The following is a 110,152-nucleotide window of genomic DNA, read 5'->3' as shown; positions in this document are numbered from 1 at the left end:
AATATGTTTTTATTTATTTGGTGAGGTGACGCAATAGGCCTCTATACAAATGATTTTTGCACTATGATCTCTAATTCGCTAATATATGCTGATGTTTGTATATGATCCATAGTAATAAGTTTGATGTCTCTTTGTTTGAAACTAAAGTTTCTTAAAATAATTTGTCAATCATGTTACTTAGCAGTTTAGTTAAAAGTGAGTTTAGAATCTAAATTAGAGCTCTAGCAAGGTCATGCTTATAAATTACAACATCCCATTTGACTTTTCTTTTTATTTCCCTTTTTATTTATTTATTTAGAGTAAAGTATATTTTTTGTTTTTAAGTATTATAATTTTTTTTAAAAATATTTCTAACATTTAATTTTATTCAATTTTGTTCCTAACGTTTTCAATTCATTCAATTTTGTTATTAATTTTCGATTTGTTTTAAAACTATCTCAACTTTGTCCTTAAAGTTAATATTCAGGAGTAATTTATTTTAATACGAATCGAAAATGTTATAAACAAAATTAAATACAATTAAACATTAGGAATATTTTTAAAGAAAAGTGACAAAAAAAAAACATACTTTACCAATTTATTTATCATATAGATAAAGTATTGGCTTTCATTATTAATTGCTAATAAATTGAAGTTTAGTGATTTTAAAAGACTTAGAATTGAGGAGGGGAATAGCTTGATTTTGAAGTTACTCAATGTTCACATTGCTTTATGGAGTGGCTACTTATTATCACATGAGGAAAGATGAACATAAATGGGAAGTGAATTGTGTGGAATCAAATTAGAAAGCTGGTTGGTTGGTTGGTTGGTATAGAGGAGTTAATACTGTGCCCCAAATGATCCAAAACCCTAATGTCACATCCACATCCAAATCCAAGCAAGCAGTGATTGTAATGATATCAAATTGATTGATTGTGCTAGTTGGTACAAGAGCTAACACATTTTTAAATTTGTCAAACTCAACTCTAGCGGTTGTTAAATCTAAATATAATAATAATAATAACATAACCTTTATTACATACATGATATACATTAACTTATCTTGTTTCTTAAGCTAAAGTGGTGGGAATTGAGATATGAAACAACACTTGAACATGTGAACGTATGGGTGGAAGTGTAGAAACTGAGAGAAAATAATTAAATCCAATAATTATTGTAGCTTGAGCCGTTTTAAAAATGTCAACAATGTCACAATTGGAGACGAGTTGGTGTTATGTCTAGGAAAGTTTAGTTTTAATTGTTAGGATAAAGAGGTCCCTCAACACCATGTGATGCCAATATCATGTGTTCATAAAAATATTTGGCCAATTCTAATTTGGAGCTTTGTTGAGAGATGTTTGGAATTTACTCAAAGGATTTTTGGGGTCAGCAACAAAGTTTAATTAAAGTATTATGTAAGGTCCCGAAACTGAAATTTGCCAAATTTCGGAGGACCAAACTTGACCAATAATCATACTATCAAATTCCAAATGATATATATCACTATATTTGTTCTGTTATCCTAACGGGTACTAATCTCAAATACTTGTTAAGTTCTTTTTTTTACTGTATCTCCTAATATCCAATAGGTCAAGAACTAATTTATCACAGTATTAAACTCTAATTAAGGATTTGTTGTTGGCCGATAGATTGCAGCATATAGGTAATTAAGAATAATAGTCTTAATTTTTTACATGATATTGCACTGTATACTTTGGTTAGGATTAGCAAGCCTAATAGTTGGCATTCTCACTATCATATTTTTAATCAAATGCAAATATCTTAAACAAATAAAAAATAAAAGTAGTAACTCAACTTAATAGTGATTCTTAATTTGAATTTGACTCCAACATCACAAGTGGTGTCCAACTTGAAAATAAGAAAACGTCCATCTTGACTGCGCATGTATATATAATATCTCAAAAGGACTACTTTTCCAAGTTTAAGAATTGGCGTCAAATGGACCACATAATTTCAATTTCATGAGCCCTACCGATATCTCATCCTTAGAGAAATTATTAAAATTCCATCATATATAAAATCAGTTTAATCTGCCCATGAACTATAGTCTACAGGGTTAAAAGAGGATAATTAATGTTGGTGTTTGTACTTTTGGTGAGGGGACCAGTTAACGAAATTCGAAAATCTTCACTTGAGTATTGTTGATATTAAGTTAGGGTAATTTAGGATAACCTATAAAAATATTTCGATGTTTAAGTCAATAATATTTTCTAATTAGTTATTTTTTTAAACCACGTATATTTTAAATGTCACAACAGTTTCATAAATTAACAACTTTATTTGTATTGATAAAATATCTATTAATTTTTATTAAATTCGTAACATAATATTCTCATTTAGTCCTATTCTCAATATATTATTTTGTTCAAAATACTTGGCAAGATTATTATTATTATTATTATTATTATTATTATTATTATTATTATTATTATTATTATTATTATTATTATAGTAAAATATCGTTTTTATTATAGTAAAATATCGTTTTTGCCCCAATATTTGGAATAAATCCCAAAGTTGTTCCTAACGTTTCAATCGTCCTATTTAAGTCCCTAACGTTTCAAAACTGACTCAATGTTGTTCTGCCGTTAGGGATCCGTTAATAGAATTGACAGCAGGACAAAATTGAGACGATTTTGAAACGTTAGGGACAAAAATGATACATAGAAATAAATTTTAATTTTATCCTTCAATAATATCAATTTTTTACTATACATAATATTCAATTATTTTTTAATCCATCTAAGTAAATTACACTTAATCATATTACTTTCATTTTAAATAAATTAATTTTTTTATAATTTTACTCTTAAAGATTTTTAGTTATCATAAAATATTTGTAGAATGACTAGTATATGAACTTGCAGAAAAAAAATAATATACATAGAATAAAATATAAATTATACCTTTGGTCTCTAATGTATCAAAATTCTTTAAAATTATAAAAAAAATAAATTTATTTAAAATGAAAGTAACGTGATTAATTATAATTTATTTAGATGTAATTAAAAAATAATTGAATACTATGTACAGTAAAAAATTAATATTATTAAAAGATAAAATTAAATTAAAATTTATTTTATGTATCGTTTCTATCCCTAACGTTTTTGTCCTATTTAAGTCCCTAACGTTTCAATATCGTCTCAATTTTGTCCTGCCGTCAATTTTGTTAATGGATCCCTAGCGGCAGGACAATATTGAGTCAATTTTGAAACGTTAGGGATTTAAATAGGACGATTGAAACGTTAGGAATAACTTTAAAATTTATCCAAAACGTTAGTGACAAAAACGATACTTTACTCATATTTTTATTATTATTATTATTATTATGTTGGGCAGGTAAAGGAAAATGGAAGACGTGTGAGCAAAATTAAATAGATAAATAGATAGATAGATAAGACGAACTTTTGGTTAGTAAAATTTGTTGCCGAGGATGCAATAACAATTATAGCTCATAATAATTAATGAAAAAAGAAAAAGGAAGAAGTGTTATATTTATATATGGATTCTGTTGAGTGAAAGGGATAGATAGTTGACTGTAGAAATTAAAGTATACGTATAAGATTGGAGATGGATGGGCCTATATATAGAGGATCATACTCACACCAATCACAATCCCTAAACCCAACCAATACACTACCAAACAACATGGCCACCCATGCTTATCTTCCACATACTATCATAATTCATAATATAATATCCATGTCCTATCATATATTATATACTCTACCCCTGTTTTTTATTTCTCTTTTAAATTTTAGATAAATTCTTAAGATATATACAAAAATAGTGTAAAAAATTTTATTACAAAGTCCCTAGAATAATAAAAAAGAACTTAAATCTCTATGTGGTTGTAGAACATACAAATCCTCATAGACCAATTTTAAATTATATATTTTTTATCTTTTTCTTCTATACTTATCTGAATGAGGCCATTATTTTAATAACAGACATCTCACCAAACTATATGAACTTTTCCTACCAGCTACATATTTGCTATCTTGCGCATAGTGCTCATAATGCTGCTTTTTGTGTCCCATTGTCATTGTCATTGTCATGGTTTGGTACACTCAGTTCCCTCTGTGGCCCAACTCAATTTAATTGCTCCCATTGCTACTGCTACCAAGCAAGACCTAACAAATAATGCCCTACATTATTAAACCCATTTAAATAAAAAAAAAATATCATGTTATATGTATATTAAAAATTAATTTAGTAACTAATTTTTAATATGTACATAATATTTTTAAAAAATAAAATTATTATTAAGAACACAAAGCTATGAAGCTAATAAGGAAAATAAAAGCATATTAAAGCACTTTTAAGTTATGGGTGGGAAGAGATAGTCTTGAGTCTTGACTTTTTCCAAGTTTTGCTAATTAAATAAATGGTTATACATAGCAAAAACAAAAAATCTGATGATGTCAAATAAATAATATTAATGGAACAAATAAAGATGTAACTTGTAAATTGAATTCAAACAAGAAAGTATCACAGTCTTGCATTTATAAGAATTGGGAAGCAGGGAAGGGTTGGGATGTTCCTTTCAATCTCTGACAAGTGGCATGGGTTTGAAACTATGAAGTTGTTATTTCATTGCATCACAAATTCGGGCAGTGTTTATTGTTGAAGAATAAGAACAAGGAAAGGAAAAAAAGATCAGAGATGTAATCCAATTATAGTATTTAATGAGGGTGGTGCATCCAATTTGCCCCCAACTGACCCCAGATATGCTAGAAAAATTTGGTACCAACCAAAAGTGCAGAATGAAAAAACATATATAGCCAGAAATAATACAAATGTAAATATACTTGGTCTCAGTATTTTCTGATACTCAATTATGACTCTCTCGTTTATATTAATGTTTGTAAAGAATAAAAAGATAGTTTTGCTTTTCATCTTCTTATCATAAAATACTAATTATTAATAATAATCAAAGCTAACATATTTATTTTAATAAATGTTAACATAAAAGCTACATTACTAAAAATATGTTACTAATAACAACTATTAAATAAATAAATCTGTTTTTGAAAAAAATATTTAAAAAAAAACAAAAATTAATAAAAATATGTAATAACAATTAATTAATAATATATACTAACAACAATTAACTAACATTAATACTAATACTATTACTACAGCTATACAACAAAAAACAATGTTTTTTAACTAGTCCTAATCAACTAATTAACAACTTCTTTATTTAGTATTAATCAACAGCAAAATAATATTAATAAATTATAAACCTTTTTTATTAACTACTTTCAACTTTAAAAAGTTAAATAATTAATCACAATAACTAACTACTAATAACAATAAACAATAAAATATTTACTTTAGTGATTGAGTTAGTGATTTAGCCTCCCTTGACATTTTATTCAGCCAGCTAGGGTGTAGGAGAGGACCGAAAGAAGAAGAAAAAATGAGAGTAGATGAAAATGATTTCAGGTTAATTATGGGTGGGAGAGACAGTATACACGTATCACACATGCAGAGTAATGCAAAACGGCAATGTCATTTTCCGTTTAAACGGCGTTGACAAGTTGTAGTTGACTGTTACTATCTTCCACAACGGCGTATTACACAACACTGTAAAACCATACTGGATCTAATATTAAAAAAAAAGTTCCATTGTAGTTTGATAATTAATTAAGATAATTAAATTTTGGAGCAAATCACTGAAATAAGCTAAGGGGATCAAAAAATTACACGAATAAACCAAATCAAAAATTGGTTCATAAATCAATCCGTTCACATTTAATTTTTATATAGTTCGAATCACTCTAATTCGAACTTCATCCATATATAATTCGAATCATACCGATTCAAATTACCTACACACGCACACACCCACTAATTCGAATTAACCTGATTCGAATTACACCCACACTAATTCGAATTACTATGTGTACGTGTCTGTGTGTAATTCGAATTACCCTGATTCGAATTAGTAGATATATGCGTATGTAGGTAATTCGAATCAGTATGATTCGAATTATATGTGAATGGAGTTCGAATTAGAGTAATTCAAACTATATAGAAATGTGAACTGGTTGATTCACGAACCAATTTTTGATTTGGTTTATTTGTGTAATTTTTTTATTCCTTTAGCTTAAATAAATGATTTGCCCTAAACTTTGATAATAGTTTTGGACTTTTAATATATTTGACGTTTTACGGTATTTTTTAGTTTAAGTAGGCCAACGATTAATTTATCATGAATATACGTTTTATTCAAAAATTTATTATTAACTAATAAATTATTACATACATAAGTAGGTAAAATTCAAATATTCGATACTGTTTAAAGAGATAAGTGAAAAATTCAAATTAATTATATTTTGCATTAACTTGATTATGGCTATTTTAAGAAAAGTACTTTGGTTTGTACCGCTATAATAATGCAGTGAAGTATTAGATTATATTCGAAGATCAAATTAGTCATGAAACCAAGTGTCAGTAGATTAATTATCATAATTGGAAGAAAAATCTGGAGGAGGACCACTTACTGTCGCTTAGCAATTATTGCATATATATTAAACTAACATGGCAAAACTATAAAAGAATGAAATATTTTTGATTCTATGGGATTATTTTATAATACTAGCTTCTAGTAAGTCCTTGGAGATTAGACAAGACTAAGAAACAAGGGGAACTTTCAAATTAAACCAACTGCGATGCGTACTAAATCTACCTATATCGCTAGATATGTTAAATATTAGCTTGGTCATTATAGAAACTATACAGAAGACAACAAAAACCAAGATATATAATAATATATAATTCTTTTTTTAAAAAATATAATTTTAATTAATTTAATTTAATCATTTAATTATTTTTTTTAGCTGATTACATCACTGAATCCATAAACTTTTTCTACGCCCGTTCCATCATCATCATCATCATCGATCAACAACGTACCATATATGGAGAGTAGAGAGAGAACAATATATGGCTTAATTTAAATCAAGTCTCAATTAATTAGCTATAGACTTTTCTTAAAACCGAGATTAGATTGTTTGATTACATAGTGTGCTGAGATCACGGGAAGAGCATTTTGATTAGGATGGATTGGAGGAGAATCAAAACTTGAGTTGCTCGAATAATTAATTTATTATATTCATCTATTTAGATAAATATTAAGAGATTTGAATTCAATTTATTTATGTAAAACTAAAAAATATCATAAATAATAAAAAAAATTCGAAAAAGTAATTATATTTTTTTTGTTTAAATTAATAACATCATTTTTATATGATAGTTATTACTTTAAATTATTTTTACCGAAAAAATTTTATAAAAGGTGAAACAATAAAGATGAAAGATAATTTAAAAAAAAATCATAAAGAAAATAACATTATCAATTTTAAGACCATAACCCCTAATTTTTTTTTTAAAAAATAGCAGGGTTTACTTTGTATGGTTGTGTTAGTTGATATAAAAAAAAAGTTAAATATACAATTTTTATTTATAAGATAAAAGATTCTGGTGTTTTTGAAACATAAAAATAGAATTTGAAAGCAATGTATTAATGAAGATTAATGGACGTATTATATGAGGTGATGATTAAGGTGGGGCGGTGGGGATGGAGGGGGGCCAGAGCGGTGATGGACGGTGGTTGGGAGGGGGAGCCCACTAGGGCTAGGTGGTGCAGCAACGCACATGTGGCTACCAACTACTCGTACTCCTTCATCAACAAACAAACGAGTTGGTAGCCTTCAACCCCCTCTTTGCTTTCATTCATTTATATTCATACACTCTTTGGATAATCTTTTTTTTCTATGGATAATCTTCTAACACCCCATTTCTCTTACTCTATCTATCTATTCCTATATATCATTTATATGAATTATTACATCTTTAACCATTTTCTACCTACACATTCTTTTCAATTAGTATTAACTTTTGTAAATTTTTTATTTTATGTTTAAATTATTTTTGAGAGAATAAATCAGGATTAAATTTTAATTTTTTTATTACAAATTAAAATATTATATTATAAAATTACTTATTTAAAAAATTTAAACTAACAATATATATATATATATATATATATATATATATATATATTATTTACACAAGGATGAATTAAAAATTTTAATACGAAAGAGTCAAATTTTATATGAACTTTTTAATTATTCTTTTTTTATTATATATTTTATTACATAAAAATAATTTAAATATAATATATTTAAAAAAATATCTAAAATATATAATATGATTACTAAAATATAACGATATAAGTCATTATTAATATTTTATATAATAATAAAGTATTAAATATGTTAATATTTTAATATTATTATTAGAAAAAACAATTTTTTTTAAATAAATATAAAAATGAGAGTATGTAGAAATCAATTTAAAAAATATAAAAATTTTAGTGTATGATATTAAATTAATTAAATAAAAATTATTAATAAATAAAATAATAATTAAGACATAAATTTAGAATTTGAAACTTCTAAATTTTGAATTATACTTTAGAGAGTAAAATATGATCTATCACTATTTATTTTATAGGTGGAATCAAAAAAAATATAAAAGAAAAAATATTTAATAATAAAAGATCTCACTTTATTATCTAAAATAAAAATCTAAAATTTAGAGGATCTAAATTCAACGCATATATATCTCATATATTGATATAGTTTTTTTCTTAAATTTTGGGAAATTGAGACTACTATTCACCCTCTTTGCATCCGTTTCTGTTTACAACTTTACATTAATAAAAATAATTTTTAATATAAACTATTTGAATCACTTCAGAAAAGATCCATTAGATAATCAATAGTGTAAAACTAAACTTTGTTCGCACAATAGTTAGCAAAACCAACCTTGTAAAAAGTATGATATATGCAAATACTTTTGGTTGCTATAATCCTATTAGTTCAAGATATTCGTTTTTTTAAAACGGATTGATGGGAGGATCATGTTACAAAACTTATCAGCTTCAGATCAATAATTTAGCACTAAAAAATTGAAAGTTTCTTTAATTAGCTCGGAGTACCATGCTGTTTAGAATCTGAACTTTGTTGGAAACACCATGTGACCACAATCTTCAACTGAATAAAAAAACCATTATTGTCCATCTAAATAACCAAAAGCATCCTCTTCTATTATTTATATCAAGGGGATATAAATTTGATTAAAATTTCGTAATTATCATCATCTTACTCCTATAATAGCTGCTAGTACTTTACCTAGTAATTAATATTCTTTTGAGATTTAATTTCCAATTTCAAACACCAGAGTAGTTTTTTCAATTGAAATTTGTTACTTTATTTTGGCTATTTTCCCCTCTCAAACAAGTTTTTGATAGAAAATTTTAGGCTTATGACCCAAACTTAAAATATTAAATTATATAATTTACTTTTAAGAATGATAAGCCGCGTATATATATATATATATATATATATATATATATATATATATATATATATATATATATATAATATAATTAGATATTTTTTAAATATTGTCTTTTATTTAATTTTTTTATTATATTAATTAAAAAAATTAAAATAAACACATTTAAATAAATTTATTTTTTTAATTTAAATACAAATCTAAAAAAAAACAGAATAACTAAATTAAAATTTAAAATTTATATCTTATAAATACTAACACATCTTAAATAAAACTCTAAATATTCCTTTAAATAAAGATTTTAGCTAGTTACATCTCCTCTACAGTAACCAAAGAAAACCTTTCTTCCTTAAAAAGTAAAAACCTAGAGCTGTACCGCCTCCTCTTCTCATCGCGTCTGTCTTCTCCTGCACCGCACACCCCCCACCTCCCCCCGCGAGAACTTCTCCATCCGCGACGTGCAGCTCCATCAGTAACATGCAGCTCCATCGGCGACGCGCGTCTCCTCCGTCCATGCATGCCTCCTCCGTCTCGAGTTTCCTCTACTATCGTGCTCCTTCTCCGTCTCTGATAATTCTACTTGCACAATTATGTATGATTGGGGGATTTTGTAATATGAATGTAATTTAGATATGCTAAACCCTAATTTTGAATGTGCTTATGTTGTCTAATTAATTGTAGATATGTTTGTGTATCTGTATAATTTCGTATAAGATTTGTGAGATCAAACAATGAGCTTGAGTATTTATTTTGAAGACATTATACTTGTTACTTTATATGTGTCTTGAGCATATTTACGATTCTACATTAAACATCTAATTTTTATTATTCTATTAATTTCGAGTTTGAAATATTAGTGTAATTTAGATGTGTAATGATCTAATTTTAAATATGTTCATGTTATTCATGTTAATATTGGATGTATTTGTGTTTCTGTGTTGTGCCATTTTTAATTTTTCAGAAATTATATACGAGAGTTTTATTGTTTTTGAAAGTGTTCATTAGCTTAAAAATTTTGTTAATGAGATTTGTAATTAAAAGAAAAAAGCCTGAGTGACTCAAAATTTATTGTGTGAAAAAATCAATTATGTGAATTTTAATTGTCTCGAGAGGAATATTATATAATTGAAAGAAGCTTGAATATTGAGTTGAGAGTTCAACCAAAAAAAAAATCATTTGAGAGGCTGTGATTTTTTAGTTTAATTTTGGTCTTTTTGTAATGATTCTCTTTAAACGCCTCTTTATTTGTTTGTTTGCATGAAAGATTAATTTGCTACATTGTTTGTTAATCACAAAGGAGTTTAATGTTTTAGTATTGTCTAATTGTTCTATTTTCATATACTTGTATTGAGGATTTATTTATTTTTATTGGTAATTTTTTATGTCTATCAACTATTTAGTGTGTAATAATTTTGTGATTTTGATTGTGTAATCTTATAATTTTGGATGTAATCTTATAAATTTGAATTTGTAAACAAATTATATGGATATGAGTTTTGAATGTGTTGATGAAATAATTAGCGTGTATTATTATAATTTTAAATATTTAAACAAATCATTTGGATGTATGTGTATTTGAGTTTAATTTTCTCTATCCAATATGTAGTCTACACCCAAAAATATTAATAAAAAAATTTATTTGTGTTAGTCCAAAAAATAGTAGTGTTCAAATAAATAGTGAAAAAACTTAATTAATAATAAAATAAGGTATTATATTTTATTTTTAAATTTTATTTTTTTTGTAATATTTTGGATGTGTGCAGAAAATATTTTGTGTGTAATTATATAATTTCATATGTGTTATAATCGAAATAATTAAAAAGTAGAGTATTTATCTATTTTAGTCCCCAAAGAATTTCGAACCAGACACTTTAGTTTCCAACTAAAATTAATTACTCAATTGGTTCCTAACAATTAATTCCGTCTGTCACTTAGGCCATTTGCTCCGTCAACTCTAATGGAGGACAAAATAGTCCTTGACCCATCTGTTCTGAAACGACACTGTTTTTTCCTAATTTCTATCATATCTCGCATAATCCTAATAGTCTAACAGTACAACTTCAAGCTACACAATGCACATTCTGCAACTTTAATGTTCACAAGAAGAAAAATTCTCAATTTGTTCTCAACTAATTCATACTCAGGAAACTAGTTCTCTCAAGTATTTGTCGTCTTCGATGAATTTTATGAATCTAGATAGCAAGTCCGATTTGTTAAGATCCGTCGTAGTCGCCATCTCCCTCCTCTTCTGTCTTATCATCTCCATGGTTACATACTTACATTGTCCACCACCCTGATCGCTTCCTTCACTACACAAAAAATGGCAGATTGCGACGATTTTTTGGCGGCGGTTACCAAAAACTGCCGCCAAATAAGATATTGCGGCGCTTGATGCGGCGGATAAAAAAAGGGCTGCCAATTGTTTGGAATTTTGCGGCGGTTTTGGTATAACCGCCGCAAAATGAATTATTGTGACGCTAAATAAGCTATTAGCGGCGGTTTTCTCAACCACCGCAAAATACATCTAGCTCTTTTTTTTTTTTAAATAATTGGGTATGATCTACTTACATTTTCATTATTTTATTTGAGAAATATGTTTGAATCACTGTTACTTAAATCATTATAATATTTTGGTATTTGTTTTACGAACAAAAAATTTAATCCCTTACAAAAAATATATTTTGATTAAGGTAATCAACCTAAGAGTTAAAATAAAAGGCAAACAAAGTTCAATAAACCATTAAATTCTTAAAATTTTTTTATTTTAATTAATTAAATTATGTATAAATTATAATAAGACATAATATATATATATATATAAGGGCAAAATGTACAATTAAACCAAAGAGAGGACCAAATTATACAATTCTATCAAACTGAAAAACGTTACCTGAATTTTCCAAAAGCACATTCTTATATAATTCGAATCAGTTTTATTTGAATTAGATAAACCAACACTAATTTGAATTAGTCCTATTCGAATTAGTAATGATGTTTGTAATTCGAATTTAAACAATTCGAATTATGTTTGCATCATTGCATATAGTCTTAGGGTAGTTCGAATTAGGATGATTCGAATTATGCATGCTAGGACGTCCTTAGTAATTCGAATGAGTTTATTTCGAATTAATTTTGGACCATAGTAAATCGAATTAATTTACATCTATTTATATATTGTCCAAAAGTATATAAAGAATACAATAAAGAGTACATTTAAATATTTAATAATACCCATAATGAATACAATAAACAGTATATTCAATATTAATAAATAAAAAAATAAAAATTATAAATATTTTTTATAAATTATTAAAAATAAAATATTTTCTAAAAATAATAATTATAAATATTTTCTATAAATTATTAAAAATAATAATTAAAAATATTTTCTACAAATCTTTAAAAATTCAAAATTTTATAATTTTACCAAAATTATAATTTTACATTTAAAATTTTTTATTTTAATGATTTGTTGAGCATTTATTAAAATAAAAAATTTAAAATTTTTATTAAGAACAATCTTAACCTGTATTCTTAGATATAAGAATTCATAATAACTAAATTTAAAATTAATTAATATTTTATCAAAATTAAATACTAAATAGAATAAAAATATTTTTATATAAAAATCAATTAATGATCTACATATTATCATGGTTAATAGATTTAATAATGCTAACCGACCAACAAATATAATATTTTTGGTAAATATTTCATTAATTTTAAATATTAAAGACTAAATTCTAAATCTTAATAAATATTTTTAGAAAATGTTAGATTTTAATAATTTATAAAAAATATTTATAATTATTATTTTTTTATTTATTATTGAATGTACTCTTTTTTAAATTCATTATGGATATTATTAAATGTACTATTTATTGTACTCTTTATATACGCTTGGATCATATATAAGTAGATGTAAATTAATTCGATCTACTATGATCCAAAATTAATTCGAAATAGACCGATTCGAATTACTAGGGATGTCCTAGCATGCATAATTCGAATCACTCTGATTCGAACTCCCCTAAGATTACATGCAAGCATCATTCGAATTGGACAAATTCAAATTACAAGCATCACTACTAATTCGAATAAGACTAATTCGAATTAATGTTGGTTTGTCTCATTCGAATTGGACTGATTCGAATTACATAAAAATGTGTTTTTAGGATATCCTGGTAATGTTTTTCAATTTAGTAGAATTGTGTAATTTCGTCCTTCATTTGATTTAATTGTGCATTTTGTCCAATATATAAGGTGCCTATGATAACTATGATCAGATATAAAGTATATAACAAAAAATTGTGTGGCAATCAAATGTGTTCATATGATATATATAATTATTAGCGCTATATAATAACTATGATCCACACGTTGTAGGTCCATTGATGGAAACGCGGGTTTAACGGTTGAACCGGTTGGACCACCGGACGGTCCGGTCCGATTTCAATAACTATGAACGAAAATACTGAAATTTGGTGGCGGTTTAGAACCGCTACAAAACAAGTGCTATTTTCGTTTATTTGCTATTTAGCGGTGGTTATTCCAGCAGTTAGCATAAACCGCCGCTAACCATTTGCCCGCGGCCCATCTACCAGCGTTTGGTTTAACCGCCGCAATATGTTTGGCGGCGGTTAAAAATCGCCGCAATATGCCGTTTGTGTTGTAGTGCTTCAGCTTCTTCTACGGTGAAATTGCTTGCTGTACTTATAGCTTGGATGCAAGATCGAACCTGTCTGCCAGCTTGGAGTCCGAAAGAGAAGGAATAAAGCATTCAAGATTTATTCCAAATGAAAATTTGCATATGATGTCGAAAGAAAATATTCTCATGATGTCTTAATGTCCAACAATCTATATTATTTGCTAGAGAGTGTAGAAAGGCGTGCCTTTGGGATAGTTGTGGAACTTGGTCTTAAGGATGTGGTAGACATTGTCGGGGTTAGAGGTGATGCTGTTATCAAGAACGTGGAAGTGGATGCGTCTGGTGGGTGAAATGTAGAGGAGGTGGGTGTACCAGTCATAGAGATTTGGAAAGTGTGTGGTCCATGATATGTTGAAGTAGGTGAGACACGCGTGGCAGTTACACCATGACTTGATCTTGGAACTGAAGAGAAGGAAGGAAAAGATGGAGAAAAAGGACTTTGAAGGTGAAGAAGGATAATATAAATGTTAGGGTTATGCGAGATATCATGGAAATTTGGGGAGAACGGTGTCGTTTCTGAACAGAAGGGATCATGGTCTATTTTGTCTCCTGTTAGAGTTTTCAAGGACTATTTTGTCTTCTGTTAAAGTTTACGGAGCAAAGGATCTAAGTGACTGACGGAGTTAATTGTTAGGAACTAATCGAATAATTAATTTTAGTTGAGGACTAAAGCATCTGATAATTCAGTGGCGGAGCTTGAAACAAAATTTTGGGGGGACAAAAATTTATCATAAAAATTTAATAATAATATTTATCTTAAAATAAAATTTATAAATATAATTATTCTTTATAGAGAGAGTATTTCTTGTGAAAGTCAACAAAGACCCATCCAATTCAGTCTAAATTCAACATGTTTTTAATGTTTAAAACTAAAAATTATTGTGCAATAAAAATAAAAGATGAGAATTAAAGCTGAGTGTTTTAAGTTATAGTAAAATTTTTGAGCTAACTAAACTATTTTTTTATTTTTTTTAAAAATACTACTAATTTTTTTATAAAAAATTTGAAAGATTATAACTCTCTAGTCTCAACTAAGTTCTGCCCCTATTTGATATGAATTTTTTTAGAAACCGAAATGCATAAATACTCTACAAATTATAAGTTGTTGTATCCGAACTCTATCTATATATACCGTGTAACTCTTGAATTGAAAATTTAAAAATGCATAATATTTCAATTTGCATGTGTTTACAATATTACAACGTCTATGTAAATTAAAATATTTTTTTATCCGTAATGGAAGAATTGAATTTAATTAAATAAAAACGTAGTACGAGACATCAAAATTAAGAAACACAGCAATACTCATATATACCAGCTAATACTAACAATAGAAATAAAGAATAAACAGTAAAATAAATGGAAAATGCATCGTAAATATAAGAGGAAGTTTGTATACTTTATCTCAAAAGGATAAAAATTCAAAGGAACAGTGATGCAGTCATGCAGTAGAAATGTGTTGAAAGAGAATGAGTTCGAGAGAGATCTATAAAATATAATGTAACGGTGGTGCATTAGAGGAGAAAAAATAAATAATTTTTTTATTTTTTAAACAATTAATACCGTAAAATAATAAATATTTAATTTAATTAAATAATAATAAATTCTTAAAAATAAAAGACATAATTAATTAACAAATAAAAAATAATATCTAAAAAATAAATAGCATTTATCCTAGGTATACAGCACTTATATATTATTTTTGGAGTAGATAGAGTATAAATTAATTAATTTTATATTAATCAGCTCCTTATTATTAAAGTTCGTGAATTAATACTTTATTTTAAATAATTAAGTGTACATCACTTGTGAGGTTTGATAATAGATCCCGGCCCTCTAGAAGATTATAGTGTTTATTTTGAATTGTTAATTATATTATTACCATTAACGGTGATCCAAATCTGTGGAGATTCATCATCGTTGGTGATGAGTAGGTAGCTATATATATATCGGTTGAAGAATTTTGAAGTATCACGTTTACATTTTGGTATCTTGTGAATTTTCCAATAATAATAATATAATGTAAAAATATCCGTGGTTATCTTATTAATTATGTGTATCCGCAAATTGGAGAAGTGTGTGCTTACGAATGATTAAGTAGTCAAATTAGAGAGGAAACAATAATTACCACCAAAAACCTATAATCCAAAACGAGAACGAAAAAGAAAATTTTGTACAAGTAGTGGCAACCCCACTTTGTCTGGAAGAAATTGAAGAGATATATAGATAGATGCCTAACTCATACCTTAATCACGTTGGTGTTTGTTAATTAGTTAATTATGAAAGCAAGATATCCCTACTTTTTGGAAGGTGGTACCAGCCATTAGGCAATATAATTCAACAACGATCATATACATGCAATGGAAAGTGCTTCTTCCTTTTCAATTCTCCCACGCTCTATAATATTAATCTATATTAATTTCATTCAGAACTGAATTTTCTTATCAATTACAAATTAATTAAGTGAAATATATATTTAGTATCAACTATGACTCAAAATTATTTTTAGCTTTTGGATATATAGCCTCCAACTATTCTATATTATAGTTATTTACTTCATTTTAAATTTTATTTTAACGTACTATTAGTATAAAATAATTTTATATGCATATTTAATTACATATTTTAATATCAGTAAAAATAATTATTTTTTATATTAACTTCATAAATAATTTTTATAATATTAATATATTAAAATTAAAATTTTAAATTATTAATTAAATTTTTCAATACAAATGCGTGTTTTTTTTAGAGTAATAATTATTAGTTTCAGGATTTTATTCTAGAAATTATTCTGAAGACACTTGTTTGTTAATGTTACTAATTAGTATGAATTAGAAAGGGTTTTTTAAAGTTTTGTCTATTACATACAAAAATACTACATTTAAATTTTTAATGTAAATATTTTACTAACACCTTTTACAAATGCCCTAATTTATATATATATATTATTTTGCGCGAGCATGATATTTGACTTTAGTAGCTGATTTTAAAAATAAATTAGAAAATAAGAAAATATCGGTGGAGAGAACTATTTATTATTAGACATATATGGAAAATTCTAAGTAAAAAGACCCCAGCAAGAAAAACCATTTTGAAAGATCGTCTGAATATAAAGAAGAAAAAAAACTACTCCTCCTTCCATGTATCATAATGTTAGACTTCAAACTTAACGAAATAATCCACACACACACATGTTGACTTTTTTGTACCTCAAAATTTCTAGCCACCATGCAATATAATTCTCATACATTTGGAAACCTAGAAATTGAATATCCCTAATAAGAGAATCATATATTTATGAAACCTAGAAGCACCATGCATAATATACACAAGTTCTAATTAAGGAATCAAGAAAACACAACACTAATTTCATGCCATTGTCTCTGGCTAACAATATCAAGCCATGATGCAATAATAATAAGGCAAACAATTCAGTTCACTTTATTGTGTCTTTATTAATTATCTTGTCATGCCTACTATGGAAAATTTACATTTGAATTTTATTTGATTTTGATATCTAAAACCCACTATACTTCAACTAATTAGACTTGACTCAAATTAAACAATCAAGTTTGGTGAAAACTCAGGTGCGGTCGACTTTATATAAAGTTGATACCTGAGAGCCGTTAAATGATTTGACTGATTTGACTAAATTTTCATCTAACGGCTCTCAGATATCGACTTCACTTGAATTTTTACCATCAAGTTTATTTTTGGAGTTGAAGTAAAAAGTTCTTCTTCCCTCTTTCATTAGTTTTAAAAAATTAAAAAAATACAAGACCTTAGTACTAAACAAATGAATCAAATATTAGTTAAACTTATTCAAATTAATGTCCAATTAAACTTGAGATTTGATCTCAAATATAAATGTGGTCCTGAAAAAGTGTTTTACCTACTCAATGGGGAAGTTGAGATTATTACATGGCAAATAATGGGTGTAGGAATTTGAGTAACAAAAATGGGAAAGCAAACAAACAATTAGTTAGGGGAAGATTTAATTTACCCACAAGAAAGAGGGAAGCTAAGTAGAGAAAACATTTACAATAAAAATGAATGAAATAAAGGGCATGGCCATAAATTGAACACATGTGGTGTTCCGTTTGTGAAGTTGGTTAAGGTACTATCAAACATTATATATATTTATGTGCACACATGTATATCCACAAAAGGAGAATGGATAAAAAGTACTTCTACCAAACTATGGTTTATGCAACGCATCTTCAATTGTTCGTTGTTGATGAGGATCTACAGAATTGAGATAAACCCTAAAATGGGTCCCACTTTTACATGCCCTCCATGTGATGTGGGTGGAGGTTGAACCAATTTATCTAGTTGAGACCAAACCAAACAAAAACAATTAAGTGCCCCATTATATTGACGGCCTTAGAAAGCAATAAATATAAATCACAACTTTAAACTACTTGCCTTTACCCTAGCTACGGTACGGTGTTCTCTACTATTTTCTTCTTTTTCTTTTATATCAGAGACATAATAATTTAAAATTATTTAATTTAATTTAATATTTATAAACTTGATATATATAATATTGAAAAAATTTTAAGTGTATCGGGGACACCGATGTTCCAGTTGTTTTAACCGTTGATTTCAATTAATATATATTATATATATTTTTTATAATTCAGATCAACGGTTAAAACAACTGGAACACCAACACCAATATTTCCGATACACCTGAAACTCTTCTTATAATATTTATATTTATATATTCATTTACATATAATATCATATATTTATTTCGATAATAATTAATAAATATAGAATAAAATAATTTTAGATTGATTTAAATTAATTTTTGCTGTGTCTCACATATTTTTATTTTTCTACTGAACCTAAAATCTTATTTATAGGTTTGAGATCCATCAATTATTTAGCAAAGTTATCACGTATCTTAAGGTTAGATGATTTGTTTGTAAATGTATTTAAAAATTAGTTATAAAAAAGACGGATTTTATATGTTAATAGAAATAACTTTAATAATATATTCTTTTTAATTTATGTCCATATTTAATAGTCATCTCAAAGTAAAAATACGAAACGTTTGGAAAGTAAACATTTATTTAAAGAATATGGCATATTTAAAAACACATAAATATCTCTATAATAAAATATAAAATATTAAATATTTTATATGTAAAAACAAAATTAGTAAAAATAAGTACAAAAAAATATACTTTTCTGTCTTGTTTTAAAATTTATTATTTTAATAATAAGATGTAGGAAAAATATTAGAAACATCTTTTTTGGTTAAAATTTGATTAACATTTTTTATTTAAATTTATTTTTTCGTACAATAATAATCTAAAACTTAATATATTATTTATTCGTCTACTATTTTCTTGATTACCTATGGATTCTTTAGGAAAATTATAATTAATATTTATTTTATTATATATTAATATATATAACAAAATAAATATCTAGTAAATTATACATACCAACCCTCTTAGTCCCTCTGTGTTTACAATCATATCAACCTCAAAAGAAAAAGAAGTGAAAAAAATCTTAGCTTAATTGCGGCATGAGAGCTGTAAAATAACTAATGAAAATGAAATAAAAATATCTTGTGGAAGCTTCTAATGTGTCTACCTAACACCTTTGAAAAAGAAAAAAAAAATAAAGAGAGAGGGAAGGGTTGATGGTTGAAAAGTGACGCTCTCCATTATTATCTATGGGAAGTGTATATAGTTTTTGGGATTTGGTTGAAAATTAGCTACCACCCATTCTGTCCTTTTTGCTCATTGCTATCTACTTACTTATGTATCTATGTCTTACACTACCTTTTTCTTTTTCTTTTTACAATTGCAATTCATTTCATTTCCTTTACAACTTTATTAATTTTCACCAATTCATTCATTCATTTCATACTTCATATATACTACTATTTATTCTTTTATATTTATTTTCTTTGTATATTTGTTACAAAAAATATGACTAATCATAAGTCATAGGATGAATGGACCATTTTATGCTTTAGAAATTTTTTTAAATAAATCTAAAATATCGGTATTATGTTTTATTAATTTTAACCGTAATCCTCAATTGCTTGCCAGTTGAAAAGCTCGCAACCAGTTGATTTTTGAAGGTTCTACTTCAATGTTGTCTGCTATTCTAGTAAGTTCTGTCAAGTTGCTCCGTAAAATTCAAAGAACTCCCAGTTTAGGTCGTCATCTCCATGAGGCAAGCTTTTAGTTGCATTCAATTTGATTTATCATTCTTTCTTCTTTAAGATTTTTTTTTATTTTTCGACCACGCACCGTTAAATGAATACCTTCAGTGTAGTGTTTTTAAAAAATCTCCATCTTTCATTATGTTGTCCTGCTTTTAGACATTTTTGTATTTCATTTTTCAATAATTAATTAAATATAACCTACAAAAAATATATATTATATATATTTTTATAGTTGAAATCAACGATTGAAACGACTAAAACACCGCGCGAATATATCAAGAACATTTGAAATTCTTTCCCTACTTTATTGATCACTAAAAAAGAATTGTTAGTATGAAAATTGAATAAGAAATGTATTATAAAATTGAAAATTGAATAAGATTATATATTATTATTAGGTTGGAGTAGTGAAGATCTTCCATTAATGGAAGGCACATCCAGAACTGGGCATGGCCTCTTGGATGGCCAATCGAATCAAATTACTCTCTGACCCCATTGAGCCATTGACATGACCCTCAGTTAATGCGGCAGATAAAATCTTTGATGGTTGGTAGGATCAATTCACTACCCTCCTCTTTTCTTTTTATTATTTTAGTTGCTACCACCTTTTTAATTTTGATTTATGCCCATTCACCTATTATAAAGTTCCTTATATATATATCGTCACTACGCAACAAACTAGCTACTATGGAGATTGGAGAGTGAGTAAGAAAAAGTATCCAAAATTAAAAAGGTTGACAAAGGATAAGACATTACTTATGCATCTATGATCTAACCCAACACAACATAATTCATAACCTTTTTTTTTATAAATAAAAAGGGAACTCAAATATATATTACTCGAATTTAATTTTAATATATTAATAATATAAAATATTTTATATAATAATTATTTATTTTTTAAATGGTTATTTATAAAATTAATATAAAAAATAATTATTTTTACTAACATAATATTATATAATTGACTACACGTATAAAATTATTTTATAATGACAATGCATCAAAATTAAATTTTTATAGTTATAATTGACAACTAAATAAAGGTGTCCAATAATTAGATAATAAAATGCCAAATAAAAGTAAACAAGCACCAAATAATATATGGTAGTGTATGTTGATTGGGCTCTTCCTCACCAATTTTAGTAGAGGTAGCATGTTGTAATGGTAATCTCACCCTCTTTTAAGGTAAGATAAAGAATTGCAATACCTAGGTAGGATGATATAATGATATATTGATATGTGTAGGCATACCAAAATAATGAAGTTGGTTGGATCTAAGACCTAAATTATTCAATAAAAAAGGAGGTTGGTAGAATGTTGCATGTGTCTTGTACTCTATACGGACATTTGTTTTTCATTATACGCGTTTTATGTAGCATATATTTAATTATGTTAAGCTAGTTGTAATTATTATTATTATTACTATAAATTAATTAATTGATTTCTTACACATCTCAAAGACATGCATCTACCTCCTTATTAGATCAAAGATAAATAGCAAAATTAGAGTAACCTATAATTGAATTAATAAAATATGATGAAATAAGAGTGTATGTATATTATTATTGTTCCAAAATGAAATTAAGAGACCCACCGCAATAGTATCCAATAATTTTCTCCTCCTCTCACAACTTATCCATTCACTCACTCTTTTGTATACACATGAATAGATCTATCATCATCTTACACTCTTTACTTTTTCATCAAATTTTCTCCATAAAAGACAACACCAAAAGCCTCAAAAAGTCCAAAGGAATCTAAATAGATTTCAATGCAAAAGAAAAAGGGATGAGATATCATTACTCAAGGACTCACTGCTCTACATATATATATATTATGACGTATAAATAATGCACATATATAAAAAGCGTAACATACTAAAACATTCATATAAATTTAAATAACTGCGATAAGATGTGGTTATGTAGATAATTAAATTGAATTTTATTCAGTATTATACAATTAATATATAGCTGTCATTACTCATTATTCCAATTGGAAAGATTAAAAAATTTATGAATAAACTCAAATATGAAGCAGAATAAAGGTCTAATTATGGGATCTTACATTTAGTGGCGCTAATAACTGCTGTTTTTACTCAAAAGAATGATCACAAATGCAATAATAATGGAAAGAAATTAATTCAACAGCACCAATAATCAGCAACAACACCAAGAAATAGAGCCAAAAATTTGTCCAATACTGTTCAACTGTACCGGTACTATATCTTATGCATCAGCAACTAATTAATTAATTAATTAATTATTTATACAATTTAAAAGAAGGAGAAAAATAATAAGAAAGAAAAAGAAATCAATAGAGAGAGAGAGAGGGAGGGAGAGAGAGTGATTTCAGAGTTACTGAATTTCATGCTCTCAAAACATACACTAGCTAGTTTATCATTGATGAAGAAGAATGAAGAATATAATAATCATCACTTCATTTCCAAGCTTCTGTAATCCCAAACACTACCTGTTTTCAAGCCCAAGAAATCATAACCAGAACCAGTAGCAGTGGTGGTGGTGGTGGTGGTGCCATTACTATTAGTGCCACCATTAGCATTAGCATTAGTGGCGAATCCACACCGGCAATCCTTGCTGTTCTGCAAACCCAAGCTGCAAACAAAGCAAGGGGATCTCTCTATTCCACTGAATTTCTGGTGATCAGGTTCATCAAGATGGCGTGGAGGACTAATTGTCAACTCAAGATTCAAGTCAGGGCACCTTTCCATTGATGATCCCTTTGAATAATCCTTCTTGTTCTTCTTCTCCATAATCCCAAACATGTTTGCGTTGCAAGTAGCACTAGTAGTGGTAGTAGCAGTAGTAGTAGTAATAGTATCTTGTTCTTGTTTAACAGCAGAAGCAGAAGCAGAAACAGAAGAAGCAAAAGATATGGTGGTGGTTGTGGCTGCTGCAACAAGAGAAGATGGTTGTTGTTGTTGTTGTTGTTGTTGTTGTTCTTGGTTGTTGTGATGATGATGTGAAGCAGAAGAATCATTGAGAGGCCTATGAGTTGCAGGGTCAATTCCTCTGCTCAAAAGCTTCCTTCTTATGTGTGTGTTCCAATAATTCTTTATCTCATTGTCTGTTCTCCCTGGCAATCTTCCAGCTATAAGCGACCACCTTAACAAAAACAAAAAAAGATGAGTTTTTTTGAAACGTGTGAGTGAAAACTCAAGACCCCATTTGATTATAGAATCTGTTTTGTTGATGGGGTAGTGTGGGTGGTTTCAAAATCCTTACTTGTTACCAAGGAGACTGTGGAGTTTGATGATGAGTTCATCTTCTTCTTCAGTGAAGTTGCCTCTTTTGAGGTCAGGGCGGAGATAGTTGATCCAGCGGAGGCGGCAGCTCTTGCCGCACCGGAGAAGGCCCGCCGCTTTAGGAAGGGATCTCCAGCAACCCTCACCATGAGCTCTAATGTAAGATATGAGCCTGTCATCTTCTTCCTTCGTCCATGCACCTTTGTTTGTGTGTGCTTTCTCACAGCAAGGTGACCTTCCCATTAATAATGATATGCCAATAAGTCTCTCTCACACTTCCTACTTCCTTCTTTCTTCTTTGATGTTTGAATTTTTGAGCTTCTGATTTATTTGTGTTTCAGTGTTTTATGTTTTGGGATTGGTTTCAAACTTGAAAAACGGCTCTGTATCCTTGCTGCAAATAACAAAGCCGGCCAAAGAAGGATTTGGGGTGTGATTTTTATAGGCTTTTGACTCAGAGAGAGAGAGATAGAGAGAGAGAGAGAGAGAGAGAGAGTAATACTAATTGAGCTTCTAGATGTGAGTTGGTGAGACAGGTTAAAGGGAGTGGCTGTTGGCTCTTTCTTTAGTTCTATGTATCTCTCTCTCTCTCTCTATTATGTGTGATGATGATATATATTAAAATTATATTATTATTAATATTGTTATTATTATTATATATGATACTATATTTTGCATCAATGATATATAATGAGTTAAAGGACATTAACTATGGGTAACCTTCAGGTTGGTGTAAAGTAGAATAATTTAAAGTATGGGCAAGGCAAGACAAGATGTGATCTCTTGCCCCTTTTTAGGAAAAAAGAAACACCAACAATATAATTTTATTTTATATATCCTATTCACTTTTCCCCTATATATAATTTGAAATTTCTCCACCCATCTAATCTCATGCCTAATCTAAAAAGAAAAAAAAAAATACTGTTTTCCTAATTCCCTTTTCAAATATTGCTGCTTTTGTTTAAAAAAAAAATTTACAAGCTGTTGTTATGTAAGGGGTAAGGCACCTCTTCTGTGTTTAATCAACTTTGAATTAGGGAAAGTAGTATTTCGGTTACACTTACATGTGATGGATGGAATTATATCAAAGCTAGAGACTTGTTATTATTATTATTATTATTATCTATAGTTGACTTAATTATTAGGATCCAACTACTGCATCACTTTTTTTAATTTGATTTTCGTTTCCATGTTAACATACTAATACATACTTTTCTTTTTTCTGATTTTATTAATGAAAAATTATGCTTAGAGAGAATTTCTTGTATGAAACAATTTCAACGGTACCACCAAACAGCAGATGTAATCTCAAATTTCAATTGTGTGTGTATATTATAATAATAATAATAATAATAATACAAGATGGTGTGATGTTCTTTCTGCATTTATTTGATAATTAATGATCAACATTTCTTTTATCACAAGCATAAGGCAAGTTTGATATTGGCCAAAATTCTGAACATCCCTGAATGCCACAAATATTCACCTTCAAATTGATTCAACTACATACATTATGCTCTTTCTATCAAACAATTGTTTATGCATTAGTTTTTTAATATGTTAATTTGTCTAAATAGAGAATTATTTGATATGAGAAAAAAGTAACACTAACATATGCTGAATTACATATAGATAACCTACCAACACAGTGCCTTAATTAGACACTAGAGCTTCATGTGGGCTTAGTTACCCAAAAAATAAGAATATAAAACGAATAAAAAAAATTAGCTATTTCGGTAAGTTAGTTGTAATAGGCAATTCCCTGAAAGAAATGTATCAGTAGTTTGGCTATTCATGTGGCAAAGCATAGAGATGGTAATGGTAGTTGTGGTTCTTTATTTTATTGGTGCATTATCATGAATGAAAGAGATAGAGAAAGAGAAAATCAGTGAGACATGTTTCTAGAAGAGTTGGAGGTTTGGTTTCAATAGTATACATGATGAAACAAGACAAGCTAAGAGGAAAATTGGAAAAGCCTCAAAAGGACTGTGTACTTGTGCTTTAATAATAATAATAATAATAATTGTCATGCAAAAAAAAATTATTATAGATAGATAATTAATTATATATTAATAACTAATTTTTAAACTCATTGATTAAAATATCATTTAAATTAAAATTAAACTAATAATAATAATAGTAATAGAAAAATAAAATAATATATGGACTTTGGTTCACCTTCCACTTTTTGGTTTCTTATTTGTTTTCTTTTTCCCCAAACCTTGTGGTACAAGTTTAGGAAAGGTAGTTAAGGGAAGGAAAAAAAAAAGTTTGGGATTGTAGGGGGTTTCATTCACCTTTATATTATTGTCATCTTCTATCTCCCTTCCCTAATTGCATATCATTATAGTAGTTGTCCACCACCATTCATATGTCCACTCCCTTTTCTCCTTCCCTATGAATGTCAAGTGGATGGTAAGAGTTAATATCATGCCCACAAGTTGCTTTCAAAATAGGAAAAAAATGAAAACAAAAAAAAAAAAGATTCAATCCACTAGAGTTATTATTTAGGAGGGTAGTATCTCATTTTTCACCCACCTCTTTTTCACCCTCATCTTTCTGACTTGTACTTGCAATTCTAGTCCAAATCCTACCTTAGTTATGTGTTGAATCTTTGACATAATGCCATGATTTACATTATTACCACTTAATGAAGTTATTGTATTTATTAACGCGCACACGAACTTTACAACTTTAGTTTAACTACTTAATATGAATTATGATTATTGATATTATTCACATTGAAGGCTAAGATTTGCGCACCAGCAAGAGAATATTAAATTGGGCGTGCAACCGAAATTTCTCGTATCTATTTTTGTTTTTGTTATTAAAGAGAATGAACAACTCAACTAAGATATTGAAGACATTACATAAGTTGCATTTATTTTATATGAAGTTTTAATTGAGTGAGAGGCAACAACATTACCTAACTCTAAATCATAGGGTACCCCAAATTAAAAAAGAAAGAGGAAGTGTGGGTATAGTACTAAAGTTTCCAAAGAAATAATGATGGATTGAACGCCTAACTGCACAGCCATGGTCACTATCTGTGGGGTGCAATTATTAAAAGAGATTAGCCTATAATGGGCTTCTTAGCTAACCCAAAAAGGAGGAGCAACCTAAGGGCTCCTCTCTCTCTCTCACACACTAGTCTTGCACACCAAATTCAGACACCACCCACATGCGGAAATCTCATATTTTGAATACAGCCAAAAATAGTAGACCCAGGTTCGAATTTGCGTAGTAGATGCAATAGCTACTTTAGAGAAGTTAAAGAAAAATAGGGGGAGAGGGAGGGGGTGTTCTCAAATTCTTGGAAAGAAGGAACGAGGAAGAGGGTGTGTGGCGTACGATTTGCATTTGCATGATTGTTTTGTTTCTGAATGGTGACAGCCAGCAGAGCAACACGAGTTTTGTCATGTGCTTAGGTACTTTGTGGGAGGCTGTCCAAAGAGCCCTTACCTACCTCTTCGGCTGTCCTCCACATGTGCCTCTTCTTCTCTTCATATCATGGATAAGATCTTAATTATTCAATATTAAATCAAAACCTTCCTCATCAATCAGAATAGTTTGGTATTTTCCTTTTGGTTAAAATAAATTAGTAGTATTAGCATTATTGACCCACACCAAATGCAGATACAGAGATACAGATCAATCTCGATAACTGTCACATTGTTATTTAGGTCTTGCTTTTCTTCAATCTTTTTAGCTATTTTCGTTTGCTTCCTATTAAATAGGACAGACTGTCCTTCAACGTGCGGATTATTATAATACAGTAACCATTAACCAGTTGGTAGCTTGGTACTACACCATCTGAATCTAAATTCGAATTAATAATTGGCATAACAAACACCGTCACTTGCGCTTGTCTACCTACAAAACCTTCCTTACATTGAGAGCTAAGGTTACATGTTTAATGTTTCAAATACTTAAGATTTCACTGGTAAAGGCTTCCTTAAGAGTTCGATTGACTTTGGCCTATATCAGAAATAAAGAGCCGTGTCACAGTTGAGTTTATTGCATAATTACATTCTAAAAATGTTCATAATTCTGATTTACTGGCACATGATATGAACTACGTAGTAAGTCTCTTGCCTACCCACTTTTTCCAATCTTTCGGAGAACAGAAATACATAATGATGATGACTATAGAAATTTGTATTTACTGCTTACATACTGTAAGTAATGTAGCTTTCAAATGGAGTATTCAGTTTGTTTTATCCAGTCTCAATCTATTCAGAAAGGTTGCAGCATTAATGCATTATTCTTATTAGTACTAGGGGAAAGAGATACTGAAACTGCAAAAATGCACCCAATTCTGTTCATTCTGGGTCATACAAACGTAACAATCTATGCTGAGAGAGACAAATCCATTTACTTCCCTCTTTTGTGGACTTCATACAAGTAACCGAGGATCACCACAGCTGCAGTAACTACAACTCCAACAGCACTTTGAGCTAGTATGGTCCCATCCTTAGGAAAAATCGGTTTTGAACTTGTCGCAAAGCCTAGCTCCGAAAGTTTCTTATGTGATTCAGCATAATCCCGGAAGAATGCATCTTCGTCCTGAAAGATGGGTCAGAGTTTTAAAAGATTCAAGCAATGCAATGAATACGATGCATCAATATCTGTCAGAACTTTGCTGCAAATGGCGAATCTTTATCTTCAATAAATTTTGAGCAAAACAGAAACTTTTGCATGGACGTCATCGGTAATTATAGCAGGTAGTCTAGTCTAGATCAAAGTAGTACTAAAGCACTAGTAGGCATTTGTTATGTAGACACGGAAAACAAGACAATGTATTGTCAACAGTTAGCAGAATAAAGAAACTTTTATTCGTGCCTGACGTTGAAACCAAGAAGAAATAACCGGATTCAAATATATTTTGTTGGCTTCGCTACCCAACAAGCACATGGCAACATCATCAATTTATATCAGGAGAGCCGCAGATAGCATGGCCCATGGTGAAGTCCAAAGCAAATGCTTATACATTACTGGCGAGTGCGGTGGGAAGAGGGTCCTACTAATCAGCTGCAACTAAATGGAATTGCAATGAACCCAGGCCAAAAGATTGACCTAATAATTAGAGGGAAGAAGCCTAAAAGCTTCGTGGCATAGCAAGTGGGTAGACTTAGAAATGCCAGTGAAAAAACATTGACTGGTGTGGCAGGTTACAGCACCAAATAAAGTTCAAATAGGAACTATGTACTTGGCATTTGACTAGAACAGACCCAATTACCTTTGCATACAGCTCAACATAACGGCGAAATTCAGGATCCTCCAACAAGGCCTTGTCTGTTGGAAGTTGAAGCAGACCCGCACTCTCACCTTTTAGAAGTTCCCTGATGTTAACAAACCATATTTAGCTGTAAATAAAATAGCTTTGCAAATAGGGAGGCAAAATTAAGCTTTACAAGTTTCCTTGTAAGCAAAAGACAGTAGTCCAGCACAGGGGTTTCAATCTTACACGAAGTATGAATTATCAAACTTCAGAGGATCCTGTGTCCAAGGTCCTTCAAACCCTGATCTCTCTTGATGTGCTCTTCCCTAATAACCACATAAAACAAATACTTAAGTATCTGGTCTAACCACAGCGCAAAACAGAGAGGATATATATAAGGAGAATCACCAGCGTATGTGCTCCAGACAGTGCAACAATATCCTTGTCAGACAGGCCCATTCGATAGAAGATACTACGAAGGTGTGACACACCTGCAAGCAGCATTCACATATTTTAAATTATTTCTTATTAACCTTGTTGCTTGTTAGCAGAAATTAGGACATGGTTCAATACTCTATTTCCTACACAAGTGAGGAGAATAGTTGTAATGCTGACGAAAAGTTTGGAAACTCACCTAGTTTAGCATCAGGAAGCCGGCCTTCTTTTGTAGATACTTTAGAGTCCTATAAGAAATTGGAAATCACATGAGCTAAGACATTCATTGATTTCATAACAAGTACTGTGGTAGAGTTTAGCACAATATACCTTTCTTCCAGGAACAAATTCAACTGTGGGACCCCCAGTGACCTCAACTGCAACGACACCTGCAAGCTGGAAACACAAGGAAAAGAAATTCAGATTCACAAAATCTATAGGTGAGCTGGTTTTGTTTCTATGAATGCAAAATTTGTTTCCAGGGTTTGCCCTATGAGTTGCAATTTGCAACAGTTCTCACTCCCCTCCCTATATGTTTTTAATAAAATCTGGACTCAACTGGCACTGCTCTCAACAATTTCAGTGTGATATACAAGATCGTCCGGTAATAACAAATCTTGGCTCTAAGGTTATACTGGTCTGGAAATGAATGACCTCAGCCAGATAGGCTTGAGGGGAAAACTTCAAGGACAGATTCATGAAAACGTTGTATGCAAGCCTAATCCTAGTTGGATATCAAACTCACCATATAAAAATATCAGGGGACAACACAAATGCAGACAAGCTAATTAACTGGGCAAAACTTTCAAATCTATTTGCAATCATATTCTACAATTATTGAAGGTAGAAGCCTTCAAATGTCATAACAGGATTGGGGGTGTAGAATTTGAATGATAACAATCCACCTATCAAAATCTGACAAGTGAAACAGGGAACACATCTCTGTGCAGTAGTCATGTTATGTTTGCATATTTAAGACTCACACGTGCGGATACTTAGCCTGTATCATGATCAAGCAACAAACTGAAACATGAACACGAAAAATCTAATCCCACAAAAAAATATATTGGCAAAACAACTTGAGCACTACATAAATATTAGCTATGAGAATTATAAACAGCCTAAAAAGGCATGAATTCAAGTTGTAACTTGCAACTGGGAGGGAACAGCTCCCTGAAATCACACAGATAAATGTTCCCCTAATCATACACTCTCAAGACAAATTTAAAATATCACCAACTCCACCCAACAATTTAACAAAAATAGCAATGGACTATTGATAAATAAACAACTGCTTATAATTACCTGGTAAAGGTCCGCATATGAAATCTTGGAATACTTTGCCTTCACTTCCTCTGTAACATCAAATAAACCAGACAACTCTCAGAAAAAACGACGAAACCGATTCATCTCCATGCATTCTCGTTAATTTAATATTCATATAACACACGCGTAGGCAAAAAGCAAGTAGCTATACAAATCACACTAACAAAGATGATATAGCAATTCATGCAGTGCTACCTATCAACTGGAACTAAATTAAAAGTTAACTGCGAATTTTAATTTATGGAGAAATGAGCGACTAAGAAGCATACCGCAGAAATCAATAGCCTTCTTCAAACCGTTGTTAGCACCATGTGAATACTCTTCCTCGTTCCTGATGGAACCGTTAGCTCCGCCGGTCTTCGTATTGACATCGTAGGTTCCGGCATCGTGCCAGCTGCGTCCGATCGAACATAGCAAAATTGAAAGGGACAAAAAGCATCAACAATCTTATCGAGAGTGACCTAGCTAGATTCATCATCATCATGATGATCATGATAATAATAATTATTCACCGTTGACCGTCTATATAACGAAACGCAAAACTATAAACGCGGAAATTTAGAGCGAAAACGAGAATCGTTTGGAGCGATAGAGTGAAAGAGAGAGCTTACGCCAAGCGGAGCATGAGAGGAGCGCAGTTCCTGTTGGCGATGAGTGCGCGTAGATCGCGGCGGGCCTTGTCAACCTCCTTGAGGTACTCTGCGTCTACCACCACCGGCAACGCCATTTCGACAGCTGGCAGAACAGACTTAACTGCTTTTCTTGAAGGATTTTGGAGAAACTGGGAAGAAGAACAAGAAGAAGAAGAAAAAGAAGAAGATGAAGGAGGAGAGTGAGATTTTATGGATAAAATTGGATGTATGAGTGGTGTGCTTGCCTTGTGCTGCTGCTGCTGCCGTTAACATCACGTGACCCCCCACTCCTCACTTGTGACGTGTCTCAATATCATTGGGTCACATGGCACGCACCTCGAGGAAGTGTGACTCACTCAACCACCTAAACTACTCGCCTTCTCCTCACTTCCCTATTTCTATTTTTAGTTGTATGCGCAAATTCTTTGGGTTTTGTTAAAAACAAAAAGGGCCAGAACCCAAAACTTTTTTGGGGTGAAATATTCTTTTTTCTTTTTGCTATTTGTTAGCTACCTTTTTATTTTCTAAACAGAAGTACTACTTACTACTAAAGAAACTATCGTACATGCATTAATATTTAATACATAATGTTGTTGCTGATTTCACCAAATATTTAAAAAAAAAAAATTCAGGCGATTAAGCCATTATTTAACTAAGTTCTCAACTAAGTGTTTTGTGTTTTTTCTTTCTTTCTCCCTTTTTCTTTTTCATCTTCTCTTCTTTTTTATGTCCTATTATTTATACAATTTTTTTAAAATTGTATTTGTTTTCAAAATTGTGTGTAATTTTGTGTTTGATATAATCATTTCTTGTATTTATTATACAAATTGTGTGTTTCTATTACTAAATAAAATAATTTCTAAAAACTTGAATATACAAACACTTGTTCACTCAACAATTTTTTATAAACAATCAATCAGGTCGGGTTCATAGTAATTAGAGTACTAGACCTGAGATAAATGAATACTAGTATTTCCATTGAAATAAACTGGCCAAAGATAAATCAAAGTACGAGACGACCTATTTTTTTAATGAGATTAATTTGGACGGAAAATGAAACTTAAGTCAGCCGAACAAAACTCTCAAATCCAAAAATATAAAAATTATACATCATATAATTAGCTACCTTATTATTATCTGATTTTTCTAAAATAGTTATCCATATTAATACTTTCTAATGTCATGTACTAAACCATAAGTATTAGAAGAGAAAAACGTCGCAAACAAGCAAGCTACTCATAATTTATACAAGGTAAATAACTAAAAGATCTGAGAGGTAAAACTAAATGTTTGAGAAGAAATGGAAGTCACGTTAAAATAAATATTATAATTATAAAGCATTCATTTAAAAGAAAATAACAATAATTTATGAGAAAATTAAAAGTTGTTTTGATAACCATAAACGGTGTAGGGGAAGTTAATCCAAACAAATAAAGGAAGAGTCAATAACAAAATAAAAGATGGCATGAACTTGAAGCTGCAAAATGGTTCATCATCACAATTCTAACCACAATGTCATGATCATATATATAATAATCTCTATCCAAGTTTCAAACCAAATCATATTATATGCTTTTACTATTTTAGATTTGTATTTCTTTTATTACAAGCATGTACATGATGACCAAATAAACCAATGTACCTCATGAGAAGAAATACAAGAAATGCTTCTCACCTCTTCCTTAAAAACAATTAAAAAAATGAAAATGCAAGCTCAGACAAGTTTTTTGATGGCGTGTGTGTTGGACTATGAAGTTCTCCACTGCAACTCTATCTGAATGCGACCATTCTTGGAGTCTATGAGATGGAACTTCTCATTGATTCTTTTGTTAGAAACAACATCTCCAAGATTGATTTCAACATATCCCAGTGATTCCTAATATCAAGAAAAGAATAGCAGTGTAACAAAGATACCATGAGAATTTAAAAGATTTCAAACAGCAGATTCTACAAGTATTCTTCTAACTCTTCTCAACAATTTGGTTTCCAACTTTCCGCTATGTTGATGGGTCATTATCAGAGATATATTATCATGTTAGAGTTTGAAGTTAGTTACTAGTTAGTTATTCTCATATGCACATTTAAGGCCTAATATCAATCGCATTACCTTGAATTCTTTCATGCGATCAGTTGCATTTGGTTTGTTTTCAGTTTCAGTATTTTCTGTTTTTAAAATTGTGACGAAAGAGAAAACAAGAGGTGAAAACAAAAAACAGAATTCTATTGTTTTCACTGTTTTGTTTTTTCTTTTGCAAAATCCTGAGAATGGAAAATACTGAAATGAAAAACCAAACCAAAAGCAGTTTTTCTGAGTTTTCTCTTGACACTGTTTTCTCTGATCAACCATGGATTTCAAGAGTTGTAATCCAGAACAATAAAAAGTTAATTGGGAAATATAAATTATATACCTTTTGATGGAGCAGGTTTCTTGCAGAAGTGCTAACAACCTCCACATGCAATTTGTCATGAGTGGGAGGGTGATCCAGCATAAATGTGAACTCATCTTCCCATCTTGGATCTCTGTTCTTTTTGATACGCTGCAGTAGCACTAACCATGTTATTATCGGTAACACAAATGTGCCATTCCAATCCCATGAGCACCTTTTTCTTTTCATTTTTGGATAACTATAAGTTGCATTATGCCATTATGGAACACTAGATTGAAAATTTAATGAAATATCAGCCAATACTACTGAATTCGGTTCTTATTTTAATTATATTGGTTAGATTAAAATATTATGTTCATTGTTTCCTTGTAAAAATTTCAGAAGCATATTGGTGGTGCCTACAAAAATTCAATCTTCCAGGTTTAACCGGCTGTTTCACATATACAGTAGAAAAAGATAAAATGCAAGTATTTCTCTTAGGATCATGTACCTTAGTCTTTTTCTCCTCTCCTCTGAATAAAAGCCGAACATGAGGATTAGTATGGTACTTTCCTTCAACATCTTGAGCTTCATGGACTATGACAACAAGCAGACCTCCACCAGCAGGAGTATTTTCAGGAGCTTTCGGTAATGTCTGTGTCTCGTCAAAACTCTTGCCTATGTCCTCCTCCTTGAAAGGTTTATAGGTCAATTCCAAAACAATCTGCCCACGTGATTTCTCATTCTGAACGTCGTTCGGATCCAAAGTTTTTAGGAGGTCAAGAGTGAATTCTTTTGGCTCTTCAGGGGAAAGTTCTTTTAAAGGGATCACATTGATACCCATCTTGTCATGTTTCCCAACCTATGCAAAGATACAAAATCAACATTCGTTACATATTGCATAGCAAGGAACTAGGTTATGAAACTTAAAATTTGAGTGTGAGAGGAATACCTGCTCCCAATCAAAAACATCAACTTCCAGAACCTGGGTCTCAGGATCTTTAACAGTAATATTAAAATCTTCGTTCCATTCAGGATTCAAGTTCTTGTGCTTCACAGTAGTCTTTTTCGACGGCGCCTTATCATCAGTGATCTTTAGCTTCACATAAGGGTCAGATGCACCAAGAAGATCTTTCTTCCTTAACTTGATTGCTCTCACAACCTTTACATGTAAAATCCCAACAGGTCTCCTCATGGCTCTAAGATTCCCAACAACATTTACAAGAAAAGGAGAAACTAGTTAGCAATAATATATCATTACATTACCAAAATTATTTTACAGAAATGCAGAAACATACTTTGATGGATCTAATACTTGAACATCAAGGGTTTTGGGCCACAGATACATATTTGCAACTTGATCTTTGATAATCTCCTGAAAACACCAGACTTCAAATTAGTTTAAAAGCCATAAAGTTAACCCCCGATTTTCAATCACCCCTGATTTCCATTGTCAATATGGAAGTTCACACTTCACAAAGAAGGGAAGCGAAAACAAAATAATGGAAAGGTACAATCGTACAACCATTAAAATCTTTTAATCCAACAAATGCTTCCAATCAAATGCTACCTCTATAACAAATACAGTGAGCGTAAGACAAAGAAATTTCAACTCTAGCAGAGAAGAAATTCTCTAGATGCACAAGCACAAAGTAAAGGCTGCTGCATTGAGAAAATGGTAACAACAGCCAATTGACATCACTGGACCACTTTGATCTTGTATGAGATCCTACTAATTTACCCTCACAAGCTGTAAAGTAACATCTAACAAGATCAGATTTCATTCAACCTCATATCTCCTCTATCCTATATTTATTTTTGTTTTCCTTCATGTTCACCTTAATATTATGCAACTCCTCCATTATAGCAAGACAGTGTGAACACAACATAGCGCATACAGAAATGAAAGGTATGCATTCATAATATAACATATTTCACACTAAGAACAACTTAAGCAAACAATGGTCCAGTTATATATTGAGTTGAGCATCACTTCTGATTCCGGGTTGAATATTGATGTAAGCAATTACAGACCTCAAACGGTAATCTATTATCTATTACGTATATAATTGGGATTGGAAGGGATTTGGTGAACAAATTTTCTTTCCTAAAATAACCTTCATCATGTACAATTTATAATGTGTGTAAGAGTAATAAAAATGGAATCAGTTGGAACAACAAGTTGCTTATAACTTAACTAGTAGGTCTTGGGTTCAAGTCTTAAAAATAGCCAAAAAATAAAATATTTTTGACAAAACAGAAAAAAGATCTAAAATTTAAAAGAAAATAAAAAGGTATCAGCTTAATACCTGAACAAGCCTATAGGCACCAGGAATGGACATAAGATCAGCCCCCAAAAGCTTTAGCCCAAAGTCAACATGTGGCTGCCGGAACAAACAACAAAAACAAAATAACAAAAGAGAGAATAAGACCATACATAAAATTAGGGACGCTGAAAAAGTTGGAGGGCATACTTATAAACTGATCAATCACCAACCTTTTCCATGAGAGAGACATGTATGTTGGCAAAGCAAGGAAAGCTTGGAACCAATGGTTTCAAAGTAATTCGAGGTATGAGAAATACTTGCAAATCAACAACCTGAACAACAGAACTTTTAGCTTCAAAAGAACCAATATCTTTCACACACACACACAAAAGCTACCTGAATGGTTGCTTTGAATCCAAATGCCTTTACACCAATTGTGACATTAGGATTTCCAGCCCACTTTATGGAAGGCTCCATAATCAACTCCTTCTCATCAGTCACATAAACTTTCATTCCTATAAAAGTATCAATATGCAATTATGCATTTATCAAAGGAGAATTAGTATACTCACACCATATGACAAATAAGTTACCAAGACATAATCAATCACATGAACAAAATGGAAACGAAGAAATCATACTTTCTAAGCCTATGATAATTTACAAACTGCCCACAAAATAATAAGTGAAATCAAAAAGAGAATCTCTTTGGGAAATGCATATGCATAACTCTCAATATATGATACATTGAAGAAGATTATAACTAATAAATTGCACATTTATCCCCCAACGAAAATAAAAACTCTGTGTTCCTTAGTATCTTACGACAAAACTAGGAGATTCTTACCCATGAATGTATCAAGTATTATATCTTTTATCTTGAATCTAGATCTACTAACCTTGAAAAGTTGGGGGCAGGCATCCCAGTGTTAGAGTTTCAAACTCAACAGAATCAATTTTGTATTTCGGAATCTGCTCAGCAATTATGGGCTTTGCAATATTCTTCGCAGTCTTGCAAATTGCCTAAACAAGAGAACAATTACCACACTAAGACAAACAAACAACCAAGGTAAAAAGCAAAAATGGAAAAGGGTCAAAGCTTATTCAAAATGCAAATACCTTGTCAAGGTAAGGCCACATGTATTCAATAAACTTGTTCAGCCAATCAATCTTCAGCAAAAACACAGAAACAAGAAACATTGCATCAATAAAAACCTAAACCCCAAATAGTTCAACCAAAATGAAACTAGTCAAAGATAGGTTCTTACCCTATCAAAGTCTGGATTTTTAATCCAAAGTGGAATCTCAGGAAACATTTTCTGCAAGGTTTCTGCGTCTTGCTCCACCAATGGCTTGATTTCAGGATCCTGCCCCCCAACCCACCAAAGCATATATCAGTTTGAAATAAAAAGAAAACATTCAGTGCTAACAAGAAAGACAATGCTTGTAAGAGCCACGTTTGAATTCTTACACACAGTAACAAGAATTACCTTAACATCAGTGGGTTGAAAGTAAATGAAGAGAAAATAGCCAGCTACAAGACCAATGGTGATCCCAACACCAAATCCGAAAAACCCCAATATAGTGCCAAAAAAACCCATCTTGTTCGAAGTTCCAAGCTCGAATCTTTAAACCTACCCAGTCCCAGATCGCGATTCCTCTATCTAAATACCAACTCCCACTACCATTTCATGTCACGAGAACTTCACTTTTAGCTTCAGTCATTCACCATTCCTCAACTACAACCAAAATTTCGGGAACAAAAAAAAAGTATGTGAGAGAGAGAGAGAATCAAATACCTTGGTAAGAATAAAATACCTTGGTAATTAGTAAAAAACAATAATAATAAAAAAGAAACAAGAAGAATAGAATCAAGAGGATGTAAGTTTTATGCTTACTGAGATGTTTCGATGCGTTGAGAGATGAATGAATGAGATTAAAGTCTATTAAAGTAAACGTAAAGACAGAGAGAGATAACAGGAAACGGTCGAATGCGAAGATGAAGCAGATTAAGCTGCTAATGCCCGACGAAGAAAGCAAAGCATATCATTTCATATCATATAATTATTATTAGAATATTTATCCTCACTGACATATTTATCATCTTAATTAAAACATTAAAATATTTACTATTTCAAATAATTTCATACTTATTATTATAAATATTTAATTTATATAAAATGTGAATAAATAAACATATTTATTAATAATAGGAATAGGATATTAATAAGACTAATATTAGTAATAATTAATTAATAGTTTTTAGGTGCATGTATAAACTATAAAGTTAAGAGAATATATGGTAGATAGATTATTATATAAGACAAAAGTATAAAACAATATAATTTGAGTGATGAATATTTGTGGCATGAGTAGAATAATAAAAAGTAGAAAATAGAAAAATGATGCACACGTGGCGTGCATGGGAAGTTGTCGGCATCGGCAACACGGCGAGATCAGCGATAGGGACAAAGAGAGGTAAAGTCTACGTGACACGTGGCCCCTTACCAATTAGGGATACAATATAACTTGCAAATTACAATAAGAGAAAGAGTTACTAGTATTTTAATCCAACTACGTTCATCATTGACCGATTGACCCTTGAAATACAATAGAAGTCGTTGGACTTGTTCAAGATCACATGAGGAGTTAACAGGTAAGCATAAAACTAATCTCCACGTCTCAAAAAAAAGTAGTTGGATGAACCTGTCTTTAGTAAGCTCAAGTTTTTTAAGCTTTTTTAATAGACATAAAATATAAATTATAAATATATAGAAGTTTAATAATAATAATTATTTTTTTATGTTTATCATAATTTTTTTTTAAATTTAATTAATAAAATCCTTAATTCATCACACTCTAAATTTAATCTCACCTCCAAACTCACCGTATGGTATACTAATTCCCAAATCATTTTCCTGTTAACTTACTACCACCTACATGACTCTCTGCTGGTTTCAGGCTAACTTGTCTATTACTAATATATATACAAATTAAAATACATATTAATATCTTTCGGTAAATAATTTACTTTTATTTAATTTATTTTAATTTTAATTATAAACTCACTCATTTTTAAATTAATTATATTTTTATTTAACAGTAATTATAAACTCACTTATTATTTTTTTTCATAATTATATAATATCTATTAATATTATTTTTCAATAAATACTTGTAGTATATAATAGTATAATAGATATAAATTAATTAATACATTATTAAAATTCAAAAATAATACTTATTTTAATATAAAAACAAAATAAAAATATTTATGATAGAGTAAAATTAACAAAATACTTATTGTTCCTGTTTCATATTGTTTAGAATAGCTAGATATTTTTAAAATGTTAGTAAAAATATGTATTTTAAATTTTTAATTCTAATTTTTTAACTATATTTTATTTTTTATTTACATAGGACCGGATTAACCGATTCAACCAGTAACCCACCGGTTGACCCAGTGATCCAGTAGCCTGACCGGTTCGATCACCGGTTCGGTTCTGACAACTATGGTCATATTAGATAAGTGGAAGAGGAAATAAATGGAAAGATAGAAGGGTGGAGAGAAGCTTTAGAAGCAGTTTTCTTTATCTTATATCATTTATATTTTATATTAATAAAAGTAAGACAAAGTATACAGAATTTAAAGTTTTACAAAAAGCTTATGATTTCTAGCTTAGAGGTGCAAATTGGGAAGATATACTAACATCACAATTCAACCAGTTTGTGTTTCTTGGTTTTTATCTAAGATACCTGTTTTCTTCCTAAGATACTTGTTTTCTTTATTCCTCTCTAAAGAAAATATCATAAAACATGTTTTACATTCTTAGACAATTGAGAATGACATTTGATCACAGCCTCTCTTTCTCTCTCTTTCTTTCTCTTTCTTTCTCTCTCTTTCTTGATCATTCATTCCTACTCTTTTAACAGATATCAAGGCAAATCCTCAAATGCATTAAAACAACAACAAAGTTCAAATTTTATTCATTTTATTGAAAATTATAAATTTGTAACCTGGAATTGATAAAAATAAAATAAAATAAAAATTAGTTTACATAATCCTTAAAATTATTCCTATGAGCATTGCTATTTTGATGTTATCAGGTTGACCAATTTTTACATTTTTTACTATTACAAAATATTTAATGAAAAATTAAAGGGTGGACTAATAGGACCCAACCTAAGTGGATGAAACAGAAAGGAATTTTAGGTGTTTTAAAAAATGGTTTCTGGGATCTTTTAATAGGTATCAATGCAAACAGGGTTCCGTCCATCCCGCTAAAAGATTTGTTTTGTTTCCAAAACTAATCTCTAGTTCACATTATAATTCCAAGACACCAAGCAATGAACAAAAATATGGGAAGTTTCGAAAAGAAAGAGCAAACGGAGCAAACTTTGTATGAAAACATTAATATAAAGTGAAGAAATATACAAATGGCAGCTAAAAGTGAAGTTGGTATGAGAAAACAATACATGTTAGGGAATTAATAATATACAAGAGAAAACACATAAATAGCATTTGCAGCTGTTCTTGCTGCTGTGAGTGCAGCTTTTGCCTTTGACCAAGCTGGAGAGTAAAGTCAAAGCTTTTGAAAACTCCTTATTTTCCATCAGAAGTGTTGCAAGCCTTGTCTCAACTGGAATTTTCCATCAGAGTGCAATTTGAAGAGCAGATGTTCCTGGAATTTTAGTAACTGGACAAGAGCTGCAAAACACACATACACAGTGTCTTCAACATTTAAAACCACCAAAATGGTGAGATTGGAAATCATCTCAAATTACAAGCTCAGATCCAATTCCAAAAACTAAAGGAAACAATAACATACACAATTAGTATTATTGCAACTACTGAAAATCTAACATGTTCCAATCCAAATTAAGCATAACTATAGACTTGAAGTTGTGCAATTACAAGCTTTAACTAAGTTTTCAAGGTCTCAAGTCATTAACAATTGTTTCGCAATGAAATAATATACAAGAGAACAGGAAGTAAATGAACAGTTGAAGGGGACAAATCATAGCAATTGAGGAAATCCACAATTTTTAATGTTGAAAACAATAACAAGAACATCAAAACACCCACAAAAATACAAAACGGTTGGCTCCATAATTTGATATACTCATAATGATTATTATTAATACAGAAAGATTAACAATCAGGATCTAATGTTGTACATTTAAACAGTAAATATTCTAACATGACATCCCTTGTATGAATATCTAAAAATTCTGACCAACTGAAGCTAAGTTCTTTATCCCCATCAAATGTTCATCATTAGAAATATGTAGTGATATACGAAGATTAGTCAATAACTCTTATTGTTCCCAACTTAAAGAACCAGAAGCATATATTGCCTCTAGAGTAGTGTGATAGGCATGCAACTCTACCCTATGAATTCCTTCTGCTACATCCTCCTCAGGAGAAATTGGACACCCTTTATCCAAATCTCCAACATTTAAAGACTCTGCGTCACTAGAAAGGGTATCTTCATCATAGCAAGAACCTGCTAACATATTACTGGAACTTCTACTTGTACTACTACCTATCACACTACAACTGCCAACAGAACTCAGATCATTACAAGAATAATCTGGCTCCGCAATTCTTTCAAAATAACGTGTTGTAACATGGGGAGGTTTCATCCATGTTTCACAATATTGGTTGGTACCATTAATAATGGAATCATACATGCATTTTTCACCCATTTTATTTTGTGGGTAAGCAATAACATCTACCTTTTGGGCTGTCGGAACCACTTTGGATCTTTCATACTCACCCTTATTTATAACAGCCCTCATCTTTTTAGGATAAGCATCAACAACAGAATTACCATATGGAGACAGTCTCTTCATCCCTGTAGATGAAGCTGCAAAAGGCTTGTAGAGAGCACTAGCATTTGTACTTGAGAAACAATCACTTCTATCTTGCTGACTTTTTTCTGGTACCAGGTTGTTGAACTTCATGCATCACCTTATAACTGTTTGAAATCAAATTGTAGCTAGACTTCCCACCTCCCGAATTACCAAGATCCTGGAACAAGCATAAAAGAAAACACAATAAAAAAGCCTTCGGGCAAATATTCAACATAGTATACCACTAGTTTAAAGCAAAAAATGGAAACAAAACACAATAAAAAGCCTTTGGGCATTTTCATAAACTTTTTTATTTTTACAAAGTTTGAATTTATTCTACTCACTGTTGATAGCTCATGGGTATTCAATAATCAATTAGATCTAAATCCAATCACCAATTTTCACATCACCATAACAGAGTCAATAAAAGATTGATCTTCTGTACCAATTTTCACAACTGGATATTGGAATGACGAACTCAAGAAGCTGCAACAAGTAATTTAAAGCTATAGAGATAAGATTGAAAAAACTCAATTTTAATTCAGTTCCTGTTCCTTTCAACTCAACAATTATAGCCCCAATAGTGAAATTCCCAGCAAAAGTGAACATCACTTACCACATAAGAATCTCCATTTTTCAAAACATTAAATCAAAATATATAACAAAAGAAACTCTATTAAAAAAAATGTTGGAAAAGGGGGTAAGTACCTGTTTGCGTTCCCTGAACCTAGCAGCAGACTCTTGATCATGTGTCTCTGCTTCTGAAGAGTGGCCTTGTCCACTGGTTCCTCCACCGCCCTTCTCTTCCCTTTTGACTTATTTTTTATATGAATCAACAATCAAATTACTGATGTGGCATAATTACTATCATGCTATCAATTAGAACTCTTCAATTGTTTTTCTCCTCATTTATGAATCCTGGCGTTTTTTTTCTTCTTTTTTGACAATTGTTTTTGGGATTTGGATTCTCTAAAATTTAAATTTTACTTTAGAGAATAAAGTGTGATCTCTTAATTATTTATTTTATCGGTGAAACCAAGAATAAATATGAGAGAGAAACCATTCAAGAATAGAAGATCACACTTTACCCTCTAAAGTACAAATTTAAAATTTAGAGAATCCAAATTCTTGTTTGTGTACTTTAGATGATAATAAGTTTAGTGCATCTTCTTTACTAGAAACAAGTGCAAAATTAAATCCTGAGGATAAAAAAAATTAATCCTTCAATAAATTAAAAAAAAATCATGTAGAGATATTTCAGATGTAAATTTCACTCACAAAACAAATCAACTAGTATCTCAAAAAAGATAATTGTAATCTTAAAAAAAATGCCTTAAATAATAAATAATTAAACCCAATAAACTTAAAAGAAATTATTCGGATGATTTGCCAGAGAAGTTTCAATTCTTCAACCTCAAAAAATAAAGAGGAATATAGGACTAATGTCAAATATTTAAAAGAAAGGAACATCTCAAACAGAGACAATGATAAAAAGTAAAAATCCAACATTGTCAACTATTATTTACCTAAGATTCTGCTTGTATTCAATTCTCGTCGGATTTGATTTGTACCGTGTAAGTATTATAGGTCGCGTTTCACTCACACTCTTCAACTCTTCAACAACCTTTTCCAATTTCGCATTCGAATTCGAATTCTTCATATCCTTAAAAATCGTAATTTTATGTCCATTTCAGATATCTTTTTCGCTTCTTCTTCGATGCATTCCAACTCTCCGTTAAAAGTTCTTAACTAACCGGCTAAATAAGGTACCTTGAAAAAGTGAATTGTAATCCTTTGGCTAAGTTCCCCTAGTCGGCCGGGTCATTTGACGGAAATAGAAGGATTTTCCCCTATTAGATTAGAGAAGGCCCTCCGAAGCCAGCTTCTAATTCTACGGAAGAAACGGAGGAAGAGAAAGACTAACTACGCACCCGTCCGCTGTCAGGTCTTTAGCTAGAGGAAGCTCGTTCTTTCCTAACACATGTGAACTCTTTATGCCTACCCCCCGGTTCATTAATGGTAAGAGCAAAATGGCTATATTTTGATAAGTTGGGCGCTAAAGAGCCTGAGAAGGCATCTTCTTTCTTCAGTTAAAACCCCTGAAGATAAGGGCTACGTAATTGAGGACCTTGAAGCGCCTAAAGATCACTTAGCGAGCGAATCAAGGAGAAGATCTGGGAAGAGAATCACAGGAAAGAATATTGAATTCATCCCCGGTTGGGTAAGAGAAGAGACGTGACTACGTAATACCAAACTTCCCGGGCCTAGCTTTAGACTTATAAGTTCGAGACAGACTTTACGCTTGAACCCCAACTTCAAAAGGCATTTTCGGGGACTAGCCTCCTTCCTTTTCCTTGCTCATACTACCAGTAAATTTCTAGAGTCCAGCCCCTTATACTTATAGTTCTGTTATTTTTGTTATTTAATAGTAAAAGGTAATATAGATCCTTTTTGTTGATGGTCCGGATTTCCTAAGTCAATATTGCGTATTAATCCCCGAGAGCATCCTCGGCAGTTGAGTCTTACGCGTTAGGCTCTAACTCTACACGAGGACAGCTGGCACCTAGAGAGAAAGACATCAGCTAGACATTCAAAATGCATTCTGACATGGCTGGACTAGTTTTTCGTCTGAAGAAAGATTGATATGGTTTGAAGCAATCTCCTCGGGCCGAATCAGTTGCGACACCGATGGGAATGCATGCTACGAAAGATAGGGTAGAGTCTGAATGCAAGCTATGCAAAAACGGATTTCACTCATTTTCTTAGCCCTCAATCTCTTTTTGACACAGGGCTGAGCGCTCTAGAAGCGAAATAATTACCCTCACGGGGTTGATGAACCTGCCTTTTTGGTTGGCGTGGGGACCTCGCAGCGGAAACGAAAGAAGGACCTGTACTGCTTAGAGGGAGTTCACTTGCTTTCTTAATGCGTTCGTGTCCCTCAGCCTAGCTGCTGAATTGCCGACTAGACCTAGCAGCAGAAAGGCCGCTATTCCTGCTGACTAGCTTATCGCGACCCTCGGACCAAGAGGCTTGGACTATGAGCCCGCTTAGCAAACGAGGCTCGTTTTCCTATCGTATCTACGATCGTCCTTTGCTTTGCCAGGCTCCAGGCTAGAGAAGGGCTATTCCATATATATAAGCTGCTATGCTAGCTCGACTAGTTCTTAGCGCAATTTCTTTCTAAGATCTAGCTGTGGATGATGTCCCAGCTGGAAAGTAAACCTTTTCATATTAATGCCTGCCCTATTGGAGATTCGACAGAGTGGAAGGGCCTGTGCTCAATAAACCACTCACCCACGCTAGGGCTAAGACTGAAAGTAGCTCTTCTGATTCATCCTGTCTTTCAAGGAGAGGAGTTTAAGGAGCTAGTATAGGTTCGAAGAGTTGCTGCGAGTGGGTTCAGGGAAGCCTTTGTGAACAGCTAGGGGAATTTTCCAGAGAGGTGGGGGAATGAAGAATGGGAGAAGTCCCAAGTTCGGGGCTTAGCCCAGGTGAGAAGTCAGATAATGAAGCTGGTGAAATGGCATCTGACATTATTCTGGAATCATCAAGGACTCGAATCAACAAATTGGCCTTTTGAGATGACTATAATTTTTTTAAATCGAATTCAAGAACAATCCAAACAGAAGAAAAGCCTATCCAAATTCTGAATAATAAGTCGTACTAGTTTTATCTCCCGTGCCAAGCATAGGCATTAAAATTATAATTGTAAATAAATATTATTCAATAAGAAAACGAATTAAATTATTTAAAAATAAACAATGCTTGCGGCCAGCAACGTTTATGATTGGCAGCATCAAATAATCATCAATGATGATTTAATGGTGGTGGATTGGTGTGAGATTTCATCAAATGACTCAACGTTCTCTACGGATTACATGCTAGCCAAAATTAAATAAAATTGCTAGCCCCCTAGACTTTTCCTTTAAAAATAATTGTTTGTATAGAGATGTATTATATAAATAATAATATTTAATATGTAATTAAGTAAGAGAAAAATGTTCTTTATTTATTCTTTAAGAGTTAGAAGAACTGCGTACCGAAAAGATTACAGAAGGAGCACATGAGAGGTAAACCGATCAAGGGAGAATGTTAGGTAGCATCCCGGTAAAAACTTCTCTATAGACAACATTAATAGTATGATCTGAAACTTTGCCGTTAGAATCAACAGATAAAATCTTCAGTCCAGAATGCATGCTGACCCGAGAAAGCGCAACATAAAGCTGACCATGAGTAAAAACAGGCCTCGGAAGATAGACGCCAACTGTTGACAGCGTTTGACCTTGGGACTTGTTTATGGTCATCGCAAAGCAAAGAGCAACCGGAAATTGACATCGAGTAAACCTGATTGGTAATATATCGTTATTGGGTGACATGTTCATCCTGGGAATAAATACAACATCACCAGTATTACGACCTGCTAAGATGACGCACTCAATGATATGGTCACCAAGACGTCTACCCTGCATGCGCGTACCATTGCATAGTCCATTGGATTGGTCAATATTGTGAAGAAGCATCACAGGAACCCCGATTTTAAGAACTAACCGGTGTTGGAGAATTCCTGAACAATTTAGCGCATTCAATGACTCGGTGCTCATTGTATATAATTCAGATTACAAGTGACCATCTTCACTAATTAGTGTATCAGAGCCCAAGTATACCCTCTCGTTGCCAAGGATCAAAGACATCACATGATTGTTTACTTCAGTTACGACATCAAGTGTTGGTGCTAATATATTCCTACCCTTAAAATAATCCATGCTAGAAGAATAGAGTAAGATGTTAGGATAAATGAACAACACCAAATCATGCAGACAGGGAGACTCAACATTAAGCAGCAAGTTGTCGGGTATTCTAATCACTGATTCGCCATCGGTATTGTCTCCGATTAACCCGTCACCAACTTGAAGCAACCATGTAGCAAATTCCTTCAATTGTACACCGTGGATATCTCGTGAACCACGGGACAGTCTCATGTTTTCAGTTAACTGCAACACTTGGCAAGATTGCCACAGGTTCGAAGCATTAATACACGAATGAACGATTTCTTCCCGGGAACCACGAGGAATCACAGGCAATATATGACGGAAATCACCTCCTAGAACAACAATTTTCCCACCAAATGGGGCATGAGGATTATATCCACGATCAAATCGAAGAACATCCTTAAGGCATTTGTCCAGCGCTTCGAAGCAAAATTTATTTAACATAGGTGCTTCATCCCATATAACTAATTTTGCAGATGAAATAAGAAGCGCGGGGGGTGTGCCTTGCCTTATATTACAAATAGAGTCTTGGTTAACACTGAGCGGAACCTTAAAGCGTGAATGAGCAGTTCGCCCATTAGGCAACAACAGAACTGCAATGCCATTGGATGCAACATTTAGGACAATATCACCCTTAGACCTTATCGAAGCAGACAGTGCATTCCATAGAAAGGTCTTACCAGTTCCACCATAACCACAGACAAAGAAAAAACCACCAGCGTCACAATGAACTGCATTTGCTATTGTGTCGAACGCAACGCGCTGGTCTCGATTCAACCGGGAAATCAAATCCACGGCGATACTTGCCAATTCTGTCCTGTCAAAATTTAGCTCATCAGAAAAGATTGTGTCAGAAGGTTCAGGTAAACCAGCATAATCAGGAAACGGCATGTCAGAAAATTCTTTCAGGCTCCGACCATTCGGCTGCAAGAGTTTTTCAATTTCGGCAAGCGTGATGGACTTAATCTCATGAACAGAACGCTGAAAACCTAAAAGCAAAAAAATGCAACGTAGTTACGTAAGAAACAAACTGGACACGATGACGAAGGGAAAATAAAATAAATGCATAACAAACTGCAAGAGGTGGAGACGACCGGATGTTTTTGAATGGAGTGGTCTGAATTTATTGCGAAACAGTAACCGGATAGTAAAAGCAATCCGGAAAGTTTACCTAAGTTATGTCTTCCAGAAAGAAGCGAGTTGTCCACGCAATGTTGCCAACATTTCTCCCACACCATGTCAGGACGCACAATGTTGTTCGACATCAAAAGCATTGCAAACAACCTCCTGATATAATTCGGCGATGCCCACGCACTGGCTTCATTAAGTGCATCAATAAATTCCTTATCATCCTGCAATAACCCTAGGGCATAACAGGCCTCTTTGAATGTATCGTACACAATCCCACAAACGGAACGCACATCAGCAAATGTCTGGCACCCTTTTTGATAATTCAATAACATACGAAGGTAGTACTCCTCTCCATGCGAGTGAGGAATATGCGTGAGACGACCTATGACATTCCCTTGCTTCCGTGGCCTCCACATATACCCCTGCTTGTCCCAAACAAAAAATGACGGCATCTCCGCGCAAGTCAGTGTACGGGCCAGATCAAAATTCTTGTTAGCCTTAAACCAACCAATAAACATACTATCCTTTGAGACCGCAGCGTCGATAACATTCTCAATAAGCTGGTGATCTTCGTACAAAACATTTTGCTCATTTGGAAGATGGTTATCTTCATATTACAGATAGAGTATATGAAATAGATAGCAAAAAACGAATATATGATTTATGAAGATATGAATAACAGAGGTATTGAGGCAAAAGGAAACGTACGGCCACGGGATCCAATGCAAGGAAGAGAAGCCTATAAAAATCAGGGTTGGGATCACCATTTTCACCCGAGTCAGCCGATGGCTAAAGGCACATACTTCACAAAAAATAGCAACAGTGTCATATGCTATGTACGGACAGGAAGATCTCATTTTGCCTTAGCTTGTAAATAGAAATCGCTATAAAAGGAACGCATAGGCTTGTGTGTGTGAACATAAATAGAAAGCAACATATATATTGGTGACTCATCCATGGTCCACCAAGCCGTAAATAAACTTTTGGAACATTTCAGAGAATGACCGCATGGCTAAAAACAAAAACAACGTTGGGGGAAACAGCGGAATCCTGTGGAGTGGGGGGAGGGTGTGGAATGTTGTGCGTTGAGTAAGTGATGTAAGGTAGACCAGGAATATATGTGTATATATTTATTTATTTATTTATTTAAAATAACATATGTATGTGTGTGTGTGAGATACGCTCATGCATATAAGTGGGGTTATGAATAGCCTATTCAAATATTTGTATTAAGTTAGTCATATTTCTTATCTTTATATTTATGTATCTATTTATCTATTTATCTATCTATTCTTGTATTTACAAATTAAGTAATATATAGTAAGCGGTGCCTAGAAAGGTGTGAGGGTTACAAAAAAAATACTAATAATATAAAAAATAGTAATAATAATCGTTGATGCAATTGATCAAAGATCGAGAGATAAAATTAAAAACTTATGAACAATAATTGAAGAATACTGTATGAAAGAGGATTATATTATGAAATCACTAAGGATATTATTGCGCCCACCGTGGGTCGGATAGGAAAAAAGAACCTTGATTAGATAGCCAAAATTGAAATTGGAATATTAAAATTTATAATAAAAAATTGTGGAATTGAAGAAAAAAATTACTGTCAAATTATAAATTATAATTAGGGTAAAAAATCAAGCCAAGTCAAGAATCATGTAACGTAAATACGCCAAAGCGAAAATCGTTTCAGCAATAAGCCAAATCATATTTTTATATAATTCGAACCATGCTGGTTCGAATTCCATTTCTACATAATTCGAACCAACTTGGTTCGAATTATACACAAACACATGCATACACGTAATTCGAACCAGCTTGGTTCGAATTACACACAAACACATGCACACACATAATTCGAACCAGCTTGGTTCGAATTACACACAAACACACGCACACACTAATTCGAACCAGCTTGGTTCGAATTACACACAGTAATTCATGGTATAATTCGAATTATGCTGTTAAAAAATTAATAATTTATTTAAAAAAATTTATTAAAAAAATTAATAATTTAAAAATTAAAAAAATATATATTTTTATTTCATACGTTAAAAAAAGCTAACAAAATATTTAATTACGAGACTTCTTTAAAATATTAATGAGCTATCAATTCGAATTCCATACAATACTTTTCTGTCCATTTTTAATAGTTCATGAATATTTTTTAATAAATTTTTTTAATAATTTTTTTTAAATTATAGTACAAAAAATATTTTATCCTATACAAAACAATTTAAAAAAAATGGCTTAAAAAATGTTAAGAGTACTATAAAAATTTGTAATGTTATAATAACTTAGGTAAATACATGCATGTACTCAAATTTTAAATAAAATACTCTACATAGTCAATAATAATTTAGAAATGAAAGAAAATATTTTATTTCATACAAAATAATTAAAAAATATATTTTATTCTATACAAAATAATTTTAAAAAATGGCTTAAAAGATGTTATGAGTACTATAAAAGTTTGTAATATTCTAGTGATTTAGATAAATACATGATAAAAATATTGTTTCTTTAATTTCTAAATTATCAGTGACTATGTGGAGTATTTCTTTAATGTACTAAGTCATTAGGACATTACAAATTTTTATAGTACTTCTAACATCTTTTAAGCCATTTTTTAAAATTATTTTGCATAGAATAAAATATTTTTTTATGATATAATTTAAATAAATTTATTAAAAAATATTCATGATTATTTTTTAATAAAATTATTTAAATTATATGGTGAGATATTACATGATTCGAATTATGCATAGGGAAGTTCGAATTACTCTGATTCAAATGATATGGTGAGCAATTCGAATTCTATACAATACTCTTCTGCCCATTCTTGATAGCTCATGAATATTTTTTAATAAATTTATTTAAATTATACCACAAAAAAATATTTTATTCTATGCAAAATAATTTAAAAAATGGCTTAAAAGATGTTAGAAGTACTATAAAAATTTGTAATGTCCTAATGACTTAGGACATTAAAGAAATACTCCACATAGTCACTAATAATTTAGAAATTAAAGAAAAAATATTTTTATCATGTATTTACCTAAATCACTAGAATATTACAAACTTTTTTAGTACTCATAACATCTTTTAAGCCATTTTTTAAAATTATTTTGTATAGAATAAAATATATTTTTTAATTATTTTGTATGGAATAAAATATTTTCTTTCATTTCTAAATTATTATTGACTATGTAGAGTATTTTATTTAAAATTTGAGTACATGCATGTATTTACCTAAGTTATTATAACATTACAAATTTTTATAGTACTCTTAACATTTTTTAAGCCATTTTTTTTAAATTGTTTTACATAGGATAAAATATTTTTTGTACTATAATTTAAAAAAATTTATTTAAAAAATTTATTAAAAAATATTCATGAACTATTAAAAATGGACAGAAAAGTATTGTATGGAATTCGAATTGATAGCTCATTAATATTTTAAAGAAGTCTCGTAATTAAATATTTTGTTAGCTTTTTTTAACGTATGAAATAAAAAAATATATTTTTTTTAATTTTTAAATTATTAATTTTTTTAATAAATTTTTTTAAATAAATTATTAATTTTTTAACAGCATAATTCGAATTATACCATGAATTACTGTGTGTAATTCGAACCAAGCTGGTTCGAATTAGTGTGTGCGTGTGTTTGTGTGTAATTCGAACCAAGCTGGTTCGAATTACGTGTGTGCGTGTGTTTGTGTGTAATTCGAACCAAGCTGGTTCGAATTACGTGTATGCATGTGTTTGTGTATAATTCGAACCAAGCTGGTTCGAATTATGTAGAAATGGAATTCGAACCAGCATGGTTCGAATTATATAAAAATATGATTTGGCTTATTGCTGAAACGATTTTCGCTTTGGCGTATTTACGTTACATGATTCTTGACTTGGCTTATTAAGGTTTTTTACCCTTATAATTATAAATGAACAAAGCAATAATAATTATTGAAATTGTCCAAAAGATGAGAAATAAAAGAAAGAAAAATTTCTTTGAGTAAAATTTTGGAACAATAAATAAAAAATGACAATTAAATAATTAATTAAATTATTATATCTAACAACCGAAGAAACCTATTGAGGTGAGCAGATGGTGTCATAATTTACGGTATTGTTATTGTTATAAGATATATGGGATCCGAAGTTGTTGGCAGGTGTGTTATTTGGGCCATCCAGGTCCGGATATCGAAGGAGAGATTGGATTAGCTATACTAAAGGAAAGGATTGGCATAAATAAAAAATTGAAGAATTAATGACTAAAGCAATCCCTGAGTGAGGTGGGTATGACAAATGTGATCACTATGAGTCTTTTCATGATAACAAATTGCGTAAGTTAAATTAAACACTTAAGCAAAAGGTAGTATGGCCAATTAACCGAATAAAACGAGAGACCAAAGTTATTTAGATGTTAACAATGCTAGGAAACCAAAAAATTAAGCATCAATTGTTCAATAATCAAAGCAACCAAGCGGTGTTCATTAAAAAACTTTGGGCCCCCTGAAGCACAGTAAATAGAATCCCAGCTGATGTGATGATCAGAGGGCTTATTAAATAACCCATTAGAGATATTTAGCATGTAATACAACGATAAATAATCATGATAATGACCAGCATATATATATATATATATATATATATATATATATATATATATATATATATATGTCAACGGTTCAGAATTAATTACGGACAATATAGGGAGCACTTTATACGCAGGAATCAGACAAAGTTAAAAAATTTGAAGAAGAAAAAGTTCCTGCCTTTGGAGTATAGCGCGACGAAAATTAATAAGAAACAGGTACTCAATAAATGCAGATCATGAAATGAGATCAATCAGCAACTAAGTAGTCTGAAGACTAAAAATAGCATTCATAATAACTTAGTTTAATTACACCTGACATAAGTATGACTAAAAGAAGATAAAGTATCATTAAATGTAATTCACAGTAAGTGTTGAAGCAAGTATGGAAAATGAAGTTTATTAACTCCAGGTAGGAATCTGTCTTGTCACGAGAGATTCACAGGGTTGAACAGGATGGATAGGAAAGAATAGAACAGATATAAACTAATTAATTGCGTTGAATCACCAAGCATATTGAAATGGAAGCAATATTAGATGAATGGGGAAGTCGGATGGATGTATCATACATGGAGAGATGCATGGGAACCAAGCAAAAAAGGTACGAGAACGTCATAGTAAAAAATGAGCGCTGTGACAGATTTTAAAAGCGTTGATGTATATGTAAATGTATTTGCAATGAAAATGCTGGGCTAACAGATAAGCATAGAAGTAAATAACAAATGAATAAATTTGGGAAACAAAAATTATTAGGAGCAAAAGAATATACTTGGCAGCCAAAAATAAATCGGAGGATGCGTAGAGGCATTGGTTGATTGCATCTACTCGGTTGTTAACCAGTTTAATGATCAGCACCAAATCTGAATAGCAAAAGTTACGTTGCCAATGTTAGCTTAGCGGGGGAATTCAGCAAATAGGAAGTCATGGCCTAATAAGCTAAATGTATTCAAGCTAAATCAGATTGTTAAATAGGTAAAGATATGCAACCTAAATCAGATTAGTAGGGATCATCAATAGTGCACCTTGATTTTGCCATGCATAAAGGAACATTTAGTTATATAAAAGCATGATTGTATAAAATATCGACTGATCAGAACACAATCTCAGGAAGAATAAAACTGACATGTTGCAATAGGCAAGATTATGATGTGCACAAAAGTTAATAGATTGGTACCTCATATGCCTCAGAAGCTTGGCGACAATAAACAGTTCTGCCACCTTCGAGCGAGTACAACTAATCCAGGAGTTCAAACACTTCACTGCATGGTTGATGAACAGAAGCCCAAATTGTTCTTCGATCTCTTGCCAAAGCACACATTGCCTTAGTCCCAATTAAAAACGACGCACTGCAACAACAAGACATGTAAAACTTTATCTGGGCTAAGAAGATCTTTAAAAACTTAAAAGAGAAAATCAAAACAGAGAACACATGAATTCACCACATACAACTCTTTTTCTTTTAGCGCATGCTATCATGTCTATAATTACCGTCCTATGCAAGGTTGATCAACATTTAAAAAATATTGCCAAAATTCATATTGGGTTTGTTAAAAATCTGTTAAAATTTTTTAATTTTAAAAACGAATCAGTTTTTTTTTTTAAACTATGTTGTATATCTAAAATCTAAATCTTAAATCTTAATTTTTAATAAACAATAAAAAAGTGATAAATAAAAAATGGATCTTAATTTATATTGGCTCAATAAAAAGTGGTTTTTTATGTTTTTCCCCGAAATCAAAGTCACGGTGGATTTGTAGTTGTAAAATAAAGATATAACTACATACAGAGACTGAACTAATAAATCCATAGAAATCATTGTTGTGTTAGATGAGTCAGTTGACAAATGTCAATTTAACGATTCTTTAATATGTCATATGGCATATGTGGCTATTTAATCGTCATTTCATATATATATAGGTTCCCTTTTTTTAGTTTTAGGGTACTCCGGAAAATAAATCCAGTGGAGACGGGATGGGGCCTGTAGCTCAGAGGATTAGAGCACGTGGCTACGAACCACAGTGTCGGGGTTCGAATCCCTCCTCGCCCACAACCGGCCAAAAAGGTAAGGACCCTTACCTCTGGGGGTAAGAAAATCATGATCGGGCTGTGTCCGAAGAAGGATAGCTATACTGATTCGGTATACTCGAAAGACACCCTGGGTACAATATTGACGATCTAACAAGGATGATTCTCAGTAAATTTCTACTTACTGCTCTCATCTTTTATGGAATCGATCCCCCTTTGATCAGTGATCGATTTCTAGGTTTCGCCGTAAACCTAATTGGTTACTTCCAATTACGTAAATCAATAGTTCATATATATATATATATATATATATATATATATATATATATATATATATATATATATATATATATATATATATATATAATGCATGATACGATGATGAAGAAAAGATAAAAATAAGCCTTTAATTATTAATTGCATCACCCTAATCTTTACTACAAGAAAAGGATATCCTGTGTTTAACTATTAGTGAGGATGAATAATATTTGATGGTATTATTATAACTATGATCATTATAGGCAAAAAGCACAGTTGACTAATAACCTGCGCAGTGAGAAAAGCAGCGCCAGGAAAGCATATATCCTCGAAGTTCATTAACTAAGCATTGCCGCACAAAAGCCGGAGCTGCAGCGCAAAAGATGTAGCTCAAAAGTGGATGGTATTAACATATGCGGTCAACGAAATTAGTCGGAATCAACAAATGGGATAGTCCGGCATTAGTTGAAACAAAAGATTTTTCCATGCATGATGTTGGAAAATGCGATTTCTCGAACAACACAAACCAAGCATAGCATCAAAACCGTCGGAGGGGGTTAAATTTGTGAGAACAATGAAAAAAATAAAAAAAAGAAAAAAGAAAATAACAATAGAAGGGATGAATCAGGAATTACCGAGGTAAAATGCAAAATGAAAGTGTCCTGGCCACGGTGAGGAGCAAGAGCCACAATAACGGCGAAAAGAAGGACCGGCGGTACGATCACATAGAGGCATTGCTGTGCCAACCTGTTAGCCGTGAGCGACGGCCGAGGCAAGGGTTTCAAGCGGATACGAAATTAGGGGGGGTCGTTGCAGTAGGATTAGGTCATATCTTATGTGTGGGCCAATGCAAACCCAAACCACAGTTACAAATGCAATAGATTGGGCCCATGTGAGGAGAAAGGGCCGGTTATGCCTGAAAGAATCATGATGCATCTATTGATGCATTTGGATTGAAATGGCGGGTTGAAAACGGCAGCCCAACGGAACAGGCGGGCTGTGACTAAGTTACGATATGTTGCAAAGAGAGGAAAAGTAACCGCAACACAAGGTACTTGGCCAAACCAACCATTATCATAACCACCAAATCCAGGTCTAGCATCACCAATAAACAATACCCAACACATTACATGATAACCAGGGAATAAAAAGCGGGATTTATAAAAGATAAATAAAACATGAAACATTTATCAAGAGACATGGAGACAAAAGTTCTAAATCATATCAAACCCATCAGCCCCCGGAAAATGATGCATTAAACTCGGGGGCCAAAACTAAATACTACAATTGGCAAACCACCAACTTGTTCAGCAAGTGCATACAAAAAACTAACTGGATCAAAGAGGAAAACACATCGCGTAAAAGAACAACACGATAATCAGCAATAGTCAGACTTATATAGAAAACCCCATGCACCCCCTGATGTAAACAACTCCAGGCCATGTAATGCTTCCAATAAACTTCACAACTCCGTCGTTCAGACCAATGGAGCGGAACTAGGCAACCGAAACAACCTCATCAAGCGACGCCGCAGCACCGTCGAACCCGCAGACACAGTGGTTGATCCCGAGGAGATCGCGGCCTATCTTCAGAGAGGGTGTTTCCGTCATGTTAGCGACACCAATAAAGTGATGTCGACCCCACGCCATTGCGCCAACATGGCTAAGGTTGATGGTCATGACATGCACTCCAAATCTCAAAGCGGACCGCTCATACGTTACGAAATCTACATAATCATCGTGGCCAATCAAGGTGGGATGATCCAGACATGCGCTTGCGCCTATCTCTATCTCATCCCACGCGGAGTCCATAGTTTCAAATCGAACCACGAAAACCGGTGTCTTCGTGAATCTACCTTCACAATTGACCCAAAAAACCCGGCTGCTGACTACGGCATACCCACTGCTCAGTCTATCGATCATTGGCGGGGTTCGGACAGCGCTACTCCACCGACTCGTAGTCGAAAGATACATCTGCACATCGTATCCAGGACTTGCCAGATTACGCTTCGTCAAACTGAGAATCTTATAAGCATCACAACCCACCATGCTGAGAAAGGCATCAGCAGAGCAGTCGTCACAGTGGTTATAGTGGTAACCGTCAGACCTCTAAGAACCCAACGGATCCCAAGTGATCAATGAACTCGAACGACCGTCTATTGAGAATCTTGCACATACCTTGCCGGAGTCTGTTCCCACCAGGGAAAACCAGGTCCATTCCAGAGGAGCCGCAACCGAAATGGCTACACGAGTTTCGAAGACAAACATGGAAAGCCTCCCACAATCAGCATCTCTCAGGGGGTTGTCCAAGTGAAGAACCACCGCTTTCCCACCAACCGATTTGAAATGAGTCACTATGTTATTTGCCCGGTTCAATCTGTCGTACCAATCACGCGACGTACACCTCCCTTTTCCTATCGTTTTTGCATCAGAAAGAAGAAAAATCTTCAAAATCACGTCGGTTGGCAAGGCAGGAATGTTGAAATTGGCCTCATCGCTACCATGCCCAACGTGGAAGGCATGATCAACCTCTTCGATTGTTGCTCGAGACATTCCAAATCGATAGTGAGGTTCTTTCCTAGACACGAAGGTGGAAATTCTCTGTAAAAGGTAGAAGTATTTCTCTAGTTGGTGTGGGTTCCTACACCGTGACTGTCGCTCTACTTAAATACACAAACAAAAGCATACAGTAGAACACAATGGAGAATGAAGAATATAAATTATAAATTATGATTATAAATTATAAATAAAATATATATTATAATTTATACATATAAACAAATACATAAAAAAAAACTACATGCAAGTAATAGTATATTTTATATTGTATATTATTATTATATATTATACAATTATATAATAATAATAACTATATAACTATAACTATATAACTATATTATATTACATTACATTATATTATATACATTATATTATTTAACTATAAATATAAATATAAATATATAACTATAATTATCCTAAAGAAACATATACTTTAGTGGGTCAGTGGATATATATTAGTAGATAATTTTTTTTGTGTACCATACTTTGATTGAAACCGGGAATGAATGACAGCAGGAAATAGAGTCGAATTGTCAACAGTCAAACGCATGAGCTGGTTGAATGGTTTAAATCAAAGGAAGACCGCGAAACACCTGTGTTGAAAAAAAAAAGATTCACCCAGTATTACCTGGGGTTGTGACACCTGGACAGCTGAAACCGAAAATTAGGATATTAACTTAGAATAATACATGTACTATCAAGAAAATTGAAGAGGTAGAGCAAGTACTCTACACAAACCATCACCAACAAACAATAAAGATATATAACGACATAAGTAGAAGATGATAAAAAAAAAGGAAGAAAAAAAGCGTCATAATTTATAAATAGGAACAAAGATTAAATTAGAGAATTATAATTAACAACATAATAGTGGATATGTCTAAAAAATTATTTTTATATATTTTAAAATTTAAAATTCTAAAGTGTCTAATTTTAAAATTTTTAAAACTGATTTAACCCGCAATAAAAGTTTAAATATGGTAAAGCCTCATTCCATTCTTAACGTTATCTTATGAGTTGAGGAAAATAAATAAATTAAAGGACTTGATTAGTGAGCAGAACCGTAGTTGAGGAAAATAAATAAATTAAAGGACTTGATTAGTGAGCAGAACCGTGGCTTTATGCTCTCCTACTAGGAGATGACCCCATTAGTGTTTTATAAAATTCACTCTCGAAGAATAATTAACGAAGACTAATTAATTATTTATTATGTCAACAGCCAAATGCTTGATTTGATTTGATTAAACACTACTCGTTGTTGTCATGTTGTGTGCATTGCATGTAGTGGGGGGAGATCACCACCACTCGACAAGACAATGATGTTCTAAAATATCTTAACTTTTTCGCCACTTATATTCAATACTCATAAATTATTTTATGACATTTTTGGATTTTTTTTAAGTGTTTGTTTCGGTAATTTATAGGTATCGGTATAATATAAAAAATAGACAAATAAAAATTTATCACATAAATTATATTTATCCACACCAACATTTTTTTTAAAAATATTATGTGATTGTATATATAAAAATACCTTCATTAATATTACAAAAACACAAATATATCCTTTTAATTATTTTTATTAAATGACTAAATAATTCTTTTTATTTTTATCACACAAATACTCTTCTTTAATAACAATTAAAATAAAAATCAACTCATCAAATTATTTAAAAAAGTAAAACGAAAAATCAATTAACATTAAAAATAATTCCAATTTAAAAAAAAAAATCTAGTAGCTATTTTTGTGTTTGTTTTTTACCCTAACCCATTGTTCTTGTTCTTTATCCTAACCCATCCAGAAAAAATGAATTCTCTCAATGCTCTTCTCTCTTTCCTTGTTGCATTCCCAACCTTTCTCCTTTGCATGCTCCCCTATTTTGCACCCTCCTGTTATAGTCCGTGTCCCGCCTTCGTTGTCCTGCATCGCGGCATCGTGCTTTCGCCGCCCTATGTCGCGTCATCGTGCTTTCGCCGCCCTGTCCCATTAGCTTCCTAACACATTCAAATGACGTAAGGACGGCAAAAGCACGATGACACACACACACAGGGCAGCGATAGCACAACAGAGTTTACACCATTCGAATAACGGATGAAAAATATTTTAAAACGAACAAGTTATACGCGTCCGAAGTTTGGTGTACAGAACAGGAATTCTGGACATAGCAGCATTTTTGCAACTTCTGCTATGCACGTGTACGCGAGGGGCACACGTGACGCGGGCATAGCTCTCGAGTTGAGGGGATCGCGTACGTGAACCAGTGACACGTACGCGAGAGTGTCCAAAATTGCTTCCTGTGCACGCGAGCAGGGTTCCGCATACGCGGACCTCTGTTCTTCTGAAAATGTGCTTTTTTAACATTTTAAACCATTCTTCTAACCTTCCAAACCTCTGTAAAACCTGTGAAAAGTACGATAGCTAGTATTTATACTTTGGGGTAAGCACGAGAGGTAGTGGGTGAATTAAGAATGGATGTTTACCGTCATAAATTTAGAGCCAATAGAGTAGAGGGTAGAGGTTTGGGTGAGTTATAACAACGACTGATTTTGTTGGAAAATAATGAATATAGTATGACGAAGATGATATTGATGTTAATATTTGTGATGAATGAGATATGATTAGGAATGGAGGTGCGAATGATTTATAATGAATTTGAAGATGAAATTGACTTTTCTTGAGTTTTGACCTGGCAAGGTTCGTGGTGGTTTATCGCTTGTCCAGTGTCGAGACGTATGTGGGGTTTGTGGTGCTTTACCGCCCACATATTTTTTTTTTTAAATGACAATGCTTTGTGGGATTTGTGGTGGTTTATGGTGGTTTACCACCCACATATTTTTAAATGAGAATGCTATGTGGGGTTCGTGGTGGTTTACCGCCCACTTGTGTGTGTTGTTTTTCCAATCGAAAATCTTGCGAGGTTCGTGGTGGTGTACCGCTCGCAGTGGTGGGGTTCGTGGTGGTGTACCGCCCACCAATTTTCAAGAAGACGGTATCCGGGTTAGCTACCAGTTGTGTCAGATTCTGGCAAAGTAACTGACACGTGAGCTTATGGCTAGTAGGAAAGGCATGCATCATATGCATTTATGTGTCTTATTTGGTTTTGCGTTCTTGGGTTTGCGTAATTGATATTCATGCTTAACTGCTATATATTCTGTTTGCTGTATCTGTATCTTACTTGTAAGGGTGGCAAACGGGCCTAAACCCGCCAGGCCGGCTCGCGTAACCCGCTAAAAAAGGCGGACTGAGCTGGAAAATTAGGACCGTCAAATAGCAAAAGCCCGCCTAATCCGCACTGCTTAAACCGCGGGCTTTGGCGGGCGGGGCGGGCTTCCCCGTCGGGCTTAGTATTTTTTTATCAAGGGATATTTTTACAATTTTTTTTGCCAAAACCTAACTTCCCCCAACCCAACTTACAAGAGAATGAAGATGAAAATTGAGTGTTTTGGATTATGTTTATTTTGTTTTAGAGACTATTTATAATTATGTTTTGGATTATGTTTATTTTGCTTTGGGAAAAATATTTATAATTATGTTTTGGATGAAAACTTGGTTTATAATTATGTTTATTAGATATTTATAATTACAAAGACTTTAATGTTTGTGAATATAAAAATTATAATTTGTTTATACTTTTAGAAATTATAATAGTTAAAAGTAAAAAATAGAAGAGATTTTTTTATGCTTTTATATATATTATTTAATAGTTAAAAGTAAAAAAAAAAAGATATTTGGCGGGCTGGAATTTTGGGACCGCCTCACTAGGCGGGGCGGGGCGGGCCAGCCCGCCAAATGGTGGGCTTCTGGCGGGGCGGGCTTCCCCGCTTGCCACCCCTACTTACTTGTGTTTTTCTTTGTCTGTATTGTTTGTCTGTACACTGGAGCTTTGGATGATTGGAGGAAGGTGGAAATTAGGGTTTAAGTAAGAAAGGAATTAGAAATAAGAACCTTAGATAGCCTACCCTATTTATGGTTTTCAGTTTTAGTTTTAAGTTTGAATTTATTGTCGGAAGTTCTAGGATCGCCTCTGGCTTTCCCGAAACCTTATATGTTAGTTATGTGAGCATTGTTACCATGTTGAGAACCTCTGATTCTCACCCCATACATATTTTGTGGTTTTCAGATGCAAGCCATGAGACACCTCGCTGAGGCATATTGGGAACTTCTGAAAGCGAAGATCTTTTGTGCTTTTAGGAGTTTATTTCGGTTTTGATGTATATATGTAGATACTTATTATCTCCACTGTATGTATATTATGCTTTATCCCTTGTAGAGGCTTAATTGGAGAAATAGGTGTTGTAAACTGTCTTTTTGGGCATTTTGGGTTTTATCTTGTATATATGTATATATGCTCTGATCGGTTTTAACTTCGCGAGTCGAGTCAAAAGCTTTGTTATTTGTATTTTTAGAATTCTTTTCCTATGTATATATGTTGCTTTACTCTGATCCTGTCTGGTATATGTTTATCGTTTTCGAGAGTAATGCGCTTTTCTATTTAACGTGTTTATTTAATATTTTTCTTCAAAGGCTCCTAGATAAAACAGTTTTTCATTTATATTATATGTATGATTTTATTTTTAGAGGTTGTAATACCTCGTCACCTCTGTTTTATGACTTAAACATAAGACTCTGTGTGGTAGGGTGCTACATTATGGTATCAGAGTAGTTCGTTCCTGTAGAGTATGAGGGACGGAATGACTATGCTTTCTAAATATACTCTAAATGTCTATACATGCTAAATTAGGTTATCTAGTTGATATATGTGGCATGAATGTCCATGAGCATATATTTGAGACTTAAAAGTACTGGACTTGCGATATTGAAATTGATCAAATTGATATCACTTGTTTGGTGTGACCAGAAATCAGATGTCGACTCGCGAACGCAGTTGCGGGCGAGGTAAAGGTATAATAGATAATGCAAACCCTGAAATGAAGGGAAACGACTCTGTAGACTGCATGGTAGGGTGTTACAATACCAATACGTATAAATTAATAAATAATAATCGTTCGTAGGGAAATAAATCCCTTTTGTATGTAGTCACAAAAAAAAAAAAAACCCCTTTTGGTTTTTATTGTGATGCCGTATTTGTAGTCTTAAATATTTTGGTCTGTATTTTGAGAAACTTGTTTTTGTTTGCCTGAGACCGCTAACTTTGTTTTGGAATGTATACTATGTGGCCCGCTTTCAGGTCCAAAGCTGAATGAGAACCAAAACCTTGGATCTGACCCAATCAATTGATACCTTTACCTGTCTTCGGCCCGCCCAGTTCAACCAGCTCTCTACACTCAAAAAACAAAAAACAAATAAACTTCCTCTCCTTTACTCTTAATCTTCTAAAACGAAGAAATTAGTAAAATAATAAAATAAAAATTAATTACTCTTAAATTAAAATAATAGGATACATATTTTATAAAAATTATAAAATTAATAATAATTAATATTTATTTATCATTTTATTAATTTTTTTTATTTTAAAAAATCCAAATTCTTCAAATTTATCTTTATACTCTAACTTTTGCCTATTTCACTTCTATTACTAAATTTTTTATTTGCTATAGGATATAAATTTAAAACTAAAATGTTTCATGAATATTAAAACTCAATTATTATGTTCTTTATATATATATTATTTCATATACTTTTTAAAAGTTAGAATGATCAAATTTATTATTATATTAGAAACCGAATATTTGTACAACTATAATTAGATTTTTTTATAAATTTTATATTATTTATAAAATTTAATTATAAATATAAATATGTGGTTATTTCGTATATCAAAATATACGTTATATATCGATTAATTAATAGTTAATTTTTTTATAATTATATGGAATCTAACATGGATGAATTTAGAGTATTGAAGAAAAATAGACAACCTTAGTCAGATAAGTCAGTTTTTAATTATTTTTGGTTTGTGGAATAACAAATTGGGTTTGAACTAGTTAGCTACGTGGCCCGTGGGTACATGTATGAAAAATTGAAAAGCTTTAATAAAAGTACGTCGTTGGAGAGAGAGCTGGAAGCTTACGCGCCACACTGCGGCAGAGCCACCGAACGCGCTCACCCCAACTTCGTCATTCACAGCCACTGTTCCATCACACTCTCCAATCCACTCACCACAAAATTATAAATTAAAAAAAAAAAAGTAGATTAATTAAAATTATATAAAAAATATACAGAGAAAGTTACATATAAAAGGCTCGTCTTCCTCCTCTGTCTCTTTATTGATTCTTTTCCCCTTTTTCCCTTCCTTAGGGTTTTCAATTTCATTCTCCCAACCATCTCTCATTTTCTATCTCCGTCGATTACACACAACACACTCTCTATCTTCAAAATTTCACTTACCGAATCGTCATCTGCGCGCGAAATTACTCCCGGTAACGATTTCTAGGGTTTCGATTTGGGGATTTTTTTGCCCCAGCTGATTGTTCCGAACCGAAGCTTTATTATTTTTTGTGTCGATCTATTTACTCTATTCGATGCTAGGGTTCGTTCCATCGATGGTAGTGTGAATCGCCGCCTTTCCGGTGGCGAGCGAGTTGACTCGTTGAGGGGTGGGTGAGTTCTTGTATGGAAACTCGGAGCCGGAAGCGGGCGGAGGCTTCCTCAGCTGCCCCTTCATCTTCCTCCTCTGTTCCCACCACTCGTTCCAGCAAGCGCGCACGCCTCAGCCACAACAACGCAAACAGCAGCAACAACAACTCTTCCTCTTCTTCTTCCGCCGCAGCAGCAACCGCACCCGCCGCCACAAAAACAGTCACCACTCGTTCCCGCGCAGCGTCTCGTTCCACCGCCAAGGATCCCTTACCGCCTAAGAACCCTAATCCTCCTCTCCCTCCTCCGATGGACTCAACCAACGAATCATCAGGCTCGCGCAGAAATCGCGGGAAGAATTCCGCCGATAGAGACAATTCCGACAAGGGGAAAGAGAAGGAGCACGATGTCAGGGTCAGGGAAAGGGATGCCGAAAGAGGATTGGCATTGAACATGGAAACTGGAGGCGTTGGAGACGATGATGATGATAGCGAGGGCGGAGTTGGGATTCTGCATCAGAACTTGACATCAGCCAGCAGTGCCCTCCAGGGCCTTCTTCGGAAACTCGGCGCTGGTTTGGACGATCTGCTTCCATCATCGGCCATGGGTTCGTCTTCGGCCTCTCATCAGAGTGGTAGGCTGAAGAAAATCCTTTTCGGGTTGAGGGCAGATGGAGAAGAAGGTAGACAGGTGGAGGCATTGACGCAGCTGTGTGAGATGCTCTCGATTGGGACTGAGGAATCGCTCAGCACTTTCTCTGTTGATTCGTTTGTTCCTGTGCTTGTTGGGTTGCTGAATCATGAGAGTAACCCTGATATCATGCTTCTTGCTGCAAGGGCGCTTACACATCTCTGTGATGTGTTGCCTTCATCTTGTGCCGCGGTTGTGCATTATGGTGCTGTGTCAATATTCTGTGCGAGGTTGCTTACCATAGAGTATATGGACTTAGCTGAGCAGGTTGTTCACTCTCCATTAGTGTTGTATGATTGGTGAAATTCCCATTGGCGTTGCCATTGGTAACTTAGAACTAATATTACATGTTGCCACTGGTTTTCTTGTTGAAGGGATATTGTGCATTAAATTGATATGACATTGATGGAACGGTGTTCTTATTGTTTCCTTACTGTGATTTGTGGTTTTACAGTCTCTTCAAGCACTAAAGAAGATATCTCAGGAGCACCCAACTGCTTGCCTTCGAGCTGGTGCACTTATGGCTGTGCTTTCTTATTTGGATTTCTTTTCTACAGGAGTTCAGGTAAATGATTAGTGAAAGCTGAAATGCTCAAATGTGAGCAAATCTGGTTAGCACTTGACATTCTGATATTGACATGATTCTATGTTTCCAGCGGGTGGCATTGTCCACTGCTGCAAATATGTGCAAGAAGCTTCCTTCGGATGCAGCTGACTTTGTGATGGAAGCCGTTCCTCTTTTGACCAATCTCCTTCAGTACCATGATGCGAAGGTAAGACCATATTTTCATTATTTTTTTTCTTGCTACGCCGAGAGTTTTAGCTGTAAAAGAACTTATATTTGAGAAGAGGGAAGTGGAGATGATTTTTGCACCGATGCAATTCTAAATTTTGTAGGTCCTGGAGCATGCCTCTGTATGTTTGACTCGAATAGCTGAAGCATTTGCATCATCTCCGGACAAATTAGATGAATTGTGTAATCATGGACTAGTAACACAAGCTGCTTCTCTGATTTCGACCAGCAGCTCTGGAGGTGGACAAGCTTCCCTCAGCACATCAACATATACTGTAAGTGCAGTTCTACTCCATTTTATGTTTGAGGCTTTTGCCTTCTGTAGTTGGTAGTTAACTTTATAGGCATATGCAGGGTTTAATTCGACTTCTTTCAACCTGCGCAAGTGGGTCACCTCTTGGGGCTAAAACTTTGCTTCTCCTGGGAATCAGTGGCATTCTTAAAGATATTCTGTCTGGGTCTGGAGTTTCTTCAAGTGTTTCCGTGTCTCCTGCCTTGAGTAGGCCGCCAGATCAGGTATAGTGCTCTGTGGATTTCTTCTTTTGGTTCTGTGCTCATTGGGCAGATTTTTACCTTGAATTACAGTTTTGATACTCGATATTTGCTCTTCTCTCTCTTTCTGAGGTGAAATATTCTAACCATGTTCTCTAATAAACAGATATTTGAGATTGTGAACCTTGCAAATGAGCTTCTGCCCCCATTGCCACAAGGAACAATTTCCCTCCCTGTAAGTACCAGCATGTTTGTTAAAGGGCCTGTTATAAGAAAGCCTCCTACTGGAAGTTCTGGGAAACAAGAAGACACAAACGGAAATGCTCCCGAGATATCTGCTCGGGAGAAACTACTAAATGATCAGCCTGAGTTACTTCAGCAATTTGCAATGGATCTCCTCCCAGTTTTAGTACAGGTTTACATTTATTGCATATGCTTAAATTATGCTTCATATATTAGTTGCAGTGGAAATATTCAGCTCTGTTTCATTGCAACTTTACTTATACATCCCCTTCGGTGATTAATCTTATCAGTCTTGGTTTGGTTATGAAACAGATTTATGGTTCTAGTGTTAATGGTCCTGTTCGGCATAAATGCCTTTCTGTAATTGGAAAACTGATGTATTTCAGTACAGCTGAGATGATCCAGTCTTTGTTGAGTGTGACAAATATATCAAGGTATCTAGTAATTCATTTGATTTGAATAGCTTGAAACCCTTGGCGTTTTAATGGTTTTGGACACTTATCAAATGGTGTTACGATCTTACAGTTTCTTAGCCGGTGTCCTAGCCTGGAAAGATCCACATGTTCTAGTTCCTGCCTTGCAAATTGCTGAAATTCTTATGGAAAAGCTTCCTGGGACATTTTCTAAGATGTTTATCAGAGAAGGTGTTGTCCATGCAGTGGACCAACTTATTTTGGCTGGTAATTCAACAAGTGTCCCTGCACAAGCATCTTCTGCCGAGAAGGAGAATGATTCTGTATCTGGAGCATCATCTCGCTCTAGGCGTTATCGTCGCCGTAGTGGTAACAACAATCCTGATGGAAATCCCATGGATGATTCGAAGAGTCCAGTTTCTGGAAATGTTGGTTCACCTCCTGGTTCTGTGGATATTCCAGCAGTAAATTCTAGTATCCGGTTATCTGTCAGCACAGCTGCAAAAGCTTTTAAAGACAAGTACTTTCCTTCAGATCCTGGGGCTGCTGAAGTGGGTGTTACTGATGATCTGTTGTGTCTGAAAAATCTCTGCACAAAATTAAATGCTGGTGTTGATGATCAAAGGTCTACTGGAAAGGGGAAATCAAAAACTACAGGATTTGTTGTGGAAGAGATTTCTGCTAACAAGGAAGATTATTTGATTGGGGTTATCTCTGACATGCTAAAGGAACTTGGCAAAGGGGATGGTGTATCTACTTTTGAATTTATTGGCAGTGGAGTTGTTGCAGCTTTGCTCAATTATTTTTCTTGTGGAAATTTCTCCAAGGACCGAACCTCTGAAACCAACCTTCCCAAGCTTCGCCAGCTAGCACTTACAAGGTTCAAGTTGTTTATAGCTGTCGCACTTCCTCCTAGTACTCATGAGGGTTCTGTTGCTCCAATGACTGTCTTGGTCCAGAAGCTTCAAAATGCTTTGTCTTCCTTAGAGCGTTTCCCTGTGGTTCTTAGCCATTCATCTAGGTCTTCTAGTGGAAGTGCACGCCTCTCTTCTGGACTAAGTGCTTTGTCTCAACCCTTTAAGTTGCGTCTCTGTCGAGCCCAGGGTGAAAAGTCACTCAAGGACTATTCATCGAATGTTGTGCTGATTGATCCATTGGCATGTCTAGCAGCGATTGAGGAATTTCTTTGGCCCCGTATCCAGCGAAGTGAATCTGGTCAGAAGGTGTCCATACCAGCTGGGAACTCTGAATCTGGTACAACTCCTGCACAGGCTGGCGTTCCATCACCTTCTACGTCTACTCCTTCCACTACCCGCCGTCATTCTACCAGATCCAGATCATCCGTTAATATAGGTGATACGCCAAAAAAGGAGACAACTCCAGATAAAGGCACAAGCTCGTCTAAGGGCAAGGGAAAAGCTGTTTTAAAGCCAGCACAAGAAGAGGCAAGAGGACCTCAAACCAGGAATGCAGCACGCAGAAGAGCAGCTATTGATAAAGAAGAGCAAATGAAGCCGGCAAATGGCGACTCCACTTCCGAGGTATGCTATGACTTGATTTCATGATGCTACAACCTCTATTAAGTTTACAAGTTATTTAGTCTTCAACTGTTTTCACCTGCAGATCTGGCTATGCATTTGTGCTGTTGATTTTTGTTTTCTGTTCTCTCTTTTATATGCTGATTATCTTCCGTTCCTTTATGATAGGATGAGGAACTGGATATTTCCCCTGTTGAGATCGATGAGGCATTGGTGATTGAAGATGATGACATCTCTGATGACGAAGATGATGACCATGAAGATGTATGCTATAATTGTTTCTTCTTCCTCATTTGGCTAAGATTCTTTTTCCGTGTTTTAATAGTATCTCTTCTGAATAATTGTTTTTTTTTTTTTTTGGGGTGGTGCTTTTCTCTTAGAAATACATAAAAAAATGCTTTCTTTTTTTTTTCTTCAGCTGTTTTCTCTTTTTCTCATGATTAATATAGCTTTTGATAAGTTCAATTCTGTGCAGTTTTAATTGCTTGCACTATATTTGGCGCTGTTCCCCTATCTTCTATTCAAATTTTATCTTGTCTAAATTCTCTTATCCTTTCAATTTTAGATTTTTAACATTCATCCTTATTTGTTATTAATCAGGGTTGAACAGCATCATTAAGCTCAGTTGCATCTGTTAGTTACTAATGTCTTCTTTAAAATTTTGTTGTGCAGGTCTTGAGGGATGATTCTCTTCCTGTTTGCTTGCCTGACAAAGTACATGATGTGAAATTGGGTGACTCGGCTGAAGAGAGTAGTGCTGCTCCTGCTACAGGTGATGGCCAGACTAATGCTGCCTCAGGTTCTAGCAGCAAAGTTGGTACTGCCAGGGGATCAGATTCAGCTGATTTTAGGAGTAGCTATTCATCTGGTTCAAGAGGTGCAATGTCCTTTGCTGCTGCTGCCATGGCAGGACTTGGATCTGCTAATAACAGAGGTATCAGGGGTGGTAGGGATAGGCAAGGACGACCGCTGTTCAGTAGTTCTAATGAACCTCCGAAGTTGATCTTTACTGCTGGTGGGAAGCAGCTTAACAGGCATTTGACTATATATCAAGCAATTCAAAGACAACTGGTGCTAGATGAAGATGATGATGAGAGGTTTGGTGGCAGTGACTATGTGTCCAGCGATGGAAGCAGGCTATGGGGTGATATTTACACCATAACTTATCAGAGGGCAGATAGCCAAACGGATAGGGCTTCCACTGGTGGTTCAAGTTCTAATGTGTCAAAATCTGGCAAATCTGGTTCTGTGTCAAATTCTAGTACTGAACCAAAGCTTCATCAGGCATCCGTTCTCGATAGCATTTTGCAGGGAGAATTGCCTTGTGAGCTTGAGAAATCTAATCCTACATACAATATATTGGCGCTATTGCGTGTTTTGGAGGGTTTGAACCAGCTTGCACCTCGCTTGAGGGCCCAGGTCATTACTGAGAGTTTTGCTGAGGGGAAGCTTTCGAATTTAGATGAGTTAGGTGTTACCACTGGTGCAAGAGTTTCTTCAGAAGAATTCATAAGCAGCAAATTAACTCCAAAATTAGCTAGGCAGATACAAGATGCCCTTGCCCTGTGTAGTGGGAGTCTTCCCTCATGGTGTTACCAGTTAACTAAAGCATGCCCATTTTTGTTTCCTTTTGAGACCAGGCGACAGTACTTCTATTCAACTGCCTTTGGGTTATCCCGTGCCCTGTATCGACTTCAACAGCAGCAGGGTGCTGATGGTCATGGATCAACAAATGAAAGAGAGGTAAGGGTTGGGAGATTGCAGCGTCAAAAGGTTCGTGTCTCTCGAAACCGCATATTGGATTCTGCTGCTAAAGTGATGGAGATGTATTCTAGCCAAAAGGCTGTACTTGAAGTTGAATATTTTGGTGAAGTTGGTACTGGCCTTGGTCCCACACTTGAGTTTTATACACTTCTAAGTCATGACTTGCAAAAAGTTGGACTACAAATGTGGAGATCAGATTCCTCAGAGAAATATCAAATGGAAATTGATGGAGATGAAAAGAAAATGAAAAGCAGTGAAGGTTCTCTTGCTGGTGATGGAGAACTTGTTCAAGCTCCTCTTGGGTTGTTTCCACAGCCTTGGCCTTCAAATGCCGATGCAACAGAGGGTAGTCAGTTTTCTAAGGCGATCGAGTATTTCCGACTTTTGGGCCGTGTGGTTGCTAAAGCTCTCCAGGATGGACGTCTGTTGGATTTGCCCTTGTCAGTGGCATTTTATAAGCTTGTTCTTGGTCAAGTAAGTTCTTTCAACTACTGATATGTTGCCCATTATAAAAATCATATGTATAGTCAATCTAAAAGCTGATTTCATTTGATGAACACATGTTTAACCTACAAATTTTGCAGGAGCTTGATTTGCATGACATTCTTTTCATTGATGCTGAGCTTGGAAAAACTTTGCAAGAGTTGAATGCACTTGTCTGCCGGAAATATCATCTAGAATCTACTGGTGGTAGTTACACCGATGTGAATAGTAATTTACATTTCCGTGGGGCTCCGGTTGAAGACCTCTGCTTGGATTTTACTCTTCCCGGCTATCCTGAGTACATCTTGAAATCAGGAGATGAAATTGTATGCAGTTAAACCTATATTCAGTCTTTCTTTCTCATTTTGGCTTCCGTTTTACTACATTTTTCAAATTGAGTTTAACCTTCTGCCAATTTTCAGGTTGACATTAATAATTTGGAGGAGTATATATCTTTGGTAGTTGATGCAACTGTCAAGACTGGGATCACACGTCAAATGGAAGCATTTAAAGCAGGATTCAACCAGGTTAGATACTGATCTTCATCAATAGAAAGGAGTTATAATTTTGATTAGATTATGTTTGGTATTAAATTCTCAAAATGAGTTTTGATTGTTATTGGGAAGTTCTAGTATTAGATTGTATTATATTTATTATTTATTTTAATCATGGCCTATTCTTGTCTCCCCCTTTACTAATTTTTTTTAATTATCCCTGAGACATGCTGAAAGAGAACTTGACGGATTAAATTTTTATAGGATTAAATATTTTTTTCCTCTGCTGCTATTTCTGAACTTTAGAGTTCACTGATACATAGCATCAATAAGGTGACATGTCATTGAGTTGTTTTTTGTACATAGCCTTATCTATGTGTCTTGATATTGTTTGTGAATTAAGAGGGTGGTGGTTTACTGCTTGCATCAACAAGGCAAACAGATGAGCTGGACTATAGTTGGCAAATTAGTTAAGGATTCTTTTTCCAGTTCACTTGAATTCAAAATTTTAACACTTGTCACTTGTTTCTTTCTTTTGGTCATTTCAGGTTTTTGACATATCGTCTTTGCAAATTTTTACTCCTCAAGAACTGGACTACCTGCTTTGTGGTCGTAGGGAGATGTGGAAGGTCTTTTCTTATGCTATTTTATCAATGCTTATGACAATAATTTAAATCTTACCAATGGCAGGTGAATCATTTTTCCTGTTTTCTTGCTTTTCTGCAGGCTGATACACTAGTTGACCATATAAAGTTTGACCATGGATACACTGCCAAGAGCCCTGCCATAGTCAATGTACAATTTCTGTGTGTTAGAAATAATGTGATTGGAAAATTAGGGTTATATTTTATTCTCATCCTGATTGATGCTATTTCAGTTACTTGAAATTATGGGAGAGTTTACACCAGAACAGCAACGCGCTTTCTGTCAATTTGTTACTGGTGCACCTAGGCTACCCCCTGGTGGACTGGCAGTTCTAAATCCGAAACTAACTATTGTGAGGAAGGTATGGCACATGTTTCTCTTGGATGGTATATTTCAATGCAAAATTCTTTGTAATGTGGTGTCTTGGTTGACTGCCTGCCTGCCTGTCAAAATGGTAGTGGCTAGCAATTAACCTGACTTTATTGTGATAAAAGTCAAGTGGATTTGTTGCTCTAATAACTCATTACATCTTTAGTTTAATGGGGGCCTAAATATGCTAAGATGATCTTCTCTTTTAATAACCAAGTACAATTTTAACATATGATTGCATGTGTGGGTGCAGCTTTCGTCAACTGCAGCCAATGCTTCGTCTAATGGGAATGGGCCTTCGGAATCAGCAGATGATGACTTGCCAAGTGTGATGACATGTGCTAATTACTTGAAGCTTCCTCCCTATTCTACCAAGGTATAATTCATCATATAGATTTGATGATTCATTATCATGCTCATTGAGGTTTCTTTTGGCACTGATTTACAATACTCCACATTTTCTTGGCAGGAAATTATGTCCAAGAAACTACTCTATGCAATCAATGAAGGGCAGGGATCCTTTGATTTATCATGAGTCTCAGGAACTAACCAAGCTGTCCCTGAATGTTAATATGATGAATCAGGGCTTACTTTTGAGGCTGAATTAATTTTTGGTTGCATGTATTTCCCCTCTTCTCATCTCAAATAATGGCCTAGTTTGGGCTGGTCATCGAAAGTTGTGGCAAAGTTCAGGTTGGTGTATCACTTTCTGTTAGTAACTTGGTCTTGCTAGATTCTCTCTTTACTTCCTTTCTTTCTTTTCTTCTAACTAACATGAATTCATGTATAAATGGCAGCTGAATCGGATTGGCACATTTTCAAGTTGTAAAGGGATTCGCGGAGCTCATTTTAGCTATTAGAACGTGTAAATAAACATAGGAATGTTGAGTTTTTTTTTGCCTCCCTAAATTCTTCATTCTGTTTGCAAGTCAAATTATTGGCAGCTAGTTATTATACATGTATGGAATATTATGGTAAAAGGGAATAGAAATAATTTGAATTATGTTTTATGATTTCATTATATTCCTGTTAGATTTTGTCATGTGGGAGCTTCATGATGATAAATTTTGTCCCATTAGATTTCTTCTACATGAATGGATTTAGCTACTCTTTTCGAAATGAATGCTGTCTAAGATTTGTTCTTGTGCATTTTGGGCGTAGGGCATGGTAAAGAAATTGGCAGTGTACATCGAATATAATTCGATAACATGCACTAAAGTTTTACTTTTAACGAGTTAATATTCATTCGTACATGATTATTTAATATTTATGTAAAATTTTGATGAAAAAACGAAACGTACGAAAGTTATCTTTTACTTGGAGACTGCTACATCCTTCTCACGTTAAATAAGCATGTTAAAAAATTCTCATGTTAATTGAAAAAAAGCGACTATGTTATGGAGTTTATTCTTCTAATGATGCTTAATACCCAGAAATTCATTAAAATGAAGAATAAAGAGCACGACGAGTGCTTTAGTTGTGTAATTTGCTGAACAAAACATCCGATATTTTAGTATTATTAGAGACAAGCAGTAGTTCTTCCCGTACTTAGCATTCTTCTTTTCTTTTCTTTTCATTTTTTGATAGCGCTATCATATGAAATGGTTGGCTATAAGAATGATTGTTAGCGTTTCCCACTAATCTTGTAACATACAAATCTTAAATCTAACGGCATTCTGTATAAGAAGTCCCCAATTATTTCATAACAAATTAACAACTCCCTAAAAATATTCAAAAGAAAAAATATGAACATTGTAAAAACGGAAAAAATGCCTTTGCACATACAGCACAGGTATTGATGACTATGTTATACTTTTAAGTTTTAACTGACACTTAACCTAATATGTTTTATATTTTATAATACAACTTCTATTCAATTATTTAATTCTATTTTTGTTTTATAAAAATAATATTTGGTGTCTTTGTTTCAATGTAAATATTTGGTTTCTTATAAATAACTACTTTTTGACATTTGTATAAGATTTCTTTTCTTTTTAATCGAAGTAGAATGTAGTTGCATCATTTTTCTTTGTTGAGTTAAGAAATTAACCAAATTAATTAGTGATGATAAACATTATTTTTGGGCAAAATAAATAATTAGTGTTGATTAATTTTAATTACATATTACTAATTATTTATAAAATATTGCAGGCCAAAATTTGAATTACAGCCCAAATGGAATGGAAAATAAAACAAGAAGTGATGGGTCAATAACATAAACGAAGCCCATAAGGAAAACAAGGATAGAAAAATTAAAACGGGTTGCTTAATGGAAACCAAATCCAAGCCCGTGTCCATCCCACAAAGCTTCTCATACAAGATTGAAGTCTTCACTCTTTCAATGTGCTTCAATCAAAAGCAACGTTCACCTCTATGAGTTGGTCAGGAACTCAGAAAAGTAAGAAAGAGAGAAAGACCTTCTTCCCTAAGCTAGTTACCAAAGAAGCAAGAGAGAGAATGATTAAGCTTGAAAGGCAGATGTCAAATCTCAAAGTTCAAACCAAATCAAGCTTAGGTTAAAGGTAACTCATTTCCTATTGCATGCATCAGATCTTCTTCTCTTCTTCCAAACTCTCTGCAAGTCCGAAAATGGCATACAAGGAAAAATTGTTTTCTGCCATAATCTGCTGTATATCTACGGTCACAAGTGATTCTTGGGGACCAAGTAGCTTCTCAATGGCTCAGATTAAGTTGACCATTGAAAAATTTTTGTGGTTGCTGTTGTATGGCTTTCGGTCAAGATGAGGAAGTCAGAAGGAGAGTTTCTACTCTGGGGATTAAGGAGAAAAAGTGAATCTGTGGGTTGGTGAGACTCAAGACTCAAGGTGTTGACGTTGGAGGAAGAACCAAGCAACATGTAAGGAGATAAAAGAAGACTTTCTGCTCATTAAGAAGTAAGGAGAGAAAACCAGTGCGTGAGAATAGTGTTCTGCAAAGAAGTTCCTCTACTTGGATAATGTTTTCTTTCAAAGAAGCATTTGGCCAATACTGAAGAACTGTATCTGAGTTTGCAAATCTGGTTTTGCACATAGCTAAGAGGCTGCTGATGAAGTCAATCTCCTTCATGTTTTACTGATTGTAATGTACTTTTCTATGTATATCTTTCTGTAATTTCTTGTGAGAAAAGACATTGTGAGAAAACTCAAGTAAAAGCCATGGGTGGAAAAAGGTTGAGTGATACATTTGAGAGAAAAGTCTAGATTTATTTCAGATTTCTTTAAGTATGTTTATGTCTTGTATCTTGTACCTGTGAGGTATCCTTTTTTAGTTGGGTTAGCACTAAGAGTGAATAGTTAGGTATTAGCATAGCCAATGTCAAGTTAGGTTAGAACTTGAGTGTGAAAGGATTGGGTCAATCCTGTGGAATTGGTATATGTAATACTGTTAACTATAGTGGAAATTCCTCCATTGTTGTGGAGGAGACTGGACGTAGGTTGCATAGGACAAGGCAACCGAACCAAGATATATGCTGGTGTTAGCTTTTTTCTTTTCTGCACTGTTCTGTTTTCTGATATTCATGAGACAAAAATAAATTGTCTCATAAATTTTCGCTGCTAAGTTCAAACAAAATCAGAATTGAAAGTTTGTTTAAAAAGAGTCATAACAGCCACTAAAAGAAAGGTATAGATTCAACCCTCCTTCTCTAAGCCTACCACAACCTTCATTCTTAATAAAATTTTAGAAGAATATCATACAAGATAAATTTTGCTAATACTTTATTGTCTAAATAACATGGTGATGCCAATAAGCTATAACTTATATGGCATAGTCTTCTCATACTTACTTAGAGATCGCGAGTTTGAGTCTCCATATCTTCGGTAAAAAAAATAACATGATGATATCATTAACTTCTACATGAACAAATGAGTCTCACAACTTTAACTAATTGAACCACCTTTATATCTTCTTTCAAATATTCTGGTTAGAATTTTTTTATTTTTTAGCTGTATAATACTGCTTTTTTTTTTCTTCTAGAAGCTAACTGTTGTCTTGGTTGTTATTTTTTAACCCTTTTTTCTATATATAATAATAGAAACATGAAAACCTTAAATCTTTTTCAGGTAATGGAATAGAATCACTCAAGTACTTTATTTTGTTAAAAGTCATGAACTCCATTACTCCAAAACAGAGGCCATGCTAGCTGCTGGCTAATATAAAAGGAAACCGAATTATTATAACTTCTCTTCTACATTAACATTTCTTGGGATAAATATAACTAACAAAAAAGAAGAAGAAAAAAACAAAGTTGTTGAATACAGACACAAATACTCAGGTCAGGTAGTTACTACTACCTACCAACAACAAAAAAACTAACCAAAATCTGAGAGTCTCTCTTGTTAGACTCTGCATTTATATCATACAAACAACTAAAAAATTAGGCCACCATTCAAATTCAGTCTTCACTTTTTCATCTCATGGCAGCTGTAGGTGAGCCACAGTTAACTTGGACAGCAAGTGTCTTAACCACACCTTTGCAATCAACTGCGTTGTTGAATTTTGACAGTGGAACAAAACATGAATCTTTTCCCAAGCATTCCTGTTCATTTGCAAACATATCTCATAAGAGAAAGCGAAACAAAAGAGAAAAATGCCGCAGAGAACCTGCCAGAAGAAGCATAATTTATACCTGCTCAATAATCTGTTTGGAGTTAGGTGCATTGCACTTTCCCAAAACATATTCTCCACAGACGCCTGAAGGGTCGCCGAAGCTTGCAAACTCGACGGCCGTGATCTTGTTTCGGTCTGGACAGATGAGTGTGGCTCCTGCTTCAGGAGGAGTATCATCAACAGGCTTCAGTTTCTGGCCCTTGACCTCCCATGAGTTCACATTTGGTGGATGATTTTCAGTGATGAAACTGCAGATTGTGTTCCTGTCCACAGTATTGATCACAACCTGATCTGGGGACCCTGGCTCCTCCTCCAACACAACAAGCAGGTTGTCACGTGGATTCAGGAAAGATCTTGGGATGTGGTAACTGTTCAAACAAACTCACATACTTAACAACATGCAATTTGGTCTCTAAGATTGCAAATTTGATTAGTTTTTAGTATTTGAAGTTATCTTATGATAGATTTTAGACCAAGACTCATGTGCAGTTTATCTTTCTGTGAAGTTGATAGTTGAGACTCGTTTTAACTAAATTATCATCTAACGATTTTTTACTATGGGCTCTACATGAAAACAACTGCATGCGAGTTTTCGCCTAACTTACTCGGCCTGAGTAGGCTTTCCAAGAGGCGAGAGGTAGCTCATCCAGTAACGACCAATGTTATTGCCATTGATAAAAACCATTCCTTTCCCCATGCCAGTCATCCTTATGGCAACAGGATCTCTTCCTTCAGGAGTTGCAAAATGTGTCTGCCAAAATCAACATGTATTATTAATACATAAACTTCGGAAGCTACAAAGCAAGTTAGTTGTAATAATTGAACATTGTAACCCTTTACCTTGTACCACCTTAGACCTTGTACTGGCCCGGTTACCGGACTCCATTGTACCTTCTTTGATCCTGCCTCAGTGAAAATTTCAAGCTTCTCACCTTGAAGACCAACCTGAAAGTAGAAAAGTGGTGTTTATGTTTCTGTCTCTGTCTATGCTTTATCCAATGTTTTTTAAATGGAACAAAACAATACCTGATGACCCCAACCATTATGAGTAACATCAATTGTTCCAGTGTTCAGACCAAGGATAGTAATAGACTTTGGTCCAGCATACCTGTGTTCCATGTATGCTCCACTGTCCTGCAGGGAATACAAAGATGTTATTTTCCTAATTTCCTCCTTAAACCTTACATGTACTTCAACATTTTATAGAAGTAAAAAGTTTGATCCTCTTACTGGGAGTCCCACTGTGCTACCCAAGATAGATATATGGTTAGTTCCAATCCTGAACTTCACTGGTTTTTGGAACTCAAAAGCCTTCTCTTCATGTGATCCATGGCCAGATCCTTAAAAACATCAACACAATAGACAAATTATTAAGTAGAATGATCCATCACTTGCACTTGATCAAAGCATGGTTTTATATGGCAGTATCTAAATTTATCATTGCATACCAATGTATTCTCCATTTACATAAGCACACAATGAATGTCCGAGACTCAGAATTCGAATAACCGGGGATGTTCCATCCTTCTTTGGGAAGTCTTCTGGTCCCAATTCAACACTGCAGTAAACATTACATTTCAAAATGTCTTAAGAGAATGATGTTGCACTACATATATGAAAATGAAGTGAAGAGAGTTATAAACTCACCTTGTGGTGAACCATGCATAATCAGTCATGTCCTTAAGCATGCTATAAAGCTCTGCAGGTGCATTCTTATCTGGTTTCAATTGCAAAGTAGTTGGAATCTCCTCAACATACATCTCCCACTTATGATTGTTTCCTAGCTTTGACCTCTTGAAGTTTCTTGAATTATGTTGTGAAGCAATCTAGTTTGTGGAGGCAATGCAAAATATAGAGGTGTAAACAAATCTTCTGCTTTGATTGTAATAATAATTATAATTAATGATTGATTAGGAAGTTAATTACAAGTTGAGTGTTGTAGATGACATTCTTGCAATCACCAAGGATGCTTATGGAACGTGGTGGCAAAAAGTAGTCTTTTCCGTTGAAGTTTATAGTTGTATCCACTTTGGTGTGGTTGTTTGTAAGAAAAGCAACACACCCATCACCCTTCTCAAACTTTATAACCTGCACAATTCATGCTCAATCTCTGTGATGCCTAGGATTCTTTCCTCAAAATTTGTATTTGATGCCAACAGTAATGTTATATATATACATTAAAAAGCATAAAAACCAAGAGGAGGTTGTTGAGATGCATTCTTAATTACCTCATTAAATTCGGTTAGCTTGGTGACAGTAGAAGAACCAAAGAGGAGAACCTTTTTACAGAGATTGATAGCCCTATGACCATCCCTGAGGTGACCCCATTTTGGATCTCTTTGTAGACCATACTCATCAAGAGGAGCTTCATCGTAGTATCGAGTTGTCGAAAATGCAGAACTTGTTCTACCAAAATTTGTTCCACCATGGTACTACATACAAAGAGTTTCAGAAACAATAGTACCCCTTTAGTTTCATTTCATCAAAATCAAGTTGGAAGATGAAAGGTTATTATTATTATTACCATATAGTAGTTGACCAAGGACCCATTCTTGGAGAAGAAGCGCACAATTGAGAAGGCAATGTCTTCTGCAGATCTTTGTGATGGTGGATCTCCAAAAACTCTGTACCTGAAATTGCAAAATCACCAACAAAATATTATTAGCTTGAACATGAAATGAACAAATTAGTTTCCAATCATACTTACTGAGCAGTCCAGTTTTCAGTCCAGATTTGTGGCTTGTATGGTTTGTTTGGTCCTGAGAAGGTATCACCACAATGCCTTCCATTGCATGCATTGATCTGCAAAATGAAGTGCAAGTAGGTAACATTATCAAGTCACATTTAAGTCTCAATTTGAACAACTTACCACTGGATCAGGAGCATCCCTTTGCTTGCACATGATCCACGGAACTCCGGTATCCAATCCAACTGCCATTCTTGCAGCCCATTGGACATAGTTATCACCCTCCTCATCATAAGCAAGTTGAATGTGGTTGTACTCATTCTCAATCTGAACAATAATTTCAGTTAATATGTATGATATTGAATACAGACTTTTAGATAAGGATACAAAAAATGCAGGGGAATTCAAGAACCTGTGACAATATTATGGGGCCTCCTTGGGAAGCAAAGAGCTTCTCTTCTTTCATCTTTACTATCACAGATGTTACATATTCTTGCATATATTTCTGCAAAGGATTATTCCATTATTAGTCATGAAATTAGATATTATTTCAGTAGAGAATGAAATTAAACATTTGTGGTTACCTTAAAGGGATCATTGTTAGATCGGAATATGATGTTAGGTACTTCTCTTAGCCAATATGGAAGTCCACTGTTGTAAACAAATTACAACCCTTTATTTATTTAATAGTAAAAGAATGTGTTTGGACTAAGAAGACATTGGTTATGGTGTGTATGTATGTACCCGTGATTCCATTCGGCTTGAATGAAAGGTCCAACCCTGAGTGTAACATACATTCCTCTGTCTTGAATGAGCTTAAGAAACCTCACCACATCATAGTTAGTAGGATCAAATTTGAACTGCATCATATACAACATTCATGCATTAATTAATCATTTCTCTTAATTAAAATAAAGTTAGGTCATGCATGCATGAATGAATGAACGTTGCATCATCATACCTGGCCTTTCTCAGGCTCATGAGCATTCCAAAATATGTAAGTTTGAATCACGTTTATACCTCCACGTTTTGCCTTGTCAAGAAGGTCCGGCCACATCTATAAACACATCAACCATTTTCTACTAATTAATTACTTGAACTCTAGTACACAGTAATACTAAGAAGACAAAATAAAAAAAAAAAACAATCAGAATTTGTCTTATTTAATATTTATTAATTGTTGTCGATTGTTTTTGATTAATTTTTTTTGTTATCAAACATTTTCACAGATACAAATACAGAGATACCTCGGGAGTGCTTCGTGTATAATGAATGGAACCGGAGTAAAAAAGCTCTCGTTTTCCATTGATAAGGAGTGATCTTCCATCGTAAGTAACTTCGCTCAAGTTACTTTTGGCCAGTGAGGAAACGATTAAGGAGACAAAGGTAAGTAAAAACACTTTGAGACTAAACATTATCTTAGCTTAGCTTATTTTTTCTTGTTAAGTTACACACTGGTTACTTACTACTAGTTAATCATCATTATCATTACTATTACCGTGCATTGATGATGAGTAATTAATAAATAAAACAAGAGAAAGCTAAGATATGAGAGTGTGATTGGAGCCTCCGAAATTCGATGGGAGTTCAGTAACATCAGTGTGATTGGAGAAAAGCACGCTTCTCTTGTTTTGAATAATTAATTTTCTGTTACAAATCATTGGTACAGGCTTTGTCTTCCTTTCCATTCTTCATCAATTTGCTGATTATTTCTCCTTCTTTCACTTCCTCTTATGTGATCTGCTTTCTTTCTATTTTTGGCACATCACTAATTAACTACTGTTGTTCTGGTTATTTTTCTTCATTGTACTCCACTCTAATTTACACTATAATTTGATTAACTATCTTAGTTGTATACAAAAAAATCCATTATCAAATATATAAAATATATGTTAAAATTTAAAATATATATTAAAAATAAATTAAATAATTTTTGTATTTATACACAAATATACAGTGATTGATTTTTTGGGAGCCATTCAGATAAAGACATCTAAAACGTCTTTTTTTAAAGATGTTTTTCAGTAATTAAAATTTAACATATATAATCAATTAAATCATATTATTTTTGTCAAAATTAGACTAGACAAATTGATTTAATTGAAAAAATAGTGAATCAAATCTTGAACTGATCTAAATTAATATTATTTTTTTATAAAAAATTATTACAATACCCTTATTATAGAGAATGATTAAAATCCTCTTATTATTTATATATATATATATATATATATATATATATATATATATATTAATTTTAAAAATTCTAAATCCTAACCTTCCGATAGAAAAATAAAAGAATGAAATTTAGAATTCTCAAAATTAATATATATATATATATAATAGAAGTATTTTAGTCATTTTCTATAATAGGATATTGTAGTCATTTTCTATAAAAAATAATATTAATTTAGACTAGTTCAAGATTTGATTCACCATTTTTCAGTTAGATCAATTTGTTTAGCCTAATTTTGACAAAAATAACACGATTTAATCGATTATATGTGTTAAATTTTAATTATTAAAAAATATCTTTATAAAAAGAGATTTTCAGCGTCTTTATCTGAGTGGCTCCCTGATTTTTTTTCATCCACATAAGAATACTTGTTAAGATGTTAAAATGACAAAATCTTGTTTTTATTGTAAAAAATATTATTTGAATACAAAAATTCAAGTATTATATATTTGTGTATAAATACATATGTTATTTAACTTATTTTATTATATGTATTTATATTTTATTATATATTTTATACAGATAACTGATTTTTTATTTTATTTTTTTACAAAATTTTAAAAATAAAAAACATTGAAAATAAAAATTAAAACCAATCAAACTCTTAAATTAAAATTTTTAAAACATTTATTCTATAAAAAAAACATAAAATCCAAAAATAAATTTCAAAATAAATACCTTTAATTTGTGCTCTTACAATATTTGTTAGCAAAATCTTTCACTTATTTATAAATGAAAAAGTGTCCCAAGATATTTAAATAAAAGATTGTTTATGATGGAATTTAGGATACCTTTTGAATAAGAAGTGATATATCTATGCATATTATGTAGTAATAATAAATTAAAATGGAAAATAAATTGTGAAAATGGGAGTTTTCAATACAAAATATATGTCCCTTTAGAAAGCTGAGTTCATAGCATATGCATTGGTGTTTGGTAGGAACTGAATAGGACTCCGATACATCATCATAATATAATGGAATTTTGAGGCTAATAAAGGTTGGTGGACATTTATCTGTGAACATGATGGATTAGTAACTTGGAAAAAAAATGTTACAACTTATTAGCGATACAAAAGTTTGAGCTTTAATTAATGAATATCCATCTACCAGTTCTAAAAGGTTATATGGTAAATTAATAGCGTATTATTTCTAATGATTTGTTGAAGTTCAAGTGGAGTGAATTATATTCTTTCCAAATAAAACATGTCTATGAGTATCATTTCTGATCTTTAAGTTTTGGTTTCATTTTTCAATAAAATAAAATCATCCGTACATATTGCGGGTTATTTTAGAAGGAGATTATTAATAAGATCACCTTTAATTTATTTTTATATTTTTTATCATAAGATTTTTTAGTTTCGAAAATTGTCTATGAAATTATATTATTCTTATGTTTGTTCGAAGCTTTAAAATATAATTCCTAAAAATAATTTATTTTCAGAAAAAAGTTATTGTCAATTTTTTTTAGATAGTGATTATTGTCAAAATTTAAATTTTTAAATTAAACTCATCCCCAAAGATGTGTATATTCCCATGTCAAGGGAATAAGGATTAACATATATAATTATTATTGTATCTTTTAATTAAATTATTCCTACCATGCTCTTTTTCGTCGCTTTGAATAGGTAGACTTTAATTAAATTATTTATGTGCTTTTAATAATTAAGTAGTTCATTTATTTGGTAGTTGGGCCTATAATATTAATCTCTGTATAGGAAGATAATTATTCCTACCTTATTCCTTTCATAATTGCTAATCAATCAATGGCAGATGGACCTGAATTAAACCACTTTTGTGTCCACAAGAATTAAAGTAGTTTTTGAAGACATTGGTACGCTTTAGATAAATAGCTTAATTAAGTTTTTTTTTTTTTATGTAAAATAATTTAAATAATAAATGATTATATTAAAAATTGTTTATAAATAAATTATTTTATATTTAAATTTTTAGTTTTAAAAATATTTATTTTATAAAAATATAATAAAAAATAATAGTATTATGAGATAAATCATTTTTTTAATTTTTCTATAAGTTTTTAAATAATGTTTTAAAAAATTATAATTTAATTTTAAAAATTATACTAAACATTAATATTATTATTTTTTATAAATCATAAGTTCAAAAAAATTACTTTTAAAATTTTTCAAACGAGGCATAATATTTCTCATGTTTATGATTTTACTTTTACATAATAGTAATGCTCTAAAGTCTAAAATAACCTCTGATTTGGTGGGTGGTACCACTAGCCACCTTAACAGCCTTAGCTTACTTTCTTTTGCCATCATACTCAACAACCATGCAAAACAAAATGAAATTCACATTCTTATTGTAATGTAAAGTGAATATTTCCCGCCCCGCCGGGGGAGAATATTTCTCGCCCCGCCGGGGGAGAGAGAATACTCTCAACGTAGACTTTTGTAATTAATTTTTTTTAGATTATTAAAAAAAAAAAATCAAATTCCTATAATTTTAAATATTCTTAATTAAGTCTTTATGTTATGCAAATAATTTTAGTTCGATCCTTTTAATGAACACTTATAATCAATAACTTCTATATTATACAAAAAAAAATTTTAATGTTAATGGTAATTAATTATAATAGGAATACACAAAGTTACATAAAATTAATCATAAATTTTTTTTTTCAGTTTTTTATTTTTATTTATTTAAAATTTTTAAAATAAAAAGAATTAATTTTTCTTTCTCTCTCAGTTTTTATTCTTCTTATGCCTCTTTTATTCATTAAACCATTAACATCATCTAGCTTAGATTTTTTTCACGGTGTTGGATATGTTAGTTTTCCTAAGAGGATATTTTGCTGTGTATACAACCGAGCATGTATGTGAAATTTTTTTTTTTTCGGTGAATATGTATGTGAAATCTTAGTAGACACACAAAAGGCACTGAACACAGAGCGCATTCAACAAATTAAAGAAGAAGAAATGGCAATTGAGTTACTTAATGGTGACAGCAGCGGCCACACCAATGTCACCGGAGTAGCCAAAGCAGACTAAGTGGTCAACGGGTGTGGCACCAGGGGACTATGGTGGACCGCGAACCACCAAAAAAAACTTGGCAAGTACTGGGGTGGCGAGGAGAAAGACCCTTTGACCTCCGATGAGTTCATGTGGAACAAGGACTTTGTTGGTAGTTTCAAGAGGCTGATTCAGGATCCCCAACATGCCCCTCTTACGCCTCCTAAGGAAGAACCTTCTGGATTTCTAAGCTTAAATAGACTTTGGAAGTTGATTTAAGCAACGAACTCTCAACTCCTGTAAACCGCAATCTAAACCAGCAAACAGAGGAAGAAACCGATGTTACTAAAAAATATATTTTGTGCTTAATTTTATATATTTTTTATGTATTTTTATTATAATTAATTATCATTAACATTAAATTAATAAAAAAAATTTAGATAACAAAATAGTAATTTATTTTCTAAAATGTTTGATCACAAAATTTTTAAAGTAGCTATTAATAATATTTTTAATTGTGTGAGATTTTATTTAATGGTATGGAATTACTCACTTTTCTTTTATTAGTTACATACTGGCCAAAATTTAATAAAGTTGCTGATCTCTTAGACTTTTTCGATATAAAAAAATATTTAAGCTATTAAAATTTGATTAAATAAATTATTATAAGATTAAGAAATGGTTGAACTTTAGAAACCTCATAACAAAAAGAGTTTAGAGATGGATATATGTTAATTCTTAATGGACTTTAAATGTGTGCATTTGTAGTGTTCTTGTATGGATACCTGGAGGGAGAGCTCGGTCTCTGGGAATCGACGCCGAGTTGTTATTTTCGGTGCCGACCTTTGAGCTTTGTGGTAATCCGAGCTTTACTCCAAGAGGATGTTCAATCGCATAGAGCTTTGAGCAAGAAACAGGGGGGAGTGTACCTGCAAAGGCACTCCGAAGCTTAAGTCAGTATTCTGTATTATTCGAACTTACTGAAGAAAATACTTTACCTTGCTTTATATGATGGACCTTTCGTCTGTTACGCTTTTGGCATTAAGGTTGGTCTTAAAAATTGTGGATAACGTATCCGAGTTGTGTGCCGTTTGATCGTCGGTTATGATAGAAGCATTTATCTAGCCGAGTTATAGCTCATAAATGGACGAGCTATAACGGATGACGCCGAGTTATAGCTTGTAAATAACGATCATATCAAGTCTGATTGTAATGTATAACGCCGAGTTATAACGTAAAGTGCCGAGTTATAGTGCATAATGCCGAGTTATTGTATATAATACCGAATTATGACATCGGATTTGTAACGGCCATATCATAGCCCCCAAGCTTAGCCTGACTATATTTTGATAAAGCAGGTTGAGCTTTTTTAGTTATAACTCGGCGATTTGAGTTATAGGTATGGAGCCCCCAGATCAACTTACTTTATTAAAATAATGAATAATTTAAATTTCAGACGTGATTTGAAGTTAACATGTATTGGAAAGTGTAGTAGTCTTGTCATTGATTGTGCCTTTGATTTTTCCAATGTAATTTTGAACCGTTGATTTAATAGATGCAACGGTTAGGTTTTTTCATGGAACTGAATAGTTAATTTGAATAGTTGATGAGACGATTTTGATAAAAGTGAATTAGTTGGACGAGAATATTGAGTTAGTTCACCGTTGTTTGGTGATTTGATTGAGTTTGATTGCGCATGTGTAAACGATGCGACTTTGAATTGAAGAGTTGTCGCGAATGGATCAGTGTTTGTACTTGTATGATATGTGATTGAGTTTGTTGACTGTTGATAGTCATAGTTCGGAATTGAAGATTGAGTTTGATTGCGCATGTGTAAACGATGCGACTATGAATTGAAGAATTATCGCGAATGGATAATTGATTAAAGATTGTGTTTGATTGCGCATGTGTAAACGATGTGACTTTGAATTGAAGAATTATCGCGAATAGATAATTGATTGAAGATCGTTGATATAGATCTTATGATAGTTGATATAGATTTGACAATAACTAATAATGATTGATATAGCTCGGATAATGATTGATATAAATCTGAAAACTGAGATAATAGATATAGATTTGAAAATAGAAAAAACAGATATAGGTCGGCGAATAGAGATAACAGATATAGGTCGGCAAATAAAGATGACAGATATAGATCGGCAAATAGAGATAACATGTAGATCGACAAACAGAGATAACAGATATAAATCTGCAAATAGAGATAGATTGGCAAATAGATATAACAAATGTAGATAGAAAAATCAGATATAGATCGGCAAATAGAGATATCAGATATAATTTAGCAAATAGAGATAACTGATAAAGATTGACAAATAGAGATAACTGATAAAGATTGGCAAAAATATAGATAATTGATATAAATCGGAAAGTAAAGATGATAGATATAGATCGGCAAATAGATATAACAGATGTAGACCGAAAAATCAGATATAGATCGGCAAATAGAGATATTAGATATAAATTGGCAAATAGAGATATCAAATATAAATTGGCAACTAGAGATAACTGATAAAGATCGGCAAATAGAGATAACATGTAAATCAGAAAGTAGAGATGACAGATATAGATCAGAAAATCAGATAACATATATAGATCGGCAAATAGGGATAACAGATATAAATTGGAATATAAAGATTATTAATATAAATAAGAAAATAGATATGACTGTTATAGATCGGCGAATAGAGATTTTTTATATAAATCGGCAGTTAGAGATGATTGATATAAATCGGACAATAGATATAGATCGGCAAATAGAGATGACTGATATAAATTGAAAAATAGAGATGACAGATATTGATCGGAAAAATAGATATAGATCGGCAAATAATTATACCAGAGATGATTTGAAAAATAGAGATGACAGATTTTTTATCGGAAAAACAGATATAGATTGGCAAATAAATATAACAGATATAAATTGAAAAATCGAGATGACAGATATAGATGAGAAAAACAGATATAGATCGACAAATAGATATAACATATAAATTGGAAAATCGAGATGACAGATATAGATCGGAAAAACAGATATAGATCGGCAAATAGATATACTAGAGATGAATTGAAAAATACAGAGATGACAGATAATGATCGGTAAAACAGATATAGATCGGCAAATAGATATACCATAAATGAAGAGATGACAGATAATGATCGGAAAAACAGATATAGATCGACAAATAGATATGCCATAGATGAATTGAAAAATAAAGATGATAGATAATGATCGGAAAAAGCAGATATAGATCGGCAAATAGATATCCCATAGATGAATTGAAAAATAAAGATGACAGATATTGATCGGAAAAGCAGATATAGATCGGTAAATAGATATACCAGATGAATTGAAAAATAGAAATGACAGATATTGATCGAAAAAGCAGATATAGATCGGCAAATAAATATACCAGATGAATTGAAAAATAGAGATGACAGATATTGATCGAAAAAATAGATATAGATCGGCAAATAATTATACCATAGATGATTTGAAAAATAGAGATGACAGATTTTTTATCAAAAAAACAGATATAGATCGGCAAATAGATATGCCATAGATGAATTGAAAAATAAAGATGACAGATAATGATAGGAAAAACAGATATAGATCGGCAAATAGATATGCCATAGATGAATTGAAAAATAAAGATGACAGATATTGATCGAAAAAGCAGATATAGATCGGCAAATAGATATACCAGATGAATTAAAAAATAGAGATGACAGATATTGATCGAAAAAGTAGATATAGATCGGCAAATAAATATACCAGATGAATTGAAAAATAGAGATGACAGATATTGATCGGAAAAATAGATATAGATCGGCAAATAATTATACCAGAGATGATTTGAAAAATAGAGATGACAGATTTTTTATCGAAAAAACAGATATAGATCGGCAAATAGATATGCCATAGATGAATTGAAAAATAAAGATGACAGATAATGATAGGAAAAACAGATATAGATCGGCAAATAGATATGCCATAGATGAATTGAAAAATAAAGATGACAGATATTGATCGGAAAAGCAGATATAGATCGGCAAATAGATATACCAGATGAATTGAAAAATAGAGATGACAGATATTGATCGAAAAAGCAGATATAGATCGGCAAATAAATATACCAGATGAATTGAAAAATAGAGATGACAGATATTGATCGAAAAAATAGATATAGATCGGCAAATAATTATACCATAGATGATTTGAAAAATAGAGATGACAGATTTTTTATCGGAAAAACAGATATAGATCGGCAAATAGATATGCCATAGATGAATTGAAAAATAAAGATGACAGATAATGATAGGAAAAACAGATATAGATCGGCAAATAGATATGCCATAGATGAATTGAAAAATAAAGATGACAGATATTGATCGGAAAAGCAGATATAGATCGGCAAATAAATATATCAGAGATGAATTGAAAAATACAGAGATGACAGATAATGATCGGTAAAATAGATATAGATCGGCAAATAGATATACCATAGATGAATTGAAAAATAAAGATGACAGATAATAATCGGAAAAACAGATATAGATCGGCAAATAGATATGCCATAGATGAATTGAAAAATAAAGATGACAGATATTGATCGGAAAAGTAGATATAGATCGGCAAATAGATATACCAGAGATGATTTGAAAAATAGAGATGACAGATTTTTTATCGGAAAAACAGATGAATTGAAAAATAGAGATGACAGATATTGATCGAAAAAGCAGATATAGATCGGCAAATAAATATACCAGATGAATTGAAAAATAGAGATGACAGATAATGATTGGAAAAACAGATATAGATCGGCCTTTTTCGGGCCTTAATGATTTACTATATGACCTTTGTTTACAAAGGTGCAGGTAAGTTTGAAACCATTGGAAGGAAATGGGGCCTATAGAAAGAAGGGTGTTTATTTCGAGGCCCCACGGTGGGCGCCAATTGTTCTTGTATGGATACCTGGAGGGAGAGCTCGGTCTCTGGGAATCGACGCCGAGTTGTTATTTTCGGTGCCGACCTTTGAGCTTTGTGGTAATCCGAGCTTTACTCCAAGAGGATGTCCAATCGCATAGAGCTTTGAGTAAGAAACAGGGGGGAGTGTACCTGCAAAGGCACTCCGAAGCTTAAGTCAGTATTCTGTATTATTCGAACTTACTGAAGAAAATACTTTACCTTGCTTTATATGATGGACCTTTCGTCTGTTACGCTTTTGGCATTAAGGTTGGTCTTAAAAATTGTGGATAACGTATCCGAGTTGTGTGCCGTTTGATCGTCGGTTATGATAGAAGCATTTATCTAGCCGAGTTATAGCTCATAAATGGACGAGCTATAACGGATGACGCCGAGTTATAGCTTGTAAATAACGATCATATCAAGTCTGATTGTAATGTATAACGCCGAGTTATAACGTAAAGTGCCGAGTTATAGTGCATAATGCCGAGTTATTGTATATAATACCGAATTATGACATCGGATTTGTAACGGCCATATCATGTAGTGTGATGGAGTAAGTAGCTAACAAAAAGGAGCAATGTATGTGCTGTAAAAGAAGTTGCTGGTTTGATATGATAATAATGTAAGACTATAGTACCTTGTCATGGATTTAATTTCACATAAATAATTGTTGCTCTAAAAGCCAAGGTTGCCGTCCATACCCAACCAAGGAGCATTACAATACAAATGAATACATACATGGCTTCCTAATGAAGTAAAAGTGTGGTCCATTCTATCTCTTTGCTGTTCTTTGTCACATAATTGTAATTGTTTGCTTTCTTTCACATCATCCTCATCACTCTAGTCACCATCTTCCACGTGCTTCTTAACTTCTTATTGGAAGATATCTATGTATTACTACTATTGCATTCTCCATTCTTATCATCTTTATTATATTATTGCAAGATCTACATTTCAGGCACAAAAATCTCCACCTTACCATGCCAATTTCAATTTATGCCTTGTGTATATATTAAGCATCACATTAATTAGACCTATATCGAAGTGATAAAAATTAATTATAATATAATATGCAAAAATGAATGTAATATATATTATTTATTTGTTCATTTGGTTGATTTTTGCATAGCTAACAAAAAGCTTGAATTCAAATTTTGTTAAAGTTTAATGGCATACAAATAATAATCTTCCATATATAGTTATTAAAATTTGTTGTTTATTTGCATTGGCATTTATTCTTATTATTAGTTCTCAATTCTCATTTGTAAAAGCAATTGCTTAATTATAATAAGCTCTTCCATGTAGTAGACGGCAAGATGGGTTGACTTGACTTTGCATTTTATTATGCTACAAAGTTACACAAGTAAAGAGTTAGTTAAAAGGCTATAAAATATGCTCACTTGATAAATTAAATTATAATTCTGCTAAGTAGTTAACAGGAATCTAGCCAAATAATAAGTCAATAAATATTTTTAAATTATATTTTACATTAATTAATTATTATTAATTAATTGTTATTTAAATTTTATTTTTAAAAAATATAAAATTAATGATTATTAATTATAATTATTTACATTTAGTTGATTAAAAATTGTTTATCTATATTTTTTTATTAAATTATTATATGAAATGTGAGACTAATGCGTGTAACTCCTACTTTATTTTTAACAAAATCAGGGATAAATAAAAAGTAATCATTTTTCTTTGTTAGAAGTCTATAAATAACAAATAACCCTTATTATGAAGTACATTAAAGACCGAAGATATTGAAGATTATTGACTTTAGAATTTTTTTTAATTATTTAAAATTATCATGCATGTTACATTGTTTCATATTTAATTGTAAATTGATTAAAGAAGCCAATGTACACCTTTGGTGATGCTACTAGCCCTAGTCTTCAATAAGTACATCCATTGAATTGCATTGCATCAATGCATGAAGTTTAAGATTATTTTCACTAAGTTATTTATAATTCTTCTCATATATATCATCCAAAAAACTATTATTATTCTCCAAGACATTTTGTATTTATTGTTCATTTTGTCGATTTAGCTTTAGTCTTTAGACCTTCACGGACCTAATAAATTCCAACATCTTGTGATTAAATATTGGTGAACAGCTTTAGTGGGCAAGAAAATGAAAATGGAAAACAATTAATTAGACATAAAATAAAACTTTTTCTTTATTTACGGCAAACGATAAAAATTAGGTAAGCTTTTAACCCATTTTATATGGTTAAAACCACTATTTTAAAGTAATGATTCCATAAGACACGTTTGTGTTAGTTTCACATGCTAACCCTAATTATCTTATTCTTTTTTGTTTTTGACAAACCAATGACATTGTTTTAATTTAATATATCAACATAATATCTTTTATTTCTCAAAATTGTCACATATATATATATATATTTTCGTTGACATAAAATATTTGCTATTTTTTTACTATATATATCGTGAAAAAAAATTGAAATTAAACAGATAGACTAAACATTTAGATTTGAGAAGATGATTCACCTGATATTATAAAAATTAGTATTGTAATATTTAAAATATTTACATTCAAGATAATGAATGGGTTTAATTTGAATAAAATAAACTAAATATGATAATTAAATCTTGAATACTCAAATTCTTTTAGAAATGAAAAGAACATATATAAATTAAAAAAAAATTAGATTTTTTAAATGATGTATAAATATTATTTTTATAAGCATTAAAGTAATTTAGAAAATATGCTCTAATAATAACATAATCATCAGTGTATCGAATTTATATATTTTGTTTTTAATAAAACAAAATAAGACAATTAAAAAAGCTAAAAGCAAGAGAGAGTTGGTGGGTGCATTATTTATTTATTCATATTTATATATAAAAAAAAGGGTATAAAAAAAATTTGGTAGAAAGATGAGCTGAAATTATGGCATGAATGATGAATGTATGATATATAAAAATATAAAAAAAATATAAAAATAATAATCTATAGCTGGCAGAAGCTGTCTCTACTATAGGGAGGCCCAACACACCAAGTTCCCAAAAAAATTCAATTTTTTTCAGATTTTTTTCTCTCAACACAAAACAAAACACTACAATTTACAAACCCCCCTTTTTGCTCTCCCATTTTCCTTCTTGAGCATGCACAAAGCTCAGAACTTGAACATCAGCATTGCCTCATGAGCCATTAGGGTTCATCTCCCAAGAAAGAAGCACAGATTTTGAGGAAGATTTCGTTTGTGGGTTGCTTAGGTTACCTGCAGAAATGAGTGCATCAAGGTTCATAAAGTGTGTCACTGTTGGTGATGGTGCTGTTGGCAAGACTTGTATGCTTATCTCCTACACCAGCAACACTTTCCCTACTGTGAGTTCAATCCTCTTTCTTCCTCTTCTTTTCTCCATTCTAAGGGGATCAAGTGTTAAGTAGCTGTATTTTGAGGTGAATTTGATGATATTGGGGGATTTTGTGGATGCAGCTGAGCTGGTTGTTCTTTTCAAAATGTGAAATGGGTTTGTTTTGTAATTTTTAAATTTTATGTATGTTTTTGCTTTTTTTTTTTCTTTTGGTGTGTATTTTCTTTGTCAATTTGTTTGGACCTTTTATTTGGACATGATAATGCCAAGATTTCTTCAAAATAAGGAAAAAGTGTGATTCTTTTTCCATCAATTTTGTGTACACTTGCTAGAAAGACTTTTAATTTGGCCTGATTTGTTGGGTGAAAGGGGGGAAATTATTGAAATCTTTGATTTTGACTTTGATTCTTAGATGCTGTCTTTATGTTTGACATGATTCTGCTCTGCTGAGTTACAATGATCCCTCCAAGTAAATTGCTTTGCTGAGATTGGTGTATCAGGCTATTAGGACTTAGATTTTTCTTGCAATAATCTTGTGTTTCTTTGTATCCATTGGCAACAGGATTATGTTCCAACTGTCTTTGACAATTTCAGCGCAAATGTGGTTGTGGATGGGAGCACTGTGAATTTGGGTTTGTGGGACACTGCTGGTAAGTTATTTCACTGTTTATATCTCAATTCTTGTTTCGGGAGTATCTTGGTTTTGATTTTTTTTCAAATTCTTTGGAACAGGCCAAGAAGATTACAATAGATTAAGACCTTTAAGCTATCGAGGAGCTGATGTATTCCTGCTAGCATTCTCTCTCATAAGCAGGGCTAGCTATGAAAATGTTGCCAAGAAAGTAAGATTGGTATATACTTGTTATTATTATTGTTTTTTTTTTCTCTCTACTCTGGACTAATTTTTTCTTTTCCTCCTTTTCCAGTGGATTCCTGAGTTGAGGCATTATGCTCCTGGTGTTCCAATTATTCTTGTTGGAACAAAACTTGGTTAGATTCTTGTTCTTTCTTTTTTTATCTTCTTGATGTTTGATGCCCTTATTACCTACCTGATAACCTTCAGCATGATAGTAGTTCCGTGATCCTGTGAAGTTTCATCATATTATCATACTAATTGCTGTGTTTTACTCATACTGTGTTTCTTTCATTATTAGAAAGTTGGGGAATAGATTCTGGATTCCAATGTCATTGCTGTTATTTTTTTCCCTTTGATTGCTTGTTATTCAGTAGTGGTTTAGAGAAGGAAGTTCATCCTCGAAGGTTACCTAATTCATGACTTTAATCAAGAATTGATTCAGATATACCAAACCATTTCATGGAATGCTTTCTTAATTTTGCCCTTTACCTCCTTGTTTAACTAAAAGGATAATGTAATGATTGTTTTAAAAAGTAAATGGCTGTTGATAAATCTTGAAAAAAACTTGATTTATGAAGAGTATTAGGAAGTTTAAAGTGACAGAAGATTGCTACTACTAACATGAGTAATTTGCCTTGGTGGAGCTGGTGTTTGCATAAGTTCTTTTCTTATTGACTCATTAGAATTTCCATTTCTGATGATCAATAACAAAAGTAGAATTTCTATTCTGAAAATTGTCTCTGGTCTCGATTTTTCATATGGTTTCTTTTGGAATTTGTCTTCTCCCATATATAGTGCTAACTTAATTATATGTATTTAATGGTTTCCTTGTAAAGATGTCATTATTAACTTGCTTGGGCATTTCTTGAATATGCAACTTGTGTAGATCTTCGGGATGATAAGCAGTTTTTTCAAGATCATCCTGGTGCAGCGCCTATCACCACAGTGCAGGTACTTCCTAGCTTTCATTGCTATCGCTTTGTGTCTTATTTCATTGCCTTTTAGCCTTCAGTTGGTGTTCATAAGAGAGACCATCTGCTTACTTTATACATTAGTGATCTGATTTTCTCTCTTTGTTGAAGGGTGAGGAACTGAGAAAACTTATCGGTGCTCCAGTTTACATCGAATGTAGTTCAAAAACACAGCAGGTACATATATGTTCTCTGCATCTATAAAAGTTCCAAAGGTTAGATAATATCACGGCCCTAACGATATCTGCCTTTGAATACAGAATGTGAAGGCTGTTTTTGATGCGGCCATCAAAGTAGTTCTCCAGCCTCCAAAGCAGAAGAAAAAGAAGAGAAAGGGTCAAAAAACCTGTTCCATATTGTGATCTTCTCAGTTCTAAATTGGTAGTTGGCAGAGGATGACATGACTGTAGCCATTTCTTGGTAGTCTTTGCCATTCTATATCTTATATACTATTTCCAACCTAGAGGAAGAAATCGCCCGGCTCAACTGACCACATTTACGGTTCGCTAATAAGCATCAATCTATTTGTCTCTCTGGCTGTAGGATCTGTGTACACAGTCATAATCTCAATATGTTTGGCATGAACAAACTTCTAGTGCTCTTCTGGGCTGTTTTACCTGTTGTATTGACACTATTAAATGACCATTTCCTTCTGTGGACATGGTTTCTATTTGGATTGTAATGTAATGTAATGTAGGAAGTGCTTGCATATGTGCCTTGATATGAAACTAAGTATATGTAATTATGTTAGCTGCTTAACAGACTGAAATATAGTTGGTTTGATTAAGGGTTCATGCTTTCATCTGTTCCCTGAATTTTAATTTAGTGTGGGATAAATATCAAAGATGTCAAGCTTTGACAATCTAGAAGGTTATGATTATGGAATTATGAGGGAGAGTATAATCCCATATTAAAGTGGAAAATGCATGCTGCTAGTTAACAAAAAGAGAATCCTAAGCTGTCAGCAACTTTGTGCATGCATGGGAATATGCAATGTATTATTAAGATTCACAGAACAAATCTGGACTCATCTGTCACTTGTGACTTTATCAAATACTCAATGGTTGGCTATTATTATTAGGCATCCAATAGATTTGTATCTTGCATCACTGGTTTTAGGATTTGGTACATTTCACAAGGGAAATGGGTACCTCAAGGCCTAAAAGGAAGAAAGAGACATGTTTGAAAATGTCGACAGATGCTGGATACATTGTAACAAACAATAACATGCAATCGGCTACATAAATCACACGACGACAGGTGCCAAAAATTCATTAGTGTTTATAGTGTCATATGAATATGGTTATAAACTATTAAAATGACTTCTTAAATAAACAACTTAGCAGTAACTTAAAGTGCTTATGATTAATTAAAACTTTGAAAGATTAACAAGGTAAAGGTTTGAGCAGCCTAAAACACAAGTAAAATGGCAAACACCTTTCACACATTCCCCATTTCCTAAAGCTAGTTTGATTCTCAAAATCTTATCATACCCCCTTTTTCCTGAGGAATATATACTGTGCCCACTTCCATTGGTCAAAAACGACAAATGGTACTAATCTTGATTCCACTCAATCTCTCTTCAAACACCACATATATGCTTCCATTAAATATGGCTTCAACCCTCTTTTTCTTTCTCATAGAATTCTTTGTACTACTTTTCATTATTTGGCCTTCTCCAATCATTCCCCTCTTGATTTCTTCTTCCACAAATCTAATATCAAGTGAATGGCATCCAAGAGAATCCTGAAGGAGCTCAAGGACTTGCAGAGAGACCCTCCAACTTCATGCAGTGCAGGTAAAGAACTTAAACCATGCTCTTATTATCATTATTATTAGGTAAAGAGATTGATCCCTCTCAACTCTCAATCATAGTCATATTTGTCTTCCCAAATGGTGTTCTATCTAGAAATAGAACCTGAATTCTTATTGGACCTTAGTGTGTCTTTACCACTTCACCAACACCCTTATTGATTGAATTGGGCCTTTAATATCAGTTTTAACAATACTACAATGTTTTGTAATCTTGTTGCATTGCTAACTTGTTATGGTGGGTTTTTCAGGCCCTGTGGGTGAGGACATGTTCCATTGGCAAGCAACAATCATTGGCCCAAATGACAGTCCCTATGCTGGTGGTGTTTTCCTTGTCACTATCCATTTCCCTCCTGATTATCCCTTCAAACCTCCCAAGGTACAGCCCAAAAACTTCACCATATTCATCCATTAATGTTATATGCAATATTTTTGTGCATCTTCCATTTTTAGTTTTGAAAATGATTGATAAAATGTCAGAGAAGATAAAAAAAAAAAAAATTGTATTTTATACCATAAAAAGAAGGTATACAAAAGAAATATATAAAAAAGTAGTTCAAATATCATTTCTCTATTCATTTATATATATGCACTGTGTCTGTGTTTTGATTAGCTTATTTTAAATTCAAAGCAGCTTTAATCAGAAGGGTAACTTTCATTACAAAACATGTTTATAACTTTATGTTATCATAAAAGGGTTGGATCATTGGCAGTATGTATGGAGTCTTAACCTTAAAAGGATTAGTCCTTTCTGTAGGAAGTGGATGAACAATAAATAGTAAAAGGTTGAATGAATCTGATTAATACAAAAAATTGTGAACTTTTTGCAGGTTGCATTCAGGACCAAGGTATTCCATCCCAACATAAACAGTAATGGCAATATTTGCCTAGATATACTGAAAGAACAATGGAGTCCTGCTCTTACCATATCCAAGGTAATGCATGAATGGATATATTTTTCTTCTTCTGTTTCATGATATGATATGTTGTATAAATGCTGATTGTTAAAGCTAATGATTATATGCAGGTGCTGCTGTCAATATGTTCATTGCTAACAGATCCAAATCCTGATGACCCTCTTGTGCCTGAGATTGCTCATATGTGCAAGACTGATAGAATAAAGTATGAGTCCACTGCTAGAAGCTGGACTCAGAAATATGCCATGGGCTAAATAAACAATAATAACATCTTGTTGCAGGACTTGTCTCTTTTTGGTCTCTTCAACTCTTTGAAAAGTATTATAATTAATATGGCTTTGGAAAATTAAGCCATGTTGGATGCATGTGAGAATTGGTTCTCAAATCTCAAGGCTAAGGCTTTAACTTTGTAATTGGAGTATAGTTAAATAAATGATATTCTGATTTGAAACTTTTGTTATGTTCTTCTTGGTGAATGTTTGGAATAAATGAATAGTTGGTCAGCATCTAACTAATTACTACTTTTTTCTGTTTTAAAATAGATATTTTAGAAGGGAAATAGCATTTGTTAAGGGTATTATATTATGTTACAACTCAGCACATGCTTTACTATAAAGATTAAGGAGATTTTATTGGGGACTTTTAAATTCTTGTCTAATTAGTCTAAATATGACCAATTTTTGGTGATAAGAAAAAACTATAAATGAACTTAATTGTAGGTACTATAGTAATAACCAAAAAATAAAAATCTCTAAAAAAATATGTTTAACATGAGTTATCCACTTGTTGATCACACGAATATTTGACCCTACCATAGGGTTCTTGAACTTACTTTTTTAACACTTCTAAATTAATGCTTAATTATATTAATATCTATTATATATTTTACATCTCTTATGAACAAAGTCTCAATTTGTTTATAAATATTGAATATCTCCTATTTTATGAATTAATTTTTAGAATTGAATTAGATTCACTTCATTTCAATTTTAATATAATATTAAAATTTATCCAATTTACTATTATTAGCCATTTACCTGCAAATGTTTATATCCTAAACAATTATTTATAGACGTAAAGGAAATATTACAAATGAAGAGTGTTAGGGGCAGCAACTTTTATGTTTTGTAATCTAATTGTGTGAGATTACATTTAATAGTAGAAGATCACTCACTTTTTTTTTATGGCTAAGTGCTGATCATAAAATATAAAAATTGCTGACTCCTGGACTTTCTCATTAGCAATCTCATATTCCTTAAAAATAAAATTTTTAAATAAATAATTATTAATAAACTGCTTAAAAGGGTTTGAATTACACCAATTCACAAAACCCCTTTTTCTCTCCCGAGAACGACAGAGTATGAAACTTTTCTGAGGACTGTCGCCACCGCCTCAGTCAGGGCTGCAGTGACCTGGCTCTCTCCCCACTTTAATCTTCTTCTCTTTTCTTTTTCTTCTTCTTTATTATTTATCTTTTTTCTTGTTTTACAGTTATAATCTCACTTTCGCTCTTTGCCAATCGCATCTCTCACTAGATAATTTTAAATCTAAATGCAATATTGATTAAAAAAAAAAAAAAGATAATTGAAATACCTTCAAAAAACCTTTGAAGTTATTTTTCTTTCTTTTGTGATGTATTAGTCTTTTTTATGGGTATTTTAGATAGAGAAAGTATTGGGAACCAATATTAATTATGTACAGTGTGTACAATGAGTTAAAAAAAAAAGATAAAATTAAAATTAGTATTTAAATCCATTCACACTATATACGGTTATTTCTAATTTTACCGTAACTTCCAATACACGTTCAAAACTCACCGTCATCTTCTCCGGTTCTCACCTCGCGTCACTGAATTTCTCACCGGCCATACCGAGGCCGTCGCATCCTCCCACCGACACCATCCTCACCTCCGCCGGTCAGCTCGATGCGCCTCGCCCTCCGACGCTCAGCCTAACATTGCTGCCGCTGTTTCCGAACCGGCTTCGCTTTCTCCCATTCCTTCAAGCCTCTTCTCACCGATGATACCACCATGATCTTCTTCTTCTTCTTCTTCGGATCCAAGCATGATTAGTTTCTTTCATGATTTGAGCCCTATGCTTCACAACAGTGCCGCTTTTGTCATGACTAGTCCTTCAAAATTATGTTTCACCACAATAATAGTTTCTTCTGTTTATTCATCTTCTTCTTCTATTTTAATGGTCAATTTAGGATGGTCATTTTAGTAGGTATACGGATGGTTGTTTTATTTTTATGTAGATGATTATTTTGATTGGATTGAGTTTAATTATATATAATTAAAATATGTTAGATGTTCAATTCATTAGATATGCGGATGATTATTTTTCTCCTTAAGTGGATGGTTATTTTTATTAAGGGTGAGTTGCGTGTGGCAAGCCAAGTAGCGACGGTGAAATGAGATGATTATTGATGAATGTGGGGTGGTCGCCGGTTGAAAAAGAAGAGAGTATTGGAGGATTTCAGATGGTTATTTTTTTTTGAAATAACTAATTGAATTTTTTAAAAATTTGGAATTGGAGAATTTGAAATTTGAAATTTGATGTGAAATAACTGAATAAGAGTTTTTAAATTTATTATTTCATGAGTAATTTTTATTTTTAGCTCATATTGAGCTAAATAAGCAACTCATTGTACATATTGTACAAATACCCTATTGACTCACTAACGGGACTCTTTTAGATATGATATTATAAGTACATAATGAAGATACAACGAGAAAAACTTGTTATTCGCATAAAAATATCTTCAAAAAACTTTTAGATCTATTTGGAGAAGAAGAGAAGATTTTTTTTGTGTTACAACACTTTTCGTGTAGAATTAGAAATAAAAGAGATTGTGATTTGTCTCTATTTCTATCTTATAAGATTATTTGTAATCGAACTAGTGCTTCTTCTCAAATCATAAAGATTATCTATTTTCTTTTAGTCTTAAATCTAATGTGTTCTCTGTAATTTATAAGTGTCGTTCCACTATTTTCTTAAATAAAAATTTTTTTTATAAAAAAAATAATAATTAAGACTTAAGAGTGAAAGACATTTTTTACCTGATGAACTAATAATTTTGAGATTGAGTTAAGCACTCTTAATCTGAATTCTAATAATAGTTTAGTGAGAAAATCAAATGCTATGAATCATTTTTTTAAGTGTGATAAGCCAAGTTTTTTTTAACAATTTTTTTTCAAAGGGTGGTTGCTACTCCTAATGAAAATGGAAGCACAGATCAGCGTATGTTTCATATTTTGTACATGAGGTTGAGGTATATGAAGAAAAAACGAAAAAAAAAAAAAGCACTAGTGGCGAGTTAAGCCCCACTTTGGTTTTTAAAATTGGCGAATTGTACTGAATTAGTCCTCGAAATTTCAATTGCACTAAATTAGTCCACCAGATTCGAAAAAATGCACCACGTTAATCTTTCTTCTAATTTCCGTCACCGGAGCACTGACGCCGTCAGTGACGTGGCCAGTTCTTGCCACGCTGGACCCAACAATGGTTAGATGACATGGCAATAAATTTGATTAGCTCCAATTTAGTCCTTGTCCCCTTTTATAACCAAGATTTCTGTTCTAACTTCTTACTCTTCTTCTTCTACCCACTTTTCCTGGTTCTTCGTCTTCTTTCTCACTGTGCAGCTTTTTGGGTTTAGGATCATGAGTGCAAGTGCGAGTCAGAATTTTCTGCGGTCAAACAGAAGGATCTTCAAAGAAACTAGTAGAGTATCGAGTGTTCCAGAGTAGTGTGGGTGTGACTGCCACCCTATTCTCGGGTGGTCCACAACAGAGGCTAACCCTAACAAAGTCTCAACTAATAAGAATTATACATAAATAGATATGTAATAAAAGCATTAAATTTTTATGAATAACTACAAAGTGATTTCTATCTAATCCTTGAAGAAATTGCCAAAAGAAATTACCAATAACCCATGAACTTGATAGATTTCATTATCACAGAAAATGGTGGATGATGGAAATTGAAAATACCTGATATCCATGAGAAAGATGTCCACCATGAGGAAGATTAAGTGCCATGATTCTGTCATGAGATTTTAGCAATGCAGTATAAACTTGAAAATTTGACAGATAGAGGCTAAACGTTCACTGTAGTTTATGGGTAATAACATATGAGAAAAATTGACATCTAAATATTTTAAAAGAATCTACTGAATATCAAGAAAGCTCATAAGCATTCATTTTGAAATTTAACCAGCAAAAAGTTTACAAGAGAATTCAACCTAAATGCTACTTCTGAATTCTGAACAAAAACTCGTGTGCCTCAAGTGGTAGAAGAGGAAAGGGGAAAAAAATAAAAAAAAAAGGTAATCACAAAGAATAGATCATGTCCACCTGCAAATTTAGAACAATTAGAACAACAGGCCAATGACCAACAAGATGAAATAATGTGCAATCAACAAAGCCAAATAAAAGGGTATACCAATATAGTTATTGTGCAGTTACCTCCCCATTTAGCTGGATCCAACCTAAATGCCTCGAGGGCGCGCTTCTGACATAGTCTTTCTGCCATATCAATGTACCTTGAGGAAGAAAGGCAACAATTTTTTAATTGGACTAGAAGCAGGAGTCCAATAATAAAATCCAAAATGCTAGCCACTGTATATTATTGTGTTTGTTGAATTATCGAGAGGTGAACGAACACAAAGAAGAAAAGTGAGTTCCAATTCTTATGTAATGTTCTCCCTAGGTGCGATAATTTTGAACAGAACCACGATTGAAACAGAAATAATTTTGTTGTTTCATGGTCTCTGCAATCACATTGCACGCAATAATTGTAGCTGCATAAATGAAGAGTCTCATGACCAATAACATGTATGTAAATAAATTACCTTCCATTGCCTAGCTTTTTCGAGCTCAAATATATCAGCAATCTAAGGATCAACAACCTCAAGTGGGGCATTCAATTGTTTTGGCCATTGAAAATTCCAACAATTTGAAATCGAAACCATCACACTACAACCACAATTAACCTTCTTTTTTTTCTATAGTAGAGATGAATTGAAGTGATATCTTACTGTAACTCCTGGTTTCTCTTTGTCGTAGACAGCTTCATCAGGATTTGTTGGTTCTGTGATGTTGGGTAGTGAAGTGTTATCAGCCAGGGCAGCGGGCTTATTGCCTTCGATGGGTGCTAATTCTTCCACCATTGAAACAGAGCATAAAAAGAAACCCCTAAACACAGTTCCACAAAACATCAAAACAAAACTCTAACATAAAATCAGCTTTAAAACTTGTGAACTGACAATATACAAAACACTTAACCATGATCAACACACATCACAGCATTCCATTAAATTTGAAAAAAAAAATTTCATCCTCACTAACCTCAGTAACGACACAGAAGATCCCTGTAGTGGCAAACGTACTCTTCCGACAACTGCACAGCGAACGTCGTGTTCCAATGGTCTCGAGAAATCCTATTGCAGCCACCTGTTGCTATTTTGGGTCACTCATGTAAGAGAAACCTTTTTTTCTCTGCACTGATGGAGAAGTAGAAGACGAAGAGTAGAAACAAAAAAAGGGTGCCTAACGTTTTATTTCTCATCACATACAAACGACGTCATTCAAAGGGGTGTTTAGTGCCAAATTAGAAACGACCTCGTCTCATTCTGTCCAGCGTGGCAAGAACTGGCCACGTCATTGACGGCGTCAGTGCTCCGGTGACGGAAATTGGAAGAAGGACTAACGTGGTGCATTTTTTTGAATTTGGGAGACTAATTTAGTGCAATTGGAATCTCGATGACTAATTCAGTGCAACTCGCCAATCTCAAGGACTAAAGTGGGGCTTAACTCCACTAGTGGCAGAACTAGTAAACGTATGAGTATTACCATAATAGTTATATATTGACACTTAAATAATTTAAAAAAGAAGTCCTCTATTATTCTTAAAATGACACATCTAATCCAAGTTGATTAATCATGAATGAAACTAGGTTTAATTTGCCTTTATGTCAATCAATTTCATCAAATAGTGAAGAAACCACACCACTATTCTTCATTCATCAGCTTCCATTGGCCAAAACTATTAGTTTCTTTAGACACCTACCAATCATAATAAAGTAGTTAGGTTTAATGCTATTTATGCTCCTATGTGAAAGTATATATATACAAAAACAGTTGAACAGGCATTACCACACATAATAAAGAATTCAAAGATAGCAGTGATGATGATAGAATTTGAACAGGGTCATGTATATATGGAATGGCAGCATCTAATGAAATGCTTATGGTTGTTGTTATTTCAGAAAGAATAGGGCATATCCCCCATCAATATGTGGTTCCAAATATGCAGTTGAGTAGGCCATGTATTTAGTACCAACTTTCTTATTTAATATCATTCTACATTATTCATCACTGTGGGGAACCCTTGTGATTTTGATGCTTGAACTGTTTTAATAATTCAATTATTCATTTCAATCAAGTTAATATAAGGGACATGGCATGGCACGAGAAAAAAAAAAAAAAAAAAAGAAAGGTGTATGTAGATGTATCATATATGTAGCGTATTCAATTGGTGTATGTATACATTGATATAATATATTTAGGGAGAGTTGCATAGCAAAAATAATTATTTGTATTTAATAAAAGTATCTATTAAACAAGAAAATTATATACATGTGAATCCTAATTTTTTGTTGATTTTTTAATAAAATTCCTAAAATTATCCCTATACTCCACTACCATCTTTTCTTTCAACAAAGATGTTTCTTTTTCTTCATCCACCACCACCACACTTGTACTTTCTCTGCCCCACTCCTTTTCAAGCTGCTACTGCTACTTCTTCTTCTCTATTGTTCTTTTCAATTGCCAATTCGAAATTTTTGACCTCTTCAATTGATTAGTGATACTTTCTCTTCTTCTTTTTCTTCGAAATTTTGATTGCAGAATTGGCGGAAGACTTATTCTCTAAGATTTTTTTCTTTTTTTTTTTCGTCGATGTCATAATGTGCAGATCCGATATTGTTAGGGATTTAAATTTGTTCGTTTGATCTCTGAAAAGGTTGAGTGAGTTTTTTCTAAAAGGAATTGTTGTCGAAGAATAAGGACGCAAGGGCGGTGTTTGCTTTCAGCGGGGCGGCAAAGAGCGAGGAGAAAATACCGATAGTGAGAGGGACGAAGCTAAGTCGTCGGTTTGGGAAGGGTCTTTTGATTTCTTTTTATCCATTATTTAAATTTAAGAATACACCGAGTCAGAATTTTGGGTTTGGGTGACAGAAAAAAACCCTAAAATTGACACGATAAGACAGAGCAGAGGAGCACGATGTTAACCTCAAATTCAGTAAAAGCAATGCTTTTGGTGACAATAGAGGATTGTAAACGTTCGAAATTTTTGGAAGAAGAAACGATGGAGTAGTTGAGGTTAAAAATAAATAATAGAGGTAATTTAAATATTTTATTAAAAAATCAACAAAAAACTAAAATTTGAGTATTTTTATCGGACAAAACTTATTTTTTATAAATATAATGTTAATTTTTTTATTTGATACATATTTTTGTCAATATTTATAAAATTTATGAATATAAATTGCTATTTTTACGAATTAGATATGTATAGTAAGATGAAAAAAAAAAAGAGTATATACCCATTTTAGTCCTCAAAGAATTTCAGACCAGACACTTTAGTCCCCAACTAAAATTAATTACTCGATTAGTCTCTAACAATTAACTCCGTCAGTCACTTAGGTCCTTTACTCTGTCAACTCTAACGGAGGACAAAATAGTCCCTAACAACCCTAATAGGAGACAAAATAGTCCCTGATCTCCTTTGTTCGGAAACGACACTGTTCTCTCCCAATTTCCATCATATCTCGCATAACACTAACAGTCTAACATTGTAACTTCAGGCTACACAATGCATACTCTATAACTTTAATGTTCATAAGGAAAAAAATCCTCAACTTATTCTCAACCAATTCATACTCAGGAAACTAATGACTATGTCTTTTAACTACTTATCATCTTCGATAGATCCTATGAATCTAGACAGCAAGTCTGATTTGTTAAGACTCGTCGTCGTTGTTGTCATCTCCCTCCTCCTCTGCCTTATCATCTCCATGACACCACATTGTCCACCACTCCGATCGCTTCCTTCAGCTTCTTCTCCGAACCAATGTTCAGTAATCGCTTCAATTTTCATATGAGCGGCAATGGCGATATTGCTCGTTTTACTGATAGCTTAGATGTGAGGTTGAAGCTGTCTGCCAACTTGGACTCCGGGAAAGAAGGAATGAAGTACTCGGTGTCTATTTCAAATGAGAATTTGTATATGATGTCAAAGAAGAATATTCTCATGATGTCCTAATGTCCAACAATCTATATTGCTTGCCGGAGAGTGGAAAAAGGCGTGCCCTTGGGATAGTTGTGGAACTTAGTCTTGAGAATGTCGTGGACGTTGTCGGGGTTGGAGGTGATGTTATCAAAGACGTAGAAGTGGATGCTTCTGGTGGGTGAAGTGCAGAGGAGGTGGATGTACCAGTCACAAATATTTAAGAAGCGTGTTGTTGTCCATGACATGTTGAGGTAGGTGCGACACGTGTGGCAATTACACCATGGCTTAATCTTGAAGTTAAAGAGGAGGAAGAAAAAGATGAAAAAGAAGATTGTGAAGGTGAAGAAGGAGAGTATGAATATTAGGATTATGCGAGATATGATAAAAATTGGGGAAGAACAGTGTCGTTTTCGAATAAAGGGATCAGGGGCCATTTTGTTCTTTGTTAGACTTGTCAGGGACCATTTTGTCTTCCGTTAGAGTTGACGGAGCCAAGGACCTAAGTGACTGACAGAATTAATTGTTAGGGACCAATCGAATAATTAATTTTAGTTGGGATTAAAGTGTCTAGTTTAAAATTCTTTGAAGACAAAAATGGGTATATACTCAAAAAAAAATTGATAATTTAGTTAAGACTTTATAAAAGAGAGCCATATCAAATAGAATAATTATGTTTGGCTACTACTTTGATCGGTTGTTTGTCCATCTTTTTAGAATTAGAAAAAATAAATCTTTTACTAACATTATTAACTATATACAAAAATCAACTATCAAATAATATTTATGTATATATCTTTTGTATTCAATTCTATATAAGTGAAGATTTGGTATTTACATGTAATATGATTTTTTTTTTATGTGTTAGAAAAGAAAAAGGCCATCCTCTTGAATCATGATTGACTTGAGAGAAATAGTTTTGCCACCCTACATATATTTATGTAACAACCAGACACAGATTTTTTAATATATATAGGTTTTACCAAGGTCAGATCAATTGCGATGACCATGTATAAAATTAAAATCCATTCTTATGAAAATATGTTGACTTGTCTCGTGTCTTCTTTCTTGTAATCCTTACACCGGTTAATATTAATTTGGACTTTGTTGTCTTTTCAACCTTAGCCTTTTTTTTCATTTTTAAATATTTTATTGTATATAGTAATTTAAATACAATTAAATTAAAAATTAATTTTGATACATTATTAATATAAAATATAAAATTATTTTATACATATATTTAATTATATAACATTATATTAATAAAAATAATTATTTTTTATATTAATCACGTATTTTAATCATAAAAAATGAATGCAATTACATAATTTTATAAATTATTTTACACCGTAAATATATTAAAATCAAACTCATTAAACTGTATAAAATGATCCTTTTCTATGTGAAGAGAGAAGAACGGTACCCTCAATTAGACAAATTAAAAGAAAATAAAACTCCAGTTATTTACTATAAATCAAACCAAACCAAACCCGATCTAATATTCTGTTATACCTAATATATCCGATAAAGAAACAGTAGATTATTTCTCAATTCTCATAGATTATGAACATGAAGTCAAGGTAGAAAACGTGGAAAAATTGAAAGGAACCTAGCTTTCTACCATCACTTTGGACTTTGACTTTGTGGGACCTATAACCTGTTTATGAATCGGTTTAATTATTTTTAACGTGTTCAACTTTGATTTCATCGCTAATTTCATTTTTACTTATTATATTTGAAGAAGCAACCAACAAATTAAATAGAATTAAACTAAACTAAGTAACTAACACGTTCAAGGTATAGTAACAGTTTCATTTTATCACCCCTCTTTTTCCTTCCACTTTATTTAGGTTGATGCTGCTGAGCGGTTGCTGCTATAACAAATATGTTAATGTTTTTTGCTCTGTAAACAAATTTGATATATCAAAGGAAATTAAAATTGAAATCAAATATTAATTATAAAAATATATATAGTATTTACCAATTCTTTTTGTTACTAAAAAACGTATTAAACACTATTAAAATGTCATTTCGATACTCATTTTAATATAACATATAATTTTTTAAAAAAAAATTAAATATAGAACTATGATAAGTATTACACATTTTTATTAATAAATATGACATCATATTTTATTCTTTATTATTAGAATAATACTACACATTTAAATCTTTTTGTTAACTAATTATAATTAAATTGGTCTAACATAATAAAAATCAGTTATGACTAATATTATTCTAAGTCTTATTATTTAATTTGGTTGGATCGAACAAGGTTTATAAAAAAATTTAAATGTATAATATTACTCTTATTATTATATGAAGAATTTAATTATGACTATTCTGTTGAGGGCCTTTTTTTATTTAATTTGCAAATTAGCAAGTTGATTTTAGTTAAGCTGTTGGCTGGTGGATCGGAATCGTTGGATGCCCTGCAGCCTCCATAAAAGGAAGTAGAAAAGACGTATTAGAATCTGTAGAGTGTAGACAAAACATTATTATTGTAGCTATAATATTAATTAACTTGACTTTATCCCATTTTAAATACTTTTGAAGGAAATTATTACACGATTATGGATTATATATGTCATTCAATTCAACAAGCGTTCGTGAAACACGTGCTTAACTTTATAATCAACACAACTTGAGTTATTTAGACTGCGGTTAATTTTGAGAATAGGACAAGATAATGACATTGAGAATAAGATATAAAAATAAAAATATAAAATTTAATATTTTTATATTTTGTTTAATGATAAATTAAAATAAATTATAAAAGTCTAATTTATTTTATTTTTATTTAAAATATTTAAAAAATATAATAATAAAAAATATAATTATAAAAATTAATAAAATAAAAAATATATTTTTTATTATTGTCTTAGTATTTTTTATTAAGAATGACACAAAATATACTAATTTAATATTTTTGAATATAATATCTTTATCCATATCTTATCTATCAAATATTATAATTTTGTGTTTTTCCTATCCTTATAAATTAAACAAACTAGCATTATAGTCAGTATCAAATGCTTAGTCTTTTTTACATTTTTAAAAAAATTACTGATGAATTATTTATAGCTTTAAAATTGAAAGCAATTATAAATTATAACTTGTTTATGTATCATGTTGTGTAGTCCTGCATAACACATTTTTCACGACATTTGTAGTAAAATGGAAAACATTATCTTTTAATATGATTGAACAAATTCGAATTTGATCCTACGTTGACATATTTAATATTTTAATTTCATTCTTCACATATATTTTTAAAATAAATTTAAAAAATATGTATATTATTTATACAAAAATTATCTAAATAATGTTGTATAATTATAAAAGATACATAAAAATTAGTTAAACAAGTTAGTTTGCACTTTAAAAACGTTTTGCATTTTATATATCAACATGTCAAATCCTTACGTTTTTTTTTTCTAAATTGAAACTAGCGTACCTGCATATCAAGTTTTTTTTTTTTAACAAAAACTAACACAACACAACAAAATGGAGTAATTTGAGAACAAAGAGTTATTAATCAACCAAATATAAATTAATTTATAGTCATTTTTTATATTATCATTAACAACTAAAAAAAATTAAAATCAGTCTACTATTTATAATTCTTAATGGACTTGTTAATAACTTTTAATACACTTACTTCTTGATTTTTTAATATTCTATCATTTCTTTCTAACTAAGTATTTTAAATGTTAACAAAAAAAACCAATCAACCACCTATTCAATTTTTCATTTTTTACAGGTGTTCCTGTTCAACTCTCAAAGTGTTACTTGATTGTTCTTGAGATTGACAATAGTTTATTATAGGCGACCAACCAAGTACACCACAACTGCCAAGTAAACTCACACCTAAAAAACAAGCGATAATAATTTTCAGTACCTTTGTTACAAAAAAAAAAAAAAAAAAAAAACACAAATATTATCATGTTGATCAATAGTACCAAATCTACTTAATCTGTCCTTAGTATTGGCCCTGTTAACTAACACAGATCAGGTAAATAAGTGAATAACTCAACTCTTGGTGGTACCAAGTTCCTCCAAATAGAATTAGTGAAACTATAACTTGTAATGTCTTTCGAAAGTGTTTGAGGCTGTAAGACCTGCACAAATGGGTTGGTAGAATAAATGCTTGATATGTCAAAATTTCGTACAATTTTATCTATTCTCTTATTTATTAATATCTGATAGATTGTATAACCTATGAAGTCGGTTAACTAATTCCAACTTCTATTGGAATAGATCCCTTCTCTAATAAAAATTTCAAATCCATTCTAATCCATCCCATAACTTATAGTCCCTTATTATAGATTTGGCTTGGTTATTGTCTATTAAAAAGTGTGGCTATATCTTGAAATTGTTAGTTTAACTTTGACACTAATTTTTTAATTTATTTAAAATTTAAATTTTTAACAAAAATTTTATTAGAGAATTATTTTATCTTTTTATTATTTTGTATAAATTTTATAATATTATTTTTTTACTTCTATTTCAGTATTAGTTTCATATTTTTTATTTTTTACAAATTTAATAATTTTTTGCAAGTTAATTTTTTTTACCGTTTTTATAATTCTATTAATAATTTTTTTATATTTAAAAATCTACCAATTTTTATTGCTAATTATTTTATATTTAAAAATCTACCAATTTATATTTTATATTAATTAAAAGATTCAATATCATTTGAATTAATATTAGTTAGATCATTAATTTTTAGTCTATTAATTTAGATTAATTATTTTTTAATTAAATATTTTAATTTATTTATTGATTTTATTTTATTCATAATTTATATTTTTATTATTAATTCATGTTTTTTAAAATTAGTTTTTTAACTTCAGCCAAATAAATAATTAAAAAAATATTTTTGTATTATTAGTATCCTTACTACTTCACAGTGAATAGCACATGCACTAGTCCCCGCCACCACCAAGGTGGCCGGTCACATAACACCTTGCCAAAGAAGTTTTCGGTTCACAACACACACAA

The 110,152-nt window shown here is 32.3% G+C and overlaps 9 protein-coding genes across 12 annotated transcripts; 3 read left to right on the top strand and 6 right to left on the bottom strand.

Annotated features, from left to right (window-relative positions):
• Window positions 1-22,455: 22,455 nt before the first annotated feature.
• Window positions 22,456-23,991, bottom strand: LOC112737012 (myb-related protein 308). Its single transcript, XM_025786711.3, is given in 4 exon segments — window positions 22,456-23,401; window positions 23,522-23,547; window positions 23,550-23,588; window positions 23,590-23,991. Coding segments are annotated over 4 exon segments (951 nt in total). The 5' UTR covers window positions 23,785-23,991; the 3' UTR covers window positions 22,456-22,710.
• A 3,680-nt stretch (window positions 23,992-27,671) lies between these two features.
• On the bottom strand, window positions 27,672-31,641 carry LOC112737011 (L-ascorbate peroxidase 3). The gene is made up of 9 exons (XM_025786710.3): window positions 31,135-31,641; window positions 30,793-30,917; window positions 30,503-30,552; window positions 29,528-29,593; window positions 29,397-29,445; window positions 29,171-29,253; window positions 29,009-29,088; window positions 28,781-28,883; window positions 27,672-28,107 (listed from the first exon to the last, which is right to left on the bottom strand). Exons 1-9 carry the CDS (start codon window positions 31,248-31,250, stop codon window positions 27,916-27,918), a joined length of 864 nt encoding a protein of 287 aa, XP_025642495.1. The 5' UTR covers window positions 31,251-31,641; the 3' UTR covers window positions 27,672-27,915.
• A 1,006-nt stretch (window positions 31,642-32,647) lies between these two features.
• LOC112737010 (synaptotagmin-2) lies at window positions 32,648-38,136 on the bottom strand. Its single transcript, XM_025786709.3, has 13 exons — window positions 37,687-38,136; window positions 37,279-37,527; window positions 37,057-37,155; window positions 36,908-36,958; window positions 36,688-36,811; window positions 36,185-36,303; window positions 36,019-36,120; window positions 35,831-35,905; window positions 34,820-34,896; window positions 34,474-34,720; window positions 34,033-34,383; window positions 33,564-33,692; window positions 32,648-33,031 (listed from the first exon to the last, which is right to left on the bottom strand). Exons 2-13 carry the CDS (start codon window positions 37,387-37,389, stop codon window positions 32,903-32,905), a joined length of 1,614 nt encoding a protein of 537 aa, XP_025642494.1. The 5' UTR covers window positions 37,390-37,527; window positions 37,687-38,136; the 3' UTR covers window positions 32,648-32,902.
• A 2,049-nt stretch (window positions 38,137-40,185) lies between these two features.
• On the bottom strand, window positions 40,186-44,108 carry LOC112737009 (uncharacterized). 4 transcript variants are annotated; one of them, XR_003168857.2, is made up of 4 exons: window positions 43,171-44,108; window positions 42,353-42,459; window positions 41,528-41,822; window positions 40,186-40,496 (listed from the first exon to the last, which is right to left on the bottom strand). XR_003168857.2 is itself a non-coding variant. In XM_072213133.1 (4 exons), the coding sequence occupies exons 1-3, from the start codon at window positions 43,302-43,304 to the stop codon at window positions 41,712-41,714; spliced, it is 345 nt and encodes a 114-aa protein (XP_072069234.1). In that variant the 5' UTR covers window positions 43,305-44,012; the 3' UTR covers window positions 40,186-40,496; window positions 41,528-41,711. The 4 variants fall into 4 exon arrangements, 3 of the variants coding, with proteins under 3 accessions (XP_072069234.1, XP_072069235.1, XP_072069236.1); XM_072213133.1 differs by having other exon boundaries at window positions 42,353-42,452; window positions 43,171-44,012; XM_072213134.1 differs by having other exon boundaries at window positions 41,569-41,822; window positions 42,353-42,452; window positions 43,171-44,001.
• A 1,615-nt stretch (window positions 44,109-45,723) lies between these two features.
• Window positions 45,724-46,245, bottom strand: LOC112732548 (uncharacterized). The gene has a single exon (XM_025781300.1). It carries the CDS (start codon window positions 46,243-46,245, stop codon window positions 45,724-45,726), a length of 522 nt encoding a protein of 173 aa, XP_025637085.1.
• Window positions 46,246-62,848: 16,603 nt separating this feature from the next.
• LOC112737008 (E3 ubiquitin-protein ligase UPL3) lies at window positions 62,849-72,572 on the top strand. The gene is made up of 18 exons (XM_025786704.3): window positions 62,849-64,486; window positions 64,674-64,784; window positions 64,876-64,992; window positions 65,117-65,287; window positions 65,367-65,528; window positions 65,671-65,919; window positions 66,060-66,181; window positions 66,273-67,701; window positions 67,867-67,962; window positions 68,371-69,936; window positions 70,047-70,271; window positions 70,368-70,472; window positions 70,988-71,068; window positions 71,166-71,234; window positions 71,317-71,445; window positions 71,707-71,829; window positions 71,923-72,146; window positions 72,251-72,572. Exons 1-17 carry the CDS (start codon window positions 63,566-63,568, stop codon window positions 71,986-71,988), a joined length of 5,742 nt encoding a protein of 1,913 aa, XP_025642489.1. The 5' UTR covers window positions 62,849-63,565; the 3' UTR covers window positions 71,989-72,146; window positions 72,251-72,572.
• A 2,932-nt stretch (window positions 72,573-75,504) lies between these two features.
• LOC112737007 (beta-galactosidase 13) lies at window positions 75,505-80,429 on the bottom strand. Its single transcript, XM_025786703.3, has 18 exons — window positions 79,995-80,429; window positions 79,709-79,804; window positions 79,492-79,607; window positions 79,332-79,398; window positions 79,160-79,252; window positions 78,931-79,074; window positions 78,769-78,863; window positions 78,586-78,691; window positions 78,290-78,493; window positions 77,988-78,149; window positions 77,709-77,887; window positions 77,510-77,619; window positions 77,292-77,401; window positions 77,088-77,195; window positions 76,902-77,006; window positions 76,667-76,812; window positions 76,081-76,429; window positions 75,505-75,990 (listed from the first exon to the last, which is right to left on the bottom strand). Exons 1-18 carry the CDS (start codon window positions 80,160-80,162, stop codon window positions 75,862-75,864), a joined length of 2,487 nt encoding a protein of 828 aa, XP_025642488.1. The 5' UTR covers window positions 80,163-80,429; the 3' UTR covers window positions 75,505-75,861.
• An 11,356-nt stretch (window positions 80,430-91,785) lies between these two features.
• On the top strand, window positions 91,786-94,912 carry LOC112737005 (rac-like GTP-binding protein RAC1). The gene is made up of 7 exons (XM_025786701.3): window positions 91,786-92,308; window positions 92,861-92,948; window positions 93,031-93,140; window positions 93,225-93,288; window positions 94,041-94,105; window positions 94,237-94,302; window positions 94,386-94,912. Exons 1-7 carry the CDS (start codon window positions 92,210-92,212, stop codon window positions 94,485-94,487), a joined length of 594 nt encoding a protein of 197 aa, XP_025642486.1. The 5' UTR covers window positions 91,786-92,209; the 3' UTR covers window positions 94,488-94,912.
• A 680-nt stretch (window positions 94,913-95,592) lies between these two features.
• Window positions 95,593-97,305, top strand: LOC112737006 (ubiquitin-conjugating enzyme E2 28). The gene is made up of 4 exons (XM_025786702.3): window positions 95,593-95,923; window positions 96,189-96,316; window positions 96,768-96,872; window positions 96,965-97,305. Exons 1-4 carry the CDS (start codon window positions 95,854-95,856, stop codon window positions 97,106-97,108), a joined length of 447 nt encoding a protein of 148 aa, XP_025642487.1. The 5' UTR covers window positions 95,593-95,853; the 3' UTR covers window positions 97,109-97,305.
• Window positions 97,306-110,152: the final 12,847 nt, after the last annotated feature.

This window comes from Arachis hypogaea, chromosome 13 (genome assembly GCF_003086295.3).
Source record: "Arachis hypogaea cultivar Tifrunner chromosome 13, arahy.Tifrunner.gnm2.J5K5, whole genome shotgun sequence".
NCBI lineage: Eukaryota > Viridiplantae > Streptophyta > Magnoliopsida > Fabales > Fabaceae > Arachis > Arachis hypogaea.
Note: the sequence above shows the minus strand (reverse complement) of the source record. Positions and strands in the feature narration are given on the sequence as shown.

What these genes read in the sequence shown, in the direction of transcription:
- LOC112737005 (XM_025786701.3), top strand. Translation starts at nt 92,210, where the DNA reads ATGAGTGCATCAAGGTTCATAAAGTGTGTCACTGTTGGTGATGGTGCT. An exon ending in CCAGCAACACTTTCCCTACT is followed by an intron (nt 92,309 to 92,860) that starts GTGAGTTCAATC and finishes CATTGGCAACAG; the next exon opens with GATTATGTTCCAACTGTCTT. An exon ending in ATGAAAATGTTGCCAAGAAA is followed by an intron (nt 93,141 to 93,224) that starts GTAAGATTGGTA and finishes CTCCTTTTCCAG; the next exon opens with TGGATTCCTGAGTTGAGGCA.
- LOC112737010 (XM_025786709.3), bottom strand. Translation starts at nt 37,389, where the DNA reads ATGGGTTTTTTTGGCACTATATTGGGGTTTTTCGGATTTGGTGTTGGG. An exon ending in TGTGGCCTTACCTTGACAAG is followed by an intron (nt 36,812 to 36,907) that starts GTATTTGCATTT and finishes TCTCTTGTTTAG; the next exon opens with GCAATTTGCAAGACTGCGAA. An exon ending in GATTCAAAGCAACCATTCAG is followed by an intron (nt 36,121 to 36,184) that starts GTAGCTTTTGTG and finishes TCTGTTGTTCAG; the next exon opens with GTTGTTGATTTGCAAGTATT.
- LOC112732548 (XM_025781300.1), bottom strand. Translation starts at nt 46,245, where the DNA reads ATGAGCACCGAGTCATTGAATGCGCTAAATTGTTCAGGAATTCTCCAA.
- LOC112737006 (XM_025786702.3), top strand. Translation starts at nt 95,854, where the DNA reads ATGGCATCCAAGAGAATCCTGAAGGAGCTCAAGGACTTGCAGAGAGAC. An exon ending in ATCCCTTCAAACCTCCCAAG is followed by an intron (nt 96,317 to 96,767) that starts GTACAGCCCAAA and finishes AACTTTTTGCAG; the next exon opens with GTTGCATTCAGGACCAAGGT. An exon ending in CTGCTCTTACCATATCCAAG is followed by an intron (nt 96,873 to 96,964) that starts GTAATGCATGAA and finishes GATTATATGCAG; the next exon opens with GTGCTGCTGTCAATATGTTC.
- LOC112737008 (XM_025786704.3), top strand. Translation starts at nt 63,566, where the DNA reads ATGGAAACTCGGAGCCGGAAGCGGGCGGAGGCTTCCTCAGCTGCCCCT. An exon ending in TCAGCACATCAACATATACT is followed by an intron (nt 65,288 to 65,366) that starts GTAAGTGCAGTT and finishes AGGCATATGCAG; the next exon opens with GGTTTAATTCGACTTCTTTC. An exon ending in ATAAGCTTGTTCTTGGTCAA is followed by an intron (nt 69,937 to 70,046) that starts GTAAGTTCTTTC and finishes CAAATTTTGCAG; the next exon opens with GAGCTTGATTTGCATGACAT.
- LOC112737009 (XM_072213133.1), bottom strand. Translation starts at nt 43,304, where the DNA reads ATGAAGAATTCGAATTCGAATGCGAAATTGGAAAAGGTTGTTGAAGAG. An exon ending in GAATACAAGCAGAATCTTAG is followed by an intron (nt 42,453 to 43,170) that starts GTAAATAATAGT and finishes ATAAGTCAAAAG; the next exon opens with GGAAGAGAAGGGCGGTGGAG. An exon ending in GGTTCAGGGAACGCAAACAG is followed by an intron (nt 41,823 to 42,352) that starts GTACTTACCCCC and finishes TGCTTGTTCCAG; the next exon opens with GATCTTGGTAATTCGGGAGG.
- LOC112737011 (XM_025786710.3), bottom strand. Translation starts at nt 31,250, where the DNA reads ATGGCGTTGCCGGTGGTGGTAGACGCAGAGTACCTCAAGGAGGTTGAC. An exon ending in CCTCTCATGCTCCGCTTGGC is followed by an intron (nt 30,918 to 31,134) that starts GTAAGCTCTCTC and finishes GATCGGACGCAG; the next exon opens with CTGGCACGATGCCGGAACCT. An exon ending in ATGTTGAGCTGTATGCAAAG is followed by an intron (nt 28,108 to 28,780) that starts GTAATTGGGTCT and finishes CCCATCTTTCAG; the next exon opens with GACGAAGATGCATTCTTCCG.
- LOC112737007 (XM_025786703.3), bottom strand. Translation starts at nt 80,162, where the DNA reads ATGTTTAGTCTCAAAGTGTTTTTACTTACCTTTGTCTCCTTAATCGTT. An exon ending in AGCTAACCGAATTTAATGAG is followed by an intron (nt 78,150 to 78,289) that starts GTAATTAAGAAT and finishes TGAATTGTGCAG; the next exon opens with GTTATAAAGTTTGAGAAGGG. An exon ending in ATAATGGTTGGGGTCATCAG is followed by an intron (nt 77,007 to 77,087) that starts GTATTGTTTTGT and finishes TTCTACTTTCAG; the next exon opens with GTTGGTCTTCAAGGTGAGAA.